The 141,114-nt window shown below is 50.7% G+C and overlaps 6 protein-coding genes across 6 annotated transcripts; 1 reads left to right on the top strand and 5 right to left on the bottom strand.

Annotated features, from left to right (window-relative positions):
• Positions 1 to 8,632: 8,632 nt before the first annotated feature.
• Positions 8,633 to 23,665, bottom strand: LOC128063165 (carcinoembryonic antigen-related cell adhesion molecule 4-like). The gene is made up of 9 exons (XM_052655779.1): positions 23,602 to 23,665; positions 22,351 to 22,710; positions 20,883 to 21,161; positions 19,726 to 20,004; positions 11,172 to 11,283; positions 9,951 to 9,979; positions 9,600 to 9,631; positions 8,943 to 8,984; positions 8,633 to 8,698 (listed from the first exon to the last, which is right to left on the bottom strand). Exons 1-9 carry the CDS (start codon positions 23,663 to 23,665, stop codon positions 8,633 to 8,635), a joined length of 1,263 nt encoding a protein of 420 aa, XP_052511739.1.
• Positions 23,666 to 33,930: 10,265 nt separating this feature from the next.
• LOC128063969 (carcinoembryonic antigen-related cell adhesion molecule 6-like) lies at positions 33,931 to 40,480 on the bottom strand. Its single transcript, XM_052656793.1, has 8 exons — positions 40,417 to 40,480; positions 39,191 to 39,550; positions 37,683 to 37,961; positions 36,468 to 36,579; positions 35,252 to 35,280; positions 34,900 to 34,931; positions 34,243 to 34,284; positions 33,931 to 33,996 (listed from the first exon to the last, which is right to left on the bottom strand). The coding sequence occupies exons 1-8, from the start codon at positions 40,478 to 40,480 to the stop codon at positions 33,931 to 33,933; spliced, it is 984 nt and encodes a 327-aa protein (XP_052512753.1).
• A 12,436-nt stretch (positions 40,481 to 52,916) lies between these two features.
• LOC128063171 (carcinoembryonic antigen-related cell adhesion molecule 6-like) lies at positions 52,917 to 68,305 on the top strand. Its single transcript, XM_052655784.1, has 8 exons — positions 52,917 to 53,036; positions 53,930 to 54,289; positions 55,520 to 55,798; positions 65,657 to 65,768; positions 66,958 to 66,986; positions 67,305 to 67,336; positions 67,953 to 68,000; positions 68,240 to 68,305. The coding sequence occupies exons 1-8, from the start codon at positions 52,973 to 52,975 to the stop codon at positions 68,303 to 68,305; spliced, it is 990 nt and encodes a 329-aa protein (XP_052511744.1). The 5' UTR covers positions 52,917 to 52,972.
• Positions 68,306 to 80,159: 11,854 nt separating this feature from the next.
• On the bottom strand, positions 80,160 to 83,519 carry LOC128063970 (putative pregnancy-specific beta-1-glycoprotein 7). The gene is given in 5 exon segments (XM_052656794.1): positions 80,160 to 80,215; positions 80,748 to 81,026; positions 81,893 to 82,126; positions 82,129 to 82,218; positions 83,420 to 83,519. Coding segments are annotated over 5 exon segments (759 nt in total).
• Positions 83,520 to 94,795: 11,276 nt separating this feature from the next.
• On the bottom strand, positions 94,796 to 109,382 carry LOC128063484 (carcinoembryonic antigen-related cell adhesion molecule 6-like). The gene is made up of 9 exons (XM_052656252.1): positions 109,319 to 109,382; positions 108,078 to 108,437; positions 106,596 to 106,919; positions 105,501 to 105,779; positions 97,332 to 97,443; positions 96,112 to 96,140; positions 95,763 to 95,794; positions 95,106 to 95,147; positions 94,796 to 94,861 (listed from the first exon to the last, which is right to left on the bottom strand). Exons 1-9 carry the CDS (start codon positions 109,380 to 109,382, stop codon positions 94,796 to 94,798), a joined length of 1,308 nt encoding a protein of 435 aa, XP_052512212.1.
• Positions 109,383 to 117,195: 7,813 nt separating this feature from the next.
• On the bottom strand, positions 117,196 to 128,810 carry LOC128063740 (carcinoembryonic antigen-related cell adhesion molecule 3-like). The gene is given in 11 exon segments (XM_052656551.1): positions 117,196 to 117,261; positions 117,523 to 117,564; positions 118,184 to 118,215; positions 118,529 to 118,557; positions 119,750 to 119,861; positions 121,390 to 121,398; positions 124,604 to 124,741; positions 124,744 to 124,869; positions 127,176 to 127,683; positions 127,685 to 127,818; positions 128,747 to 128,810. Coding segments are annotated over 11 exon segments (1,260 nt in total).
• Between the last annotated feature and the right edge of the window lie 12,304 nt (positions 128,811 to 141,114).

A 141,114-nucleotide genomic window follows, 5' to 3' on the forward strand; every position in this document is an offset into this window, starting at 1 on the left:
CCTAAGGGCCTAGGCCCTGAGGACACCGTTCCCTCTCAGGGGACAGAGGAGCAATCAGAGTCAGCAAAGTAAAAGGGACTCAGAAGCCATGTTCTGAGCAAGGCCCTCCCGGGAACTCCCCGTGACCTCTGTCCACTTCCTGCTGGTTTCCACTTTGCTCTCCATTGTAAACTGTGAGTCTCCCCCATCACACACACACACATGTAAGCCTCAAGGCAGAGTTGCAGGCTCTACCTAAAAGTCAACCTGGGTACCACGGCAAAGGGCTCACCTGTCCCCTCCTCAAAGTGTCCCAAGGGCCTTCCCACCCGGATCTCACCTGCAGCCCCCACCACACACCAGGGCTAGTGGTTCTCAGTCTCTTCCTGAGGCCCCTGTGGTAGGTGCTGTTCTCACATAGGTCCCTGGGGTAGGTGCCACACTCACACACATATAGCAGGCGTGTGCACAGGGCACAGAGCCCACGGAAGACAGGTGTGCTCTGCCAGTGCCAGTGCCAGGTGTGCTGAGATGAGATGGGAGGCAGGGGAGACCGCCAGCAAAGCTTCCAGTCATGACTGAGGTCTACATTACTCCTCATCCCCCTGCACACAGTCTTGGATGAGACAAGGTGACACCTCTTGGTGTTCCTTATTGTTCTGTAACAAGTGACCACAATGTTAGTGGCACAAATCAAGGTGTCAGTATGACCCTGTTCTCTCTGGATTCTACAGACAGTTCATTTCTTTGCCTTTCCAAGCTGTGAGAGGCTGCCTGCTTTCCTGGGTTCGTGGCCCCTTCCTCCATCTTCAAAGCCAGCAGTGGAACATCTTGAAGCTCCCCAAGCTCTCCTTCCATCACCCCATCTCCTCTGGCTCTGCCTCTCCTGCCTTAGAACATTATGAATGTATTGACTCAGACCAATACATTACCCAGCATAATCTCCAAGTCACCCCACCATATCTCCCATATACCCCACCATAATCTCCCAGTCACGTGATCTGGATTTCATCTCTGGTTTCCTTCATCATGGGGCACATTTCTTGGATTGTGGGCTTGAGGCTGTGGACATCTCTTAGGGTTCTGTGCTCTGCCTACCACTCCTCTCAAGGCCGAGATCATCATCTTCCCTCACTGCAGTCTGCTCTGGGCAGCGTGGACTTTGTCATGCTGATGTGGGGTGAAGTCCTGCCATGACGTCCACAGCAATCTCACTGGCCCTGAGCCCTGGAGATCGAGGCCAGTCCACACTCCCTGCAGCTCTCCCCACCTCTTCTTTCCTGTGAAGTGAACGTTGCTCAGTCTGTCCAACTCTTTGCAACACCATGGACTGTAACCCTCCAGGCACATCTGTCATGGGATTCTCCAGGTAGGAATACTGGAGTGGATGGCCATTGCCATCTCTGTAGGCTCATCAAACCCAGGTCTCCCGGATTGCAGGAAGGTTCTTTACTGTCTGAGCCACCACGGATGCCTCTTCTTTTCTAGCAATGCCCAATTTTTCAGAATGAAAAGAAAGCAGATGTGACTCAAAGACCACAGCTCCCAAGTCTCCAGGTGACTTGTGTTCATCAGCACCATGGACAGTATCTCTGCTGTGCTCAGCCCCTGGGATGCAGCAGGAAGGGCTCAATGGGAAGGGATGGCTGGATATCCTGCCCATTTCTATTCTATGACAAAGATGAACATGGTAGAATGTGTCCAGGGATAACCCACTTGCTCCAGTTTATGAATCGGGAGCACTTTCTCCTGTCTGTGTATTAGCTGTAGCTACACCCATGATAACTCCCGGGTGAATGATCTTGCACCCAGAGGGTGTCCTCAAGGAGGCTGGGAACTAACTTTGTCCTCTCAGAGTATCTCCCCACCGCTGAGTGTCAGGTAACCGGCTTGTCTACAACTTGGAGGAAACGTTTCATGATTAAGTCCTGACTCTCGGTACCTGACCTTGGAGACAGCCATCACCTAGCCTGGAGGCCCGCTGAGCACAGCCTCCTGTTCCCTCATTCTCGAAATGATCCCCTTCACTCACGGAGCAAGGCTGAGCAGAATGCCTGGGCTACCCACCCAGCTCCTGCAGTATGAGCCTCAAGCTAGGTGTGAGAGCTTTTGCCATCTCTCCATGCTTCCAACAGAGCAAGGGTCCTGCTGAAGAACAAGTGGGGCCTGAAGACCAGTCTCCAGGGTAAATCGATCACCTGAGGGCTCCTCCATCTGCCTGTGAACCACAGGGAAGAGCAATCACAGTCACCCCAAATTTCCTCATCTCCATAAATATACCATTGACAGGGGTAACTCTGACACCCAAACCCAGCACTATACTTCCCAAGGGCTCAGGTCTAACCCATCCAGCATCTCTAACAGTCATGCAAAATGCTCGAGATACCCAGTTTAATGGTCACCGGGTTACCTGGGGCCTCCCCTATCTTTCATGGGGACAGACTCTGCAGGAATCACCCGGGCTCAGGTGCACAACCTGTGGAACCACGGTGTTTAAATGGAGCAGCAGAGGGAGCTACCGAGGGTATCTCAGGGGTCCTGGCATCTGGCCAACCACAGAGGCCCAGCCACAGGACTTCGTGAAAAGATGGATAGAAGGATGGGTAGGGGATACAGGAGGGATGGGGTGTGGCAGAGAGATGGCCGTATGGACACAGGTGCTGTCTCCTCACAGAATTTTTCCGGAAAGGGTGAGGATGTTAGAAATGAACATTTTCCTATCCTCCCCAGGCTAACGCAGCTTAGTGGATACAGTGGCATTCAGTGTGCACACAGGTTGAGCAGCACTCCAGTTTTCTAAGAGGATCCCTGAGCTGGGAGCTCGGACATGGAAGGATTCACCTGTCCTGCTTCTGCTGAGTCCACTGGCCAGCTCCAGGCCTGGTGCAGGGAGCTGCATACCTGTGTGTCGAATGAATAAGCCCCTGGATCATACTCCACGGGGGCCGAGATTTGTGGTGAGGATGTTCACTGCAGAGCAATTGGTCAGTGTGAAAGGCGGGATGCTCGCTAGTGGCTGTTCCAGACTGAAAACAAATTTGCAGTGAAGTCACCCCAATGGCAGAGCATGTCCTCAGCCTGTGGAAAATCAGTGTTTCAGTGGTGTTCTGGATGTTTGAGAAAGAGGGACATGAAAAGAAGACCTGACAACCTCGGGAACAACACTTAATTCTGAACTACTCTTAGGAAACATTTTTATTAATTTTTTTATTTCTGAATGCACTGGGTCTTCATTGTTTTCCACCAGTTGTCTGTAGTGCAGTGAGCAGGGGCTACTCTTCGCTGCGATGCGCCGGCTTCTCATCGCGGTGGTTACTCTCCTCCCAAGCATGGTCGTTTTGCAAGCACACTTCAGTCGTTGCAGCTCGTGGGCTCTAGAGCACAGACTCAGCAGTTCTGACGCACAGCCTTAGTTGCTCAGAAGCATGTGAAATCCTCCTGACCAGGGATGAAACCCGTGTCCCGTGCTTTTTCAGGCAGATTTCTATCCACTGAGCCACCAGGAAAGTCCTCTAAACAATGCTTAACTTGTAGGTAGACACTGGATCATCATGGCCGCCCCACACAAGAGGTTTTCCTAGATACCTGCTGCCCACAAGTGTAGGGCCTCCTCAATATTCAACATTCCACCCCCGAGGTGTGCATTTTATCAGCTGATGAACCCGCGTGAATACATGAACATGACCCAGCTTCCATAGCTTCCGTTAGGGCTCATAGTTGGTACTGTAACTTGCGTGGGTTTGAGCAAGTGATCAGCTGCACCATGGGCTTCCCGGTGGCGCCGTGGTAAAGATCCTCCTGCCTGTTCAGGAGACCCAGGTGTGATTTCTGGCTCAGGAAGATCTCCTGGAGAAGAAATGGCAACCCACTCCAGTGTTCTTGCCTGGGAAATCCCATGGATAGAGGAGCCTGGCGGGCTTCAGTCCATGGGGTCACGGGAGAGTTGCACCTGACTTAGCAACTAGAACAACCGCAAAGTCAGGAAGAGTCCTGCTGCCCAAGTCACACCAGCAGGGCTAGTGAGCACAGAGCAGGTGGTTGTGAGTCTGTAAATTCAATAAGGATGACATACATCGCTTGTTTATTTACCCATACTCAAATACAGAAACCTCGTGTGTAGGGAGGCCATGATGATCCAGTGTCTACCTACAAGTTAAGCATTGTTTAGAGGACTTTCCTGGTGGCTCAGTGGATAGGAATCCACTTGCCAAAGCGCGAGACATGGGTTTCACCTTGGTCAGGAGGATTTCACATGCTTCTGAGCAACTAAGGCCGTGCATCAGAACTGCTGAGTCTGTGCTCTAGAGCCCATGAGCTGCAACGACTGAAGTGTGCTTGCCGAGAGTCCACGCTCGGGAGTAGAGAAGCCACCGCGATGAGAAGGCAGCGTATCGCAGTGAAGAGTAGCCCCTGCTCACCGCACTAGAGGAAACCGGTGGAAAACAACGAAGACCCAGTGCATTCAGAAATAAAAAAATTAATAAAAATATTTCCTAAGAGTAGTTCAGAACTAAATGTTATTCCCGAAGTTGTCAGGTCTTTTCTCATGTCCCTCTTTCTCAACATCCAGAACACCACTGAAACACTGATTTTCCACAGGCTGAGGACCTGCTCTGCCATGGGGGTGACTTCACTGCAAATTTGTTTTCAGTCTGGAACAGCCACTAGCGAGCATCCCGCCTTTCACACTGACCAATTGCTCTGCAGTGAACATCCTCACCACAAATCTCGGCCCCCGTGGAGTATGATCCAGGGGCTCATTCATTCGACACACAGGTATGCAGCTCCCTGCACCAGGCCTGGAGCTGGCCAGTGGACTCAGCAGAAGCAGGGCAGGTGAATCCTTCCATGTCCAAGCTCCCAGCTCAGGGATCCTCTTAGAAAACTGGAGTCCTGGTCAACTTGTGTGCACACTGAATGCCACTGTATCCACTAAGCTGCGTTTGCATGGGGAGTATAGGAAAATGTTCACTTCCAACATCCTCACCCTTTCCGGAAAAATCCTGTGAGGAGACAGCACCTGTGTCCCATACGTCCATCTCTCTGCCCACATCCCATCCCTCCTGTATCCCCTACCCATCCTTCTATCCATCTTTTCACAAAGTCCTGTGGCTGTGCCTCTGTGGTTGGCCAGATGCCAGGACCCCTGAGATACCCTCAGTAGCTCCCTCTGCTGCTCCATTTAAACACCGTGGTTCCACAGGTTGTGCACCTGAGCCCGGGTGATTCCTGCAGAGTCTGTCCCCATGGAAGATAGGGGAGGCCCCAGGTAACCCGGTGACCATTAAACTGGGTATCTCGAGCATTTTGCATGACTGTTAGAGATGCTGGATGGGTTAGACCTGAGCCCTTGGGAAGTATAGTGCTGGGTTTGGGTGTCAGAGTTACCCCTGTCAATGGTATATTTAGGGAGAAGAAGAAGTTTGGCGTGACTGTGGTAGCCCTAGTTCCTTCTCTTCCCTGTGGTTCACAGGCAGATGGAGGAGCCCTCAGGTGACAGATTGTACCCTGGAGACTGGTCTTCAGGCCCCACTTGTTCTTCAGCAGGACCCTTGCTCTGTTGGAAGCATGGAGAGATGGCAAAAGCTCTCGCACCAGGCTTGAGGCTCAGACTGAAGGAGCTGGGAGGGTAGCCCAGGCGTTCTGCTCAGCCTTGCTCTGTGGGGAAGGGGGTATCATTTCGAGAATGAGGGAACAGGAGGCTGTGCTCAAGGGGCCTCCAGGCTAGGTGATGGCTGTCTCCAAGGTCAGGTACCGAGAGTCAGGACTTAATCATGAAACGTTTCCTCCAAGTTGTAGACAAGCCAGTTATCTGACACTCAGCGGTGGGGAGATACTCTGAGAGGATAAAGTTAGTTCCCATCCTCCTTGAGGACCCCCTCTGGGTGCAAGATCATTCACCCGGGAGTTATCATGGGTGTAGCTACAACTAATACACAGACAGGAGAAAGTGCTCCTGATTCATAAACTAGAGCAAAGTGGGTTATCCCTGGGCACATTCTACCATGTTCATCTTTGTCATAGAATAGAAATGAGCAAGATATCCAGCCGTCCCATCCCATGGAGCCGTTCTTGCTGCAGCCCAGGGGCTGAGCACAGCAAAGACACTGTCCATGGTGCTGATGAACACAAGTCACCTGGAGACTTGGGAGCTGTGGTCTTTGAGTCACATCTGCTTTCTCTTCATTCTGAAAAATTGGGCATTGCTAGAAAAGAAGAGGCTTCCGTGGTGGCTCAGACAGTAAAGAATTTTCTGGCAATCTGGGAGACCTGGGTTTGATGAGCCTACAGAGATGGCAATGGCCATCCACTCCAGTATTCCTGCCTGGAGAATCCCATGGCAGATGTGCCTGGAGGGTTACAGTCCATGGTGTTGCAAAGAGTTGGACAGACTGAGCAACGTTCACTTCACAGGAAAGAAGAGGTGGGGAGAGCTGCAGGGAGTGTGGACTGGCCTCGATCTCCAGGGCTCAGGGCCAGTGAGATTGCTGTGGACGTCATGGCAGGACCTGACCCCACATCAGCATGACAAAGTCCACGCTGCCCAGAGCAGACTGCAGTGAGGGAAGATGATGACCCAGGCCTTGAGAGGAGTGGTAGGCAGAGCACAGAACCTTAAGAGATGTCCACAGCCTCAAGCCCACAATCCTAGAAATGTGACCCATGATGAAGGAAACCTACAGATGAAATTCAGATCACGTGACTGGGAGATTATGGTGGGGTATATGGGAGATATGGTGGGGTGACTTGGAGATTATGCTGGGTAATGTATTGGGCTGAGTCCAATACATTCATAATGTTCTAAGGCAGGAGAGGCAGAGCCAGAGGAGATGGGGTGATGGAAGGAGAGCTTGGGGAGCTTCAAGATGTTCCACTGCTGGCTTTGAAGATGGAAGAAGGGGCCATGAACCCAGGAAAGCAGGCAGCCTCTCACAGCTTGGAAAGGCAAAGAAATGAACTGTCTATAGAATCCAGAAAGAACAGGGTCATACTGACACCTTGATTTGTGCCACTAACATTGTGGTCACTTGTTACAGAACAATAAGGAACACCAACACGTGTCATCTTGTCTCATCCTAGACTGTGTGCAGTGGGATAAGGAGTAATTTAGACCTCAGTCATGACTGGAAGCTTTGCAGGCGGTCTCTCCTGCCTCCCATCTCATCTCAGCACACCTGGCACTGGCACTGGCAGAGCACACCTGTCTTCCGTGGGCTCTGTGCTCTGTGCACACACCTGTTACATGTGTGTGAGTGTGGCACCTACCCCAGGGACCTATATGAGAACAGCACCTATCGCAGGGGCCTCAGGGAGAGACTGAGAACCACTAGCACAGGTGTGTGGTGGGGGCTGCAGGTGAGATCCGGGTGGGAAGGCCCTTGGGACTTTGAGAAGGGGACAGGTGAGCCCTTTGCCGTGGTACCCAGGTTGACTTTTAGGTAGAGCCTGCACCTCCACCCTGAGGCTTACGTGTGTGTGTGTGTGTGTGTGTGTGTGTTAGGAGCAGGCTCACGATCCGCACCAAAAAGCAAAGTGGGAGCCAGCAGGAAGTGGACAGAGGTCACGGGGAGTTCCTGGGAGGACCTTGCTCAGAGCATGGCTTCTGAGTCCCTTTTACTTTGCTGACTCTGATTGCTCCTCTGTCCCCTGAGAGGGAACGGTGTCCTCAGGGCCTAGGCCCTTAGGGAAACAATGGAAACCCATGGAGAGAAGGCATTCTGGATCCTAGATCTGGGGACAGACAAAAGTTCCTGTGCCATCGCTGACTCAGTGGACATTAGTTGAAGCAAACTCCAGGGGATAGTGAAGGACAGGGAAGCCTGGCGTGCTGTAGTCCATGGGGTCCCAAATACTCAGACACAACTTAGCAACTGAACAACAAAAATTCATTTGAGGCAGCACCAGTTGTGGCCAGCAGGGCCTGGACAGGAGGGCCAGAGGGCTCAGGACACCAAGAGGCTGCAAAGGGGCCTCACCCATAACAGCTGTCTCACCCACGACTCGTCCTTCCTGACTCGAGTTCTAGTGGGTCTCAGATGGTCCCATATTCTGTGCTCCAGAGACCCCATGCCAGGTGAGCAGGCACTGGGAGGTGCCTGGGACCCCAGGACAGTGTGAGGACTGCCGAGTGCCCACGTGGCTGCGAAGGGTCTGGTGACCCTCCTTTCCTGTTAGCATGCCCCCTCCCTCCATTCTCACAATCTTCCCCATCCTTTCCCCCAGGAAATAAATGGGGAGGTCAGGTAACTAGAGCTAATGCGTTCCCTGAGGAACCATGGAGAGACCGGAGCAGAGATTCAGGTGAATTTCTTGCTGGACAGGACACAAGGGCAGTACATTTTCCAGCCAGAAGGAAAGTGCTCTTTATTCAGATCTCTCTGGTGGTCCGCAGTGGGTCACGGGCCCAGTCACTTGCCCTGTTGAAACCTCCCCCAACTTTGGTCATCGCAGCCCAAGTTCTGGTCCACCCCGCCTTCAGGGCAGCCCGTCAGGGTCTCCAGAAATCCACCCTGAGCCTGGGCCCAGGTTCCCGAATAGCCTCAGGTCTCAGAGCTGGTTCTCTGCCTCAAGCTCTTCCTCTTGACCTCACTCGGGTCGTGGGTCTCAGGTAAGCTCTTTCCCACAGTCTGTTAAGGAGATGTGTCTGGAGGAACTAAGGACCCACATCTGCTTTGTGGCTGATATGACAGTAAACGTCTGTGTCGGGGCATAGTAATTCCTGCAAAAGAAAACCGACGCCTCCAAGCTCATGTAACCTTCTCAGATGGCTTCCCAGGGACTTCCCAGCCCCGGGTCACCCAGGGTCTGTTTGTGTCAGAGGTTATAAGTCCAGACCCACCTCCCCTTTATCTGCTTTCCATCTTTCTACTATTTCTTGGACCTTCAAACACAGCCAGGTGTGTAGGGGGGAATTCCTCTGCTCCTTGGGCTTATGGGACCAGAACCTGGATCCCCACACTCACCTGGTAGATGGGAGCTGGTGGCCTCACATCACGTAGGGAGGCCTGGGCATGGAGGAAGCAGGCATCAGAGGAGAGAGAAGGAGAGTCATTTCTCCTGAGCAGCCATCTCCAAGCCTGCCGCCCCACCCCAATCCTGTCTGGGCTCTGTTTCCCACCCTGGTTAGCCTGGCTCCCCTGGCTGATGATCCAGTGCCCACTCTCCTCCTGGCTCGACTCCAAGATTCTCCTGAGGTCAAGTCAGGGGACCAGGGCAGGCTCTGGATAAGGTGGTGGGTGGTCACGTCCCTGAAGTGCATCCAGCTCCCAGCTTGGTGTGGCTTGCTATATCCTAACTACTCTTACGAGCTTCCCTGGTGGCTCAGAAGGCAAAGAATCTGCCTGCAATGTGGGAGACCCAGGCGCGATCCCTGGGGCAGGGAGATCCCCTGGAGAAGGCAATGGGAACCCATTCCAGAATTCTTGCCTGGAGAAATCCAAGGCCAGAGGAGCCTGGCAGTCTACAGTCCATGGGGTCACAAAGGCTGGACATGACTGAGCGACTTTCAACTACCCTCGAGTGAAAGGGGTCTGCACAGTGCGTCAGGGTTGGACAGTCCCCCTGCCCTGAGCCTGTGATCAGGGACGCGGGGAGAAGAGACAAGGAAGGGATGTACTCACCTGGGAGACAGAGCTGCCAGAGGGACCACGTCCTGGGAGGAGACAGGAGTTAGCAACGAGCATGTGAGGAAGCTTAGCCCATTCTCTCAGGAGAGGCTGAGAGTCTACCTTCTGGAGAACCATGGGAGAACAAGCCCCACCAAGGGAGAGACACTCTGGTAATTTCAGGCCCCAGTGAGGGCGAAGGAGCCTCCTAGGATTATAAGCCACAGGACACGCAGACTAGCCAGTCAGGGTACCCTGTGCTGAAGCCCCAGAGTACGAGCCAGAGACCCTGGGGGAGCCAGGCAGGAACAAACAGGGCAGGGCCTGCCCGGGGCGCCCGCTCTGCTTGGCTGAACAGACACTCACCTGAGGTGGAGGCTGGGGGCCAGTTTCCTCTGTTGTGCAGGCAGCTGGGGTTAGGGAAGAAAAAAAAAACAGGCGTATTTGTGAGGAACGTAAAGGGAGGTCAAGGCTTTGGTGTCAGAACACGGGACAGGAGGATCCCCATGTCCAAGCAGGGGCTGGACACCTCCTTTCTCCACCAAGGCTTCTTAGAGGGGAGGGCCCAGCAAGGACGCTGAGGAAAGTCCTTAAGAAGCCGTATCTGCCCTGAGTCCGGAGGGGCAGGACCATAGACTAATAGGGTTCAGAAGGAAGTGGCCACCAAAGGGACCAGGGCTCTGCGAAAGGCATCCATCCATCCAGAGCTCTGTCTGAGTGGATGCACCAGGCTTATGGAGAGAGCAGGGCCAGTGTGTGGGAAGGAAAGAGAAGCCAGCGACTCTGGGGTCTCACTGAGGGCAGTGTCGCTGCTGTGGCCCCTGCCCTCACCCGGGAGCTGCTGAAATGTGACAGTGGCCTTGTCCTCTGTCTCCATCACCTGGACCTGAAGTGTAAAGACATCCCACCACCTGCTGATCTGGCACGATGTTCTGTCTCATGCAGCAGGGGTGTCGTTTACGCATCTGCTAGCTGGGGGCATTTGATCGCACCTGGCCTGTCCAGACTTCCACTCTCTGGCCAAGCGTGACCATGATGAGGATGCCCCTCAGGCCCTGGCCCCGTGACTGCCCCTCATAGAATAGCTGGATTGAAATATACAGGAAGAGATACCTTTTTCTGAGTACTTACTAACTGTCAGCGTACATATAGGGAACTAGGACATGGAGGGGTCTTAATTGTGTTAACTGATAGATGAGGCTTCCCTGGTGTCTCAGAGGTAAAGAATCCACTTGCCAATGCAGGAGACATGGGTTCGATCCCTGGGTCAGGAAGATCCCCTGGGGAAGCAAATGGCAACCCACTCCAGTATTCCTACCTGGAAATTCCATGGACACAGGAGTCCATGGAGTGGCAAAAGAGATAGACACAACTTCGCGACTAATTAACAAAATAAATGAGGACGGTGTTAAGGAAGCTCCCACAGGTCAATACCATGTGAGGCAGGAACTGAAGAACGAGAGAGAATATCTGTGGGGAAGTGGGGAGGTCCTGGAGATCCAGGCCGGAAACTGGAGGATGGGGTGTCCTTCCTCTAGGACTAGGGTCAACCTGGGGCAGGAGCAGCATCTGGGAATGCCACTGTACCTGTGAAGGAAAATGAAACGCCCCAGGACAGCCAGCAGCGTCAGCACAAGCAGGACCCCAATCACAATGCCAGTTATGGCCCCCACACCGAGGGCTTGGCTGTTTTCTTGCCCTGAAAGCAGAAGAGAAGGAGAGAGGGCAGATGGGGTCCGAGTTCCCTGGAGGGAACACCAAGAGGAGTCTTCCGGGAGACGGCCTGGTTAGGAGGAAGGAAATGATCTGAGGCCTGTGTGGTGGTCTGTTTTGTCATCACGGTGTCCTCCTGACTCTCCCACCGCACATGGTTGCATTGGTTTCCTCTTTATCAGATTTGAAACCCTGGGTTTGCTCTAACTCCCCATTCTCTCACTGTAGCCAGTTCCATGTCCTGTTCGTTTTCCTCTGTGGAGGGACCCAGAGAAGGATTTTAATCTCATCAACCTCCTGGTGAACAGCCTCTGAACAGCCCTAACATCCAGCTGTTCTTCTCCAGGTTTAAGATGAGGAAACTGAGGCACAAGATCCAGTGTGTTGCCCACAGTCAAACAACTCTCACAAATAATAACCAAACTACAACGAGATGAGCTAAGTTTTGCATAATTAATTATAGACACATTGTTCTACAGGCTCTGAAAGGAGACCACATCCTCATCATTTGCTTTCATTACACACCCACTTCCTGTGAAATCACAAGGGAAGGTGTAGAGGTGTTGAGGGTCACTTAGAGTGCTCAGCTGGGGAGCTGGGGTCTCATCTGCAGACTCTGACGGTGGGGAGACTCTATACTGATGGGATCCTGCATCCTCTATCCTGACATTGTTGATTGTGTGGGGTAGCATTGCCTTCTCAGGGAGCCGTAAACTCTGCTCATCAATTCACTGACCATTGCATGCATGTCCCCATGTCACCCGATCTGTTTGCCCCTGACTGGAATGCTCATGGGCTTTCTCAGAGGTAGGGACTGACTACCAAAGAGCATGACCTTTGCCTGTGGTTCAGATCTCTTGGACTGATGCCTCTGTCCATGGAATTCTCCAGGTAAGAATACTGGAGTGGGTTACCATTTCCTCCTCCAGGGAATCTTCCCCACCCAGGGATCAAACCTGCATCTCTTAGTCTCAGGGACAGGCACTGGCAGGCAGGTTCTTTGGTTGTTTACTACTAGCCCCACCTGTGAAGCCCCTAGAGAGGGAAGAGGGGACATCAAACTTGAGGACAAGTCCAGTTCCTTGGCTGATCCCATCTGAGAGCTCCGTGGGATGAGCCTTCCTTCTCAGGGTCCAAAACTAGCCTCCTCTCTGTTCTGGTTTTCTACTCCTAATGTGCTTGTGAGAGATTGACTCAGCTAGCTATATAATCAAGGTCCATGTCTAAAGTACTGGAGTCCTCAGTGTGAGGGGATGGCTGTCTCCATATTGGGCAGGTCTAAGGAGAACCTGTTTCTCAAGAAAGATGTTTTCTTCCTCGTTGTTAAATTATTTAAACAGGGTTGTAGAAAATTTAGAGCTGAAGTATAAGAAGTGAAAACAATAACTTGGAAGGGTGATTCCTCAGCACATTTGAGCAGGTAGAAGAAAGAATCCATGAACGTGTAGGAAAAAAAACAAAAGAAATTATTCAGACTGGGGATTAGAAAGGAAAAAAAAAAAACGAGGACTGGTGACTCCAGGCAAAGTATTATGCAGAATTCCATCAAGTGGACAAACGTGCAGAATGGCAGATTTTGAAGTAGACAGAGGAAAGCACTGAAAAAAATGGTTAAAATTAATGGCTTAAAACTTTCCAAGCTAGATGAGAGATTACCTATCAAGGGTGGTTTAGGAACTCCACAAAAGGATCTTTCACGATACAGATGTTGTGACACAATTTAGTCAAATTGCTGAAATACTGAGGGAAAGAGGAAGTGATTAAAGCTGCAAGAGAGAAGTGGCTTATCAAGCACAATGGATCTTCAACAAGGTGAAAAGCAAATTTCACATCAGAGACCAGGGGGCCAGAAGATATTGGGATGACTGAATTAAGTCCTACATGGAAGATTTCAACCAGGAAAGCAATGTACAGAAAAAGTCATCTTCAGTGAAGCTCAAATTAGGACTTTCCTAGATAAACAATAGTCAAGGGAGTTTATTGCTTGGAGACGTGCCTCATATGAAACGTAAAGGGAATCCTTAAGATGACTGTTCAAACACTGGACAGTAACTCAAAGCCACAGGAATGTATAAAGAACAGTGGTCAGGAGAAGACCAAGGTGGGGGACGTGGAGTACGTCTCTCTCCACAGATGCATCAGGAACACACCTTCAGAGACAGAAGTGCATGCAGAACACCAGCTGAGAGTGGAGAGGAGGACTTGACCAGCAGAGAAGAATATACAGATCCACGCAGAACACGGATGCGGACAGTGAAACAGCTGATCGGTGGCAGCTCCAACCAAAAGACAACTGGCTGAATGGATACAAACACAAGACCCATATATACGCGGTCCACCAGAAACCCACTTCAGACCTAAAGACACAGGCAGACTGAAAGTGAGAGGATGGAAAAATACATCCCAGTGAGAGCTTTACTTCCTTTCCCATCTGGATTCCTTTTATTTCTTTCTCTTCTGTGATTGCTGTAGCTAGGACTTCTAGATCGATGCTGAATAATAGTGGTGGAAGTGGACACCCTTGTCTTGGTTCTGATCTTAGGGGGAATGCTTTCACATTTTCACCATTGAGAATAATGTTTTCTGTAGGCTTCTCATATATGGCCTTTTCTGTGTTGAGGTAGGTTCCTTCTATGCCCATTTTCTGAAGAGTTGTCATCATAAATGGGTGCTGAATTTTGCCAAAGGCTTCTTCTGCATCTATTGAGATGATCACATGGTTTTTATCTTTCAATTTGTTAATATGATATATCACATGATTGCTTAGCGTATATTGAAGAATCCCTGCATCACTGGAATAAACCCAACCTGATCATGGTTTATGAACTTCTTGATGTGTTGCTGAACTCTGTTTGCTAAAATCTTGTTGAGGATTTCTGCGTCACTGTCCATCAGTGATATTGGCCCATAGTGTTCTTTTTTAGTGTAGTCTTTGTCTGGTTTTGGTATCAGAGTAATGGTGGCCTCATAGAATGAGTTTGGAAGTCTTCCTTCCTCTGCAGTTTTTTGAAAGCGTTTTAGAAGGATAGGCATTAGCTCTTCTCTAAATGTTTGATAGAATCCTCCTGTGAAGCCATTTGGTCCTGGACTTTTCTTATTTGGGAGATTTTTGATCACAGCTTCAATTTCAGTGCTTGTAATGAGGTTGTTTGTGATTTCTATTTCTTCCTGGTTGGGTCAGGAAGACTGAACCAGTCTTCCTGGTTCAGTCCAAGACTGGACTTTTCTAAGAATCTGTCCATTTCTTCCAGGTTATCCATTTTATTGCCATATAGTTTTCATAATAGTCTCTTATAATTCAAAACCAGTTCTCAGAGGGAAGTTTATAACAGTACAATCCTACCTCAGGAAACAAGAAAAACATTGAATAGACTACCTCACTTTACACCTGAAACAACTGGAAAAAGAAGAACAAAAAACCCCCAAAATTAGTAGAAGGAAATAAATCAACAAGATTAGAGCAGAAATAAATGAAAAAGAAATGAAAGAAACAACAGTAAAGAAGAATAAAACTAAAAGGTCGTTCTTTGAGAAAATAAACAAAATTGATAAACCTTTAGCCAGACTCATCAAGAAAAAAAGAGAGAAGAATCAAATCAACAAAATTAGAAATGAAAAAGGAGAGGTTAAAACAGACTTTACAGATGGGAAAAGAAGAAGTAAAGCTCTCACTGTTTTCAGATGACAGAATAATGTACATAGCAAACCCTAAAGACACTATCAGAAAATTACTAGAGTTAATCAGTGAATTTAGCAAAGTTGCAAATAAAAAATCAGTACACAGAAACCACTGCTGCTGCTGCTGCTGCTAAGTCGCGTCAGTTGTGTCCATCTCTGTGTGACCCCATAGACGGCAGCCCACCAGGCTCCGGCGTCCCTGGGATTCTCCAGGCAAGAACACTGGAGTGGATTGCCATTTCCTTTTCCAATGCATGAAAGTGAAAAGTGAAAGAGAGGTCACTGAGCCATGTCCAACTCTCAGCGACCCCATGGACTGCAGCCTACCAGGCTCCTCCATCCATGGGATTTTCCAGGCAGGAGTACTGGAGTGGGGTGCCATTGCCTTCTCCCAGAAACCACTTGCATTTCTATAAACTAACATTGAAAAATCAGAAAGAGAAATTAAGGAATCAATCCCATTTATCTTAGCAACAAAAAGAATTAAATATCTAGGAATAAACTTACCTAAAGAGACAAAAGAACTGTACACAGAGAAGTATAAGACACTAATGAAAGAAATCAAAGATGACAGAAACAGATGGAGAGATACTCCATGTTCCTGGGTAGGAAGAACCAATATTGTGAAAATGATGATACTACCAAGTGCAATCTACAGATTCCATGTGATCCCTATCTAACTACCAATGACATTTTCCACAGAACTAGAACAAAAAATTTCATAATTCATATGAAAACACAAAAGACCCCGAATAGCCAAAGCAGTTTTGAAAAGGAAGAATGGAGCAGGAGGAATCAACCTTCCTGAATTCAGATTATACTACAAAGCTACAGTCATCAAGACAGCATGGTAGTGGCACAAAAAAACATAATTTTTTGTGTGCCAGGACCATACATAGAAAGAAATAGGCCAATGAAACAAGACAGAAAGCCCCTAATAAACCCAGGCACCTATGTGTACCCTTTTTCTTTTACAAAGAAGACAAGAATATAGAATGGGGCAAAGACAGCCTCTGCAATAAATGGTGCTGGAAAAACTGGACAGCTACAGGTAAAAGAATGAAATTAGAAGAATTCCTAACACCACACACAAAGACATACTCAAAATGGATTAAAGAATTTAATATAAGACCAGAAACTATAAAACTATTAGAGGAAAACATAGGCAGAACACTCGATGACATAAACCAAAGCAAGATCCTCTATGACCCACCTCCTAGAGTCATGGAAATCAAAACAAAAATAAACAAGTGGGACCTGATTAAACTTAAAAGCTTTTGAACAGCAATGGAAACTACAAGCAAGGTGAGAATACAACTCTCAGAATGGGAGAAAATAATAGCAAATTAAATAACTGACAAAGGGTTAAGTTCCAAAATATACAAGCAGCTCATACAACTCAATACCAGAAAAAAAAAAAACCAACCCAATCAGAAAGTGGGAAAAAGAACTAAACAGACACTTCTCCAAAGAAGACATCAGTCAGTCAGTTCAGTTGTTCAGTCATGTCCGACTCTTTGGGACCCCATGAATTGCAGCATGCCAGGCCTCCCGGTCCATCACCAACTCCTGGAGTTCACTCAGACTCATGTCCATTGAGTCAGTGGTGCCATCCAGCCATCTCATCCTCTGTCGTCCATTCTCCTCCTGCCCCCAAATCCCTCCCAGCATCAGAGTCTTTTCCAATGAGTCAACTCTTCGCATGAGGTGGCCAAAGTACTGGAGTTTCAGCTTTAGCATCATTCCTTCTAATGAACACCCAGGACTGATCTCCTTCAGAATGGACTGGCTGGATCTCCTTGGAGTCCAAGGGACTCTCAAGAGTCTTCTGCAACACCACAGTTCAAAAGCATCAATTCTTCAGTGCTTAGCTTTCTTCACAGTCCAACTCTCACATCCATACAGGACCACAGGAAAAACCATAGCCTTGACTAGACAGACCTTTGTTGGCAAAGTAATATCTCTGCTTTTGAATATGCTGTCTAGGTTGCATAGAGATAGCTAACAAACACATGAAAAGAAGCTCAACATGGCTCAGTCTTAAAGGAATGCAAATCAAAACTAAATGAGATATCACTTCACACCAGTCAGAATGGCCATCATGAAAAAGTCGACAAACAATAAATGTTGGAGACGGTGTGGAGAAAAGGGAATGCTCTTGTACTGTTGGTGGGAATGTAAATTGATACAGCCACTATGGAAGATAGAATGGAGACTCCTTAAAAAACTAGGAATAAAACCACCATATGACCCAATAATCCCACAGCTGGGCACATATCCCAAGGAAACCAAAACTGAAAAAGACACCTGTAACCCATTGTTCACTGCAGCACTATTTACAAGAGCTAGAACACGGAAGCACCCTAGGTGTCCATCGAGTGATCAATGGATAAAGAAATTGTGGTGCACAGACACAATGGAATATACTCAGCCACAAAAAGGAACGCCTTTGAGTCAGTTCTAATGAGGTGGATGAACCTAGAACCTATTATACAGAGTGATGTAACCCAGAAAAAGAAAGATAAGTACCGTATTCTAACGCATATATACGGAATCTAGAAACATGGTCCTGAAGAATTTACTCACAGGGCAGCAATGGAGAAACAGACACAGAGAATCGACTTATGGACACGGGGAGAGGGGAGGAGAGGGTGAGACGCATGGAAAGAGTAACACGGAAACTTACATTACCGTATGCAAAACAGATAGCCAACGGGAATTTGCTGTATGGCTCAGGAAACTCAGACAGCAGCTGTGTGTCAGCCTAGAGGGGATGGGGAGGGAGGTTCCAAAGGGAGGGGTAAATGTACGCCTATTGCTGATTCATGTTGAGGTTTGACGGAAACAACAGAATTCTGTAAAGCGATTACCCTTCAATAAAAAATTAATTAAAGAAAAAAGAACAGTGCTAAGAGTGATCCAAGGTAGCTATCTCATTTAAGCCAATATTTTTGTCTTTCTTGCAATTGCTTGCTTTTCTTTCTCATTTCAAAGATATTTCATGGAACAATATTTATAAATCTATATAATGGACACATTGTATAAGGATGGCTGAAATTTATGACAATAGGTGTATAAAATCGGGGGGATGGAGATGTATAGGAGCACCTCGTTTGTCTTATGCATCATAGAATCTAGTTGATATTTCAACTAGATAGATACATGTTTAAGATATTAATTGTCATCTTCAAGTTAGCCCCTAAGAAAAGAACTGAAATATATGTGGAAAGGGAAATATAGTCTCAAAAGGACAACTAAGAAAGGAAATGACTTAACTACCAAAGAGGAAGAAATAGAGGAATTCATAGGACAAATACCAAGTAGCAAGATGGCAGAAGCTCTTTCCTATCGGGAAGTATCTGCCTCATAGATAGCCTCAACCTTCAACTTAAAGGCAGAAGTTGACAGAATGGATTAAAATTATGACCCATCTCTATACTCTCTTCAAGGGACTCACTTTAGATACAAAGACATAGAAGGTTGAAGTCAGGTCGGAAAAAGATATTCTATGCAAATAGTAATAAAAAGAGAATTGTGGTGGCTGTATGAGTGTCTGATACAATAATCTCTAAATCAAAAAAGCCTAAAGAGACAAAGTAAGACGTTACATATCAAGAAAAGTTTCATTCACCAAGGAAATCGAACAATCATAAGCATCATGCACCTAACACCACCAGATTTGTGAATCAAAATGGACAGTCGAGGGGAGAAACAGCTCAGTCACAACAGCGACACGACAACACCCCACTTTCAGTGACGGATGCGGCAGTCAGAGGGAATTTCAGTGAGAAACTAGAGGCCGTGAGAGCACTGCAAACCAGAGACCTAACCGGCCAACAGACAACACACAGTCGTAGGCGTTTATGTTGCACAAATTACAGTCCTCAAGGCCCCCATCTCTCACCACACACGACCACCGCCCATCCTGGGGAGAAATGGCGTCACTTCCACTGTAGAGACGACAGCGCAACTAAGAAAGACAGGGGGAGGGACGTGGAGTCGAGTGTGCTGGCAAGCCCGCAGTCACAGCAGGGCCAGCTAGCATGCGGACACTTCCTGCTTGAACACTTCTGCTGTGATCCCACCTTCACTGGGGCACGTATTCACACAGCTCTATAGGGTGCATACCACACCCCACGGTACACACAAGGAAAAGGAGGTTTAGCCTTTGTGATTCACCGGGGCTTCCCAGCAGGCACTAGTGGTAACGATCCCACCTGCCAATCAGGAGACATAGGACACAGGGACCCAGTCCCGGGCGGGGAAGATCCCCTGGAGGAGGTCATGGCAACCTCTGCAGTGGAAGGTGCAGTCTTCACCGCTGGGCTGCCCAGGAAGTCCCAGCGACTGATTTTAGTGCTGCTTCCAGCGGTCTTGGCAACGAGGCTTCACAGCAGAGGGCCAGGAGAAATCAGGGGGTGAGGAGGGGAGAGACAGCACACGTTCCAATGGCTTGAAGTGAAGGAAATGAGATGACAGGCTAATTGTTGGTGGAATTAATAAAGAAAGGTTATCCAGGTTAAAATGGGCTTCCCTGGTGGCCTATACGGGAAGAGCGCCTGCAGTGCAGTAGACTCGGGTTTGATCCTTGGGTCAGGATGATCCCCTGGAGTAGCGAATGGCACCCACTCCAGGGCTCTTGCCTGGGAAATCCCATGGACAGAGTAGCCTAGGGAGCTCAAGTCTGTGGTGTCACAAAGAGTCGGACACCACTGAACGACTAAGACAGGAGGCGATGATGGCCACTCACAGGTCACACACAGCCTGAGGGGGTCGCTTCTGCTGGAGTTGCCCCTGTTGAAGGCCTCACACTGATAATCCCCGGCGTCCTCTCTGCTGATGGGGTCTATGGTGAGGGCGCTATTGTCTAAGGACAGTGTCATCCTCTCTGCGAGGAGGAGACTCTGACCTTTGAAGAACCAGCGTATGGAGACCCCAGTCTCATCTGCGAGGCAGGTCAGGATCACGGGGCCCTCGTGTTCTGTGACTGTGGCGTTGCTGGCTTGGAGGGAGGGCTGTGCCACCGGGGGTGTGTAGAGAGAGAGGGGTGACTGCTGAGAGTGGGTCGGGGGCCTGGGCCATGCTCCCTCCGCAGTCTCGGGGCCCAGTGACCTCTGTAAAGGTGACTGTGAGGAAGGCCCTGGGTCTTTGTTCAGGTGACAACGGGAAAGAGACGAACGCACATCTCCTCTGACCCCCAGATCACGCCAGGGGGACCCTTGCCTGGTTGCTGGGACAACACTCTAGTACTGGACAGCTCTGTGCTATCAGCCCTGGGAACCTTGGTTTTCTGACTGTGGTGCTATCCAGGCCAGACAGGGAGTGCAGGACCTGAGAGTGCATGTTGTGATTGGGGATAGAGAGCCTGGGCGCATTGCCGGGGCCTCACACTGACAAGCCGGGAGCGCTGTGTGGCTGGGTGAGAGGCTGTGTGGCAGGAGAGCTTGAGGTTCCCCCTCTGGATGGTCAGAGGAGTCTGAGGGGAAGTGGTGGGGTGTCCGGACCATTTGGAGCGAAGAGCAGAAAGGCACACAGGGTGCAATCAGAGGGAAGGGAGGTTCCTCGTCTGTACTGGGCCCCTGGGTCCTTCTGAGCTGTTCACACGCTTGTCTGAAAAATTTGCAATCATTAGCTTCATGCTCACTCACTGTGAGTCTGACATTAATTCGTTTCTCCCATCACATTCTGGTGATCCTCAGCCACCAACACAGAGCAGCCCATCCCCTCCCTGGCTTCATTCAAGGTGGACCTGCCTGGACTTGCCTGGGACAGGAAGTCACGTCCAGTCTGGGTGTCCAGGGGTGATGGCCCCTGTACTCAGACCTGAGAGGGATGGGTGTCAATTGACCTCTGGCAACGTGCATTTGGGTGGGTAGCTCAGGTCACCTAGGAACAGAGGTTACTCACAGAGGACATCCAGGGTGAATGGGTCACTGCGGCTGACACTCACTGGGTTCCGGGCTTCACACACATAGGGTCCTGTGTCATTCCTTGTCACGGTGACTACTGTGAGAGTCCTCTTGTCCTCGGACAGTTCCAGCCTGGTGCCCTTTGGGAGGCTCTGATTGTTGATCCACCACATGTAGGAGGTGTTCTGAGTCTCAAATCCACATGTTAACACCACAGTGTCCTCGTGCTCCCTGGGGTTGGAGTTGTTGCTGGTGATGACGGGTGTGGGTAGCACCGCTGTGCAGATAACAGAGAGAACATTGCCCTGAGCCTCCCTGGTGGCTCAGACAGTAAAGAATCTGCCTGCCAGTGCAGGAGCCCTGGGCTCAATCCCTGGGTTGGGAAGATCCCCTGGAGATGGGAATTGCTACCCAGTCAGCATTCTTGCCTGGAGAGTTCCAAGGACAGCGGAACTTGCTGGGCTATAGCACACGGGGTAGCAAAGAGTGGGACGTGATTGAGCGACTAACAGTTTCCCTTTCTTTATACCTTAGCCTCCTGTAGAAACACCTTTAACAAAACTGGCATCATTTGCCTCTCAGCCAGACAGAGTCTTTACAGAATAAGGCATGCTTGTGTATGGCAAGATGAATCCATGGGGACCTGAGCTCAGAGTGTGAGGCCACCTGCTCTATGTCTGGGAGAAGCACAGGCTTCCTCGGGGGTCGACTGTGCAGCAGCGTTCAGTGTTGGACAGACCTGGGTGGGATTCAGAGACCACCTGGCATCTATCCTGGTTTCATCAACCAGCCTCGGGAGAGAGCTCCCTGGGTGGCACCCTGGGGTCGAGGAGCTGCCAGGAGTGTCTTCCTTCCTCCATTCTTCTCTGGGGGTGCTGAGATTTCTCTGGAGTGTCCAAGTCCCCCAGGACATTTGGTTGATTCCTGGGGACCATGTACTTGTGTGCTCTCCATGCCGAGTCTCAGGAGTAGGACCAGGCTGTGCCCCTGTGCGGATATGAGCCTAGGGATTTTCACAGGCTTCCCGGTGTCGTTGGAGGCAGGAGGCCTGGGACAGGGTCTGGGAGGGGCTTCCTGGGGCTGAACTTCTCTGTGAGGATCCCTGGGGCCCTCAGGCCAGGGTCTTCCCTGAGTCCTGCAGGGTCTTCCTCAGGGTCACGGGGCGGGGCCCAGGGGGCTGGACTGAGAGTGCTGTCCCTCTGCTGAGTCCCTCCATCAGCCCATCCTTCTCTCTGCACAGTGTCTGCAAGGCCTGGCTTCCTGGAAGCATTTCTGACCGTTTGGAGTTTGTCTCCACAGTGTGTTCTGCACTGAATGTTCAAACCCCGACCCGGGACATAATGCAGAGGGGCACAGGGGCAACTTCCGGGGCTGTCAGTCCTGCGAGTGTGAACAGAATTCAGCCGCCACCCTCCACCCCCGCCCCTGCCTGCCCAACACCCCAAGGTCAGACAGGAAGCACTCACGGTGCACATGGAGGTGTTCAGTCTGTCTTTCTGTCTGTAAATCCTTCTTTGTAACGAGCAGGGTGTAGGATCCTGTGTCTTTCTGGGTGACGTTCTGGATCAGCCGGGTTCCGTTGGGATAAAGTGTCTCCCGTCCGCTGTATACAGACCCATTGGTAGTTGCATTATTATCTACCCTATATGATGCAATTAGCTGGGTGTTGTCTACCCTTTCTCCTCTGTGCCAAGCATAGCCTAGAGGATTCTCTGACACGTTGTGGGCAAGTAGAAGAACATCTGACCCTTCTGCAGCAAGAGGGGGCGCCGTTTCAATAGTGAGCTGGGCAGTGGTGGGTGGGGTCCAGAAATTTAAGAGTGAGACTAGGAGGGAAGAGAGAGAAATCAGTTAATATTGTGACCTGTGTGGGGATGGGAAAATGGTGCCCTGGGTCTTGAGCTGGTCTCTTCATCCCTCAGCCTTAGTGTGGGTGTGTGTGCATGTGTGTGTGTGTGTGGTTTTAGGTCAGCAGCATGACCCCCGGTCACTTCAGCCCCTCTGGGCTCGTTTTTACCTCTGCTTCCCCAGCTGTCCCCTGGCTCACTCCCTCGCTGCCCTCACACGCCTGCTCACACTCAGGGCCTCTTGGGAGATGCCCCCGAAACGACCAGCTGCTGTAAAGACCCTCCGTGCTCACTGCTGACCCTTCCCCGCTCGGGTTCCTGCGTGACGCCTGGAGCACCCGCCAGCACACTCTCCATCTCTCTGCTTGTGTGTCTTCCTCCCCACAGAGCGCGGGCTCCGTGAGGGCAGGGGCGTGTCTGATCCTGCTTGAAACCCAGGGCCTGGACCAGGCTCCAGACATTAGTACCTGGGGATGAAGGAAGGAGAGTTCCCAGGAATTCCACAGCCTGGTGTTTATTTGTCAGTTTCTAAGGGTGCCGGGTAAGGACAGTGTTTACTGTCCTGGTTCTGTCTTTTTCTGTAGTGACACCCAGATAGAAATTGTTATTATCATCATTAGTCTTCAACAGTTACTGCTCAGTGAAGAATTACACATAAAACCTACAGCTGTTGAGTCCTCCCGCCCCTCGCCAGCTCTAGCTCATGCAGAGTCCCCTGTGGCTGAGCCCCTCCCTCCCCGGTCCACTCCGCTCGGCCCTCAGTCTGAACAGAAGCCCCCTGTCCCCTCTCAGAGCCCCGTTTCCCCCAGGGACCAGCCAGTCTCTCGTTCTCCAGTCTCTGCCCCCTCCCTGAAAACCGTCCCCTCTCACCTGCCAGCAGGAGCCTGCTCCAGGGGACATGCCGCCTGCTTGCAGGGCCTGACGGGGGCTCCATGGTGCCTGCGGTCTGCTGTGTCCCTCTCTCTGTGAGAACTTCCTCTCCAGAAAGGCTCACAAGCCCTGCAGTCCTTGAGTGAGCTCTGATGTCTTTCCCTCTCTGTGCTGGGCTTCCTCCGGGGGCAGGAGCATTTCCCTGGATTACGTGACCCGGGGGCGGGGTCTCTGGCCAGGCCCCTCCCCCTCCTCTCCTCCTTCCCTCCCTAGTGGCCCCCCTCCCCCTTCCCCCTCTGTCTGTATTTCTATTCCCTGAACTCTGCTGAGTCCTCTGCCTTCTAGAGCAGTGATTCTCCACCTACACACACACACACACACACACACACACACCACTACACACACCTACACACAACACCCCCCGACACACCCCTACTCACACATACCTACATCTCAGCTACACACAGACACCTAGATACACACACATCTATACACGCACACATGCACACACACACCCTTGTCTGGAAAAGCACAATCTTTGGGTGTCCGGGTCCGGGGTCCCCGCTGGTCTGGATCAGATGCACACTCAGCCTCCCCGACAGCCCTCCCTCATCCCCTCTGGGTTTTCCCTTCAGAGGAGGAGCCTGCGGGTGGGGGGTGCATTAGGAACGCTTGTCACAGGGACGTCCTCCCCACGGTGTGTGGGAATCACCTGTGGAGCTTCATGAAGACTGCGAACCCCCAGGTGACAGCTTAGAAATGCTGTTTCAGCAGCCGCCAGGTCACACGCTTGCCCAGCCTGGCTGACCCCAGAACAGCGGTTAGGCCGCCCCACCCACCCCTGTGTTGGCTTCTGCTGTGTTTTGGTCTGGGGTCTCTCGGCACAGTCACAGATCCAGGGGTTTCCAAATTTTGGTGGTAATTGTTCCTGTGACACAGAAACCCAGCTGGATGCCCAGGTCTTCCTGTTGTTCTCAAATATCTGAGAAGATTGCAGATATTGGACCCGCCTGAAGGTCACACTGACTCTGCAGGAGAGAAAGGGGTCACGTGAGTGATGACTGGAGAGGTGACCTGGTCTCTACCTTAGCTTGTCACCAGCCTGGCGTCTGTTCTCAGGGACTGCTGCTGTTGCTGCTGCTAAGGCACTTCAGTCGTGTCTGACTCTGTGCGACCCCATAGACAGCAGCCCAGCAGGATCCTCCCTCCCTGGGACTCTCCAGGCAAGAGTACTGGAGTGGGTTGCCATTTCCTTCTCCAGTGCATGTGTGCTAATTCTCTTCAGTTGAGTCCGACTCTGTGCGACCCTATGGGCAGAAGCCCACCAGGCTCCTCCGTCCACAGGATTCTCCAGGCAAGAACTGAAATGGGTTGCCATTGCCTTCTCCAGGAACAGAGACTCAGAACTGGGTGTCAGGAGGAGCTGCAGTTGGCAGGTGAGAAGGCAAAGGTTTCCTGTGTGTCCTGGGAAGAGAGGAACCTGGTGCTGAGGGTGGGCTGACTCTGGGTTCCCTGGTTGTTGGGTCAAGTTCTGGGAGACTCTCCCTCTGTGTGTCTGTTGCCTGAGCCTTGGTTCAGAAACTGTCCAGGTGCTCCTTGCCATTACAGGGCCTCTTCTGTGACCCTGGCTGATCTTTCTGTGGTCACTGTGATCTTTCCCATGGGTGGTTGCAGGCAGGGATGGGAGCTGGCATGGGTGCCCATAGGCCCCTAGAAGGTTGGGCAGGGTAGTGTGAGCACCCAGGAGGGGCTCTGAGGGTCTATTAGAGGAGGGGTCCCCTGGGGTCTAACGCCTAATGACCTGAGGTGAAGCTGATGTAATAATAACAGGTATAAGTGCACAGTAATTGTAATGCACTTGAATTATCCCAAAATCATCTCCACCACTCCGCAATTGTCTTCCATGGAGCCGGTCCCTGGTGCCCTTAAGGTTGGAGAGCGCTGTTTAGAAGGAGGGATGGAAATCAGGCTCCTTCTCTACTTCCTTAGGCAAACAAAGTTCACCTGTTAAGTTCCTGTTAATTTTCTGTTTGGCCCAATGTTGCCCCCTGGAGGACATGAGCAGACTTGGGGACAATGTAATGGGCTGCACAGGGGTGCAAAGACCAAAGGGTGTGAGCTGGCTGTGCGCCCTGGGCAGAGGTGGGCGCTGACCTCTAGACTAGAGGCTATCAGCTGGAGTTCAGGTCATTGTGGGTCCCCAGGCTTCCCGACCTCATCCCAGTGCAGGGTGCGCCCAGGGAGACAATGGGCATTGTTCAGTGGCAGGAGAACCATCCATCCATGTGGACGTGTGCTCAGGAGGAGCTCTCAGGAAAGGAAGGGCCGGCGGGGGGTCTCTGGGGCTTTGGGGAGAGGGTGGCGGCCTGTGGGCTGGACCCCAGAAGGCCCTGTCCTTCTCCGCCTCACGGCACTGGGCCTGCACCCTAGTTCTCTGTGTCCCCATCAGTGGTCTGCTCTCAGCCTCCCCACAGTGCCAGGACCTGGGGCAGCTCCACCTGGAGACTCTGTAAGGGGAGGGGAGACCCCCATGGGACCCCAGTCCCCCTGAGATGGAGCAGCTGCAGAAGCTGGTTCCTCTGTTCTGGAAGTTCCGCACGTTTCCCAGGACGCCTTACGGGGAGGGGCTGAGATGTCTCCAGGGACCAGACCCAGGTGTCCCCACAGATCAGGGACCTTGGGATGAGGAACTGCTCCCCAATTCCTGAGTTCAGCTGGGGCTCCCCCCTCCCCTGTGGCGACTCCCTTGGGATGGAGGATCGGGAGTCTGAGCCAGATCAGCTCTCTGAGAGCAGGGGAAGGACTCAAGCTGCCAGCCCAGGCCCTCCAGGGAGACTAGAAGATTCTCCTGAGAGGAGACAGGAGGCGGAGTGATTATCTGGGAATGAGCAGAGGTCTGACTCGTCACAGTTAAGAGGCCCCTGTCCTCACTCCTGACTCCAGGAGGAATAACGTCCCACCCTGGAGCAGCTGTGGGCTCTTGCAGGTCACCCCCTGGTCTGAAGCCAGGGCCCCTGTGTCCACAAGGAATATTCTCTGACCCCTTGGTGTCACACTGGGTGGGGGTTGGGGGTGGCTTCTGTTATGTAGATTACCTTATCTATTTCAGTTCAGTTTAGTTCAGTTGCTCAGTCGTGTCTGACTCTGCAACCCCATGAACCACAGCACGCCAGGTCTCCCTGTCCATCACCAACTCCCTGAGTTTACCCAAATGTCCATTGAGTCGGTGATGCTATCCAATCATTTCATCCTCTGTTGTCCCCTTCTCCTCCTGCCCTCAATCTTTCCCAGCATTAGGGTCTTTTCAAATGAGTCAGCTCTTTGCATCAGATGGCCAAAGTACTGGAGTTTCAGCTTCAACATCATTCCTTCCAATGAACACCCAGGACTGATGTCCTTTAGGATGGACTGGTTGGATCTCCTTGCAGTCCAAGGGACTCTCAAGAGTCTTCTCCAACACCACAGTTCAAAAGCATCAATTCTTCTGTGCTCAGCTTTCTTCACAGTCCAACTCTCACATCCATACATGACTACTGGAAAAACCATAGCCTTGACTAGACAGACCTTTGTTGACAAAATAATGTCTGTATTGTTTAACATACTGTCTCAGTTAGTCATAACTTTCCTTCCAAGGAGTAAGTGTCTTTTAATTTCATGGCTGCAATAAATCATCTGCAGTGATTTTGGAGCCCCCCAAATAAAGAGCATTTATTGAGCATGTGTGACCTGTCAGCCCTGGGTTGTGTCCTGGTCTCCAGAGAATAGGATATACTTGGACTCTGGGCTCACACACCTGACCTTGTGACAGGGAGATAGACACCCAGAGAAAATTCTGAAAATAAGGAGCTAGTTATGATGGAGGGATGGACTGAAGGGAAAGCGTCTGGTGCATCCGGAGTCTGTCACGGAATCTCAGCTGGACTGGGTGTCATGGAAGGCACCCCTGAGAAAGTGATCTTTTGACTGAGACGTGAAGGGTGAGCAGACCCTCAGCAGAGAGGGACAGGGGGCTCAGAGGGCAGAGCTACCTGAGGGGAGTCTGGCCTTCAGGTGGGCCTGGCTGGGAGGAGCGGCTGACAGAGTCCAGTGTGGGGAACTGGGAGAGTGGGGAGGACTGTGGACGGAGTCGGTTGGTGAGGGTCAGAGGCTGCTGGGTGGTGGGAGCTGCTCAGTGGGAAGGAGGTGGGCAGCCCTGTGGAGGCTCCAGACTGTGGAGGAGCTCTGCCGCCCTCTGGTGGCCATGGAGGGGAGTGTCGAAGGGAAAGTACTCCAGGAGGTTTTCTCCTAAGACAACTCAAGCATCTATCAAGAGTTTACATATCATTTAAGGAATCCCAGGGACAGAGGATGCTGGCAGGTACAGACATGAGGTCGCAAAGGATCGTATACGACCTAGCAACTAACCCTTTAACACTGCATATTATTCATGCTGAATCATGTCCCACTCTGAATTTCCAATGCCTCTCATCCAAGATCTCCTCTTATATACCCCGCTCCAAGATTTCATCCCGCTGAGATTTGTGTTGACACCAGGCCTGTTTCTCTCTGTCGAAGAAGATCCAGACGCAACATTCTGAGTCCTTGGGCAGGACTGGAGCATCTGTGAGTAGGAGGAGGGTGAGGAAACTTCCGCGTGTCCTGCCTGTGCCGGAGGGTCCATGTGGACACGAAAAGGCTGCATTTCCTTTCCTCCCGTGCCCCCTTAGTGCCTTCCGCGTGGAGCAGGGCCAGGTGGAATCAGAAGACCAGGGTGGCGCAGTGATTCTGAACCTCGTCTTCCTGCCTTCTCTGTCTCTGTCCGCATCAGGGGACCTGGCCTTCATGGAGGGAAGGAAGGTGGGGCGGCTCCATAGGCCCCTGATCAGAGATTCTTTCAGCAAAAGGGTCAAGCCCACTACCTCTGCACTCAGTGTCCCTGACATCCTGTGTGACTGTAGGAACGGAATTATTAGGACCTATTGGCCTCTTTTGTATTCTAATTCATTAGATTGCTTTTACTTCTTTTTACCTTTTGATATTTGAAGTGTGAAAGGTGAATTTCCATCTTCCTTAAGCCTGAGCAGGGTTGGTGCCAGGGCGGTTCAGTTGTTTTAAAGGTTACTTTTTATACTAGCTTCAGTTTCACAGCGAAGTGAGGGAAGGTATGGAGTTTTCCTAGATACCTACCGCCCACAAGTGTAGGGCCTCCTCAGTATTCAACATTTCACCCCTAAGGTGTACATTTTATCAGCTGATGAACCCACGTGAATACATGAACATGACCCAGCTTCCATAGCTTTCCTTGGGGCTCACACTTGGGGCCGTACCTTGCATGGGTTTGAGCAAGTGATCTTCAGCAACATGGGCTTTCCCGGTGGTGGTGTGGTAAAGATCCTCCTGCCCATTCAGGAGACCCAGGTGTGATTTCTGGCTCAGGAAGATCTCCTGGAGAAGAAATGGCAACCCACTCCAGTGTTCTTGCCTGGGAAATCCCATGGATAGAGGAGCCTGGCGGGCTCCAGTCCAGGGGGTCACAAGAGAGTTTCACATGACTTAGCAACTAGAACAACCACAATGTCAGTAACAGTCCTGCTGCACAAGTCACACCAGCAGGGCTAGTGAGCCCAGAGCAGGTGGTTATGAGTCTGTAGGGCTGGTGAGCACAGAGCAGGTGGTTGTGAGTCTGCAGGGCTGGTGAGCACAGAGCAGGTGGTTGTGAGTCTGCAGGGCTAGTGAGCACAGAGTCGATGGTTGTGTGTCTGTAAATTCAAAAAGGATGACATACATCTCTTGTTTATTTACCCATGCTCAAATGTGGAAACCTCGTGTGTGGGGTGGCCATGATGATGCAGTGTCTCCCTACAAGTTAAGCATTGTTTAGAGGACTTTCCTGGTGGCTCAGTGGATAGGAATCCACCTGCCAAAGTGCGGGACATGGGTTTCATCCTTGGTCAGGAGGATTTCACATGCTTCTGAGCAACTAAGGCTGTGCGTCAGAACTGCTGAGTCTGTGCTCTAGAGCCCACGAGCTGCAACGACTGAAGTGTGCTTGCCAAGAGTCCACGCTCGGGAGGAGAGAAGCCTCCGCAATGAGAAGCCGGTGCATTGCAGCGAAGAGTAGCCCCTGCTCACCGCACTAGAGGAAACTGGTGGAAAACAATGAAGACCCAGTGCAGCCAGAAATAAAAAAAGAAATAAAAATGTTTCCTAAGAGTAGTTCAGAATTACATGTCATTCCCGAAGTTGTCAGGTCTTCTTTTCATGTCCCTGTTTCTCAAACTTCCAGAACACCATCGAAACACTGATTTTCCACAGGCTGAGGACCTGCTCTGCCACTGGGGTGACTTCACTGCAAATTTGTTTTCAGTCTGGAACAGCCACTAGCGAGCATCCCGCCTTTCACACTGACCATCTGCTCTGCAGTGAACATCCTCACCACAAATCTCGGCCCCCGTGGAGTATGATCCAGGGGCTCATTCATTCGACACACAGGTATGCAGCTCCCTGCACCAGGCCTGAAGCTGGCCAGTGGACTCAGCAGAAGCAGGACAGGTGAATCCTTCCATGTCCAAGCTCCCAGCTCAGGGATCCTCTTAGAACTGGAGTCCTGGTCAACTTGTGTGCACACTCAATGCCACTGTATCCACTAAGCTGCGTTTGCCTGGGGAGTATAGGAAAATGTTCACTTCCAACATCCTCACCCTTTCCGGAAAAATCCTGTGAGGAGACAGCACCTGTGTCCATACGTCCATCTCTCTGCCCACACCCCATCCCTCCTTTGTCCCATACCCTTCTATCCATCTTTTCACAAAGTCCTGTGGCTGGGCCTCTGTGGTTGGCCAGATGCCAGGACCCCTGAGATACCCTCGGTAGCTCCCTCTACTGCTCCATTTAGACACCGTGGTCCCACAGGTGGTGCACCTGAGCCCGGGTGATTCCTGCAGAGTCTGTCCCCATGGAAGATAAGCGAGGCGCCTGGGACCCAGGTGACTATTATACTGGGTATCTTGAGCGTTTTGCATTTCTGTTAGGGATGCTGGATGGGTTAGACCTGAGCCCTTGGGAAGTATAGTGCTGGCTTTGGGTGTTAGAGTTACCCCTGTCAATGGTACATTTATGGAAAACAGGAAGTATGGGGTGACTGTGGAGCCCTAGTTCCTTCTCTTCCCTGGGGTTCACAGGCAGACAGATGAGCCATCAGGTGACAGATTGTACCCTGGAGACTGGACTTCAGGTCCCACTTGTCCTTCAGCAGGACCCTTGCTCTGTTGGAAGCATGGAGAGATGGCAAAAGCTCTCACACCAGGCTTGAGGCTCAGACTGGAGGAGCTGGGAGGGTAGCCCAGGCGTTCTGCTCAGCCTTGCTCTGTGGGGGAGGCGGGATCATTTGGAGAATGAGGGAACAAGAGGCTGTGCTCAGGGGGCCTCCAGGCTAGGTGATGGCTGTCTCCAAGGTCAGGTACCGAGGGTCAGGACTTAACCATGAAACGTTCCCTCCAAGTGGTAGACAAGCCAGTTGCCTGACACTCAGTGGCGGGGAGATACTCTGAGAGGATAAAGTTAGTTCTCAGCCTCCTTGAGGACCCCCTCCGGGTGCAGGATCATTCACCCGGGAGTTATCATGGGTGTAGCTACAACTAATACACAGACAGGAGAAAGTGCTCCCGATTCATAAACTAAAGCAAGTGGGTTATCCCTGGGCACATTCTACCATGTTCATCTTTGTCATAGAATAGAAATGGGCAGGATATCCAGCCGTCCCTTCCCATTGAGCCCTTCTTGCTGCAGCCCAGGGGCTGAGCACAGCAGAGACACTGTCCATGGTGCTGATGAACACAAGTCACCTGGAGACTTGGGAGCTGTGGTCTTCGAGTCACATCTGCTTTCTCTTCATTCTGAAAAATTGGGCATTGCTAGAAAAGAAGAGGCTTCTGTGGTGGCTCAGACAGTAAAGAACCTTCCTGCAATGCGGGAGACCTGGGTTTGATGAGCCTACAGGGACGGCAATGGCTACCCACTCCAGTATTCTTGCCTGGAGAATCCCATGGCAGATGTGCCTGGAGGGTTACAGTCCATGGGGTTGCAAAGAGTTGGACAGACCGAGCAACGTTCACTTCACAGGAAAGAAGAGGTGGGGAGAGCTGCAGGGAGTGTGGCCTGGCCTCGATCTCCAGGGCTCAGGGCCAGTGAGATTGCTGTGGACGTCATGGCAGAACTTGACCCCACATCAGCAAGACAAAGTCCAAGCTGCCCAGAGCAGACTGCAGTGAGGGAAGATGATGATCTCGGCCTTGAGAGGAGTGGTAGGCAGAGCACAGAACCTTAAGAGATGTCCACAGCCTCAAGCCCACAATCCGAGAAATGTGCCCCATGATGAAGGAAACCTACAGACGAAATTCAGATCACGTGACTGGGAGATTATGGTGGGGTATATGGGAGATATGGTGGGGTGACTTGGAGATTATGGTGGGAAATGTATTGGGCTGAGTCAATACATTCATAATGTTCCAAGACAGGAGAGGCAGAGCCAGAGGAGATGGGGTGATGGAAGGAGAGCTTGGGGAGCTTCAAGATGTTCCACTGCTGGCTTTGAAGATGGAGGAAGGGGCCACAAACCCGGGAAAGCAGGCAGCTTCTCACAGCTTGGAAAGGCAAAGAAATGAACTGCCTGTAAAATCCAGAAAGAACAGGGTCATACTGACACCTTGATTTGTGTCACTAACTTTGTGGTCATTTGTTACAGAACAATAAGGAACACCAAGAGGTGTCACCTTGTCTCATCCAAGACTGTGCAGGGGGATAGGAGTAATGTAGAACTCAGTCATGACTGGAAGCTTTGCAGGCGGTCTCTCCTGCCTCCCGTCTCATCTCAGCACACACGACACTGGCACTGGCAGAGCATGCCTGTCTTCCGTGGGCTCTGTGCCCTGTGCACACGCCTGCTATATGCGTGTGAGTGTGGCACCTACCCCAAGGACCTATATGAGAACAGCATCTATCGCAGGGGCCTCAGGGAGAGACTGAGAACCGCTAGCCCGGGTGTGTGGTGGGGGCTGCAGGTGAGATCCGGGTGGGGAGGCCCTCGGGACGCTTTGAGGAGTGGACAGGTGAGCCCTTTGCCATGGTAGCCAGGTTGAGTTTCAGGTGTAGCCTGCAACTCCGCCCTGAGGCTCACATGTGTGTGCGTGTGTTGGGAGCAGGCTCACGATCCGCATCAAAAAACAAAGTGTTAACCAGCAGGAAGTGGATAGAGGTCATGGGGAGTTCCTGGGAGGACCTTTCTCAGAGCATGGCTTCTGAGTCCCTCTTACTTTGCTGACTCTGATTGCTCCTCTGTCCCCCAGAGGGAATGATGTCCTCAGGGCTTAGGCCCTTAGGGAAACAATGGAAACCCATGGAGAAGGAAGGCATTCTGGATCCTAGATCTGGGGACAGACAAAAGTTCCTGTGCCATCGCTGACTCAGTGGACATTAGTTGAAGCAAACTCCCAGGGATAGTGAAGGACAAGGAAGCCTGGCATGCTGAAGTCCATGGGGTCCCAAAGACTCAGAAACAACTTAGCAACTGAAAAACAAAAATTCTTTGGAGGCAGCACCAGTTGAGGCCAGCAGGGCCTGGAGAGGAGGGCCAGAGGGCTCAGGACACCAAGAGGCTGCAAAGGGGCCTCACCCATAATATGGTCTCACCCGCACCTCGTCGTTTCTAACTCGGGTTCTAGTGGGTCTCAGATGGTCCCTTATTCTGTTCTCCAGAGACCCCATGCCAGCTGAGCAGGCACCGGGAGATGCCTGGGACCCCAGAGCAGTGTGAGGACTGCCAAGTGCCCACGTGGCTGCGAAGGGTCTGGTGACCCTCCTTTCCTGTTAGCATGCCCCCTCCCTCCATTCTCACATTCTTCCCCTTCCTTTCCTCCAGGAAATAGATGCAGAGGTTAGGTAACTAGAGCTGATACTTTCCCTGAGGAACCATGGAGAGACCGGAGCAGAGATTCAGGTGAATTTCTTGCTGGACAGGACCCAAGGGCACTATATTTTGCAGCCAAAAGGAAAGTGCTCTTTATTCAGATCTCTCTGGTGGTCCGCAGTGGGTCACGGGCCCAGTCACTTGCCCTGTTGAAACCTCTCCCCACTGTGGGAATCACAGCCTGAGTTCTGGTCCATCTAGGGTTCAGGGCAGCCTGTCAGGGTCTCCAGGAATCCAGGAGCACCCTGAGCCTGGGCCCAGGCTCCCGAATAGCCTCAGGTCTCAGAGCTGGTTCTCTGCCTCAAGCTCTTCCTCTTGACCTCACTCGGGTCGTGGGTCTCAGGTAAGCTCTTTCCCAGTCTGTTAAGGAGACGAGTCTGGAGGAACTAAGGACCCACATCTGCTTTGTGGCTGATATGACAATAAACATCTGTGTTCGGGTGTAGTAATTCCTGCAAAAGAAACCTGACGCCTCCAAGCTCATGTAACCTTCTCAGATGTCTTCCCAGGGACTTCCCAGCCCCGGGTCACCCAGGCTCTGTTTGGGTCAGAGGTTTTTGGTCCAGACTCACCTCCCCTTCATCCTCTTTCCATCATTCCTGCTATTTCTTGGACCTTCAAACACAGCTAGGTGTGCAGGGGGGCATTTACTCTGCCCCTTGAGCTTATGGGACCAGAACGTAGATCCCCACACTCACCTGGTAGATGGGAGCTGGAGGCCTGGCCTCAGGTCGGGAGGCCTGGGCATGGAGGAGGCAGGCATCAGAAGAGAGGGAAGGAGAGTCATTTCTCCGAGCAGCCATCTCCAAGCCTGCAGCCCCCACCCCAAATCCTGTCTGGCTCTGTTTCCCACCCTGGTTAGCCTGGCTCCCCTGGCTGATGATCCAGTGCCCACTCTCCTCCTGGCTCAACTCCAAGGTTCTCCTGAGGTCAAGTCAGGGGACCAGGGCAGGCTCTGGATAAGGTGGTGGGTGGTCACGTCCCTGAAGTGCATCAGCTCCCAGCTTGGTGGGGCTTGCTATATCCTAAACACTCTTACGAGCTTCCCTGGTGGCTCAGAAGGCAAAGAATCTGCCTGCAGTGCGGGAGACCCAGGCTCGATCCCTGGGTCAGGGAGATCCCCTGGAGAAGGCAATGGGAACCCATTCCAGAACTCTTGCCTGGAGAAATCCATGGACAGAGGAGCCTGGCAGTCTACAGTCCATGGCGTCACAAAGGCTGGACACGACTGAGCGACTTTCAACTACCCTCAAGTGAAAGGGGTCTGCACAGTGCATCAGGGTTGGACAGTCCCCCTGCCCTGAGCCTGTGAAGCGGGGACGCTGGGGAGAAGAGGCAAGAAGGGATGTACTCACCTGGGAGACAGAGCTGCCAGAGGGACCACGTCCTGGGAGGAGACAGGAGTTACCACCGAGCATGTGAGGAAGCTTAGCCCATTCTCTCAGGAGAGGCTGAGAGTCTACCTTCTGGAGAACCACAGGAGAAAGATCCCCACCAAGGGAGAGACACTCTGGCAATTTCAGGCCCCAGTGAGGGCGAGGGAGCCTCCCAGGATTATAAGCCACAGGACAAGCAGACTAGCCAGTTGGGGTCCCCTGTGCTGAAGCCCCAGAGAAAGGGCCAGAGACCCTGGGGGAGGCAGGCAGGAACAGACAGCCCAGGGCCTGCTCAGGGAGCCCCGCTGTGCTTGGCTGAACAGACACTCACCTGAGGTGGACGCTGGGGGCCACTTCCCTCTGTTGTGCAGGCAGCCGGGGTTAGGGAAGAAAAACATGCATATTTGTGAGGAGGGTAGAGGGAGGTCACGGCTTTGGTGTCAGAACAAGGGACAGGAGGATCCCCACGTCCAAGCAGGGGCTGGACACCTCCTTTCTCCACCAAGGCCGCTTAGAGGGGAGGGCCCAGCAAGGAAGCTGAGGAAAGTCCTTAAGAAGCCGTATCTGCCCCGAGTCGAGAGGGACAGGACCATAGGCTAATAGGGTTCAGAAGAAAGTGCCCACTGAAGGGACCAGGGCTCTGGGAAAGGCATCCATGCATCCGAAGCTTTGTCTGAGTGGATGCATCACGCTTATGGGGAGAGCAGGGCCAGTGCGTGGGGAGGAAAGGGAAGCCAGCGACTCTGGGGTCTCACTGAGGGCAGTGTCGCTGCTGTGGGCCCCTGCCCTCACCCAGGAGCTGCCGAAATGTGACAGCAGCCTTGTCCTCTGTCTCCATCACCTGGACCTGAAGTGTAAAGACATCCCACCACCTGCTGACCCGGCACGATGTTCTGTCTCATCATCCGGGGCTGTTGTTAACGCATCTGCCAGCTGGGGGCGTTTGACCCCACCTGGCCAGTCCAGACTTCTACTGTCTAGCCAAGCGTGACCTTGGTCAGGATGCCCCTCAGGTCCTGGCCCCGTGACTGCCCCTCATAGAGTAGCTGGATTTAAATATACAGGAAGAGATACCTTTTTCTGAGTACTTACTACCTGCCAGCCTACATATAGGGAACTAGGACATGGAGGGGTCTTAATTCTGTTAACTGACAAATAAGGCTTCCCTGGTGGCTCAGAGATAAAGAATCCACTTGCCAATGCAGGAGACACGGGTTCGATCCCTAGGTGAGGAAGATCCCTGAGGAAGGAAATGTCAACCCACTCCAGTATTCCTGCCTGGAAATTCCATGGACAGGGGAGTCCATGGAGTGGCAAAAGAGATGGACACAACTTCGTGACTAAATAACAAAATAAATGAGGACGGTGTTAAGGAAGCTGCCACAGGTCAATACCAGGTGAGGCAGGAACTGTAGGACAAGAGAGAATATCCGTGGTGAAGTGGGGAGGTCCTGGAGATCCAGGCCGGAAACTGGAGGATGGGGTGTCCTTCCTCTAGGACTAGGGTTAACCTGGGGCAGGAGCAGCATCTGGGAATGCCACTGTACCTGTGAAGGAAAATGAAACACCCCAGGACAGCCAGCGGTGTCAGCACAAGCAAGACCCCAATCACGAAGCCAGTAATGGCCCCCACACTGAGGGCTCGGCTGTTTTCTTGCCCTGAAAGCAGAAGAGAAAGAGAGAAGGGAAATGGGGTTCGAGTTCCCTGGAGGGAACACCCAGAGGAGTCTTCCGGGAGGGCCTGGTTAGGAGGAGTAAATGCTCTTAGCCCCGTGTGGCGGTCTGCTTTGTCACCACGGTGTCCTCCTGACACCCCCACCACACGTGGTTGCATCATTTTCCTCTTAATCAGATTTGAAACCCTGGGCTTGCTCTAACTCCCCATTCTCTCACTGTAGCCAGTTCCATGTCCTGTTCACTTTCCTCTGAAGGACTCTTTTATTCTCACATTATGCCCCGTCCCTGTGATTTTTTGTTTCCATCACAATTGTCGGCTCTTAGCGACCCCTACAATCAAACAGTTCTCACAAACAATAACCAAACTATGACAAAATTAGCTAAGTTTTGCATAATTAAGCATTGTTACACAGGCTCCGAAAGGAGACTATCCACGTCCTCGTTACTTGCATTCATTACGCACCCACTTCCAGTGAAGTTACAAGGGAAGATGTAAAGGTGTTGAAGGTCACTCTAGCGCTCAGCTGGGGAGCTGGGGTCTCATCTGCAGACTCTGACTGGGAGGAGACCCTACACTGAAGGGACCCTGCATCCTCCGTCCTGACACTGTTGCTGGTCTGGGACAGCATCGCCACTGGAGTCCATAGTGTGAGGGGGACGTGGTGGGGTGTCCAGACCATTTGCAGCAAAGAGCAGAAAGCCACATGTGCTGCAATCAGAGGGGAGGGAAGGGAAGATCCTGGTCTGTACTGGGGGCCCTGGGTCCTTCTGAGCTGTTCACACGCTTGTCTGAAAATTTGCAATCATAACCTTCATGCTCACTCACTGTGAGTCTGACATTAATTTGTTTCTCCCATCACATTCTGGTGATCCTCAGCCACCAACACAGAGCAGCCCATCCCCTCCCTGGCTTCATTCAAGGTGGACCTGCCTGGACTTGCCTGGGACAGGAAGTCATGTCCAGTCTGGGTGTCCAGGGGTGATGGCCCATGTACTCGGACCTGAGAGGGATGGGTGTCAATTGGCCTCTGGCAACGTGCATTTGGGTGGGCAGCTCAGGTCACCTAGGAACAGAGGTTACTCACAGAGGACATCCAGGGTGAATGGGTCACTGCGGCTGACACTCACTGGGTTCCGGGCTTCACACACATAGGGTCCTGTGTCATTCCTTGTCACGGTGACTACTGTGAGAGTCCTCTTGTCCTTGGACAGTTCCAGCCTCATGCTCTTGGGGAGGCTCTGATTGTTGATCCACCACATGTAGGAGGTGTTGTGGGTCTCAGATCCACATGTTAACACCACAGTGTCCTCGTGCTCCCTGGGGTTGGAGTTATTGCTGGTGATGACGGGTGTGGGTAGCACCGCTGTGCAGATAACAGAGAGAACATTGCCCTGAGCCTCCCTGGTGGCTCAGACAGTAAAGAATCTGCCTGCCAGTGCAGGAGCCCTGGGCTCAATCCCTGGGTTGGGAAGATCCCCTGGAGATGGGAATTGCTACGCAGTCAGCATTCTTGCCTGGAGAGTTCCAAGGACAGCGGAACTTGCTGGGCTATAGCACACGGGGTAGCAAAGAGTGGGACATGGTTGAGTGACTAACACTTTCCCTTTCTTTATACCTTAGCCTCCTCTAGAAACACCTTCAAACAAAACTGGCATCCTTCGCCTCTCAGCCAGACAGAGTCTTTAAAGATAAGGCATGTTGTGCATGGCAAGACAAATGCATGGGGACCTTAGCTCAGAGTGTGAGGCCACCTGCTCTATGTCTGGGAGAAGCACAGGCTTCCTCGGGGGTCGACTGTGCAGCAGTGTTCAGTGGTGGACAGACCTGGGTGGGATTCAGAGACCACGGGGCATCTCTCCTGGTTTCATCAACCAGCCTCGGGAGAGAGCTCCCTGGGCGGCACCCTGGGGTCAAGGAGCTGCCAGGAGAGTCTTCCTTCCTCTGTTCCTCTCTGGGGGTGCTGAGATTTCTCTGGAGTCTCCAAGTCCCCCAGGGCATTTGGTTGATTCCTGGGGACCTTGTACCTGTGTGCTCTCCATGCCAAGTCTCAGGAGTAGGACCAGGCTGTGCCCCTGCACGGATGTGGCTCTTGGGGCTGAGCCCTGGCTGGTGACCAGCTTGGGAGCCTAGGGATTTGGCACAGGCTTCCCAGTGTCACTGGAGGCAGGAGCCCTGGGACAGGGTCTGGGAGGGGCTTCCTGGGGCTGAGCTTCTCTGTGAGGATCCCTGGGGCCCTCAGGCCAGGGTCTTCCCTGAGTCCTGCAGGGTCTTCCTCAGGGTCCTGGTCACTGGGAGGGGCCAGGGGGCTGGACTGAGAGTGCTGTCCCTCTGCTGAGTCCCTCCATCAGCCCGTCCTTCTCTCGACACAGTGTCTGCAGGGCCTGGCTTCCTGGAAGCATTTCTGACCCTTTGGAGTTTGTCTCCACAGCGTGTGTCCTGCACTGAATGTTCAAACCCCAACATGGGACATAGTGCAGAGGGGGATGGGGGCAACTTCCGGGGCTGTCAGTCCTGTGTGAACAGAATTCAACCACCACCCTCACCCCCGCCCTTGCCTGCCAAACACCCTGAGGTCAGAGAGGAAGCACTCACGGTATACATGGAGGTGTCCAATCTGTCTTTCTGTCTGTAAATCCTTCTTTGTAACGAGCAGGGTGTAGGATCCTGTGTCTTTCTGGGTGACGTTCTGGATCAGCAGGGTTCCGTTGGGGTAAAGTGTCTCCTGTCTGCTGTACACAGGCCCATAGATAGTTGCATCATTATCTACTCTATATGATGCAATTAGCTTGATGTTTTCTACCCTTTCTCCTCTGTACCAGGCATAGCCTAGAGGAATTTTTGTCACGTTGTGGGCAACTAGAAAAACATCCGACCCTTCTGCAGCAAGCGGGGGCACCGTTTCAATAGTGAGCTGGGCAGAGGTGGGCGGGGTCCAGAAAGTTAAGAGTGAGACTAGGAGGGAAGAGAGAGATATCAGTTAATACTGTGACCTGCGTGGGGGATGGGAAAATGGTGCCCTGGGTCCTGAGCTGGTTTCTTCATCCCTCAGCCTTAGTGTGGGTGTGTGTGGTTTTAGGTCAGCAGCATGACCCCCGTCACTTCAGCCCCTCTGGGCTCGTATTTTCCTCTGCTTCCCCAGCTGTCCCTGGCTCACCCCCTCGCTGCCCTCACACGCCTGCTCACATTCAGGGCCTCTTGGGCGATGCCCCTCCCTCCGACCGGCTGCTGTAAAGACCCTCCGTGCTCACTGCTGACCCTTCCCCGCTCGGGTTCCTGCGTGACGCCTGGAGCACCCGCCAGCACACTCTCCATCTCTCTGCTTGTGTGTCTTCCTCCTCACAGAGCGCGGGCTCCGTGAGGGCAGGGGCTTGTCTGATCCCGCTTGAAACCCAGGGCCTGGACCAGGCTCCAGACATTAGTACCTGGGGATGAAGGAAGGAGAGTTCCCAGGAATTCCACAGCCTGGTTTTAATTGTCTGTTTCTAAGGGTGTCGGGTAAGGACAGTGTTTACTGTGCTGGTTATGTCTTTTTCTGTAGTGACACAATAAAATGTTATTATTGTCTTCAGTTATCAACAAACTCATCAGTGAAGAATAACTGATAAAACCTACAGCAGTTGAGTCCTCCCGCCCCTCGCCAGTTCTAGCTCAAGCAGAGTCTCCTGTGGCTGAGCCCCTCCCTCCCCGGTCCCCTGCCCTCTGCCCTCAGGTCTGAACAGAAGCCCCCTGTCCCCTCTCAGAGCCCCATCTCCCCCAGGGACCAGCCAGTCTCTCGTTCTCCAGTCTCCACCCCCTCCCTGAAAACCGTCCCCTCTCACCTGCCAGCAGGAGCCTGCTCCAGGGGACATGCCGCCTGCTTGCAGGGCCTGACGGGGGCTCCATGGTGCCTGCTGTCTGCTGTGTCCCTCTCTCTGTGAGGAGAACTTCCTCTCCAGAAACGCTCACAAGCCCTGCAGTCCTTGCAGGAGCTCTGCTGTCCTTCCCCCTGGGTGCTGGGCCTGCCCCTGGGCAGGAGCACTTCGCTGGGTCACGTGGCCCAGCCCAATGGGGCGGAGGCTCTGTCCAGGCCCCTCCCCCTCCTCCCCTCCTTCCCTCCCTAGTGGCCCCCTCCCCCTTCCCCCTCTGTCTGTATCTCTATTCCCTGAACTCTGCTGAGTCCTCTGCCTTCTAGAGCAGTGATTCTCCACCTACACACACACACACACACACACACACACACCACTACACACACACACCACTACACACACCTACACACAACACTCCCTGACACACCCCTACTCACACATACCTACATCTCAGCTACACACAGACACCTAGATACACACACATCTATGTACACACACGCACACACGCACCCTTGTCTGGAAAAGCACAACCTTGGGGTGTCCGGGTCGGGTCCCCACTAGTCTGGATCAGATGCACACTCAGCCTCCCCGACAGCCCTCCCTCATCCCCTCTGGCTTTTCCTTTCAGAGGAGGAGCCTGGGGGTGGGGGGGGTTGCATCAGGAACGCTTTTCACAGGGATGTCCTCCCCACGGTGCGTGGGAATCACCTGTGGAGCTTCATGAAGACTGCGAACCCCCAGGTGACAGCTTGGAAATGCTGTTTCAGCAGCTGCCAGGTCACATGCTTGCCCAGCCTGGCTGAGAACCCAGAACAGTGGTTAGGCCGCCCCACCCACCCCAGTGCTGGCCTCTGCTGTGTTTTGGTCTGGGGTCTCTCAGCACAATCACAGATCCAGGGGTTTCCAAATTTTGGTGGTAATTGTTCCTGTGACACAGAAACCCAGCTGGATGCCCAGGGTCTTCCTGTTGTTCTCAAATATCTGAGAAGATTGCAGATATTTGACCCGCCTGAAGGTCACTGACTCTGGAAGAGAGAAAGGGGTCACGTGAGTGATGACTGGAGAGGTGACCTGGTCTCTACCTTAGCTTGTCACCAGCCTGGCATCTGTTTTCAGGGACTGCTGCTGTTGCTGCTGCTAAGGCACTTCAGTCGTGTCTGACTCTGTGCGACCCCATAGACAGCAGCCCAGCAGGATCCTCCCTCCCTGGGACTCTCCAGGCAAGAGTACTGGAGTGGGTTGCCATTTCCTTCTCCAATGCATGCATGTGTGCTAATTCTCTTCAGTTGAGTCCGACTCTGTGCGACCCTATGGGCAGAAGCCCATCAGGCTCCTCTGTCCACAGGATTCTCCAGGCAAGAATACTGAAGTGGGTTGCCATTGCCTTCTCCAGGAACAGAGACCCAGAACCGGGTGTCAGGAGGAGCTGCAGTTGGCAGGTGAGAAGGGAAAGGTTTCCTGTGTGTCCTGGGAAGAGGAACCTGGTGCTGAGGGTGCGCTGACTCTGGGCTCCCTGGTTGTTGGGTCAAGTTCTGGGAGACTCTCCCTCTGTGTGTCTGTTGCCTGAGCCTTGGTTCAGAAACTGTCCAGGTGCTCCTTGCCATTACAGGGCCTCTTCTGTGACCCTGGCTGATCTTTCTGTGGTCACTGTGATCTTTCCCATGGGTGGTTGCAGGCAGGGATGGGAGCTGGCATGGGTGCCCATAGGCCCCTAGAAGATTGGGCAGGGTAGTGTGGGCACCCAGGAGGGGCTCTGAGGGTCTGTTAGAGGAGGGGTCCCCTGGTGTCTAACGCCTAATGACACGAAGTGAAGCTGATGTAATAATAACAGGTATAAGTGCACAGTAATTGTAACGCACTTGAATTATCCCAAAATCATCTCCACCACTCCGCAACTGTCTTCCATGAAGCCGGTCCCTGGTGCCCTTAAGGTTGGAGACCGCTATTTAGAAGGAGGGATGGAAATCAGGCTCCTTTTCCACTTCCTTAGGCAAAGTTCACCTGTTAATTTCCTGTTAATTTTCTGTTTGGCCTAATATTTTCCCCTGGAGGTCATGAGCAGACCTGGGGACAATGTAATGGGCTGCACAGGGGTGCAAAGGCCAAAGGGTGTGAGCTGGCTCTGCGCCCTGGGCAGAGGTGGGCGCTGACCTCCAGACTAGAGGCTATCAGCCGGAGTTCAGGTCACTGTGGGTCCCCAGGCTTCCCGACCTCATCCCAGCGCAGGGTGAGCCCAGGGAGACGATGGGCATTGTTCAGTGTCAGGAGAACCATCCATCCAGGTGTGCTCAGGAGGAGGTCTCAGCCCCTGAGGCTTCAAAGGAAGGGCCGGCGGGGGGTCTCTGGGGCTTTGGGGAGAGGGTGGCGGCCTGTGGGCTGGACCCCAGAAGGCCCTGTCTTTCTCCACCTCACGGCACTGGGCCTGCACCCTAGTTCTCTGTGTCCCCTCAGTGGTCTGCTCTCAGCCTCCCCACAGTGCCAGGACCTGGGGCAGCTCCACCTGGAGACTCTGTCAGGGGAGGGGAGACCCCCATGCGACCCCAGTCCCTCTGAAATGGAGCAACTGCAGAAGCTGGTTCTTCTGTTCCGGAAGTTCCTCTCCTTTTCCAGGACGCCTTAGGGGGAGGGGCTGAGATGTCTCCAAGGACCAGGCCCAGGTATCCCCACAGATGAGGGGCCTTGGGATGAGGAGCTGCTCCCCAATTCCTGTGAGTTCAGCTAGGGCTTGCCCTCCTCTGTGGCAACTCCCTTGGGATGGAGGATCGGGAGTCTGAGCCAGATCAGGTCTCTGAGAGCAGGGGAAGGACACAAGCTGCCAGCCCAGGCCCTCCAGGGAGACTACAAGATTCTCTAGAGTAGAGACAGGAGGGGGTGTGATTATCTGGGAATGAGCAAGGTCTGACCCGACACAGAAGCCCCTGTCCTCACACCTGACTCCATGAGGAATAAAGTCCCGCCCTGGAGCAGCTTGGGCTCTTGCAAGTCTCCTCCCAGTCTGAAGCCAGGGCCCCTGTGTCCACAAGTAATATTCTCTGACACCTCGGTGTCACACTGGGTGGGGAGTGTGAGTTCTGGCTTCTGTAATGTAGATTCCCTTATCTATTTCAGTTCAGTTGCTCAGTCGTGTCCAACTCTTTGCGACCCCATGAATCGCAGCACGCCAGGCCTCCCTGTCCATCACCAACTCCCAGAGTTCACTCAGACTCACGTCCATCGAGTCCGTGATGCCATCCAGCCATCACATCCTCTGTCGTCCCCTTTTCCTCCTGCCCCCAATCCCTTCCAGCATCAGAGTCTTTTCCAATGAGTCAACTCTTCTCATGAGGTGGCCAAAGTACTGGAGTTTCAGCTTTAGAATCATTTCTTCCAAGGAAATCCCAGGGCTGATCTCCTTCAGAATGGACTGGTTGGATCTCCTTGCAGTCCCAGGGACTCTCAAGAGTTTCTCCAACACCACAGTTCAAACGCATCAATTCTTCGGTGTTCAGCCTTCTTCACAGTCCAACTCTCACATCCATACATGACCACAGGAAAAACCATAGCCTTGACTAGAGGGACCTTAGTCGGCAAAGTAAAGAGTATTTATTGAGCATGTGTGACCTGTCAGCCCTGGGTTGTGTCCTGGTCTCCAGAGAATAGGGTAGACTTGGACTCTGGGCTCACACACCTGACCTTGTGACAGGGAGACGGACACTCAGAGAAAATCCTGGAAATAAGGAGCTAATTATGATGGAGGGATGGACTGAAGGGAAAGCGTCTGGTGCATCCAGAGTCTGTCACGGAATCTCAGCTGGACTGGGTGTCATGGAAGGCACCCCTGAGAAAGTGATCCTTTGACTGAGATGTGAAGGCTGAGCAGACCCTCAGCAGAGAAGGACAGGGGGCTCAGAGGGCAGAGCTACCTGAGGGGAGTCTGGCCTTCAGGTGGGCCTGGCTGGGAGGAGCGGCTGACAGAGTCCAGTGTGGGGAACTGGGAGAGTGGGGAGGACTGTGGACAGAGTCGGTTGGTGAGGGTCAGAGGCTGCTGGGCGGTGGGACCTGCGAAGTGGGAAGGAGGTGGGCAGCCCTGTGGAGGCTCCAGACTGTGGAGGAGCTCTGCCCCCCTCTGGTGGCCATGGAGGGGAGTGTCGAAGGGAAAGTACTCAAGGAGGTTTTCTCCTAAGACAACCCAAGCATATGTCAAGAGTTTACATATCATTTTAGGAATCCCAGGGACAGAGGATGCTGGCAGGCTACAGACATGAGGTCGCAAAGGATTTTATATGACCTAGCGACTAACCCTTTCCACACTGCGTATCATTTATGCTGAATCATGTCCCACTCTGAATTTCCAATGCCTCTCATCCAAGATCTCCTCTTATATACCCCGCTCCAAATTTCATCCGGTTGAGATCTGTGTTGATGCCAGGCCAATTTCTGTCTGTCGAAGAGGATCCAGATGCAACATTCTCAGTCCTTGGGCAGGACTGGAGCATCTGTAAGTAGGAGGAGGGTGAGGAAATGTCCAGTGTCCTGCCTGTGCCGGAGGGTCCATGTGGACATGAAAAGGCTGCATTTCCTTTCCTCCCGTGCCCCCTTATTGTCTTCATGGGGCAGGGCCAGATGGAATTGGAAGACCAGGGTGGTGCAGTGATTCTGAACTTCGTCTTCCCTCCTTCTCTGTCTCTGCCCCCATCAGGGGACCTGATCTTCATGGAAGGAAGGAAAGTGGGGCGGCTCCATAGGCCCCTGATCAGAGATTCTTTCAGCAAAAGGGACACAAGGGTCAAGCCTGCTAGCTCTGCACTCAGTGTCCTTGACACCCTGTGTGACTGTAGGAACTGAATTATTAGGGTCTAATGGCCTCTTTTGTATTCTGATTTATTAGATTGCTTTTACTTCTTTTTACCTTTTGATATTTGAAGTTTCAAAGGTGAATTTCCATCTTCCTTGAGCATAAGCATGGTTGGTGCCAGGGTAGTTCAGTTGTCTTAAAGGTTATTTTTTATAGTAGCTTCAGTTTCACAGCATAAGTGAGGGTAAGGGATCAAACCCATGTCCTGGGCTTTGGCAGGCAGATTCCTATCCACTGAGCCATAGGAAAAGTCCTCTAAACATTGCTTAACTTGAAGGTAGACACTGGTTCATCATGGCCACCGCACACACGAGGTTTCCATATTTGAGCATGGGTAATTTTTGGGGGCTCCAAAATCACTGCAGATGGTGATTGCAGCCATGAAATTGAAAGACGCTTAATCCTAGGAAGAAAAGTTATGACCAACCTAGATAGTATATTCAAAAGCAGAGACGTTACTTTGCTGACTAAGGTCTGTCTAGTCAAGGCTATGGTGTTTCCCGTGGTCATGTATGGATGTGAGAGTTGGACTTTGAGAAGGCTGAGCACCGAAGAATTGATGCTTTTGAACTGTGGTGTTGGAGAAGACTCTTGAGAGGGCCAGGGACTGCAAGGAGATCCAACCAGTCCATTCTGAAGGAGATCAGCTCTGGGATTTCTTTGGAAGGAATGATGCTAAAGCTGAAACTCCAGTACTTTGGCCACCTCATGCGAAGTGTTGACTCATTGGAAAAGACTCTGATGCTGGGAGGGATTGGGGGCAGGAGGAGAAGGGGACGACAGAGGATCAGACGACTGGATGGCATCACGGACTCGATGGACGTGAGTCTCAGTGAACTCCAGGAGTTGGTGATGGACAGGGAGGCCTGGCGTGCTGCGATTCATGGGGTCACAAAGAGTCGGACACCACTGAGCAACTGAACTGAACTGAACTGAAATAAACAAGTGATGTATGTCATCCTTTTTCAATTTACAGACACACAAACACCTGCTCTGAGCTCACTAGCCCTGCTGGTGTGACTTGCCCAGCAGGACTGTTACTGACATTGTGGTTGTTCTAGTTGCTAAGTCATGTGAAACACTTTCGTGACCCCATGGACTGGAGCCCGCCAGGCTCCTCTATCCATGGGATTTCCCAGGAAAGAACAATGGGGTGGGTTGCCATTTCTTCTCCAGGAGATCTTCCTGAGCCAGAAATCAAACCTGGGTCTCCTGAACTGGCAGGAGGATCTTTACTGCGGCGCCACCGGGGAAGCCCATGCTGCTGAAGATCACTTGCTGAAACCTCACAAGTTACGGTACCAAGTGTGAGCCCCAATGGAAGCTGTGGAAGCTGGGTAGTGTTCATGCATTCACGTGGGTTCATCAGCTGATAAAATGCACACCTCGGGGGTGGAATGTTGAGTATTAAGGAGGCCCTACACTTGTGGATGGCAGGTATCTAGGAAAACTCCATATCTTCCCTCACTTTGCTGTGAAACTGAAGCTACTATAAAAAGTAACCTTAAAGACAACTGAACCGCCCTGGCACCAACCCTGGTCATGCTCAAGAAAGATGGAGATTCACCTTTGAAACTTCAATATCAAAAGGTAAAAAGAAGTAAAAGCAATCTAATAAATCAGAATACAAAAGAGTCCATTAGACCCTAATAATTCAGTTCCTACAGTCACAGGGTGTCAGGGACACTGAGTGCAGAGCTAGTGTGCTTGACCCCTGTGTCCCTTTTGCTGAAAGAATCTCTGATCAGGGGCCTATGGAGCCGCCCCACCTTCGTTCCCACCAAGAAGACAAAGTCCCCTGATGGAGGCAGAGACAGAGAAGGAGGGAAGACGAAGTTCAGAATCACTGCACCACCCTGGTCTTCCAATTCCATCTGGCCCTGCCCCATGAAGACAATAAGGGGGCACGGGAGGAAAGGAAATGCAGCCTTTTCATGTCCACATGGACCCTCCGGCACAGGCAGGACACTGGACATTTCCTCACCCTCCTCCTACTTACAGATGCTCCAGTCCTGCCCAAGGACTGAGAATGTTGCATCTGGATCCTCTTCGACAGACAGAAATTGGCCTGGCATCAACACAGATCTCAACCGGATGAAATTTGGAGCGGGGTATATAAGAGGAGATCTTGGATGAGAGGCATTGGAAATTCAGAGTGGGACATGATTCAGCATAAATGATACGCAGTGTGGAAAGGGTTAGTCGCTAGGTCATATAAAATCCTTTGCGACCTCATGTCTGTAGCCTGCCAGCATCCTCTGTCCCTGGGATTCCTAAAATGATATGTAAACTCTTGACATATGCTTGGGTTGTCTTAGGAGAAAACCTCCTTGAGTACTTTCCCTTCGACACTCCCCTCCATGGCCACCAGAGGGGGGCAGAGCTCCTCCACAGTCTGGAGCCTCCACAGGGCTGCCCACCTCCTTCCCACTTCGCAGGTCCCACCGCCCAGCAGCCTCTGACCCTCACCAACCGACTCTGTCCACAGTCCTCCCCACTCTCCCAGTTCCCCACACTGGACTCTGTCAGCCGCTCCTCCCAGCCAGGCCCACCTGAAGGCCAGACTCCCCTCAGGTAGCTCTGCCCTCTGAGCCCCCTGTCCTTCTCTGCTGAGGGTCTGCTCAGCCTTCACATCTCAGTCAAAGGATCACTTTCTCAGGGGTGCCTTCCATGACACCCAGTCCAGCTGAGATTCCGTGACAGACTCTGGATGCACCAGACGCTTTCCCTTCAGTCCATCCCTCCATCATAATTAGCTCCTTATTTCCAGGATTTTCTCTGAGTGTCCGTCTCCCTGTCACAAGGTCAGGTGTGTGAGCCCAGAGTCCAAGTCTACCCTATTCTCTGGAGACCAGGACACAACCCAGGGCTGACAGGTCACACATGCTCAATAAATACTCTTTATTTGGGGGGCTCCAAAATCACTGCAGATGGTGATTGCAGCCATGAAATTAAGAGACACTCACTCCTTGGAAGGAAAGTTATGACCAACCGAGACAGCATGTTAAAAAGCAGAGACATTACTTTGTCAACAAAGGTCTGTCTAGTCAAGGCTATTATTTTTCTAGTAGTCATGTATGGATGTGAGAGTTGGACTGTGAAGAAAGCTGAGCACAGAAGAATTGATGCTTTTGAACTGTGGTGCTGGAGAAGACTCTTGAGGGTCCCTTGGACTGCAAGGAGATCCAACCAGTCTATCCTAAAGGACATCAGTCCTGGGTGTTCATTGGAAGGACTGGTTTTGAAGCTGAAACTCCAGTACTTTGGCCACCTGATGCAAAGAGCTGACTCATTTGAAAAGACCCTAATGCTGGGAAAGATTGAGGGCAGGAGGAGAAGGGGACAACAGAGGATGAAATGACTGGATAGCATCACCGACTCAATGGACATTTGGGTAAACTCAGGGAATTGGTGATGGACAGGGAGACCTGGTGTGCTGCGGTTCATGGGGTTGCAAAGAGCCGGACACGACTGAGCAACTGAACTGAACTGAACTGAAATAGATAAGGGAATCTACATAACAGAAGCCACCCCCAACCCCCACCCAGTGTGCCACCGAGGGGTCAGAGAATATTCCTTGTGGACACAGGGGCCCTGGCTTCAGACTGGGAGGAGACCTGTAAGAGCCCACAGCTGCTCCAGGGCGGGACGGTATTCCTCCTGGGTCAGGAGTGAAGACAGGGGCCTCTTAACTGTGATGAGACAGCCCTCTGCTCATCCCTAGATAATCACACCCCCTCCTGTCTCTACTCAGGAGAATCTTCTAGTCTTCCTGGAGGGCCTGGGCTGGCAGCTTGAGTCCTTCCCCTGCTCTCAGAGAGCTGAGCTGGCTCAGACTCCCAATCCTCCATCCCAAGGGAGTCGCCACAGGGGAGGGGCGAGCCCCAGCTGAACTCAGGAATTGGGGAGCAGTTCCTCATCCCAAGGTCCCTCATCTGTGGGGACACCTGGGTCTGGTCCCTGAAGACATCTCAGCCCCTCCCCCTAAGGCGTCCTGGGAAACGTGGGGAACTTCCGGAACAGAGGAACCAGCTTCTGCAGTTGCTCCGTCTCAGGGCGACTGGGGTCCCATGGGGGTCTCCCCTCCCCTGACAGAGTCTCCAGGTGGATCTTCCCCAGGCCCTGGCACTGTGGGGAGGCTGAGAGCAGACCACTGATGGGGACACAGAGAACTAGGGTGCAGGCCCAGTGCCATGAGGTGGAGAAGGACAGGGCCTTCTGGGGTCCAGCCCACAGGCCGCCACCCTCTCCCCAAAGCCCCAGAGACCCCCCGCCGGCCCTTCCTTTGAAGCCTCAGGGACTGGAGGTCCTCCTGAGCACACCTGGATGGATGGTTCTCTTGCAATTGAACAATGCCCATCGTCTCCCTGGGCTCACCCTGCACTGGGATGAGGTCGGGAAGCCTGGGGACCCACAGTGACCTGAACTCCGGCTGATAGCCTCTAGTCTGGAGGTCAGCGCCCACCTCTGCCCAGGGCGCACAGCCAGCTCACACCCTTTGGCCTTTGCACCCCTGTGCAGCCCATTACATTGTCCCTAGGTCTGTTCATGACCTCCAAGGGGCAACATTGGGCCAAACAGAAAATTAACAGGTGAACTTTGTTTTGCCTAAGGAAGTGGAGAAGGAGCCTGATTTCCATCCCTCCTTCTAAACAGCGGTCTCCAACCTTAAGGGCACCAGGGACCGGTTTCATGGAAGACAATTGCAGAGTGGTGGAGATGATTTTGAGCCGGGGTCCAGCCCCCGCAGGATCCAGGGAAACCCGAAGGAGAAACGCCATCGGCGATTGATTTAGAGAGAGAAGGAAAGAAAGTTGAAGATAAGAAAATAGAGGAGAGAAGAAAAGAGGCTGGTGTTCCTTGGTTTATACAGAAAATCAATAAAGTCTCAAGACAAGAGACTTGCACCTTCTACGTGAGGCCACAGGTGCCCTCCCGCTCTCCGGAGGGAGTGAAGGCGCAGGGCGCCTTCCCGTTCGGGTCTTAGAAACCCAGGCAAATAAGTAGACACAGCGGATCTCTGTACTGCAGACGGGAACCAGCCTGAAAGAGAGAGTAAGAGGAGGAAAATGATTGACACGAGGAGACCAAGCTGCTTTGAGGAGCGAGATCCAAAGCTTTATTTTTAAACGGTACTTATATACTCTTTTGTACATAGAGGGAAATGAAAGATGCAAGGTCATACAGAGTCAGCCCAACATTCCAGCAGTATTGCCCTTATCGAAACCATGATTTTTCTGCATACCTTTTCCACAAAAGATGGTGTGTACAGTATCTTCTGGCCTTGGAGGCCTGTGAACATTTTATCACCTTCTTTTGATAAAGGCTGCTCAACCAGAAAACTTATTCTCCCTCAAAGTGTTTTTTCTTTATATTTCTAATCTATGTCAGCCTCAGAAAATGCCAAACAGAGTTACGTTTTTCACAGAGCAAAGGTGCAGTGAGTTACAAGAAAGAACCACTTAGCTCAAAAGTCTGATATGGTTACATTCAAGGCTACACGTGTTTTTCTAGCATTCTCACTAAGTTAACTAATGCATTCCCAGGTGCACAGTGGATAAGAGATACGGGAACTTAGCAACAGGCATTGGCCCAATAATGAAATCCTACATCAGCACTAGCACTACTCTAATAACTTTTAACTCTTTCAAAGGCTCTATGTTTTAGGCTTTCTGTGCTTCTCACAGTTGGGAGGCTGTAAATAATTCTATGCATAGCTGGAAGAGTCTGGATAACCTGCCAAGCAAGCTAGAATGTTAACAGAGGGGGTTTGATTTGAAATATTCCTCTCACGTCCAGGAGACTTATTAGCTATAGCCCTAAGTTGATTTTCTCCAGAGAAAGGTGGTCAGGGTTAGCCCCCTGTTAACGTCAGAGGAGTTGGTGAAAGTCATGAAACAGTAAAACAGACAGATTCTGGTTTTGGGGTAGATGCGTGAGAAAGCCTAGGGAGCCCCTTGAGTTCTGAAGCCTTGCTTAACAGTTCTCTTCCACATGACTTTGTCATGGGTGGGATCTCCCATGGCGGCTCCCGGCAATTTTGGGATAATTCAAGTGCGTTACAATTACTGTGCACCTATACCTATTATTATTACATCAGCTTCACCTAAGGTCATTAGGCGTTAGACCCCAGGGGACCCCTCCTCTAACAGACCCTCAGAGCCCCTCCTGGGTGCCCACACTACCCTGCCCAACCTTCTAGGGGCCTATGGGCACCCATGCCAGCTCCCATCCCTGCCTGCAACCACCCATGGGAAAGATCACAGCGACCACAGAAAAATCAGCCAGGGTGACAGAGGAGGCCCTGGAATGGCAAGGAGGACGTGGAGAGTTTCCGAACCAAGGCTCAGGCAACAGACACACAGAGGGAGAGTCTCCCAGAACTTGACCCGAGGACCAGGGAGCCCAGAGTCAGCCCACCCTCAGCACCAGGTTCCTCTCTTCCCAGGACACACAGGAAACCTTTCCCTTCTCACCTGCCAACTGCAGCTCCTCCTGACACCCGGTTCTGGGTCTCTGCTCCTGGAGAAGGCAATGGCAACCCACTCCAGTACTCTTGCCTGGAGAGTCCCAGGGAGGGAGGATCCCGCTGGGCTGCTGTCTATGAGGTCGCACAGAGTCAGACACGACTGAAGTGTCCTAGCAGCAGCAACAGCAGCAGTCCCTGAAAACAGACACCAGGCTGGTGACAAGCTCTCCAGTCATCACTCATGTGACCCCTTTCTCTCCTCCAGAGACAGTGTGACCTTCAGGCGGGTCAAATATCTGCAATCTTCTCAGATATTTGAGAACAACAGGAAGACCCTGGGCATCGAGCTGGGTTTCTGTGTCACAGGAACAGTTACCACCAAAATTTGGAAACCCCTGGATCTGTGACTGTGCGGAGAGACCCCAGACCAAAACACAGCAGAGGCCAGCACTGGGGTCGGGGGCGCAGCCTAACCAAAGTTCTGGGGTCTCAGCCAGGCTGGGCAAGCGTGTGACCTGGCGGCTGCTGAAACAGCATTTCTAAGCTGTCACCTGGGGGTTCGCAGTCTTCATGAAGCTCCACAGGTGATTCCCACACACCGTGGGGAGGACGTCCCTGTGACAAGAGTTCCTGATGCACCCCCACCCCCAGGCTCCTCCTCTGGAGGGAAAAGCCAGAGGGGATGAGGGAGGGCTGTCGGGGAGGCTGAGTGTGCATCTGATCCAGACCAGTGGGGACCCTGGACCCGGACACCCCAAGGTTGTGCTTTTCCAGACAAGGGTCTGTGTGTGCATTTGTGTGTATAGATGTGTGTGTATAGATGTGTGGGTATCTAGGTGTCTGTATGTAGCTGTGTGTGTAGGTATGTGTGAGTAGAGGTGTGTGTGTGTAGGTGTGTGTGTGTGTGTGTGTGTGTGTGTAGGTGGAGAATCACTGCTCTAAGTGGCATAGGACTCAGCAAAGTTCAGGGAATAGAAATACAGACAGAGGGGGAAGGGGGAGGGGGGCCACTAGGGAGGGAAGGAGGAGAGGGGAGGCAGAGGGCGGGGCCTGGGCAGAGACCCGCCCCCTGGCCATGTGACCCAGCGAAGTGTTCCTGCCCCCGGAAGAGGCCCAGCACAGAGCGGGAAGGACAGCAGAGCTCACACAAGGACTGCAGGGCTTGTGAGCGTTTCTGGAGCAGAAGTTCTCCTCACAGAGAGAGGGACACAGCAGACGCAGGCACCATGGAGCCCCCGTCAGGCCCTGCAAGCAGGCGGCATGTCCCCTGGAACAGGCTCCTGCTGGCAGGTAGGAGGGGACAGTTTTAAAGGAGGGCGCGGAGGCTGGAGAAAAGAGAGCCTGGCTGGTCCCTGGGGGAGACGGGGCTCTGAGAGGGGACAGGGGGCTTCTGTTCAGACCGGAGGGCAGAGGACAGGGGACCAGGGAGGGAGGGGGCTCAGCCACAGGAGACTCTGCATGAGCTAGAGCTGGTGAGGGGCGGGAGGACTCAACTGCTGTAGGTATTATGTGTAATTCTTCACTGAGCAGTAACTGTTGAAGACTGATGATGATAATAATATTTATGTCTGGGTGTCACTACAGAAAAAGACATAAGCAGGACAGTAAACACTGTCCTTACCCGACACCCTTAGAAACTGACAAATAAAAGCAGGCTGTGGAATTCCTGGGAACTCTCCTTCCTTCATCCCCAGGTACTAATGTCTGGAGCCTGGTCCAGGCCCTGGGTTTCAAGCAGGATCAGACAAGCCCCTGCCCTCACGGAGCCCGCGCTCTGTGGGGAGGAAGACAGACAAGCAGAGAGATGGAGAGTGTGCTGGCAGGTGCTCCAGGCGTCACGCAGGAACCCGAGCGGGGAAGGGTCAGCAGTGAGCACGGAGGGTCTTTACAGCAGCCGGTCGGAGGGAGGGGCATCTCCCAAGAGGCCCTGAGTGTGAGCAGGCGTGTGAGGGCAGCGAGGGGGTGAGCCAGGGGACAGCTGGGGAAGCAGAGGGAAAAACGAGCCCAGAGGGGCTGAAGTGACGGGGGTCATGCTGCTGACCTAAAACCACACACACACACACATGCACACACACCCACACTAAGGCTGAGGGATGAAGAGACCGGCTCAGGACCCAGAGCACCATTTTCCCATCCCCCACGCAGGTCACAATAGTAACTGATTTCTCTCTCTTCCCTCCTAGTCTCACTCTTAACTTTCCGGACCCCGCCCACCACTGCCCAGCTCACTGTTGAAACGGTGCCCCCCCTTGCTGCAGAAGGGTTGGATGTTCTTCTACTTGCCCACAACGTGACAAAGAATCCTCTAGGCTATGCCTGGTACAGAGGAGAAAGGGTAGACAACGCCCAGCTAATTGCATCGTATAGGGTAGATAATAATGCAACTACCAATGGGTCTGTATACAGCAGACGGGAGACACTTTACCCCAACGGAACCCTGCTGATCCAGAACGTCGCCCAGAAAGACACAGGATCCTACACCCTGCTCGTTACAAAGAAGGATTTACAGACAGAAAGACAGATTGGACACCTCCACGTGCACCGTGAGTGCTTCCTGTTTGACCTCGAGGTGTTTGGCAGGCGGGGGCGGGGGTGGAGGGTTGCGGTTGAATTCTGTTCACACAGGACTGACAGCCCCGGAAGTTGCCCCCATCCCCCTCTGCACTATGTCCCATGTTGGGGTTTGAACATTCAGTGCAGGACACACGCTGCGGAGACAAACTCCAAAGGGTCAGAAATGCTTCCAGGAAGCCAGGCCCTGCAGACACTGTGCAGAGAGAAGGATGGGCTGATGGAGGCACTCAGCAGAGGGACAGCACTCTCAGTCCAGCCCCCTGGCCCCTCCCCGTGACCAGGACCCTGAGGAAGACCCTGCAGGACTCAGGGAAGACCCTGGCCTGAGGGCCCCAGGGATCCTCACAGAGAAGCTCAGCCCCAGGAAGCCCCTCCCGGACCCTGTCCCAGGGCTCCTGCCTCCAGTGACACTGGGAAGCCTGTGACAAATCCCTAGGCTCCCAAGCTGGTCACCAGCCAGGGCTCAGCCCCGAGAGCCACATCCATGCAGGGGCACAGCCTGGTCCTACTCCTGAGACTCGGCATGGAGAGCACACAGGTACAAGGTCCCCAGGAATCAACCAAATGCCCTGAGGAACTTGGAGACTCCAGAGAAATCTCAGCACCCCCAGAGAGGAACAGAGGAAGGAAGACACTCCTGGCAGCTCCTCGACCCCAGGGTGCCACCCAGGGAGCTCTCTCCCGAGGCTGGTTGATGAAACCAGGATAGATGCCAGGTGGTCTCTGAATCCCACCCAGGTCTGTCCACCACTGAACGCTGCTGCACAGTCGACCCCCGAGGAAGCCTGTGCTTCTCCCAGACATAGAGCAGGTGGCCTCACACTCTGAGCTCAGGTCCCCATGCCTTCATCTTACCATACACAAGCATGCCTTATTCTGTAAAGACTCTGTCTGGCTGAGAGGCAAATGATGCCAGTTTTGTTTGAAGGTGTTTCTAGAGGAGGCTAAGGTATAAAGAAAGGGAAAGTGTTAGTCGCTCAATCACGTCCCAGTCTTTGCTACCCCATGTGCTATAGCCCAGCAAGTTCCGCTGTCCTTGAAACTCTCCAGGCAAGAATGCTGACTGGGTAGCAATTCCCATCTCCAGGGGATCTTCCCAACCCAGGGATTGAGCCCAGGGCTCCTGCACTGGCAGGCAGATTCTTTACTGTCTGAGCCGCCAGGGATGCTCAGGGCAATGTTCTCTGTTATCTGCACAGCGGTGCTACCCTCACCCGTCATCACCAGCAACAACTCCAACCCCAGGGAGCACGAGGACACTGTGGTGTTAACATGTGGATCTGAGACCCAGAACACCTCCTACATGTGGTGGATCAAGAGTCAGAGCCTCCCCAAGAGCATGAGGCTGGAACTGTCCGAGGACAAGAGGACTCTCACAGTAGTCACCGTGACAAGGAATGACACAGGACCCTATGTGTGTGAAGCCCGGAACCCAGTGAGTGTCAGCCGCAGTGACCCATTCACCCTGGATGTCCTCTGTGAGTAACCTCTGTTCCTATGTGATCTGAGCTGCCCACCCAAATGCACGTTGCCAGAGGCCAATTGACACCCATCCCTCTCAGGTCCGAGTACATGGGCCATCACCCCTGGACACCCAGACTGGACGTGACTTCCTGTCCCAGGCAAGTCCAGGCAGGTCCACCTTGAATGAAGCCAGGGAGGGGATGGGCTGCTCTGTGTTGGTGGCTGAGGATCACCAGAATGTGATGGGAGAAACAAAGTAATGTCAGATTCACAGTGAATGAGCATAAAGGACCCAGGGGCCCCGTACAGACAAAGAACTTCCCTTCCCTCTGACTGCACCACATGTGGCTTTCTGCTCTTTGCTCCAAATGGTCCGGAAACCCCACCACTTCCCCTCAGACTCCTCTGACCATCCAGAGGGTACCTCAAGCTCTCCTGCCACACAGCCTCTCACCCAGCCACACAGCGCTCCCGGCTTGTCAGTGTGAGACCCGGCAATGTGCCCAGGCTCTCTATCCCCAATCACAACATGTACTCTCAGGTCCTGCACTCTCTGACTGGCCTGGATAGCACCACAGTCAGAAAACCAAGGTTCCCAGGGCTGATAGCACAGAGCTGTCCAGTACTAGAGTGTTGTCCCAGCAACCAGGCAAGGGTCCCCCTGGCGTGATCTGGGGGTCAGAGAAGATATGTGATCGTCTCTTTCCCGTTGTCACCTGATCAAAGGCCCAGGGCCTTCCTCACAGTCACCTTTACAGAGGTCACTGGGCCCCGAGACTGCGGAGGGAGCAAGGCCCAGGCCCCCGACCCACTCTCAGCAGTCACCCCTCTCTCTCTACACAGCCCCGGTGGCACAGCCCTCCCTCCAAGCCAGCAACACCACAGTCACAGAACACGAGGGCCCCGTGGTCCTGACCTGCCTCGCAGATGAGACTGGGGTCTCCATACGCTGGTTCTTCAAAGGCCAGAGTCTCCTTCTCGCAGAGTGGGTGCCATTCGCTACTCCAGGGGATCATCCTGACCCAAGGATCAAACACGAGTCTACTGCACTGCAGGCGCTCTTCCCGTATAGGCCACCAGGGAAGCCCATTTTAACCTGGATAACCTTCTTTTTAATTCCACCAACAATTAGCCTGTCATCTCATTTCCTTCACTTCAAGCCATTGGAACGTGTGCTGTCTCTCCCCTCCTCACCCCCTGATTTCTCCTGGCCCTCTGCTGTGAAGCCTCATTGCCAAGACCGCTGGAAGCAGCGCTAAAATCAGTCCCTGGGACTTCCTGGGCAGCCCAGCGGTGAAGACTCCACCTTCCACTGCAAGGGTTGCTGTGACCTCCTCCAGGGGATCTTCCCCGCCCGGGACTGGGTCCCTGTGTCCTATGTCTCCTGATTGGCAGGTGGGATCGTTACCACTAGTGTCTGCTGGGAAGCCCCGGTGAGTCACAAAGGCTAACACTCCTCTTCCTTATGTGCACCGTGGGGTGCAGTATGCATTCTATAGAGCTGTGTGAATACGCGCCCCAGTGAAGGTGGGATCACAGCAGACGCATTCAGGCAGGAAGTGTCCGTATGCTAGCTGGCACTGCTGTGTAGCGGGCTTGCCGGCACACTCGACTCCACGTCCCTCCCCCTGTCTTTCTTAGTTGCGCTGTCGTCTCTACAGTGGAGTGACACCATTTCTCCCCAGGATGGGCGGTGGTCGTGTGTGGTGAGAGATGGGGGCCTTGAGGACTGTAATTTGTGCAACATAAACTCCTATGACTGTGTGTTGTCTGTTGGCCGGTTAGGTCTCTGGTTTGCAGTGCTCTCACGGCCTCTGGTTTCTCACTGAAATTCCCTCTGACTGCCGCATCCATCACTGAAAGCTGGGTGTTGTCGTGTTACTGTTGTGACCGAGCTGTTTCTCCCCTCGATGCTCTCCATTTTGATTCACAAATCTGGTGGTGTTAGGTGCATGATGCTTATGATTGTTCTAGTTCCTTGGTGGATGAAACTTTTCTCGATATGTAAGGTCTTACTTTGTCTCTTTAGGCTTTTTTGATTTAGAGATTATTGTATCAGACACTCATACAGCCACCACAATTCTCTTTTTATTACTATTTGCATAGAATATCTTTTTCCAACCTGACTTCAACCTTCTATGTCTTTGTATCTAAAGTGAGTCCCTTGAAGAGAGTATAGAGATGGGTCATAATTTTAATCCATTCTGTCAACCTCTGCCTTTAATTTGAAGGTTAAGGCTATCTATGAGTCAGATACTTCCCGATAGGAAAGAGCTTCTGCCATCTCGCTACTTGGTATTTGTCCTATGAATTCCTCTATTTCTTCCTCTTTGGTAGTTAAGTGATTTCCTTTCTGAGGTGTCATTTTGATTCTGTCTTTCCCTTTCCACCTATATTTCAGTTCTTTTCTTAGGGGCTAATTTGAAGATGACAATTAATATCTTAAACATGTATATATCTAGTTGAAATATCAACTAGATTCTATGATGTATAAAACAGACGAGGTGCTCCTATACATCTCCATCCCCCCGATTTTATACACCTATTGTCATAAATTTCAGCCATCCTTATACAATGTGTGTCCATTATATAGATTTATAAATATTGTTCCAAGAAATACCTTTGAAATGAGAAAGAAAAGCAAGCGGTTGCAAGAAAGACAAAAATATTGGCTTAAATGAGATAGCTACCCTGGATCACTCTTAGCACTGTTCTTTTTCTTTAATTAGTTTTTTATTGGAGGATAATCGCTTTACCGAATTCTGTTGTTTCCGTCAAACCTCAACATGAATCAGCCATAGGCGTACATTTACCCCTCCCTTTGGAACCTCCCTCCCCATCCCCTCTAGGCTGATACACAGCCGCGGTCTGAGTTTCCATTGCCATACAGCAATTTCCCATTGGCTATCTGTTTTACATATGGTAATGTAAGTTTCCATGTTACTGTTTCCATGCATCTCACCCTCTCCTCCCCTCTCCCTGTGTCCATAAGTCCATTCTCTGTGTCTGTTTCTCCATTGCTGCCCTGTAAGCAAATTATTCAGGACCATTTTTCTAGATTCCGTATATATGTGTTAGAATACGGTATTTATCTTTCTTTTTCTGACTTACTTCCCTCTGTATAATAGGTTCTAGGTGCATCCACCTCATTAGAACTGACTCAAAGGCGTTCCTTTTTGTGGCTGAGTATATTCCATTGTGTCTATGCACCACAATTTCTTTATCCATTCATCTGTCGAAGGACATCTAGGGTGCTTCCATGTTCCAGCTCTTGTAAATAGTGCTGCATTGAAAAAAGGGTTGCATGTGTCTTTTCAATTGTGGTTTCCTCGAGGTATGTGCCCAGCAGTGGGATTGCTGGGTCATATGTTGGTTTTATTCCTAGTTTTTTAAGGAGTCTCCATTCTGTCTTCCATAGTGGCTGTATCAATTTACATTCCCACCAACAGTACAAGAGCATTCCCTTTTCTCACACCGTCTCCAACATTTATTGTTTGTTGACTTTTTGATGATGGCCATTCTGACTGGTGTGAAGTGATATCTCATTGTAGTTTTGATTTGCATTTCTCTAAGAATGAGCCATGTTGAGCATCTTTTCATGTGTTTGTTGCCCATCTCTATGCAACCTAGACAGGATATTTAAAAGCAGAGACATTACTTTGCCATAAAGGTCTGTCTAGTCAAGGCTATGGTTTTTCCAGTGGTCATGTATGGATGTGAGAGTTGGACTGTGAAGAAAGCTGAGCACCGAAGAATTGATGCTTTTGACCTGTGGTGTTGGAGAAGACTCTTGAGAGTCCCTTGGACTGCAAGGAGATCCAACCAGTCCATCTAAAGGAGATCAGTCCTGGGTGTTCTTTGGAAGGAATGATGCTAAAGCTGAAACTCCAGTACTTTGGCCACCTCATGCAAAGAATTGACTCATTGAAAAAGACTCTGATGCTGGGAGGGATTGGGGGCAGGAGGGGAAGGGGACGACCGAGGATGAGATGGGTGGATGGCATCACCAACTTGATGGGTGTGAGTCTGAGTGAACTCCAGGAGTTGGTGATGGACAGGGAGGCCTGGCGTGCTGTGATTCATGGGGTGACAAAGAGTTGGACATGACTGAGCAACTGAACTGACTGATGTCTTCTTTGGAGAAGTGTCTGTTTAGGTCTTTTTCCCACTTATTGATTGGGTTGGGTTTTTTTTTTTTCCCCTGGTATTGAGTTGTATGAGCTGCTTGTATATTTTGCAAATTAACCCTTTGTCAGTTATTTAATTTGCTATTATTTTCTCCTATTCTGAGAGTTGTATTTTCTCCTTACCATCTAAGGTCCCTCTAGTCAAGGCTATGGTTTTTCCTGTGGTCATGTATGGATGTGAGAGTTGGACTGTGAAGAAAGCTGAGCGCCAAAGAATTGATGCTTTTGACCTGTGGTGTTGAAGAAAACTCTTGAGACTCCCTTGGACTACAAGGAGATCCAACCAGTCCATTCTGAAGGAGATCAGCCCTGGGATTTCTTTGGAGGGAATGATGCCAAAGCTGAAACTCCAGTACTTTGGACACCTCATGTGAAGAGTTGATTCATTGGAAAAGACTCTGATGCTGGGAGGGATTGGGGGCAGGAGGAGAAGGGGTCGACAGAGGATGAGATGGCTGGATGGCATCACTGACTCGATGGACGTGAGTCTGGGTGAACTCCGGGAGTTGGTGATGGACAGGGAGGCCTGGCGTGCTGCGATTCATGGGGTTGCAAAGAGTCAGACATGGCTGAGCATCTGAACTGAACTGAACTGACAGTTTCCTTTGCTGTGTAAAAGCTTTTAAGTTTGATTAGGTCCCACTTGTTTACTTTTGTTTTTTTTTGCCGTGATTGTAGGAGGTGGGTCATAGAGGATCTTGCTTTGGTTTATGTCATTGAATGTTCTGCCTATAGTTTCCTCTAAGAATTTTATAGTTTCTGGTCTTATATTAAGGTCTTTAATCCATTTTGAGTTTGTCTGTGGTGTTAGGAATTGTTCTAATTCCATTGTTTTACCTGTAGCTGTCTAGTTTTCCCAGGACCGTTTATTGAAGAGGCTGTCTTTGCCCCATTCTATATTCTTGCCTTCTTTGTTAAAAAAAAAAAAAAGGGTACACATAGGTGCCTGGGTTTATTTGGGGGCTTTCTGTCTTGTTTCATTGGCCTATGTTTCTTTCTATGTATGGTCCTGGCACACAAAAAATTATGTGTTTTTGTGCCAGTACCATAGTGTCTTCATGACTGTAGCTTTGTAGTATAATCTGAATTCAGGAAGGTTGATTCCTCCTGCTCCATTCTTCTTTCTCAAGACTGCTTTGGCTATTTGGGGTCTTTTCTGTTTCCATATGAATTGTGAATTTTTTTGTTCTAGTTCTGTGGAAAATGTCATTGGTAGTTTGATAGGGATCACATGGAATCTGTAGATTGCATTTGGTAGTATCATCATTTTCACAGTATTGGTTCTTCCTACCCAGGAACATGGAGTATATCTCCATCTGTTTCTGTCGTCTTTGATTTCCTTCATTAGTGTCTTATACTTTTCTGTGTACAGTTCTTTTGTCTCCTTAGGTAAGTTTATTCCTAGATATTTAATTCTTTATGTTGTGATGATGAATGGGATTGATTCCCTAATTTCTCTTTCTGATTTTTCAATGTTAGTTTATAGAAATGCAAGTGGTTTTTGTGTATTGATTTTTTATTTGCAACTTTGCTAAATTCACTGATTAACTCTAGTAATTTTCTGGTAGTGTCTTTAGGGTCTGCTGTGTACATTATCCTGTCATCTGCAAACAGTGAGAGCTTTACTTCTTCTTTTCCCATCTGTATTGTCTGTTTTAACATCTCCTTTTTCATTTCTAATTTTGTTGATTTGATTCTTCTGTTTTTTCCTTGATGAGTCTGGTTAAAAGTTTGTCAATTTTATTTTCTCAAAGAACGACCTTTTAGTTTTATTCCTCTTTACTATTGTTTCTTTCATTTCTTTTTCATTTATTTCTGCTCAGATCTTGATGATTTATTTCCTTCTACTAATTTTGGGGGTGTTTTGTTCTTCTTTTTTCAGTTGTTTTAGGTGTAAAGTGAGGTAGTCTATTCAATGTTTTTCTTGTTTCTTGAGGGAGGATTGTACTGCTATCAACTTCTCTCTGAGAACTGGTTTTGAATTATAAGAGACTATTATGAAAACTATATGGCAATAAAATGAATAACCTGGAAGAAACGGACAGATTCTTAGAGAAGTTCAGTCTTGCACTGAACCAGAAAGACTGGTTCAGTCTTCCTGACTCAACCAGGAAGAAATAGAAATCACAAACAACCCCATTACAAGCACTGAAATTGAAGTTGTGATCAAAAATCTCCCAAAAAAGAAAAGTCCAGGACCAAATGGCTTCACAAGAGCATTCTGTCAAACATTTAGAGAAGAGCTAATGTCTATCCTTCTAAAACGCTTTCAAAACAATTGCAGAGGAAGGAAGACTTCCAAGTTCATTCTATGAGGCTACCATTACTCCAATACCAAAACCAGACAAAGACTACACTAAAAAAGAACACTATGGGCCAATATCAGTGATGGGCAGAGACGCAGAAATCCTCAACAAAATTTTAGCAAACAGAATTCAGCAACACATCAAGAAGTTCGTAAGCCATGATCAGGTTGGGTTTATTCCAGTGATGCAAGGATTCTTCAATATACGCTAAGCAATCAATGTGATATATCATAGTAACAAATTGAAAGATAAAAACCATGTGATCATCTCAATAGATGCAGAAGAAACCTTTGACAAAATTCAGCACCCATTTATGATGACAACTCTTCAGAAAATGGGCATAGAAGGAACCTACCTCAACATAGTAAAGGCCATATATGAGAAGCCTACAGCAAACATTATTGTCAATGGTGAAAAACTGAAAGCATTCCCCCTAAGATCAGAACCAAGACAAGGGTGTCCACTTCCAGCATTATTATTCAGCATTGATCTGGAAGTCCTAGCTGCAGCAATCAGAGAAGAGAACAAAATAAAAGGAATCTAGATGGTAAAGGAAGTAAAGCTCTCACTGGAAAGTATTTTTCCATCCTCTCGCTTTCAATCTACCTGTGTCTTTAGGTCTGAAGTGGGTTTCTGGTGGACTGCGTATATATGGGTCTTGTGTTTGTATCCATTCAGCCAGTGTGTCTTTTGGTTGGAGCTGCCACTGATTAGCTGTTTCGCTGTCCGCCATCCGTGTTCTGCATGGATCTGTATGTTCTTTTCCGCTGGTCAGGTCCTCCTCTCCACTCTCAGCTGGTGTTCTGCATGCACTTCTGTCTCTGAAGGTGTGTTCTTGATGCATCTGTGGAAAGAGACGTACTCCACGTCCCCCACCTTGTTCTCCTGACCACTGTTCTTTATACATTCCTATGGCTTTGAGTTACTGTCCAGTGTCTGAACAGTCATCTTAAAGGATCCTCTTTACGTTTCATATGAGGCACGTCCCCAAGGAATAAACTCCCTTGACCACTGTTTATCTACGAAAGTCTTAATTTGAGCTTCATTGGAGAAGACTTTTTCTGGGCATTGCTTTCCTGGTTGAAATCTTCCATGTAGGACTTAATTCAGTCATCCCAATATCTTCTGGCACCCGGTCTCTGCTGTGAAATTTGCTTTCACTTTGTTGAAGATGCATTGTACGTGATAAGCCACTTCTCTCTCGCAGCTTTAATCACTTCCTCTTTTGCTCAGTATTTCAGCAGTTTGGCTAAATTGTGTCACACCATCTGAATGGTGAAAGGTCCTTTTGTGGAGCCTGAACCACCCTTGATAGGTAATCTCCCATCTGGCTTGGAAAGCTTTAAGCCATTAATTTTAACCATTTTTTTTCAGTGCTTTCATCTCTCTCTTCTACTTCAAAATCTGCCATTCTGCACGTTTGTCCACTAGATGGAGTTCTGCATAATACTTTGCCTGGAGTCACTAGTCCTCATTTTTTTTTTTCCTTTCTAATCCCCAGTCTGAATAATTTCTTTTGTTTTTTTTCTACGCGTTCATGGCTTCTTTCTTCTACCTGCTCAAATGTGCTGAGGAATCACCGTTCCAAGTTACTGTTTTCACTTCTTATACTTCAGCTCCAAATTTTCTTCAATCCTGTTTAAATAATTCAACAACGAGGAAGAAAACATCTTTCTTGAGAAGCAGGTTCTCCTTAGACCTGCCCAATATGGAGACAGCCATCCCCTCACACTGAGGACTCCGGTGCTTTAGACATGGACCTTGATTATATAGCTAGCTGAGTCAATCTCAGACAAGCACATTAGGAGTAGAAAACCAGAACAGAGAGGAGGCTAGTTTTGGACCCTGAGAAGGAAGGCACATCTCTCGGACCTCTCAGATGGTAGGGATCAGGCAAGGAACTGGACTTGTCCTCAAGTTTGATGTCCCCTTTTCCCTCTCTAGGGGCTTCACAGGTGGGGCTAGTGGTAAACAACCAAAGAACCTGCCTGCCAGTGCTAATCCCTGAGACTAAGAGATGCAGGTTCAATCCCTGGGTCGGGAAGATCCCCTGGAGGAGGAAATGGCAACTCACTCTGATATTCTTACCTGGAGAATTCCATGGACATAGGCATCAGTTCAGGAGATCTGGAACCACAAGCAAAGGTCATGCTGTTCGGTAGTCAGTCCCTACCTCTTAGAAAGCCCATGAGCATTCCAGTCCAGGTGCAAACAGATCAGGTGACATGGGGACACGCATCCAGTGGTCAGTGAATTGATGAGCAGAGTTTACAGCTCACTGAGAAGGTGATGCTGCCCCACACAATCAGCAGTGTCAGGACAGAGGATGCAGGATCCCATCAGTGTAGAGTCGCCCCACCGTCAGAGTCTGCAGATGAGACCCCAGCTTCTCAACTGAGCACTCTAAGTGACCCTCAACACCTCTACACCTTCCCTTGTGATTTCACAGGAAGTGGGTGTATAATGAATGCAAATAATGAGGCTGTGGTCTCCTTTCAGAGCCTGTAGAACAATGTGTCCAATTAATTGTTCAAAACTTAGCTCATCTTGTCATAGTTTGGTTACTATTTGTGAGAGTTGTTGGACTGTGGGCAGCACACTGGATCTTGTGCCTCAGTTTCCTCATCTTAAACCTGGAGAAGAACAGCTGGATGTTAGGGCTGTTCAGAGGCTGTTCACCAGGAGGTTGATGAGATTAAAATCCTTCCCTGGGTCCCTCCGCAGAGTCAGCATGCAAGAAACATTTTCACTGGTGATATTTTGGTTTTCAACACGGTGGTTTTTGATTGTAAAGCCAAACAACTTGCTTGCATTTTGTTGCACCCGCTACTAGTTCTGTGGCTTCCGGTGATCTACTGAACTACTGTGTGTCTCAGATCTGTGTGTACAGTGGGGATGACAGCCCCTCCCTCATGCGGACGGAAAGAGCTGGGTGTGAAGTATTTCGCCCTGTGCAAGTCACACAGGAGGAGCTGGAAACATTGGCTCATATGATTAACCAGTCAGTGTTAGTGGACTGGAGAGGACCTGCCCTCCACCACCCACAATAGTGATGGAACGAAAAAATCAGAGGGCGGGGGCATAGTGTGAGAAGAAAAGAGTCCTTCAGAGGAAAATGAACAGGACATGGAAATGGCTACAGTGAGAGAATGGGGAGTTAGAGCAAGCCCGGGGTTTTGAATCTGATAAAGAGTAAAATGATGCAACCACGTGCGGCAGGAGAGTCCGGAAGACACTGTGATGACAAAACATGCAACCACATACCTATCTCAGAGCATTTCCTCCTGCTAACCAGGCCCTCTCCCGTAAGACTCCCCTTGGTGTTGCCTCCAGTGAACTTGGACCCCATTTCCCCTCTCTGTTTCTCTTCTGCTTTCAGGGAGAGAAAACAGCCGAGCCCTCAGTGTGGGGGCCATTACTGGCATCGTGATTGGGGTCCTGCTTGTGCTGACGCCGCTGGCTGTCCTGGGGTGTTTCATTTTCCTTCACAGGTACAGTGGCATTCCCAGATGCTGCTCCTGCCCCAGGTTAACCCTAGTCCTAGAGGAAGGACACCCCATCCTCCAGTTTCCGGCCTGGATCTCCAGGACCTCCCCACTTCCCCACAGACATTCTCTCTCATCCTTCAGTTCCTGCCTCACCTGGTATTGACCTGTGGTGGCTTCCTTTACACCGTCCTCATTTATTTTGTTATTTAGTTGCGAAGTTGGGTCCATTTCTTTTGCCACTCCATGGACTCCTTTGTCCATGGAATTTCCAGGCAGGAATACTAGAGTGGGTTGACATTTCCTTCCTCAGGGAATCTTCCTGACCTAGGGATCGAACCTGTGTCTCCTGCATTGGCAAGCGGATTCTTTATCTCTGAGCCACCAGGGAAGCCTTATTTGTCAGTTAACAGAATTAAGACCCCTCCATGTCCTAGTTGCCTATATGTAGGCTGGAGGTAGTAAATACTCAGAAAAAGGTATCTCCTGTATATTTAAATCCAGCTACTCTATGAGGGGCAGTCACAGGGCCAGGGTCTGAGGGGCATCCTGACCAAGGTCACGCTTGGCCAGAGAGTGGAAGTCTGGACAGGCCATGTTGGGTCAAACGCCCCCAGCTGGCAGATGCGTTAACAACAGCCCCGGATGATGAGACAGTACATCGTGCCGGGTCAGCAGGTGGTGGGATGTCTTTACACTTCAGGTCCAGGTGATGGAGACAGTGGACAAGGCCGCTGTCACATTTCAGCAGCTCCTGGGTGAGAGCAGGGGCCCACAGCAGCGACACTGCCCTCAGTGAAACCCCAGAGTCGCTGGCTTCCCTTTCCTCCCCACTCACTGGCCCTGCTCTCCCCATAAGCGTGATGCGTCCACTCAGACAAAGCTTTGGATGGATGGATGCCTTTCCCAGAGCCCTGGTCCCTTCAGTGGCCACTTTCTTCTGAACCCTATTAGCCTATGGTCCTGTCCCTCTCGACTCGGGGCAGATTAGGCTTCTTAAGGACTTTCCTCAGCTTCCTTGCTGGGCCCTCCCCTCTAAGAAGCCTTGGTGGAGAAAGGAGGAGTTCAGCCCCTACTTGGATGTGGGGATCCTCCTGTCCCGTGTGCTGAGACCAAAGCCCTGACCTCCATCTACACTCCTCACAAATATGCCTCTTTTGTTTTTCTTCCCTAACCCCGGCTGCCTGCACAACAGAGGGAACTGGCCCCCAGCGTCCACCTCAGGTGAGTGTCTGTTCAGCCAAGCACAGCGGGGCTCCCTGAGCAGGCCCTGCCCTGTCTGTTCTTGCCTGGCTCCCCCAGGGTCTCTGGCCCTTTCTCTGGGGCTTCAGCACAGGGGACCACAACTGGCTAGTCTGCTTGTCCTGTGGCTTATAATCCTGGGAGGCTCCATTGCCCTCACTGGGGCCTGAAATTGCCAGTGTCTCTCCCTTGGTGGGGCTCTTTCTCCCATGGTTCTCCAGAAGGTAGACTCTCAGCCTCTCCTGAGAGAATGGGCTAAGCTTCCTCACATGCTCGGTGGTAACTCCTGTCTCCTCCCAGGACGTGGTCCCTCTGGCAGCTCTGTCTCCCAGGTGAGTACATCCCTTCCTTGACTCTTCTCCCCAGCGACCCGCTTCACAGGCTCAGGGCAAGGTGTACTGTCCAACCCTGACGCATTGTGCAGACCCCTTTCACTCGAGGGTAGTTGAAAGTCGCTCAGTCGTGTCCAGCCTTTGTGACCCCATGGACTGTAGACTGCCAGGCTCCTCTGTCCATGGATTTCTCCAGGCAAGAGTTCTGGAATGGGTAACATTGCCTTCTCCAGGGGATCTCCCTGACCCAGAGATCGAGCCTGGGTCTCCCGCACTGCAGGCAGATTCTTTGCCTTCTGAGCCACCAGGGAAGCTCGTAAGAGTGTTTAGGACATAGTAAGTCCCACCAAGCTGGAAGCTGGATCCACTTCAGGGACGTGACCACCCACCACCTTATCCAGAGCCTGCCCTGGTCCCCTGACTTGACCTCAGGAGAACTTTGGAGTCGAGCCAGGAGGAGAGTGGGCACTGGATCATCAGCCAGGGGAGCCAGGCTAACCAGGGTGGGAAACAGAGCCAGACAGGATTTGGGGTGGGGGCTGCAGGTTGGAGATGGCTGCTCGGGAGAAATGACTCTCCTTCCCTCTCCTCTGATGCCTGCTTCCTCCATGCCCAGGCCTCCCTACCTGATGCCAGGGCACCAGCTCCCATCTACCAGCTGAGTGTGGGGATCCAGGTTCTGGTCCCATAAGCCCAAGGGGCAGAGGAAATGCCCCCTGTGCACCTGGCTGTGTTTGAAGGTCCAAGAAATAGCAGGAAAGATGGAAAGGGGACGAAGGGGAGGTGGGTCTGGACCAAAAACCTCTGACCCAAACAGACCCTGGGTGACCCGGGGCTGGGAAGTCCCTGGGAAGCCATCTGAGAAGGTTACATGAGCTTGGAGGTGTCGGGTTTCTTTTGCAGGAATTAATACGCCCGAACACAGATGTTTACTGTCATATCAGCCACAAAGCAGATGTGGGTCCTTAGTTCCTCCAGACATGTCTCCTTAACAGACTGTGAGAAAGAGCTTACCTGAGACCCAAGACCCGAGTGAGGTCAAGAGGAAGAGCTTGAGGCAGAGAACCAGCTCTGAGACCTGAGGCTATTCGGGAACCTGGGCCCAGGCTCAGGGTCCTCCTGGATTCCTGGAGACCCTGACAGGCTGCCCTGAACCCTGATGGACCAGAACTCAGGCTGTGATTCCCACAATGGGGGGAGGTCCCAACAGGGTAGCAGACTGGGCCTGTGACCCACTGTGGACCACCAGAGAGATCTGAATAAAGAGCACTTTCCTTCTGGCTGCAAAATTACTGCCCTTGCATCCTGTCCAGCTAGAAATTCACCTGAATCTCTGTTCTGGTCTCTCCATGGTTCCTCAGGGAACGCATTAGCTCTAGTTACTTGACCTCCACATCTATTTCCTGGAGGAAAGGAAGGGGAAGATTGTGAGAATGGAGGGAGGGGGCATGCTAACAAGAAAGGAGGGTCACCAACCCTTCGCAGCCACGTGGGCACTCGGCAGTCCTCACACTGTGCTGGGGTCCCAGGCACCTCCCAGTACCTGCTCACCTGGCATGGGGTCTCTGGAGCACAGAATATGGGACCATCTGAGACCCACTAGAACTCGAGTCAGGAAGGACAAGTCGTGGGTGAGACAGCTGTTATGGGTGAGGCCTCTTTGCAGCCTCTTGGTGTCCTGAGCCCTCTGGCCCTCCTGGTCCAGACCCTGCTGGCCCCAATGGTGCTGCCTCAAATGAATTTTTGTTGTTAAGTTGCTTAGTTGTGTCCGAGTGTTTGGGACCCCATGGACTACGGCACGCCAGGCTTCCCTGTCCTTCACTATCCCCCAGAGTTTGCTTCAACTAATGTCCACTGAGTCAGCGATGGCACAGGAACTTTTGTCTGTCCCCAGATCTAGGATCCAGAATGCCTTCTCTCCATGGGTTTCCATTGTTTCCCTAAGGGCCTATGCCCTGAGGACACCATTCCCTCTCAGGGGACAGAGGAGCAATCAGAGTCAGCAAAGTAAAAAGGACTCAGAAGCCATGCTCTGAGCAAGGTCCTCCCAGGAACTCCCCGTGACCTCTGTCCACTTCCTGCTGGCTCCCACTTTGCTTTTTGGTGCGAATCGTGAGCCTGCTCCTAACACACACACACACACACACACACACACACACACACACACACACGTGAGCCGCAGGGCGGAGTTGCAGGCTCTACCTAAAACTCAACCTGGCTACCACGGCAAAGGGCCAACCTGTCCCCTTCTCAAAGTGTTCCAAGGGCCTTCCCACCCGGATCTCACCTGCAGCCCCCACCACACACCTGTGCTAGCAGTTCTCAGTCTCTCCCTGAGGCCCCTGCGACAGGTGCTGTTCTCATATAAGTCCCTGGGGTAGGTGCCACACACTCACATGTAGCAGGCGTGTGCACAGGGCATAGAGCCCACGGAGGACAGGCATGCTCTGCCAGTGCCAGGCCATGTGTGCTGAGATGAGACGGGAGGCAGGAGAGGCTGCCTGTAAAGCTTCTGGTCATGACTGAGGTCTACATAACTCCTCATCCCCCTGCACACAGTCTTGGATGAGACAAGGTGACGCTTCTTGGTGTTCCTTATTGTTCTGTAACAAGTGACCAGAAATTTAGTGGCACAAATCAAGGTGTCAGTATGACCCTGTTCTCTCTGGATTCTACAGACAGTTCATTTCTTTGCCTTTCCAAGCTGTGAGAGGCTGCCTGCTTTCCTGGGTTCGTGGCCTCTTCCTCCATCTTCAGAGCCAGCAGTGGAGCATCTTGAAGCTCCCCAAGCTCTCCTTCCATCACCCCATCTCCTCTGGCTCTGCCTCTCCTGCCTTGGAACATTATGAATGTATTGCACTCAGCCCAATACATTCCCCACCGTAATCTCCAAGTCACCCCACCATATGTCCCATATACCCCACCATATCTCCCATATACCCCACCATAATCTCCCAATCACGTGATCTGGATTTCATCTCTGGTTTCCTTCATCATGGGGCACATTTCTCGGATTGTGGGCTTGAGGCTGTGGACATCTCTTAGGGTTCTGTGCTCTGCCCACCACTCCTCTCAAGGCTGGGTTCATCATCTTCCCTCACTGCGATCTGCTCTGGGCAGCTTGGACTTTGTCTTGCTGATGTGGGGTCAAGTCCTGCCATGACGTCCACAGCAATCCCACTGACCCTGAGCCCTGGAGATTGAAGCCAGCCCACACTCCCTGCAGCTCTCCCCACCTCTTCTTTCCTGTGAAGTGAAAGTTGCTCAGTCTGTCCAACTCTTTGCAACCCCATGGACTGTAACAAATGATCCCCCCTTCCCCACAGAGCAAGGCTGAGCAGAACGCCTGGGCTACACTCCCAGCTCCTCCAGTATGAGCCTCAGGCTTGGTGTGAGAGCTTGGTGTTCCATGCTTCCAACAGAACAAGGGTCCTGCTGAAGAACAAGTGGGGCCTGAAGACCAGTCTCCAGGGTTCAACCCATCACCTGAGGGCTCCTCCAACTGCTTGTGAACCACAGGGAAGAAAAGTCACAGTCACCCCAAATTTCCTCATCTCCATAAATACACCATTGACAGGGGTAACTCTGACACCGAAACCCAGCCCTATACTTTCCAAGGGCTCGGGTCTAACCCATCCAGCATCCCTAACAATCATGCAAAATGCTCGAGATACCCGGTATAATGGTCCCCTGGGTCCCAGGTGCCTCCCTTATCTTCCATGGGGACAGAGTCTGCAGCAATCACCTGGGCTCAGGTGCACCACCTGTGGAACCATGGGGTTTAAATGGAGCAGCAGAGGGAGCTACTGAGGGTATCTCAGGGGTCCTGGCATCTGGCCAACCACAGAGGCACAGCCAAAAGACTTCATGAAAAAATGAAGAATGGTATGGGATAAGCAGGGATGGGGTGTGCCAGAGGGATGGACGTATAGACACACGTGCTGTCTCCTCACAGAATTTTTCCGTAATGGGTGAGGATGTTGGAAATGAACATTTTCCTATACTCCCCATGCAAACGCAGCTTAGTGGATACAGTGGCATTCAGTGTGCACACAGGTTGACCAGGACTCCAGTTCTAAGAGGATCCCTGAGCTGGGAGATCGGACATGGAAGGATTCACCTGCCCTGCTTCTGCTGAGTCCACTGGCCAGCTCCAGGCCTGGTGCAGGGAGCTGCGTACCTGTGTGTCAAATGAATGAGCCCCTGGATCATACTCCATGGGGGCTGAGATTTGTGGTGAGGATGTTCACTGCAGAGCAGATGGTCAGTGTGAAAGGCGGGATGCTCGCTAGTGGCTGTTCCAGACTGAAAGCAAATTTGCAGTGAAGTCACCCCAATGGCAGAGCAGGTCCTCAGCCTGTGGAAAATCTATGTTTCAATGGTGTTTTGGATGTTTGAGAAAGAGGGACATGAAAAGAAGACCTGACAGCTTCGGGGATAACATTTAGTTCTGAACTACTCTTAGGAAAAATTTTTATTTATTTTTTATTTCCGGCTGCACTAGGTCTTCATTGTTTTCCACCAGTTTTCTCTAGTGCGGTGAGCAGGGGCTACTCTTGGCTGCGATATGCCGGCTGCTCATCACGGGGGCTTCTCTCTTCCCGAGCATAGGCTCTCGGCAAGCACACTTCAGTCGCTGCAGCTCATGGGCTCTAGAGCACAGACTTAGTAGTTCTGATGCATGGCCTTAGTTGCTCAGAAGCATGAGAAATCCTCCTGACCAGGGATGAAACCCGGGTCCCACACTTTTTCAGGCGGATTTCTATCCAGTGAGCACCAGGAAAGTCCTCTAAACAGTGCTTAACTTGTAGGTAGACACTGGATCATCATGGCCGCCCCACACAAGAGGTTTTCCTGGATACCTGCCGCCCACAAGTGTAGGGCCTCCTCAATATTCAACATTCCACCCCCGAGGTGTGCATTCTATCAGCTGGTGAACCCACGTGAATGCATGAACATGACCCAGCTTCCATAGCTTCCGTTAGGGTCACACTTGGCGCCGTAACTTGCGTGGGTTTCAGCAAGTGATCATCAGCAGCATGGGCTTCCCCGGTGGCGCCGTGGTAAACATCCTCCGGCCAGTTCAGGAGACCCAGGTGTGATTTCTGGCTCAGGAAGATCTCCTGGAGAAGAAATGGCAACCCACTCCAGTGTTCTTGCCTGGGAAATCCCATGGATAGAGCAGCCTGGCGGGCTCCAGTCCATTGGGTCACAAGAGAGTTTCACATGACTTAGCAACTAGAACAACCGCAAAGTCAGGAAGAGTCCTGCTGCCCAAGTCACACCAGCAGGGCTGGTGAGCACAGAGCAGGTGGTTGTGAGTCTGCAGGGCTAGTGAGCGCAGAGCAGGTGGTTGTGAGTCTATGGGGCTAGTGAGGACAGAGCAGGTGGTTGTGAGTCTGCACGGCTAGTGAGCACAGAGCAGGTGGTGTGAGTCTGCACAGCTAGTGAGCACAGATCAGGTAGTTGTGTGTCTGTAAATTCAAAAAGGATGACATACATTGCTTGTTCATTTACCCATACTCAAATATGGAAACCACGTGTGAGGCGGCCATAATGATCCACTGTCTATCTACGAGTTGAGCATTGTTTAGAGGACTTTCCTGGTGGCTCAGTGAATAGGAATCCACCTGCCAAAGCGTGGGACACGGGTTTCATCCTTGGTTAGGAGGACTTCACATGCTTCTGAGCAACTAAGGCTATACATCAGAACTACGAGGCTCCTCTGTCCATGGGATTTCTCAGGCAAGAGTACTGGAGTGGGGTGCCATTGCCTTCCCTACCCATCCTTTTATTCATTTTTTCACGAAGTCCTGTGGCTTTGCCTCTGTGTTTGGCCAGATGCCAGGACCCCTGAGATACCTTCAGTAGCTCTCTCTGCAGCTCCACTTAGACACCGTGGTTCCACAGGTGGTGCACCTGAGCCCGGGTGATTCCTGCAGAGTCTATCCCCATGGAAGATAAGGGAGGTGCCTGGGACCCACGTGACTATTATACTGGGTATCTCGAGCATTTTGCATGACTGTTAGGGATGCTGGATTGGTTAGACTTGAGCCCTTGGGAAGTATAGTGCTGGGTTTGGCTGTCAGAGTTACCTCTGTCAATGATATATTTATGGAGAACAAGAAGTTAGTTTTGGGTGACTGGAGCCCTAGTTTCTTGTCTTCCCTGGGGTTCACAGGCAGACAGATGAGCCCTCAGGTGACAGATTGTACCCTGGAGACTGGTCTTCAGGCCCCACTTATTCTTCAGCAGGACCCTTGCTCTGTTGGAAGCATGGAGAGATGGCAAAACTCTCCCACCAGGCTTGAGGCTCAGACTGGGGGAGCTGGGAGGGTAGCCCAGGCATTCTGCTCAACCTTGCTCCGTGAGGGAGGGGGGATCATTTGGAGAATGAGGGAAGAGGAGGCTGTGCTCAGGGGGCCTCCAGGCTAGGTGATGGCTGTCTCCAAGGTCAGGTACCGAGGGTCAGGACTTAACCATGAAACGTTCCCTCCAAGTGGTAGACAAGCCAGTTGCCTGACACTCAGTGGCGGGGAGATACTCTGAGAGGACAAAGTTAGTTCTCAGCCTCCTTGAGGACCCCCTCCGGGTGCAGGATCATTCACCCGGGAGTTATCATGGGTGTAGCTACAACTAATACACAGACAGGAGAAAGTGCTCCCGATTCATAAACTAGAGCAAGTGGGTTATCCCTGGGCACATTCTACCATGTTCATCTTTGTCATAGAATAGAAATGGGCAGGATATCCAGCCGTCCCTTCCCATTGAGCCCTTCTTGCTGCAGCCCAGGGGCTGAGCACAGCAGAGACACTGTCCATGGTGCTGATGAACACAGGCCACCTGGAGACTTGCGAGTTGTGGTCTTTGAGTCACATCTGCTTTCTTTTCATTCTGAAAAACTGGGCATTGCTAGAAAAGAAGAGGCTTCCGTGGTGGCTCAGACAGTAAAGAATCTTCCTGCAATGCGGGAGACCTGGGTTTGATGAGCCTACAGAGATGGCAATGGCTACCCACTCCAGTATTCTTGCCTGGAGAATCCCATGGCAGATGTGCCTGGAGGGTTACAGTCCATGGGGTTGCAAAGAGTTGGACAGACTGAGCAACATTCACTTCACAGGAAAGAAGAGGTGGGGAGAGCTGCAGGGAGTGTGGACTGGCTTTGATCTCCAGGGCTCAGGGCCAGTGAGATTGCTGTGGACGTCATGGCAGGACTTGACCCCACATCAGCAAGACAAAGTCCAAGCTGCCCAGAGCAGATTGCAGTGAGGGAAGATGATGACCCCAGCCTTGAGAGGAGTGGTGGGCAGAGCACAGAACCCTAAGAGATGTCCACAGCCTCAAGCCCACAATTTGAGAAATGTGCCCCATGAAGAAGGAAACCTACAGATGAAATCCAGATCACATGACTGGGAGATTACGGTGGGGAATATGGGAGATATGTTGGGTTACTTGAAGATTATGGTAGGTAATGTATTGGGCTGAGTCCAATACATTCATAATGTTCCAAGGCAGGAGGGACAGAGCCAGAGGAGACGGGAGGATTGAAGGAGAGCTTGGGGAGCTTCAAGATGTTCCACTGCTGGCTTTGAAGATGGAGGAAGGGGCCATGAACCCAGGAAAGCAGGCAGCCTCTCACAGCTTGGAAAGGCAAGCAAATGAACTGTCTGTAGAATCCAGAAAGAAGGTGTCATATTCACACCTTGACTTGGGTAGATTTGTGCCAGTAAGTTTGTGGTCATTTGACCTATAGACACAGGTAGACTGAAAGTGAGAGGATGGAAAAATATATTCCAGTGTGGGCTTTACTTCTTCTTTTCCCATCTGGATTCCTTTTCTTTCTTTCTCTTCTCTGATTGCTGTAGCTAGGACCTCCAGATAGATGTTGAATAATACTGGTGAAAGTGGACACCCTGTCTTATTTCTGTTCTTAGGGGGAATGCTTTCAGTTTTTCACCATTGACAATAATGTTTGCTGTAGGCTTCTCATATGTGGCCTTTACTATGTTGAGGTAGGTTCCTTTTATGCCCATTTTCTGAAGAGTTGTCATCATAAATGGGTGCTGAATTTTGTCAAAGGCTTTTTCTGCATCTATTGAGATGAGCATATGGTTTTTATCTTTCAATTTGTTAATATGATATATCACATTGATTGCTTAGCGTATATTGAAGAATCCTTGCATCACTGGAATAAACCCAACTTGATCATGGTTTATGAACTTCTTGATGTGTTGCTGAATTCTGTTTGCTAAAATTCTGTTGAGGATTTCTGCATCTCTGTCCATCAGTATATTCGCCCATAGTGTTCTTTTTTAGTGTTGTCTTTAGATCAGCCCTGGGATTCCTCTGGAAGGAATGATGCTAAAGCTGAAACTCCAGTATTCTGGCCACCTCATGCAAAGAGTTGACTCATTGGACTCTGATGCTGGGAGGGATTGGGGGCAGGAGGAGAAGGGGACGACAGAGGATGAGCTGGCTGGATGGCATCACTGACTTGATGGACATGAATCTGAGTGAACTCCAGGAGTTGGTGATGGACAGGGTGACCTGGCGTGCTGTGATTCATGGGGTCGCAAAGAGTTGGACACGACTGAGCGACTGAACTGAATTTGTCTGGTTTTGGTATCGGAGTAATGGTAGCCTCATAGAATGAGCTTGGAAGTCTTCCTTCCTCTGCAATTGTTTTGAAAGCATTTTAGAAGGATAGGCATTAGCTCTTCTCTAAATGTTTGATAGAATTCTCCTGTGAAGCCATTTGGTCCTGGACTTTTCTTTTTTGGGAGATTTTTGATCACAGCTTCAATTTCAGTGCTTGTAATGGGGTTGTTTGTGATTTCTATTTCTTCCTGGTTGAGTCAGGAAGACTGAACCAGTCTTCCTGGTCAGTCCAAGACTGAACTTCTCTAAGAATCTGTCCATTTCTTCCAGGTTATCCATTTTATTGCCGATGACAGGGTAATGTACATAGCAAACCTTAAAGACACTATCAGAAAATAATTAGAGTTAATCAGTGAATTTAGCAAAATTGCAAATAAAAAATCAATACACAAAAACCACTTGCATTTCTATAAACTAACATTGAAAAATCAGAAAGAGAAATTAAGGAATCAATCCCATTCATCATTCCAACAAAAAGAATTAAATATCTAGGAATAAACTTACCTCAGGAGACAAAAGAACTGTACACAGAAAAGTATAAGACACTAATGAAGGAAATCAAAGACGACAGAAACAGATGGAGAGATACTCCATGTTCCTGGGTACGAAGAACCAATACTGTGAAAATGATGATACTACCAAATGCAATCTACAGATTCCATGTGATCCCTATCAAACTACCAATGACATTTTTCACAGAACTAGAACAAAAAAATTCACAATTCATATGGAAACACAAAAGATCCCAAATAGCCAAAGCAGTCTTGAGAAAGAAGAATGGAGCAGGAGGAATCAACCTTCCTGACTTCAGATTATACTACAGAGCTACAGTCATCAAGACAGTATGGTACTGGCACAAAAACACATAATTTTTTGTGTGCCAGGACCATACATAGAAAGAAACATAGGCCAATGAAACAAGACAGAAAGCCCCCAAATAAACACAGGCACCTACGGGTACCCCCTTTTTTTTGGCAAAGAAGGCAAGAATATAGAATGGGGCAAAGACAGCTTCTTCAATAAACGGTCCTGGGAAAACTGGACAGCTACAGGTAAAAGAATGAGATTAGAACAATTCCTAACACCATACACAAAGACATGTTCAAAATGGATTAAAGACCTTAATATAAGACCAGAAACTATAAAACTCTTAGAGGAAAACATAGGCAGAACACTCGATGACATAAACCAAAGCAAGATCCTCTATGACCCACCTCCTAGAGTCTGGAAATAAAAACAAAAGTAAACAAGTGGGACCTGATTAAACTTAAAAGCTTTTGCACAGCAAAGGAAACTATAAGCAAGGTGAGAATACAACTCTCAGAATGGGAGAAAATAATAGCAAATTAAATAACTGACAAAGGATTAATTTCCAAAATAGACAAGCAGCTCATATAACTCAATATCAAAAAAACCAAACAACCCAAACAAAAAGTGGGAAAAAGAACTAAACAGACACTTCTCCAAAGAAGACATCAGTCAGTCAGTCAGTTTAGTTGCTCAGTCGTGTCCGACTCTTTGCGACCCCATGAATTGCAGCACTCCAGGCCTCCCTGTCCATCACCAACTCCCGGAATTCACTCAAACTCATGTCCATCGAGTCGGTGATGCCATCCAGCCATCTCATCCTCGGTTGTCCCCTTCTCCTCCTGCCTCCAATCCCTCCCAGCATCAGAGAATTTTTCAATGAGTCAACTCTTCGCATGAGGTGGCCAGAATACTGGAGTTTCAGCTTTAGCATCATTCCTTCCAAAGAACACCCAGGACTGATCTCCTTTAGAATGGACTGGTTGGATCTCCTTGCAGTCCAAGGAACTCTCAAGAGTCTTCTCCAACACCACGGTTCAAAAGCATCAATTCTTCAGCGCTCAGCTTTCTTCACCGTCCAACTCTCACATCCATACATGACCACTGGAAAAACCATAGCCTTGACTAGACGGACCTTTGTTGGCAAAGTAATGTCTCTGCTTTTCAATATGCTATCTAGGTTGCATAGAGATGGCTAACAAACACATGAAAAAAAGCTCAACATGGCTCATTCTTAGAGAAATCCAAATCAAAACTACAATGAGATATCACTTCACACCAGTCAGAATGGCCATCATCAAAAAGTCGACAAACAATAACTGTTGGAGAGGGTGTGGAGAAAAGGGAATGCTCTTATACTGTTGGTGGGAATGTAAATTGATACAGCCACTATGGAAGATAGAATGGAGACTCCTTAAAAAACTAGGAATAAAAACACCAGATGACCCAGCAATCCCACAGCTGGGCCCATACCCCAAGGAAACCAAAATTGAAAAAGACACCTGTACCCATTGTTCACTGAAGGACTATTTACAAGAGCTGGAACATGGAAGCAACCTAGATGTCCATCGACTGATGAATGGATAAAGAAATTGTGGTGCACAGACACAATGGAATAACCTCAGCCACAAAAAGGAACGCCTTTGAGTCAGTTCTAATGAAGTGGATGAACCTAGAACCTATTATACAGAGTGAAGTAAGTCAGAAAAAGAAAGATAAATACCGTATTCTAACGCATATATACGGAATCTAGAAACATGGTCCTGAAGAATTTACTCACAGGGCAGCAACGGAGAAACAGACACAGAGAATTGACTTATGGACACGGGGAGAGAGGAGGAGAGGGTGAGATGCATGGAAAGAGTAACATGGAAACTTACATTACCATATGCAAAATAGATAGCCAACGGGAATTTGCTGTATGGCTCAGGAAACTCAGACAGCGGCTGTGTGTCAGCCTAGAGGGGGTGGGGAGGGAGGTTCCAAAGAGAGGGGTAAATGTACACCTATGGCTGGTTCATGTTGAGGTTTGACAGAAAACAACAAAATTCTGTAAAGCAATTATCCTTCAATAAAAAATTAATTAAACAAAAAGAACAATGCTAAGAGTGATCCAAGGTAGCTATCTCATTTAAGCCAATATTTTTGTCTTTCTTGCAACCGCTTGCTTTTCTTTCTCATTTCAAAGGTATTTCATGGAACAATATTTATAAATCTATATAATGGACACACACTGTATAAGGATGGCTGAAATTGATGACAATACGTGTATAAAATTGGGGGGATGGAGATGTATAGGAGCACCTCGTTTGTCTTATACATCATAGAACCTAGTTGATATTTCAACTAGATAGATACATGTTTAAGATATTAATTGTCATCTTCAAGTTAGCCCCTAAGAAAAGAACTGAAATATATGTGGAAAGGGAAAGACAGAATAAAAACGACACCTAAGAAAGGAAATCACTTAACTACCAAAGAGGAAGAAATAGAGGAATTCATAGCACAAATACCAAGTAGCAAGATGGCTGAAGCGCTTTCCTATCAGGAAGTATCTGACTCATAGATAGCCTCAACCTTCAAATTAAAGGCAGAGGCTGACAGAATGGATTAAAATTATGACCCATCTCTATCCTCTCTTCAAGGGACTCACTTTAGATACAAAGACATAGAAGGTTGAAGTAAGGTTGGAAAAAGATATTCTATGCAAATAGTAATAAAAAGAGAATTGTGGTGGCTGTATGAATGTCTGATACAATAATCTCTAAATCAAAAACGCCTATAAGAGACAAAGTAAGACCTTACATATCGAGAAAAGTTTCATTCACCAAGGAAATCGAACAATCATAAGCATCATGCACCTAACACCACCAGATCTGTGAATCAAAATGGACAGCATCGAGGGGAGAAACAGCTCGGTCACAACAGTGACACGACAACACCCAGCTTTCAGTGATGGATGCGGCAGTCAGAGGGAATTTCAGTGAGAAACTAGAGGCCGTGAGAGCGCTGCAAACCAGAGACCTAACCGGCCAACAGACAACACACAGTCGTAGGCGTTTATGTTGCGCAAATTACAGTCCTCAAGGCCCCCATCTCTCACCACACACGACCACCGCCCATCCTGGGGAGAAATGGTGTCACTTCCACTGTAGAGACGACGGCGCAACTAAGAAAGACGGGGAGGGACGTGGAGTCGAGTGTGCTGGCAAGCCCACAATCACAGCAGTGCCAGCTAGCACACTGACACCTCCTGCCTGAATGCGTCTGCTGTGGTCCCGCCTTCACTGGGGCGCATATTCACACAGCTCTATAGAGTGCACACCACACACCACGGTGCACTTAAGGAAGAGGAGGGTTAGCCTTTGTGACTCACCGGGGCTTCCCAGCAGGCACTAGTGGTAACGATCCCACCTGCCAATCAGGAGACATAGGACACAGGGACCCAGTCCTGGGTGGGGAAGATCCCCCGGAGTAGGACACGGCAACCCCTGCAGTGGAAGGTGCAGTCTTCATCGCTGGGCTGCCCAGGAAGTCCCAGGGACTGATTTTAGCGCTGCTTCCAGCGGTCTTGGCAACGAGGCTTCACAGCAGAGGGCCAGGAGAAATCAGGGGGTGAGGAGGGGAGAGACAGCACACGTTCCAATGGCTTGAAGTGAAGGAAATGAGATGATAGGCTAATTGTTGGTGGAATTAAAAAGAAGGTTATCCAGGTTAAAATGGGCTTCCCTGGTGGCCTATACGGGAAGAGCGCCTGCAGTGCAGTAGACTCGGGCTTGATCCTTGGGTCAGGATGATCCCCTGGAGTAGCGAATGGCACCCCACTCCAGGATTCTTGCCTGGGAAATCCCATGGACAGAGTAGGCTCGTGAGCTCAAGTCCGTGGTGTCACAAAGAGTCGGACACCACTGAACGACTAAGACAGGAGGCGATGATGGCCACTCACAGGTCACACGCAGCCTGAGGGGGTCGCTTCTGCTGGAGTTGCCCCTGTTGAAGGCCTCACACTGATAATCCCCGGTGTCCTCTCTGCTGACGGGGTCTATGGTGAGGGTGCTGTTGTCTGAGGACAGTGTCATCCTCTCTGCGAGGAGGAGACTCTGACCTTTGAAGAACCAGCGTATGGAGACCCCAGTCTCATCTGCGAGGCAGGTCAGGACCACGGGGCCCTCGTGTTCTGTGACTGTGGTGTTGCTGGCTTGGAGGGAGGGCTTTGCCACTGGGGCTGTGTAGACAGAGAGGGGTGACTGCTGAGAGTGGGTGAGGGGGCCTGGGCCTTGCTCCCTCCGCAGTCTCGGGGCCCAGTGACCTCTGTAAAGGCGACTGTGAGGAAGGCCCTGGGTCTTTGTTCAGGTGACAACAGGAAAGAGACGAACACACATCTCCTCTGACCCCCAGATCATGCCAGGGGGACCCTTGCCTGGTTGCTGGGACAACACTCTAGTACTGGACAGCTCTGTGCTATCAGCCCTGGGAACCTTGGTTTTCTGACTGTGGTGCTATCCAGGCCAGACAGGGAGTGCAGGACCTGAGAGTACATGTTGTGATTGGGGATAGAGAGCCTGGGCGCATTGCCAGGGCCTCACACTGACAAGCCAGGAGCGCTGTGTGGCTGGGTGAGAGGCTGTGTGGCAGGAGAGCTTGAGGTACTCTCTGGATGGTCAGAGGAGTCTGAGGGGAAGTGGTGGGGTTTCCGGACCTTTTGGAGCAAAGAGCAGAAAGCCACACGGGGTGCAACCAGAGGGAAGGGAGGTTCCTGGTCGGTACTGGGGCCCCTGGGTCCTTCTGAGCTGTTCACACGCTTGTCTGAAAAATTTGCAATCATTACCCTTCATGCTCACTCACTGTGAGTCTGACATTAATTCGTTTCTCCCATCATATTCTGGTGATCCTCAGCCACCAACACAGAGCAGCCCATCCCCTCCCTGGCTTCATTCAAGGTGGACCTGCCTGGACTTGCCTGGGACCGGAAGTCATGGCCAGTCTGGGTGTCCAGGGGTGATGGCCCCTGTACTCGGACCTGAGAGGGATGGGTATGGCCTGGCCTCAGGCACTGTAGATTCAGCCAGTCAGCCTGGCCAACACAAAAACAGAGGGCATCCAGGGTGAATGGGTCACTGCGGCTGACACTCGCTGGGTCCCGGGCTTCACACACATAGGGTCCTGTTTCATTCCTTGTCACGGTGACTACTGTGAGAGTCCTCTTGTCCTCGGACAGTTCCAGCCTGGTGCTCTTGGGGAGTCTCTGACTGTTGATCCACCACATATAGGAGGTGTTCTGGGTCTCAGCTCCACCTGTTAACACCACAGTGTCCTCGTTCGCCCAGGGTTGGAGATGCTGCTGGTGATGACAGGTGTGGGTTGTACCACCGCGGCAGAAATAACAGAGAGTACACACCCCTGAGCCTCCTTGGTGGCTCAGACAGTAAAGAATCTGCCTGCCAGTGCAGGAGACCTCTGTTTAATCCCTGAGTCAGGAAGATCCCCTGGAGAAGGGAACTGCCACCCAGTCAATACTCTTACCTGGAGAATTCCATGGACAGAGGAGCCTGGTGGGCTACACACAGTCCATGGGCTAGGAAAGAGTAGGACACGACTGAACGACTAACACTCTCACTTTCTTTATTCCTTTAGCTCCTCTAAAAGCAAATTTCAACAAAATTGGCATCCTTCACCTCTCAGCCAGACAGAGTCTTTGAAGAATAAGGCATGCTTGTGTATGGTAAGATGAAGGCATGGGGACCTGAGCTCAGAGTGTGAGGCCACCTGCTCTATGTCTGGGAGAAGCACAGGCTTCCTCGGGGGTCGACTGTGCAGCAGCGTTCAGTGGTGGACAGGCCTGGGTGGGATTCAGAGACCATGGGGCGTCTCTCCTGGTTTCATCAACCAGCCTCGGGAGAGAGCTCCCTGGGTGGCACCCTGGGGTCGAGGAGCTGCCAAGGAGAGTCTTCCTTGCTCTGTTCCTCTCTGGGGGTGCTGAGATTTCTCTGGAGTCTCCAAGTCCCCCAGGGCATTTGGTTGATTCCTGGGGACCTTGTACCTGTGTGCTCCCCATGCCGAGTCTCAGGAGTAGGACCAGGCTGTGCCCCTGAGCGGACGTGGCTCTCAGGGCTGAGCCCTGGCTGGTGAACACCTTGGAGCCTTGGGATTTGGTACAGGCTTCCCAGTGCCACTGGAGGCAGGAGCCCTGGGACAGGGTCTGGGAGGGGCTTCCTGGGGCTGAGATTCTCTGTGAGGATCCCCGCGGCCCTCAGGCCAGGGTCTTCCCTGAGTCCTGCAGGGTCTTCCTCAGGGTCCTGGTCACGGGGAGGGGCCAGGGCGCTGGACTGAGAGTGCTGTCCCTCTGCTGAGTGCCTCCATCAGCCCGTCCTTCTCTCTGCACAGTGTCTGCAGGGCCTGGCTTCCTGGAAGCATTTCTGACCCTTTGGCGTTTGTCTCCACAGGGTGTGTCCTGCACTGAATGTTCAAACCGCCAAATCGCCACACAGGAAATGACACAGAGGGGATGGGGGCAACTTCCGGGGCTGTCAGTCCTGTGTGAACAGAATTCAATCACCACCCTCCCCCCACCCTGCCCCCGCCTGCCAAACACCCCGAGGTCAGAGAGGAAGCACTCACGGTGCACGTGGAGGTGTCCAGCCTGTCTTTCTGTCAGTAAATCCTTTTTAACGAGCAGGGTGTAGGATCCTGTGTCTCTCTGGGTGACGTTCTGGATCATCAGGGTTCCGTTGGGGTAAAGTGTCTCCCATCTGCTGTATGCAGGCCCTTTAGTAGGTGCATTAATGTCTACCCTATATGTTGCAATTATCTGGGTTTTGTCTACCGTTTTTCCTCTGTACCAGGAATAGCCTAGTGTATTCTTTGTCACATTGTGGGCAAGTAGAAGAACACCCAACCCTTCTGCAGCAAGGGGGGGCACCGTTTCAATAGTGAGCTGGGCAGTGGTGGGCGGGGTCCAGAAAGTTAAGAGTGAGACTAGGAGGGAAGTGAGAGAAATCAGTTAATATTTTGACTTATGTGTTGCGATGTGAAAATGGTGCCCAGGGTCCTGAGCAGGTCTCTTCATCCCTCAGGCTTGGGGTGTGTTTTTATACTATGTGAGGACACGACTGAGGGACTTCACTTTCACTTTTCACTCTCATGTTCACTCTCATGCATTGGAGAAGGAAATTGCAACCCACTCTTGTGTTCTTGAATTGAGAATCCCAGGGACGGAGGAGTCTGGTGGGCTGCCGTCTATGGGGTCGCAGAGAGTCGGACACGACTGAAGTGACTAAGCAGCAGCAGCAGGGTGTGTTCGTTTGTGTGTGTGCATGTGTGTGCATGTATGTGTGTATGTTTGTGTGTGTCCTACAGGTTTAACATCAGCAGCATGACCCCCGTCACTTCAGTCCCTCTGGGCTCATTTTTCCCTCTGTTTCCCCAGCTGTCCCCTGGCTCACTCCCTCACTGCCCTCACATGCCTGCTCACACTCAGGGCCTCTTGGGAGATGCCCCTCCCTCCGACCGGCTGCTGTAAAGACCCTCCGTGCTCACTGCTGACCCTTCCCCGCTCGGGTTCCTGCGTGACGCCTGGAGCACCTGCCAGCACACTCTCCATCTCTCTGCTTGTCTGTCTTCCTCCCCACAGAGCGCGGGCTCCGTGAGGGCAGGGGCTTGTCTGATCCTGCTTGAAACCCAGGGCCTGGACCAGGCTCCAGACATTAGTACCTGGGGATGAAGGAAGGAGAGTTCCCAGGAATTCCACAGCCTGGTATTTATTTGTCAGTTTCTAAGGGTGCCAGGTAAGGACAGTGTTTACTGTCCTGGTTCTGTCTTTTTCTGTAGTGACACCCAGATATAAATATTATTATCATCATCAGTCTTCAACAGTTACTGCTCAGTGAAGAATTACACATAATACCTACAGCAGTTGAGTCCTCCCGCCCCTCGCCAGCTCTAGCTCATGCAGAGTCTCCTGTGGCTGAGCCCCTCCCTCCCCGGTCCGCTCCCCTCTGCCCTCAGGTCTGAACAGAAGCCCCCTGTCCCCTCTCAGAGCCCCGTCTCCCCCAGGGACCAGCCAGGCTCTCGTTCTCCAGTCTCCGCCTCCTCCCTGAAAACTGTCCCCTCTCACCTGCCAGCAGGAGCCTGCTCCAGGGGACATGCCGCCTGCTTGCAGGGACTGACGGGGGCTCCATGGTGCCTGCGTCTGCTGTGTCCCTCTCTCTGTGAGAAGAACTTCTGGTCCAGAAACGCTCACAAGCCCTGCAGTCCTTGTGTGAGCTCTGCTGTCCTTCCCCCTGTGTGCTGGGCCTCTTCCAGGGGCAGGAACACTTGGCTGGGTCACGTGGCCAGGGGGCGGGGTCTCTGCCCTGGCCCCTCCCCCTCCTCTCCTCCTTCCCTCCCTAATGCCCCCCTTCCCCTTCCCCCTCTGTCTGTATTTCTTTCCCTGAACTCTGTTGAGTCCTCTGACTTCTAGAGCAGTGATTCTCCACCTACACACACACACACACACACACACACACACACACCCCTACACACACCTACACACTCCTACGCACAACACCCCCCGACACACACCCCTACTCACACATACCTACATCTCAGCTACACACAGACACCTAGATACACACACATCTACACACATACACATACACACACACACCCTTGTCTGGAAAAGCACAACCTTGGAGTGTCCAGGTCTGGGGTCCCCACTAGTCTGGATCAGATGCACACTCAGCCTCCCCGACAGCCCTCCCTCATCCCCTTCTGGCTTTTCCCTTCAGAGGAGCCTGGGGGTGGGGTGTGAACGCTTGTCACAGGGACGTCCTCCCCACGGTGAGTGGGAATCACCTGTGGAACTTCATGAAGAGTGCGAACCCCCAGGTCACACCTTAGAAATGCTGTTTCAGCAGCCACCAGGTCACATGCTTGCCCAGCCTGGCTGAGACCCCAGAACAGTGGTTAGCCCGCCTCACCCACCCCAGTGTTGGCCCCTGCTGTGTTTTGGTCTGGGGTCTCTCTGCATAATCACAGATCCAGGGTTTCCAAATTTTGGTGGTAATTGTTCCTGTGACACAGAAACCCAGCTGGATGCCCAGGGCCTTCCCGTTGTTCTCAAATATCTGAGAAGATTGCAGATATTTGACCCGCCTGAAGGTCACATGACTCTGGAGGAGAGAAAGGGGTCACGTGAGTGATGACTGGAGAGGGGACCTGGTCTCTACCTTAGCTTGTCACCAGCCTGGCGTCTGTTTTCAGGGACTGCTGCTGTTGCTGCTGCTAAGACACTTCAGTCGTGTCTGACTCTGTGCGACCCCATAGACAGCAGACCAGCAGGATTCTCCCTCCCTGGGACTCTCCAGGCAAGAGTACTGGAGTGGGTTGCCATTTCCTTCTCCAATGCATGCATGTGTGCTAATTCTCTTCAGTTGTGTCCGACTCTATGCAACCCTATGGGCAGCAGCCCACCAGGCTTCTCTGTCCACAGGATTCTCCAGGCAAGAATACTGAAGTGGGTTGCCATTGCCTTCTCCAGGAACAGAGACCCAGAACCAGGTGTCAGGAGGAGCTGCAGTTGGCAGATGAGAAGGGATAGTTTTCTTGTGTGTCCTGGGAAGAGAGGAACCTGGTGCTGAGGGTGGGCTGACTCTGGGCTCCCTGGTCCTTGGGTCAAGTTTCGGGAGACTCTCCCTCTGTGTGTCTGTTGCCTGAGCCTTGGTTCAGAAACTGTGCAGGTCCTCCTTGCCATTTCAGGGCCTCCCCTGTCACCCTGGCTGATCTTTGTGTGGTTGCTGTGATCTTTCCCATGGGTGGCTGCAGGCAGGGATGGGAGCTGGCATGGGTGCCCATAGGCCCCTAGAAGGTTGGGCAGGGTAGTGTGGGCACCCAGGAGGGGCTCTGAGGGTCTGTTAAAGGAGGGGTCCCCGGGCCTAACGCCTAATGACCTGAGGTGAAGCTGATGTAATAATAATAGGCATAAGTGCACAGTAATTGTAATGCACTTGAATTATCCCCAAATCATCTCCACCACTCCGCAACTGTCTTCCATGAAATCTGTCCCTGGTGCCCTTAAGGTTGGAGAGCGCTGTTTAGTAAAAGGGATGGAAATCAGGCTCCTTCTCCACTTCCTTAGGCAAAACAAAGTTCACCTGTTAATTTCCTGTTAATTTTCTGTTTGGCCTAATATTGTCCCCTGGAGGTCATGAGCAGACCTGGGGACAATGTAACGGGCTGCACAGGGGTGTAAAGGCCAAAGGGTGTGAGCTGGCTGTGCGCCCTGGGCAGAGGTGGGTGCTGACCTCTAGACTAGAGGCTATCAGCCGGAATTCAGGTCACTGTGGGTCCCCAGGCTTCCCAACCTCACCCCAGTGCAGGGTGAGCCCAGAGAGACAATGGGCATTGTTCAGTGGCAGGAGAACCATCCATCCAGGTGGACGTGTGCTCAGGAGGAGCTCTCAGTCCCTGAGGCTTCAAAGCAAGGGCCGGCGGGGGTCTGTGGGGCTTTGGGGAAAGGGTGGAGTTCTGTGGGCTGGACCCCAGAAGGCCCTGTCTTTCTCCACCTCACGGCACTGGGCCTGCACCCTAGTTCTCTGTGTCCCCATCAGTGGTCTGCTGTCAGCCTCCCCACAGTGCCAGGGCCTGGGGCAGATCCACCTGGAGACTCTGTCAGGGGAGGGGAGACCCCCATGGGACCCCAGTCTCCCTGAGATGGAGCAACTGCAGAAGCTGGTTCCTCTGTTCCGGAAGTTCCCCTCCTTTCCCTGGACGCCTTGGGGGAGGGGCTGAAATGTCTTCAGGGACCAGACGCTGGTGTCCCCACAGATCAGGGACCTTGGGATGAGGAGCTGCTCCCCAATTCCTGAGTTCAGCTGGGGCTCCCCCCTCCCCTGTGTCGACTCCCTTGGGATGGAGGATCGGGAGTCTGAGCCAGGTCAGGTCTCTAAGAGCAGGGGAAGGACTCAAGCTGCCAGCCCAGGCCCTCCAAGGGGACTACAAGATTCTCCTGAGAGGAGTTGGGAGGGGGTGTGATTATCTGGGAATGAGCAGAGGTCTGACTCCTCACAGTTAAGAGGTCCCTGTTCTTACTCCTGACTCCAGAAGGAATAACGTCCCACCCTGGAGCAGCTGTGGGCTCTTGCAGGTCTCCTCGACTGTGATGCCAGGGCCCCTGTGTCCACAAGGAATATTCTGTGACCCCTCGGTGTCTCACTGGGTGGGGGGTGTGAGTTCTGGCTTCTGTTATGCAGATCCCCTTATCTATTTAAAGAGTATTTATTGAGCATGTGTGACATGTCAGCCCTAGGTTGTGTCCTGCTCTCCAGAGAATAGCATAGACTTGGACTCCGGGCTCACACACCTGACCTTGGATTGGGGAGACAGACACTCAGAGAAAATCCTGGAAATAAGGAGCTAATTATGATGGAGGGATGGACTGAAGGGGAAGCGTCTGGTGCATCCGGAGCCTGTCACGGAATCTCAGCTGGACTGCGTGTCATGGAAGGCACCCCTGAGAAAGTGATCTTTTGACTGAGACATGAAGGGTGAGCAGACCCTCAGCAGAGAGGGACAGGGGGCTCAGAGGGCAGAGCTACCTGAGGGGCGTCTGGCCTTCAGGTGGGCCTGGCTGGAAGGAGCGGCTGACAGAGTCCAGTGTGGGGAACCGGGAGAGTGGGGAGGACTGTGGACGGAGTCAGTTGGTGAGGGTCAGAGGCTGCTGGGCGGTGGGACCTGCTAAGTGGGAAGGAGGTGGGCAGCCCTGTGGAGGCTCCAGACTGTGGAGGAGCTCTGCCGCCCTCTGGCGGCCATGGAGGGGAGTGTCGAAGGGAAAGTACTCAAGGAGGTTTTCTCCTAAGACAACTCAAGCATATATCAAGAGTTTACATATCATTTTAGGAATCCCAGGGACAGAGGATGCTGGCAGGCACAGACATGAGGTCGCAAAGGATCGTATATGACCTACACTAACCCTTTCAACACTGCATATCATTTTTGCTGAATCATGTCCCACTCTGAATTTCCAATATCTCTCATCCAAGATCTTCTCTTATGTACCCCACTCCGAGATTTCATCCAGTTGAGATTTGTGTTGAGCCAGGCCAATTTCTCTCTGTAGAAGAAGATCCAGTTACAACATTCTCAGTCCTTGGGCAGGAATGGAGCATCTGTAAGTAGAAGGAGGGTGGGGAAACGTCTGTGTGTCCTGCCTGTGCCAGAGGGTCCATGTGGACATGAAAAGGTCGCATTTCATTTTCCCCCATGCCCCCTTAGTGTCTTCTGCATGGGGCAGGGCCAGGTGGAATCGGAAGACCAGGGGTGCTGCAGTGATTCTGAATGTCGTCTTCCTGCCTTCTCTGTCTCTGCCCCCATCAGGGGACCTGGTCTTCATGGAGGAATGGAAGGTGGGGTGGCTCCATAGGCCCCTGATCAGACATTCTTTCAGCAAAAGGGACACAGGGATCAAGCACATTAGCTCTGGCCTCAGTGTCCCTTTCACCCTGTGTGACTGTAGGAACTGAATTATTAGGGTCTAATGGCCTGTTTTGTATTCTAATTTATTAGATTGTTTTTACTTCTTTTTACCTTTTGATATTTGAAGTGTGAAAGGTGAATTTCCATTTTCCTTGAGCATGAGCAGGGTTGGTGCCAGGGTAGTTCAGTTGTCTTAAAGGTTATTGTTTATAGTAGCTTCAGTTTCAGAGTGAAAGTGAGGGTATCGGATCAAACCCATGTTCCGTGCTTTGGCAGGCAGATTCCTATCCACTGGGCCATCGGAAAAGTCCTGTAAACATTGCTTAACTTGTAGGAGACACTGGTTCATCACGGCTACCCCACACACGAGGTTTCCATATTTGAGTATGGGTAATTTTGGGGGGTTCCAAATTCATTGCAGATGGTGATTGTAGCCATGAAATTAAAAGACGCTTACTCCTTGGAAGGAAAGTTATGACCAACCTAGATAGTATATTCAAAAGCAGAGACATTACTTTGCTGACTAAGGTCCGTCTAGTCAAGGCTATGGTTTTTCCTGTGGTCATGTATGGATGTGAGAGTTGGACTGTGAAGAAGGCTGAGCACCAAAGAATTGATGCTTTTGACCTGTGGTGTTGGAGAAGACTCTTGAGAGTCCCTTGGACTGCAAGGAGATCCAACCAGTCCATTCTGAAGGAGATCAGCCCTGGGATTTCTTTGGAAGGAATGATACTAAAGCTGAAACTCCAGTACTTTGGCCACCTCATGCAAAGAGTTGACTCATTGGAAAAGATCCTGATGCTGGGAGGGATTGGGGGCAGGAGGAGAAGGGGACAACCGAAGATGAGATGGCTGGATGGCATCACCGACTCGATGGACATGAGTCTGAGTGAACTCCAGGAGTTGGTGATGGACAGGGAGGCCTGGCATGCTGCGATTCATGGGGTCGCAAAGAGTCGGACACGACTGAGAGACTGAACTGAACTGAACTGAAATAAACAAGTGATGTACATCATCCTTTTTGAATTTACAGACACACAACCACCTGCTCTGTGCTCGCTAGCCCTGCTGGTGTGACTTGGGCAGCAGGACTGTTACTGACTTTGTGGTTGTTCTAGTTGCTAAGTTATGTGTAACTCTTCCGTGACCCCATGGACTGTAGCCTGCCAGGCTCCTCTATCCATGGGATTTCCCAGGCAAGAACACTGGAGTGGGTTTCCATTTGTTCTCCAGGAGATCTTCCTGAGCTAGAAATCACACCTGGGTCTCCTGAACTGGTAGGAGGATTCCTTACCATGGTGCCACCGGGGAAGCCCATGTTGCTGATGGTCACTGCTCAAACCCATGCAAGTTATGGCACCAAGTATGAACCCTAATGGAAGCTATGGAAGCTGGGTAATGTTCATGTATTCACGTGGGTTCATCAATTGATAAAATGCACACCTCGGGTGTGGAATGTTGAATATTGAGGAAGCCCTACACTTGTGGGTGGCAGGTATCTAGGAAAACCTCATGTGTGAGGCGGCCATGATGAACCAGTGTCTACCTACAAGTTAAACATTGTCTAGAGGACTTTCCTGGTGGCTCAGTGGATAGGAATCTGCCTGTAAAAGCACAGGACACGGGTTTCATTCCTGGTCAGGAGGATTTCTCATGCTTCTGAGCAACTAAGGCCATGCGTCAGAACTGCTGAGTCTGTGCTCTAGAGCCCATGAGCTGCAGCGACTGAAGTCTGCTTGCCGAGCGCCCATGCTCGGGAGGAGAGAAGCCTCCGCGATGAGAAGCCGGCGGATCGCAGCGAAGAGTAGCCCCTGCTCACCGCACTAGAGGAAACTGGTGGAAAACAATGAAGACCCAGTGCAGCCAGAAATTAAAAAAAAAAAAAAGTTACCTAAGAGTAGTTCAGAACTAAATGTTGTTCCCGAAGTTGTCAGGTCTTCTTTTCATGTCCTTCTTTCTCAAACACCCAGAACACCACTGAAACACTGATTTTCCACAGGCTGAGGGCCTGCTCTGCCATCGGGGTGACTTCACTGCAAATTTGCTTTCAGTCTGGAACAGCCACTAGCGAGCATCCCGCCTTTCACACTGACCATCTGCTCTGCAGTGAACATCCTCACCACAAATCTCGACCCCCGTGGAGTATGATCCAGGGGCTCATTCATTCGACACACAGGTACGCAGCTCCCTGCACCAGGCCTGGAGCTGGCCAGTGGACTCAGCAGGACAGGTGAATCCTTCCATGTCCGATCTCCCAGCTCAGGGATCCTCTTAGAACTGGAGTCCTGGTCAACCTGTGTGCACACTGAATGCCACTGTATCCACTAAACTGCATGCCTGGGGAGTATAGGAAAATGTCCACTTCCAACATCCTCACCCTTTCCGGAAAAATCCTGTGAGGAGACAGCACGTGTGTCCATACGTCCATCTCTCTGCCAACACCCCATCCCTCCTTTGTCCCATACCCTTTTATTCATCTTTTCACGAAGTCCTGTGGCTGGGCCTCTGTGGTTGGCCAGATGCCAGGACCCCTGAGATACCCTCGGTAGCTCCCTCTGCTGCTCCATTTAAACACCGTGGTCCCACAGGTGGTGCATCTGAGCCCGGGTGATTCCTGCAGACTCTGTCCCCATGGAAGATAAGGGAGGCGCCTGGGACCCACGTGACTATTATACTGGGTATCTCGAGCATTTTGCATGATTGTTAGGGATGCTGGATGGGTTAGACCTGAGTCCTTGGGAAGTATAGTGCTGGGTTTGGGAGTCAGAATTACCCCTGTCAATGGTACATTTAGGGAGAAGAGGAAGTTTGGGGTGACTGTGGGAGCCCTAGTTCCTTCTCTTCCCTGGGGTTCACAGGCAGACAGATGAGCGCTCAGGTGACAGATTGTACCGTGGAGACTGGTCTTCAGGCCCCACTTGTTCTTCAGCAGGACCCTTGCTCTGTTGGAAGCATGGAGAGATGGCAAAAGCTCTCACACCAGGCTTGAGGCTCAGACTGAAGGAGCTGGGAGGGTAGCCCAGGCGTTCTGCTCAGCCTTGCTCTGTGGGGGAGGGGGGATCATTTGGAGAATGAGGGAACAGGAGGCTGTGCTCAGGGGGCCTCCAGGCTAGGTGATGGCTGTCTCCAAGGTCAGGTACCGAGGGTCAGGACTTAACCATGAAACGTTCCCTCCAAGTGGTAGACAAGCCAGTTGCCTGACACTCAGCGGTGGGGAGATACTCTGAGAGGACAGAGTTAGTTCTCAGCCTTCTTGAGGACCCTCTCCGGGTGCAGGATCATTCACCCAGGAGTTATCATGGGTGTAGCTACAACTAATACACAGACAGGAGAAAGTGCTCCCGATTCATAAACTAAAGCAAGTGGGTTATCCCTGGACACATTCTACCATGTTCATCTTTGTCATAGAATAGAAATGGGCAGGATATCCAGCCGTCCCTTCCCATTGAGCCCTTCTTGCTGCAGCCCGGGGGCTGAGCACAGCAGAGACACTGTCCATGGTGCTGATGGTCACAGGCCACCTGGAGACTTGCGAGTTGTGGTCTTTGAGTCACATCTGCTCTTTTCATTCTGAAAAATTGGGCATTGCTAGTAAAGAAGAGGCTTCCGTGGTGGCTCAGACAGTAAAGAACCTTCCTGCAATGCGGGAGACCTGGGTTTGATGAGCCTACAGGGACGGCAATGTCCATCCACTCCAGTATTCTTGCCTGGAGAATCCCATGGCAGATGTGCCTGGAGGGTTACAGTCCATGGGGTTGCAAAGAGTTGGACAGACTGAGCAACTTTCACTTCACAGGAAAGAAGAGGTGGGGAGAGCTGCAGGGAGTGTGGACTGGCTTCGATCTCCAGGGCTCAGGGACAGTGAGATTGCTGTGGATGTCATGGCAAGACTTGACCCCATATCAGCATGACAAAGTCCACGCTGCCCAGAGTAGATTGCAGTGAGGGAAGATGATGAAACCAGCCTTGAGAGGAGTGGTAGGCAGAGCACAGAACCCTAAGAGATGTCCACAACCTCAAGCCCACAATCCGAGAAATGTGCCCCATGATGAAGGAAACCTACAGAAGAAATTCAGATCACGTGACTGGGAGATGATGGTGGGGTATATGGGAGATATGGTGGGGTGACTTGAGGATTACGGTGGGGAATGTATTGGGCTGAGTCAATACATTCATAATGTTCTAAGGCAGGAGAGGCAGAGCCAGAGGAGATGGGGTGATGGAAGGAGAGCTTGGGGAGCTTCAAGATGCTCCACTGCTGGCTTTGAAGATGGAGGAAGGGGCCACGAACCCAGGAAAGCAGGCAGCCTCTCACAGCTTGGAAAGGCAAAGAAATGAACTGTCTGTAGAAACCAGAAAGAACAGGGTCATATTGAACCTTGATTTGTGCCACTACATTTGTGGTCATGTGTTACAGAACAATAAGGAACACCAAGTGGATAGAGGTCACGGGAAGTTCCTGGGAGGACCTTGCTCAGAGCATGGCTTCTGAGTCCCTTTTACTTCGCTGACTCTGATGGCTCCTCTGTCCCCTGATAGGGAACGATATCCTCAAGGTTTAGACCCTTAGGCAAACAACAGAAACCTATGGAGAGAGAAGGCATTCTGGATCCTAGATCTGGGGACAGACAAAAGTTCCTGTGCCATCGCTGATTCAATGGACGTTAGTTGAAGCAAACTCCGGGGGATAGTGAAGGACAGGGAAGCCTGACGTGCTGTAGTCCATGGGGTCCCAAATACTCAGACACAACTTAGCAACTGAACAACAAAAATTCATTGGAGGCAGCACCAGTTGGGGCCAGCAGGGCCTGGAGAGGAGGGCGAGAGGGCTCAGGACACCAAGAGGCTGCAAAGGGGCCTCACACATAATAGCTGTCTCACCCGCTACTCGTCCTTCCTGACTCAGGTTCTACTGGGTCTCAGATGGTCCCATATTCTGTGCTCCAGAGACCCCATGCCAGGTGAGCAGGCACTGGGAGGTGCCTGGGACCCTAGGACAGTGTGAGGACTGCCGATGCCCACGTGGCTGCGAAGGGTCCGGTGACCCTCCTTTCCTGTTAGCATGCCCCCTCCCTCCATTCTCACAATCTTCCCCATCCTTTCCTCCAGGAAATAGATGGGGAGGTCAGGTAACTAGAGCTGATACTTTCCCTGAAGAACCATGGAGAGATCAGAGCAGAGATTCAGGTGAATTTCTTGCTGGACAGGACCCAAGGGCACTATATTTTGCAGCCAGAAGGAAAGTGCTCTTTATTCAGATCTCTCTGGTGGTCCGCAGTGGGTCATGGGCCCAGTCACTTGCCCTGTTGAAACCTCCCCCAATTGTGGGAATCGCAGCCTGAGTTCTGGTCCACCCAGGGTTCAGGGCAGCCTGTCAGGGTCTCCAGGAATCCAGGAGGACCCTGAGCCTGGGCCCAGGTTCCCGAATAGCCTCAGGTCTCAGAGCTGGTTCTCTGCCTCAGGCTCTTCCTCTTGACCTCACTCAGGTCTTGGGTCTCAGGTAAGCTCTTTCCCACAGTCTTTAAGGAGACGTGTCTGGAGGAACTAAGGACCCACATCTGCTTTGTGGCTGATATGACAGTAAATGTCTGTGTCGGGGCGTAGTAATTCCTGCAAAAGAAACCCGACGCCTCCAAGCTCATGTAACCTTCTCAGATGACTACCCATGGACTTCCCAGCCCCGGGTCACCCAGGGTCTGTTTGGGTCAGAGGTTTTTGGTCCAGACCCACCTCCCCTTCATCCCCTTTCCATCTTTCTACTATTTATTGGACCTTCAAACACAGCCAGGTGTGCAGAGGGCATTTCCTCTGCCCCTTGGGCTTATGGGACCAGAACCTGGATCCCCACACTCACCTGGTAGATGGGAGCTGGTGGCCTGGCATCACGTAGGGAGGCCTGGGCATGGAGGAAGCAGGCATCAGAGGAGAGGGAAGGAGAGTCATTTCTCCCGAGCAGCCATCTCCAACCTGCAGCCCCACCCCAAATCCTGTCTGGCTCTGTTTCCCACCCTGGTTAGCCTGGCTCCCCTGGCTGATGATCCAGTGCCCACTCTCCTCCTGGCTCGACTCCAAGGTTCTCCTGAGGTCAAGTCAGGGGACCAGGGCAGGCTCTGGATAAGGTGGTGGGTGGTCACGTCCCTGAAGTGCATCAGCTCCCAGCTTGGTGGGGCTTGCTATATCCTAACTACTCTTACGAGCTTCCCTGGTGGCTCAGAAGACAAAGAATCTGCCTGCAATGCGGGAGACCCCGGCTCGATCCCAGGGTCATGGAGATCCCTTGGAGAAGGCAATGGTAACCCATTCCAGAATTCTTGCCTGGAGAAATCCATGGACAGAGGAGCCTGGCAGTCTACAGTCCATGGGGTCACAAAGGCTGGACACGACTGAGCGACTTTCAACTACCCTCGAGTGAAAGGGGTCTGCACAGTGCATCAGTGTTGGACAGTCCCCCTGCCCTGAGCCTGTGAAGCGGGGACGCTGGGGAGAAGAGGCAAGGAAGGGATGTACTCACCTGGGAGACAGAGCTGCCAGAGGGACCACGTCCTGGGAGGAGACAGGAGTTATCACCGAGCATGTGAGGAAGCTTAGCCCATTCTCTCAGGAGAGGCTGAGAGTCCACCTTCCGGAGAACTATGGGAGAACGAGCCCCACCAAGGGAGAGACACTCTGGCAATTTCAGGCCCCAGTGAGGGCAAGGGAGCCTCCCAGGATTATAATTCACAGGACAAGCAGTCTAGCCAGTTGTGGTCCCCTGTGCTGAAGCCCCAGAGAAAGGGCCAGAGACCCGGGGGGAGGCAGGCAGGAACAGACAGGGCAGGGCCTGCCCTGGGCGCCCGGTGCTGGGCTGAACAGACACTCACCTGAGGTGGACCCTGGGGGCCAGTTTCCTCTGTTGGGCAGGCAGCCAGGGTTAGGGAAGAAAAAAAAAAAAAAACAGGCATATTTGTGAGGAGTGTAGAGAGAGGTCAAGGCTTTGGTGTCAGAACATGGAACAGGAGGATCCCCACATCCAAGCAGGGGCTGGACTCCTCCTTTCTCCACCAAGGCTTCTTAGAGGGGAGGGCCCAGCAAGGATGCTGAGGAAAGTCCTTAAGAAGCCATATCTGCCCTGAGTCCGGAGGGGCAGGACCATAGGCTAATAGGGTTCAGAAGGAAGTGGCCACCGAAGGGATCAGGGCTCTGCGAAAGGCATCCATCCATCCAGAGCTCTGTCTGTGTGGATGCACCATGCTTATGGAGAGAGCAGGGCCAGTGCTTGGGGAGGAAAGGGAAGCCAGCGACCGTGGGGTCTCACTGAGGGCAGTGTCGTTCCTGTGGCTCCCTGCCCTCACCCAGGAGCTGCTGAAATGTGACAGCGGCCTTGTCCTCTGTCTCCATCACCTGGACCTGAAGTGCAAAGACATTCCCCCACCTGCTGACCCGGCACGATGTTCTGTCTCATGCATCGGGGTGTTGTTAACGCATCTGCCAGCTGGGGGCATTTGATCCCACCTGGCCTGTCCAGACTTCCACTCCCTGGCCAAGCGTGACCTTGGTCAGGATGCCCCTCAGATCCTGGCCCCGTGACTGCCCCTCATAGAGTAGCTGGATTTAAATATACAGGAAGAGATATCTTTTTCTGAGTACTTACTACCTGCCAGCCTACATATAGGGAAATGGGACAATGAGGGGTCTTAATTGTGTTAACTGATAGACGAGGCTTCCCTGGTGGCCCAGAGGTCAAGAATCCGCTTGCCAATGCAGGAGACGCAGGTTCGATCCCTGGGTCAGGAAGATTCCCTGGGGAAGGTAATGGCAACCCACCCCAGTATTCCTGCCTGGAAATTCCATGGACAGAGGAGTCCATGGAGTGGCAAAAGAGATGGACACAACTTCGCGACTATATAACAAAATAAATGAGGACGGTGTTAAGAAAGCTGCCACAGGTCAATACCAGGTGAGGCAGGAACTGAAGGATGAGAGAGAATATCTGTGGGGAAGTGGGGAGGTCCTGGAGATCCAGGCTGGAAACTGGAGGATGGGGTGTCCTAGGACTAGGGTCAACCTGGGGCAGGAGCAGCATCTGGGAATGCCACTGTACCTGTGAAGGAAAATGAAACACCCCAGGACAGCCAGCGGCGTCAGCACAAGCAGGACCCCAATCACGATGCCAGTAATGGCCCCCACACTGAGGGCTCGGCTGTTTTCTTGCCCTGAAAGCAGAAGAGAAAGAGAGAGGGGAAATGAGGTCCGAGTTCACTGGAGGGAACACCAAGAGGAGTCTTCCGGGAGACGGCCTGGTTAGGAGGAAGGAAATGATCTGAGGCCTGTGTGGTGGTCTGTTTTGTTATCAGTGTCCTCCTGACTCTCCCACCGCACGTGGTTGCATTGGTTTCCTCTTTATCAGATTCGAAACCCTGGGTTTGCTCTAACTCCCCATTCTCTCACTGTAGCCAGTTCCATGTCCTGTTCGTTTTCCTCTGTGGAGGGACCCGCAGAAGGATTTTAATCTCATCAACCTCCTGGTGAACAGCCTCTGAACAGCCCTAACATCCAGCTGTTCTTCTCCAGGTTTAAGATGAGGAAACTGAGGCACAAGATCCAGTGTGTTGCCCACAGTCAAACAACTCTCACAAATAATAACCAAACTACGACAAGGTGAGCTAAGTTTTGCATAATTAATTATAGACACATTGTTCTACAGGCTCTGAAAGGAGACCACATCCTCATCATTTGCATTCATTACACACCCACTTCCTGTGAAATCACAAGGGAAGGTGTAGAGGTGTTGAGGGTCACTTAGAGTGCTCAGCTGGGGAGCTGGGGTCTCATCTGCAGACTCTGACGGTGGGGAGACTCTACACTGGTGGGATCCTGCATCCTCTGTCCTGACACTGTTGATTGTGTGGGGCAGCATCCCATTCTCAGTGAGCCATAAACTCTGCTCATCAATTCACTGACCACTGGATGTGTGTCCCCATGTCACCTGATCTGTTTGCACCTGGACTGGAATGCTCATGGGCTTTCTCAGAGGTAGGGACTGACTACCGAACAGCATGACCTTTGCCTGTGGTTCAGATCTCTTGGACGGATGCCTCTGTCCATGGAATTCTCCAGGTAAGAATACTGGAGTGGGTTGCCATTTCCTCCTCCAGGGGATCTTCCCGATCCAGGGATCGAACCTGCATCTCTTAGTCTCAGGGATAGGCACTGGTAGGCAGGTTCTTTGGTTGTTTACCACTAGCTCCACCTGTGAAGCCCCTAGAGAGGGAAGAGGGGACATCAAACTTGAGGACAAGTCCAGTTCCTTGGCTGATCCCATCTGAGAGCTCCGTGGGATGAGCCTTCCTTCTCAGGGTCCAAAACTAGCCTCCTCTCTGTTCTGGTTTTCTACTCCTAATGTGCTTGTGAGAGATTGACTCAGCTAGCTATATAATCAAGGTCCATGTCTAAAGCACTGGAGTCCTCAATGTGAGGGGATGGCTGTCTCCATATTGGGCAGGTCTAAGGAGAACCTGCTTCTCAAGAAAGATGTTTTCTTCCTCGTTGTTGAATTATTTAAACAGGGTTGAAGAAAATTTGGAGCCGAAGTATAAGAAGTGAAAACAATAACTTGGAAGGGTGATTCCTCAGCACATTTGAGCAGGTAGAAGAAAGAATCCATGAACGTGTAGAAAAAAAAAACAAAAGAAATTATTCAGACTGGGGATTAGAAAGGGAAAAAAAATGAGGACTAGTGACTCCAGGCAAGGTATTATGCAGAACTCCATCAAGTGGACAAACATATGCAGAATGGTTGTTTCTGAAGTGGAAGAGAGAGAGGAAAGCAGTTAAAAAAAAATGTTTAAAATTAAAGGCTTAAAACTTTCCAAGCTAGATGAGAGATTACATATCAAGGGTGGTTTAGGACTCCTCAAAAGGATCTTTCAAGATACAGATGTTGTGACACAATTTAGTCAAACTGCTGAAATACTGAGGGAAAGAGGAAGTGATTAAAGCTGCAAGAGAGAAGCGGCTTATCATGTACAATGGATCTTCAACAAGGTGAAAGCAAATTTCACATCAGAGACCAGGGGGCCAGAAGATATTGGGATGACTGAATTAAGTCCTACATGGAAGATTTCAACCAGGAAAGCAATGTACAGAAAAAGTCTTCTTCAATGAAGCTCAAATTAAGACTTCCGTGGATAAACAATAGTCAAAGGAGTTCATTCCTTGGAGACGTGCCTCATATGAAACGTAAAGAGGATCCTTTAAGATGACTGTTCAAACACTGGACAGTAACTCAAAGCCACAGGAATGTATAAAGAACAGTGGTCAGGAGAAGAACAAGGTGGGGGACGTGGAGTACGTCTCTCCATAGATGCATCAGGAACACACCTTCAGAGACAGAAGTGCATGCAGAACACCAGCTGAGAGTGAAGAGGAGGACCTGACCAGCGGAAAAGAATATACAGATCCACGCAGAACACGGACGCGGACAGCGAAACAGCTGATCGGTGGCAGCTCTAGCCAAAAGACACACTGGCTGAATGGATACAAACACAAGACCAATATATACGCAGTCCACCAGAAACCCACTTCAGACCTGAAGACACAGGTAGACTGAAAGCGAGAGGATGGAAAAATACATTCCAGTGAGAGCTTTACTTCCTTTCCCATCTGTATTCCTTTTATTTCTTTCTTTTCTCTGATTGCTGTAGCTAGGACTTCCAGATCGATGCTGAATAATAGTGGTGGAAGTGGACACCCTTGTCTTGGTTCTGATCTTAGGGGGAATGCTTTCAGTTTTTCACCATTGACAATAATGTTTGCTGTAGGCTTCTCATATATGGCCTTTACTATGTTGAGGTAGGTTCCTTCTATGCCCATTTTCTGAAGAGTTGTCATCATATATGGGTGCTGAATTTTGTCAAAGGTTTCTTCTGCATCTATTGAGATGATCACGTGATTTTTATCTTTCAATTAGTTAATATGATATATCACATTGATTGATTTGCGTATATTGAAGAATCCTTGCATCACTGGAATAAACCCAACTTGATCATGGTTTACGAACTTCTTGATGTGTTGCTGAACTCTGTTTGCTAAAATTTTGTTGAGGATTTCTGCGTCTCTGCCCATCAGTGATATTGGCCCATAGTGTTCTTTTTTAGTGTTGTCTTTGTCTGGTTTTGATATCAGAGTTATGGTGGCCTCATAGAATGAGTTTGGTATCTTCCTTCCTCTGCAATTTTTTTGAAAGAGTTTTAGAAGGATAGGCATTAGCTCTTCTCTAAATGTTTGACAGAATTCTCCTGTGAAGCCATTTGCTCCTACTTTTCTTTTTTGGGAGATTTTTGATCACAGCTTCAATTTCAGTGCTTGTAACGAGGTTGTTTGTGATTTCTATTTTCCAGGCTATCCATTTTATTGCCATATAGTTTTCATAATAGTCTCTTATAATCCAAAAGCAGTTCTCAGAGGGAAGTTCATAGGAATACAATCCTACCTCAAGAAACAAGAAAAAGATTGAATAGACTACCTGACTTTACACCTAAAACAACTGGAAAAAGAAGAACAAAAAACCCCAAAAATTAGTAGAAGGAAATAAATCATCAAGATCTGAGCAGAAATAAATGAAAAAGAAATGAAAGAAACAATAGTAAAGAGGAATAAAACTAAAAGGTCATTCTTTGAGAAAATAAACAAAATTGACAAATCTTTAGCCAGACTCATCAAGAAAAAAAGAGAGAAGAATCAAATCAACAAAATTAGAAATGAAAAAGGAGAGGTTAAAACAGACAATACAGGTGGGAAAAGAAGAAGTAAAGCTCTCACTGTTTGCAGATGACAGGATAATGTACATAGCAAACCCTAAAGACACTAGCAGAAAATTACTAGAGTTAATCAGTGAATTTAGCAAAGTTGCAAATAAAAAATCAATACACAGAAACCACTTGCATTTCTATAAACTAACATTGAAAAATCAGAAAGAGAAATTAGGGAATCAATCCCATTCATCATCACAACAAAAAGTATTAAATATGTAGGAATAAACTTACCTCAGGAGACAAAAGAACTGTACCCAGAAAAGTATAAGACACTAATGAAAGAAATCAAAGACGACAGAAACAGATGGAGAGATACTCCATGATCCTGGGTAGGAAGAATCAATACTGTGAAAATGATGATACTACCAAATGCAATCTACAGATTCCATGTGATCCCTATCAAACTACCAATGACATTTTCCACAGAACTAGAACAAAAAAATTTCACAATTCATATGGAAACAAAAAAGACCCCAAATAGCCAAAGCAGTCTTGAGAAAGAAGAATGGAGCAGGAGGAATCAACCTTCCTGACTTCAGATTATACTACAAAGCTACAGTCATCAAGACAGCATGGTACTGGCACACAAAAAAATGTAATTTTGTTTTTGTTTGTGCCAGTACCATACATAGAAAGAAACATAGGCCAATGAAACAAGACAGAAAGCCCCCAAATAAACCCAGGCAGCCATGGTATCCTTTTTTTTGACAAAGAAGGCAAGAATATAGAATGGGGCAAAGATAGCCTCTTCAATAAATGGTGCTGGGAAAACTGGACAGCTACAGGTAAAAGAATGAGCTTAGAACAATTCCCAACACCACACATAAAGACATACTCAAAATGGATAAAGACCTTAATATAAAACCAGAAACTATAAAACTCTTAGAGGAAATCATAGGCATACTCAATGACATAAACCAAAGCAAGATCCTCTATGACCCACCTCCTAGAGTCATGGAAATAAAAACAAAAGCAAACAAGTGGGACCTGATTAAACTTAAAAGCTTTTGCACAGCAAAGGAAACCATAAGCAAGGTGAGAATACAACTCTCAGAATGGGAGAAAATAATAGCAAATTAAATAACTGACAGAGGGTTAAGTTCCAAAATATGCAAGCAGCTCATACAACTCAACACCACGAAAAAGCCAATCCAATCAAAAAGTGGGAAAAAGACCTAAACAGACACTTCTCCAAGAAGACATCAGTCAGTCAGTCCAGTCGCTTGGTCGTGTCTGACTCTCTGAGACCCCATGAATTGCAGCACGCCAGGCCTCCCTGTCCATCACCATCTCCCGGAGTTCACTCAGAGTCCGTGATGCCATCCAGCCATCTCATCCTTGGTCGTCCCCTTCTCCTCCTGCCCCCAATCCCTCCCAGCATCAGAGTCTTTTCCAATGAGTCAACTCTTCGCATGAGGTGGCCAAAGTACTGGAGTTTCAGCTTTAGCATCATTCCTTCCAAAGAAATCCCAGGGCTGATCTCCTTCAGAATGGACTGGTTGGATCTCCTTGCAGTCCAAGGGACTCTCAAGAGTCTTCTCCAACACCACAGTTCAAAAGCATCAATTCTTCGGCACTCAGCCTGCTTCACAGTCCAACTCTCACATCCATACATGACCACTGGAAAAACCATAGCCTTGACTTGACGGACCTTAGTCGGCAGAGTAATGTCCCTGCTTTTGAATATGCTATCTAGGTTGCATAGAGATGGCTAACAAACACATGAAAAGAAGCTCAACATGGCTCATTCTTAGAGAAATCCAAATCAAAACTACAATGAGATATCACTTCACACCAGTCAGAATGGCCATCATCAAAAAGTCGACAAACAATAACTCTTGGAGAGAGTGTGGAGAAAAGGAAATGCTCTTGTACTGTTGGTGGGAATGTACATTGATACAGCCACTATGGAAGATAGAATGGAGACTCCTTAAAAAACTAGGAATAAAACCAACATATGACCCAGCAATCCCACTGCTGGGCACATACCCCGAGGAAACCAAAATTGAAAAAGACACCTGTAACCCATTGTTCATTGCAGCACTATTTACAAGAGCTGGAACATGGAAGCGACCTAGATGTCCATCGACTGATGAATGGATAAAGAAATTGTGGTGCACAGACACAATGGAATATACTCAGCCACAAATAGGAATGCCTTTGCGTCAGTACTAATGAGGTGGATGAACCTAGAACCTATTATACGGAGTGAAGTAAGCCAGAAAAAGAAAGATAAATACCGCATTCTAACGCATATATACGGAATCTAGAAACATGGTCCTGAAGAATTTACTTACAGGGCAGCAATGGAGAAACAGACACAAATACGACTTATGGACACGGGGAGAGGGAAGAGAGAGTGAGATGCATGGAAAGAGTAACATGGAAACTTACATTACCGTATGCAAAACAGATAGCAAATGAGAATTTGCTATATGGCTCAGGAAACTCAAACAGCGGCTGTGTATCAACCTAGAGGGGATGGGGAGAGAGGTTCCAAAGGGAGGGGTAAATTTACACCTATGGCTGATTGATGTAGAGGTTTGACAGAGAACAACAAAATTCTGTAAAGCAATTATCCTTCAATAAAAAAATTAATTAAAGAAAAAAGAACAGTGCTAAGAGTGATCCAAGGTAGCTATCTCATTTAAGCCAATATTTTTGTCTTTCTTGCAATCGCTTGCTTTTCTTTCTCATTTGAAAGGTATTTCATGGAACAATATTTATAAATCTATATAATGGACACACACTGTATAAGGATGACTGAAATGTATGACAATACGTGTATGAAATCGGGGGGATGGAGATGTATAGGAGCACCTCGTCTGTTTTATACATGATAGAATCTAGTTGATATTTCAACCAGATAGATACATGTTTAAGATATTAATTGTCATCTTCAAGTTAGCCCCTAAGAAAAGAACTGAAATATAGGTGGAAAGGGAAAGACAGAATAAAAACAACACCTAAGAAAGGAAATCACTTAACTACCAAAGAGGAAGAAATAGAGGAATTCATAGGACAAATACCAAGTAGCGAGATGGCAGAAGCTCTTTCCTATCAGGAAGTATATGACTCATAGCCTCAACCTTGAAATTAAAGGCAGAGAATCACAGAATGGATTAAAATTATGACCCATCTCTATACTCTCTTCAAGGGACTCACTTTAGATACAAAGACATAGAAGGTTGAAGTAAGGTTGGAAAAAGATATTCTATGCAAATAGTAATAAAAAGAGAATTGTGGTGGCTGTATGAGTGTCTGATACAATAATCTCTAAATAAAAAAAGCCTATAAGAGACAAAGTAAGACCTTACATATCGAGAAAAGTTTCATTCACCAAGGAAATTGAACAATTATAAGCATCATGCACCTAACAACATAGCACCAGATCTGTGAATCAAAATGGACAGTCGAGGGGAGAAACAGCTCGGTCACAACAGCGACACGACAACACCCCGCTTTCAGTGACGGATGCGGCAGTCAGAGGGAATTTCAGTGAGAAACTAGAGGCCGTGAGAGCACTGCAAACCAGAGACCTAATCAACAGACAACACACAGTCGTAGGCGTTTATGTTGCACAAATTACAGTCCTCAAGGCCCCCATCTCTCACCACACACGACCACCGCCCATCCTGGGGAGAAATGGCGTCACTTCCACTGTAGAGACGACAGCGCAACTAAGAAAGACGGGGAGGGACGTGGAGTCGAGTGTGCTGGCAAGCCCGCAGTCAGAGCAGTGCCAGCTAGCACACTGACACCTCCTGCTTGAATGCGTCTGCTGTGGTCCCACCTTGCTGGGGTGCGTATTCACACAGCTCTATAGAGTGCATACCACACCCCACGGTGCACTTAAGGAAGAGGAGGGTTAGCCTTTGTGACTCACCGGGGCTTCCCAGCAGGCACTAGTGGTAACGATCCAACCTGCCAATCAGGAGACATAGGACACAGGGACCCAGTCCCGGGTGGGGAAGGTCCCCTGGAGGAGGTCACGGCAACCTCTGCAGTGGAAGGTGGAGTCTTCACTGCTGGGCTGCCCAGGAAGTCCCAGCGACTGATTTTAGCGCTGCTTCCAGCGGTCTTGGCAACGAGGCTTCACAGCAGAGGGCCAGGAGAAATCAGGGGGTGAGGAGGGGAGAGACAGCACACGTTCCAATTGCTTGAAGTGAAGGAAATGAGATGATAGGCTAATTGTTGGTGGAATTAATAAAGGAAGGTTTACCAGGTTAAAATGGGCTTCCCTGGTGGCCTATACGGGAAGAGCGCCTGCAGTGCAGTAGACTCAGGTTCCATCCTTGGGTCAGGATGATCCCCTGGAGTAGCGAATGGCACCCACTCCAGGGCTCTTGCCTGGGAAATCCCATGGACAGAGTAGCCTAGGGAGCTCAAGTCTGTGGTGTCACAAAGAGTCAGACACCACTGAACGACTAAGACAGGAGGCGATGATGGCCACTCACAGGTCACACGCAGCCTGAGGGGCTCGCTTCTGCTGGAGCTGCCCCTGTTGGAGGCCTCACACTGATAATCCCCGGCGTCCTCTCTGCTGATGGGGTCTATGGTGAGGGTGCTGTTGTCTGAGGACAGTGTCATCCTCTCTGCGAGGAGGAGACTCTGGCCTTTGAAGAACCAGCGTATGGAGACCCCAGTCTCATCTGCGAGGCAGGTCAGGACCACGGGGCCCTCGTGTTCTGTGACTGTGGTGTTGCTGGCTTGGAGGGAGGGCTGTGCCACCGGGGCTGTGGAGAGAGAGAGGGGTGACTGCTGAGAGTGGGTTGGAGGCCTGGGCCTTGCTCCCTCCGCAGTCTCGGGGCCCAGTGACCTCTGTAAAGGTCACTGGGAGGAAGGCCCTGGGTCTTTGTTCAGGTGACAACGGGAAAGAGACGATCGCACATCTCCTCTGACCCCCAGATCACGCCAGGGGAACCCTTGCCTGGTCGCTGGGACAACACTCTAGTACTGGACAGCTCTGTGCTATCAGCCCTGAAAACCTTGGTTTTTTGACTGTGGTGCTATCCAGGCCAGTCAGGGAATGTAGGACCTGAGAGTACATGTTGTGATTGGGGATAGAGAGCCTGGGCGCATTGCCGGGGCCTCACACTGACAAGCCGGGAGCGCTGTGTGGCTGGGTGAGAGGCTGTGTATCAGGAGAGCTTGAAGTTCCCCTCAATGGTCAGAGGAGTGTAGGAGGAAGTGGTGGGGTTCCGGACCATTTGGAGCAAAGAGCAGAAAGCCACACATGGTGCAATCAGAGGGAAGGGAAGTTCTTTGTCTGTACTGGGGCCCCTGGGTCCTTTATGCTCATTCACTGTGAGTCTGACATTACTTTGTTTCTCCCATCATATTCCGGTGATCCTCAGCCACCAACACAGAGCAGCCCATCCCCTCCCTGGCTTCATTCAAGGTGGACCTGCCTGGACTTGCTTGGGACCGGAAGTCATGGCCAGTCTGGGTGTCCAGGGGTGATGGCCCATGTACTCGGACCTGAGAGGGATGGGTATGGCCCGGCCTCAGGCACTGTAGATTCAGCAAGTCAGCTTGGACCACACAAAAACAGAGGGCATCCAGGGTGAGTGGGTCACTGAGGCTGACGCTCGCTGGGTTCCGGGCTTCACACACATAGGGTCCTGTTTCAGTCCTTGTCACGGTGACTACTGTGAGAGTCCTCTTGTCCTTGGACAGTTCCAGCCTGGTGCCCTTGGGGAGGCTCTGACTGTTGATCCACCACATGTAGGAGGTGTTCTGGGTCTCAGATCCACATGTTAACACCACAGTGTCCTCGTGCTCCCTGGGGTTGGAGTTGTTGCTGGTGATGACGGGTGTGGGTAGCACCACAGTGGAAATAACAGAGAGTACACACCCCTGAGTTTCCCTGGTGGCTCAGACAGTAAAGAATCTGCCTGCCAGTGCAGGAGACCTCGGTTCAATCCCTGGGTCAGGAAGATCCCCTGGAGATAGGAACTGCTACCCAGTCAGCATTCTTGCCTGGAGAATTCCATGGACAGAGGAGCCTGGTGGGCTACATACAGTCCATGGGGTAGGAAAGAGTAGGACACGACTGAACGACTAACACTCTCACTTTCTTTATACCTTTAGCTCCTCTAACAGCATCTTTCAACAAAACTGGCATCCTTCGCCTCTCAGCCAGACAGAGTCTTTGAAGAATAAGATATGCTTGTGTATGGCAAGATGAATGCATGGGGATCTGAGCTCAGAGAGTGTGAGGCCACCTGCTCTATGTCTGGGAGAAGCACAGTCTTCCTCGGGGGTCAATTGTGCAGCAGTGTTTAGTGGTGGACAGACCCGGGTCGGATTCAGAGACCACCTGGCGTCTCTCCTGGTTTTCATCAACCAGCCTCGGGAGAGAGCTCCCTGGGTGGCACCCTGGGGTCGAGGAGCTGCCAGGAGAGTCTTCCTTCCTCTGTTCCTCTCTGGGGGTGCTGAGATTTCTCTGGCGTCTCCAAGTCCCCCTGGGCATTTGGTTGATTCCTGGGGACCTTGTACCTGTGTGCTCCCCATGCCGAGTCTCAGGAGTAGGACCAGGCTGTGCCCCTGCACGGATGTGGCTCTCGGGGCTGAGCCCTGGCTGGTGACCAGGTTGGAGCCTCGGGATTTGGCACAGGCTTCCCAGTGTCACTGGAGGCAGAAGCCCTGGGACAGGGTCTGGGAAGGGCTTCCTGGGGCTGAGCTTCTCTGTGAGGATCCCTGGGGCCCTCAGGCCAGGGTCTTCCCTGAGTCCTGCAGGGTCTTCCTCAGGGTCCTGGTCATGGGGAGGGGCCAAGGGGCTGGACTGAGAGTGCTGTCCCTCTGCTGAGTCCCTCCATCAGCCCGTCCTTCTCTCGACACAGTGTCTGCAGGGCCTGGCTTCCTGGGAGCATTTCTGACCCTTTGGAGTTTGTCTCCACAGCATGTGTCCTGCACTGAATGTTCAAACCTCAACAAGGGAAATAATGCAGAGGGGGATGGGGGCAACTTCCGGGGCTGCCAGAATAGATTTCACCCCCCCAACACCCCGAGGTCAGACAGGTAGCACTCACGGTGCACGTGGAGGTGTCCAGCCTGTCTTTCTGTCAGTAAATCCTCCTTTGTAACGAGCAGGGTGTAGGATCCTGTGTCTCTCTGGGTGACGTTCTGGATCAGCAGGGTTCCGTTGGGGTAAAGTGTCTCCCGTCCGCTGTACACAGGCCCATTGGTAGTTGCATTATTATCTACCCTATATGATGCAATTAGCTGGGCGTTGTCTACCCTTTCTCCTCTGTACCAGGCATAGCCTAGAGGATTCTTTTCCACGTTGCGGGCAAGTAGAAGAACATCTGACCCTTCTGCAGCAAGAGGGGGTACCGTTTCAACAGTGAGCTGGGCAGTGGTGGGCGGGGTCCAGAAAGTTAAGAGTGAGACTAGGAGGGAAGAGAGAGAAATCAGTTACTATTGTGACCTGCGTGGGGGATGGGAAAATGGTGCTCTGGGTCCTGAGCTGGTCTCTTCATCCCTCAGCCTTAGTATGGGTGTGTGTGCATGTATGTGTGTGTGGTTCAAGGTCAGCAGCATGACCCCCGTCACTTCAGCCCCTCTGGGCTTGTTTTTTCCTCTGCTTCCCCAGCTGTCCCTGGCTCACCCCCTCGAGGCCCTCACAGGCCTGCTCACACTCAGGGCCTCTTGGGAGATGCCCCCCACAACGACCAGCTGCTGTAAAGACCCTCCGTGCTCACTGCTGACCCTTCCCCGCTCGGGTTCCTGCGTGACGCCTGGAGCACCCGCCAGCACACTCTCCATCTCTCTGCTTGTGTGTCTTCCTCCCCACAGAGCGCGGGCTCCGTGAGGGCAGGGGCTTGTCTGATCCTGCTTGAAACCCAGGGCCTGGACCAGGCTCCAGACATTAGTACCTGGGGATGAAGGAAGGAGAGTTCCCAGGAATTCCACAGCCTGGTTTTATTTGTCAGTTTCTAAGGGTGCCGGGTAAGGACAGTGTTTACTGTGCTGGTTATGTCTTTTTCTGGAGTGACACAATAAATTGTTATTATTGTCATCAGTTATCAACCATCAGCTCAGTGAAGAATAAGTCGTAAAACCTACAGCAGTTGAGTCCTCCCGCCCCTCGCCAGCTCTAGCTCATGCAGAGTCTCCTGTGTCTGAGCCCCTCCCTCCCCGGTCCGCTCCCCTCTGCCCTCAGGTCTGAACAGAAGCCCCCGTCCCCTCTCAGAGCCCCGTCTCCCCCAGGGACCAGCCAGTCTCTCGTTCTCCAGTCTCCGCCTCCTCCCTGAAAACTGTCCCCTCTCACCTGCCAGCAGGAGCCTGCTCCAGGGGACATGCCGCCTGCTTGCAGGGCCTGACGGGGGCTCCATGGTGCCTGCTGTCTGCTGTGTCCCTCTCTCTGTGAGGAGAACTTCTGGTCCAGAAACGCTCACAAGCCCTGCAGTCCTTGTGAGAGCTCTGCTGTCCTTCCCTCTGTGTGCTGAGTCTGCCCCGGGGCAGGAGCACTTCGCTGGGTCACGTGGCCCGGGGGCGGGGTCTCTGCCCAGGCCCCGCCCCCTGCCTCCCCTCTCCTCCTTTCCTCCCTAGTGGCCCCCCTCCCCCTTCCCCCTCTGTTTGTATTTCTATTCCCTGAACTCTGCTGAGTCCTCTGCCTTCTAGAGCAGTGATTCTCCACCTACACACACTCACACACACACACACACACACACACCACTACACACACCTACACACAACACCCCCTGACACACCCCTACTCACACATACCTACATCTCAGCCACACACAGACACCTAGATATACACACATCTATACACACACACACATGCGCACACACACCCTTGTCTGGAAAAGCACAACCTTTGGGTGTCCGGGTCTGGGGTCCACACTGCTCTGATCAGATGCACCCTCAGCCTCCCCGACAGCCCTCCCTCATCCCCTCTGACTTTTCCCTCCAGAGGAGGAGCCTGGAGGCGGGGGGTGCATCAGGAACTCTTGTCACAGGGATGTCATCTTCCCAGTTCGTGGGAACTCCTATGGAGCTTCATGAAGACTGGGAACCCCCTGGTGACACCTTAGAAATGCTGTTTTAGCAGCCGCCAGGTGACACGCTTTCCCAGCCTGGCTGAGACCCCAGAAGAGCGGTTAAGCCACCCCACCCACCCCAGTGTTGGCCTCTGCTGTATTTGGTCTGGGGTCTCTCAGCACAATCACAGATCCAGGGGTTTCCAAATTTTGGTGGTAATTGTTCCTGTGACACAGAAACCCAGCTGGATGCCCAGGGTCTTCCTGTTGTTCTCAAATGTGAGAAGATTGCGTTTACTCCCTGCAGGAAGGACACACTGACTCTGGAGGAGAGAAAGCGGTCACATGAGTGATGATGGTAGGGGACCTGACCTCCACTTTCAAGTGTCACCAGCCTGGGGTCTGTTTTCAGGGACAGAGACCCAGAACTGAGTGTCAGGAGGAGCTGCAGTTCTCAGGTGAGTAGGAAAAGGCTTCCTGTGTGTCCTGGGAAGAGAGGGACCTGGTGCTGAGGGGTGGGCTGACTCTGGGCTCCCTGGTCCTCGGGTCAAGTTCCAGGAGACTCTCCCTCTCCGTGTCTGTTGCTTGAGCCTTGGTTCAGAAACTGTCCAGGTCCTCTTTACCATTATACAGGCTCCTCTGTCACCCTGGCTGACTTTTCTGTGGTCACTGTGATCTTCCCCAGGGGCGGTTCCAGGCAGGGATGGGAGCTGGCATGGGTGCCCATAGGCCCCTAGAAGGCTGGGTAGGATAGTGTGGGCATATAGGAGGGGCCCTGAGAGTCTGTTAGAGGAGGGGTCCCCTGGGGTCTAACGCCTGATGATCTGAGGTGGAGCTGATGGAATAATAACAGACATAAGTGCACAATAATTGTAACGCACTTGAATTATCCCCAAACCATCTCCACCACTTCGCATTTGTCTTCCATGAAACCGCTCCTGGTGCCCTTAAGGTTGGAGACCGCTGTTTAGAGGGAGGGATGGAAATGAGGCTCCTTCCCCACCTCCTTAGGCAAAACAAAGTTCACCTGTTAATTTGCTGTGTGTTGTCTGGGTGGCCCAATGGTGCCCCCTGGAGGTCATGAGCAGAGCTGGGGACAATGTAAGGGGCTACACAGGGGTGCCAAGGCCAAAGGATGTGAGATGGCTCTGTGCCCTGGGCAGAGGCGGGCGCTGACCTCCAGATTGAGGGGCTATTATCCGGGGTCCAGGTCACTGTGAGTCCCCAGGCTTCCTGACTCCATCCCAGCGCTGGTTGAACCCAGGGAGTGGATGGGCATTACCCTGTGTTAGGAGAACCGTCCATCCAGGTGGGCATGTGCTCAGGAGGAGCTCTCAGTCACTGAGACTTCAAAGGAAGGGCTGCGGGGGAGTCTCTGGGGCTCTGGGGAGAGGGTGGCAGCCTGTGGGCTAGACCCCAGAAGGCCCTGTTCTTGCCCCTCTCACAGCACTGCAGCTGCCCTCAAGTCATCTGTGTCCCCATCAGTGGTCTGTTCTTGGCCTCCCCATGGTGCCAAGACCTGGGGCAGCTCCACCTGGAGACTCCGTCACACAGGCTCCTCTGTCGGGAGGAGAGACCCCCATGGGACCCCAGCCCCTCTGAGATGGAGCAACTGCAGAAGCTGGGCTCCCCTCTTCCACCCTGCTCCAGAAGTTCCCCAACTGTCCCCAGATGCCTGGGGAGGCTGAGATGTTTCCAGGGACCAGACCCAGGTGTCCCCACAGATCAGGGGCCTTGGGATAAGAAGCTGCACCCAGATTCCCGTGAGTTCATGCTGGGGCTCCCCCGTCCCCAGGGGACTCCCTTGGGATGGAGGATTGGGAGTCTGAGCCAGGTCAGGTCTCCGTGAGAAGGGGAAGGACTCAGACTGCTGGCTTTGACCCTCCAGGGAGACTACAAGACTTTCCCAAGTAGAGACGGGAGTGGGTGTGACTATCTGGGAATGAGCAGAGCTCTGACTCATCACAGTTAAGAGGCCCCTGTCCTCCCTGCTGACTCCAGGAGGAATAACGTCCCGCCCTGGAGCAGCCGTGGGCACTTACAGGTCTCCTCCCGCTCTGATGCCAGGGTCCCTGTGTCCACAAGGAATATTCTCTTACCCCTCGGTGTCACACTGGGTGTGGGGTGGGGGGGGTCTGCATCTGTTATGTACATTCCCTTATCTATTTAAAGAGTATTTATTGAGCATGTGTGACATGTCAGGCCTGGGTTGCATTCTGGACTCCAGAGAATAGGATAGACTTTGGTCCTGGGCGAACACACTTGACTTGTGATGGGGAGGCAGACACTCAGAGAAAGTCCTGGAATTAATGAGCTAATTATAATGGAGGGAAGGACCATGAAGGGGAAGGTCTTGTGCATCCAGAGTCTGTAATGGGGTCTCAGCTGGACTGGGGTCATGGAAGGCATCCCTGGGAAGCAGATGGCTAATAGATTTGGACAGTCAGACGGACTTTAAGGTAGGTTTGGGCAGATAGGGAAGGGGAGGGAGGGGGCCCCTGGCAACACAATGGTTGGCACTTGCCTACACGAGCAAGAACAGGAAGGAGGTTATCCTGGCTGAAGCTTTGAACTTGAGACTGAACTTGGAGGCTCGATGGATGAGCAGAGGTGTTACATGCATGTCTGCCCCCAGTGTAGATATGAGGTCTGGGTTGGCACATGGGTGATGCAGCCCACTTAGTGTCTGCTTTAACTGGTAGAGGATCAGAATGGATCTGGGCGAAGTGGTTAGCATTGTGAGGTGGTCAGTTATGCCCACTGACCCCAGGGAGAGAGGGGAGGGATGAAGGCGCCCCTACACACCTACGGCTCAGCTGTGTGCAGCTGCAGGTGTCTCCTGGTGACTCTTGAGAACCATGCCTCTGGGACAGGTGTCACAGCCACACTGGGTGTCAGTCTTCTGAGGCTGAATGAAGGGGGTCCTGGTGCCCAGGGACCCAGAGCCAAGGCCCTGGTGAAGGGAGGTGTTGGATGGGGCTGAGTGGGTTCACACAGTCAGAGTGTGAAAGACACATGGGGGGACAGATCCTCGTCTCCTCTTGACTGGAGCTCTATCTGCGTCTGGGAGAGAAAATGGGGCTGAGCCAGGGCAGAGAGAGGGCGAGCACAGAGAGGCACAGAGGACCTAGGTGACCGCTCAGTTGTGGGATGTGAGAGGAAATCTGTCCCCATGAAAGACAGGGGAGGCCCCTGGTACCCAGGTGACCATTATACTGGGTACTTGAGTGTTTTGAATGACCATTAAGGATGCTGGATGGATTAGACCTGAGCACCTGGGAAGTATAAGGCTGGGTTTGAGTTGTCAGAGTTACCCCTGTCAATGGGACCTTAGTGGGGAAGAGGAAGTTGGGAGTGACTGTGGGAGCCCTAGTTCCTTCTCTTCCATGGGGTTCACAGGCAGATGGAGGCACCCTCAGGTGATGGCTTCTACCCTGGAGACTGGTCTTCAGGCCCCACTTGTCCTTCAGCAGGATCTTTGCTCTGTTGGAAGCATGGAGAGATGGCAAAGGCTCTGACACCAGGCTTGGGGCTCAGACAGGAGGAGCTGCGAGGGTAGCCCAGGTGTTCTGCTCAGTCTTGCTCCGTGGGGAAGGGGCCGCATCTGGGTTTTGAGGAACAACAGGATGTGCTCAGAGAAGGCAATGGCACCCCACTCCAGTACTCTTGCCTGGAAAATCCCATGGACGGAGGAGCCTGGTAGGCTGCAGTCCAGGGATCGCCAAGAGTTGAATATGACTGAGTGACTTCACTTTCATTTTTCACTTTCATGCACTGGAGAAGGAAATGGCAACCCACTCCAGTGTTTTTGCCTGGAGAATCCCAGGGACGGGGGAGCCTGGTGGGCTGCCGTCTATGGGGTAGCACAGAGTTGGACACAACTGAAGCAACTTAGCAGCAGCAGCAGCAGCAGCAGGATGTGCTCAGGACCCCTCCAGGCTAGGTAACCGCTGTCTCCTAGGTCAGGCATTGGAGGTCAGGACTTAATCATGAAACGTTCCCTCTAAGTTGAAGACAAGACAGTTATCTGACTCTCAGAGGCAGGGAGATACTCTGCGAGGATGGTTAGTTCCCAGCATCCTTGATGACACTCTCCATGTGTAGGAATCATTCACCTGGAAGTTGTCATGGGTGTAGCTATAACAAATACAGAGAGAGAAGAAAGTGCTCATGATTGATAAACTAGAGCAAACTGGGTTATCCCTGAACACATTCTACTGTGTTCACTGTTCTCATAGAATAGAAATGGGCAGGATATCCAGGTGCCCCTTCTTGCTGAACCCTGGGGCTGAGCACAGCAGAGATACTGTCCATGGTGCTGATGAGCACAGGCCACCTACTGACTTAGGAGTTGTGGTCTTTGAGTCACATCTGCTTTCTTTTCATTCTGAAAAATCGAGCATTGCTAGAAAAGAAGAGGCTTCCCCGGTGGCTCAGACAGTAAAGAATCTGCTTGCAAAGCAGAAGACGCGGGTTTGATGGACCTCTGAAGAAGGGAATGGTTACCCACTGCAGTATTCTTGCCTGGAAAATCCCACGGACAGACGTGCCTGGTGCGTTACAGTCCATGGGGTCGCAAAGAGTTGGACATGACTGAACAACTTTCACTTCACAGAAAAGAACAGGTGGAGAGAGCTGCAGGGAGTGTGGACTGGCCTCTGTCTCCAGGGCTCAGGGCCAGTGATGGTGCTGTGGACGTCATGGCTGGACTTGACCCCACATCAGGATGACAAAGTCCAAGATGCCCAGAGCAGACTGCAGTGAGGGAAGATGATGACCCCGGCCTTGAGAGGAGTGGTAGCAGAGCAAAGACTCCTGAGGGGGGTGCACAGCCTCATGCTAAAAGCCCAAGAATATGCCCCGTGACTAAGGAAAACTACAGATGAAATTCTGATTGTGTGACTGGGAGATTATTTGGGGGTATATGGGAGATACGGTGGGGGTGACTGGGAGATTATGGTGGGGAATGTATTTGGCTGAGCCCAATACAATCACAATGTTCCTTACAAATGAAAGAGGAAGGCAGGAGAGGCAGAGCCAGAGGAGATGGGAGGATGGAAGCAGAGCTTGGGGAGCTTCAAGCTGCTCCACTGCTGGCTTTGAAGATGGAAGGGGCCACGAACCCAGGAAAGCAGGCAGCCTCTCACAGCGTGGAAAGGCAAAGAAATGAACTGTCTGTAGAATCCAGAAAGAACAGGGTCATATTTGACACTTTGATTTGGGTAGATTTGTGCCACTGAATTTATGTTGATTTGTTACAGCACAATTAGGAACTACAAGAGGTGTCACCTTGTCTCATCCGAGGCTGTGGGCAGGGGGATAAGGAGTAATGTGGACCTCAGTCATGACCGGAAGCTTTGCAGGCGGTCTCTCCTGCCTCGCATCTCATCTCAGCACACACGACACTGGCCACTGGCTGAGCACGCCTGTCTTCCGTGGGCTCTGTGCCCTGCGCACACGCCTGCTACATGTGTGTGAGTGTGGCACCCATCCCAGCGGACCTTTGTGAGAACAGCACCTACCGCAGGGGCCTCAGGGAGAGACTGAGACTGCTATCCCAGGTGTGTGGTGGGGGCTGCAGGTGAGATCCGGGGGGGAAGGCCCTCGGGACACTTTGAGGAGGGGACAGGTGGGCCCTTTGCTGTGGTAGCCAGGTTGAGTTTTAGGTGTAGCCTGCAACTCTGCCCTGAGGCTTACGTGTGTGTGTGTGTGTGTGTGTGGTGGGGGGAGACTCACAATTCACATTGGAGAGCAAAGTGGAAACCAGCAGCAAGTGGACAGAGGGCACGGGGAATTTCTGGGAGGGCCTTGCTCAGAGCATGGCTTCTGGGTCCCTCTTACTTTGGTGACTCTGATTGCTCCTCTGGGTCCCCCAAGAGGGAACGATTTTCTCAGTGCTTAGGCCCTTAGACACACAACAGAAACCCATGGAGAGAGTAGGCATTCTGGATCTTGGATCTGGGGACAGACAAATGTTCCTGTCCCATCACTGACTCAGTGGACATGATTTGGAGCAAACTCTGGGAGATATTGAGGGACAGGGAAGCCTGGCGTGCTGCAGTCCATGCGGTCCCAAGGAGTCGGACATGACTTAGCTACTGAACACCAAAAATTCATTTGAGGTAGCCACCAGTTGGGGCCAGCAGGGCCTGGTGAGGAGGACCAGAGGGTTTAGGATGCCAAGAGGCTGCAAAGGGGCCTCACCCATATTTGTCTCACCCATGACTTGTTCTTCCTTCCTGACTCATGTGCTAGAGGCTCTCAAAGGATCCCATATTCTGTGCTCCAGAGACTCAGTTACAAGCAATCAAACACTGAGAGGTGTCCATGACTCCAGGGCAGCGTGAGGACAGCCGATTGCCCATGTGGCTGGGCAGGGGTCTTGTGACCCTCCTTTCCTGTTAGTATGGTCCCCACCCCCACCATCCTCACATTCTTCCCTGTGCTTTCCCCCAGGGAATAGATGGGGAGGTTAGGTAACTTAAGAGTTAATACTTTCCCTGTGGGACCCAGGAGAGAATGGAGCAGAGATTCAGGTGAATTACTGGCTGGACAAGACCCAAGTGCAGTATATTTTGCAAAGCAAGGGGAAATTGAAAGTGAAAGTCGCTGAGTTGTGTCCGACTCTTTGGGACCCTATGGACTGTATAGTCCATGGAATTCTCCAGGCCAGAATACTGGAGTCTGTAGCCTTTCTGTTCTCCAAGGGATCTTCCCAACCATGGGATGGAACCTTGGGACCACCCAAGATCTGAATAAAGAGCACTTTCCCCTTGTGGCTCAGCTGGTAAAGAATCCACCTGCAATCCAATGCGAGGGGGAAGTGCTCTTTATTTACCAGCTGAGCCACAAGGGGGAAGTGCTCTTTATTCAGATCTTGGGTGGTCCACAATGGGTCACAGGCCCAGTCACTTGCCCTGTGGGCCTTCCTCCCTCCAACTGTGGGAATGGTAGCCTGAGTTCTGGTCCATCTAGAGTTCAGGGCAGCCTGTCAGGGTCTCCAGGAATCCAGGAGGGACCCGGACGCTGGACCCAGATTCCCAAATACCCTCAGGGCTCAGAGCCGGTTCTCTGCCTCAGGCTCTTCCCCTTGACCTCACTCGGGTCTTGGGTCTCAGATAAGCTCTTCCCCACAGTCTGTAAGCAGGTGTGTCAAGGGGAACTAAGGACCCACATCTGCTTTGTGGCTGATAAGACAGTAAATGTCTGTGTCGGGTCGTAGTAATTCCTGCAAAAGAAAACCGATGCCTCCAAGCTCATGTAACCTTCTCAGATGTTGTATCAGGGACTTCCCAGCCCTGGGTCCCCCAGGGTGGCACTGTGGGGGGGTTGTTTGTATCAGAGGTTTTTGGTCCAGACCCATCTCCTCTTCATCCCATTTTCCATCTTTCCTCCTATTTCTTGAACCTCCAAACATAGCCAGGTGTAAAGGGGGCATTTCCTCAGCCCCTTGGGCTTATGAGATCAGAACTTGGTTCCATACACTCACCTGGTAGATGGGAACTGGTGGCCTGGCATCAGGTAGGGAGGCCTGGGGCATGGGAGAGAGTGGGCCTCAGTGGAGAGGGAAGGAGAGTCATTTCCCCCAAGCATCCATCTCCAAGCTTGAAGCCCCCACCCCAAATCCTATCTGAGCTGTGTATCCCACCCTTGTTAGCCTGGCTCCCCTGACTGATAATCCAGGGCCCAGCTGGTTCCTTCTGGACTCCAAGGTTCTCTTGAGGCCAAGTGAGGGGACCAGGGGAGCCTCAGGATAAGATGGTGGGTGGTCATGTCCCTGAAACGCATCCAGGTCCTGGCATGGTGGGAATTGCCATGTCTTAACGACTCTTATTGAGCTTCCCTGTTGGCTCAGAGGTAAAGAATCTGCCTGCAGTGTGGGAGAACCAGGTTCATTCCCTGGGTCAGGAAGATCCTCTGAGAAGGCAATGACAACCCACTCCAGTATTCTTGCCTGGAAAATTCCATAGACAGAAGAGCCTGGAGGGCTACAGTCCATGGGGTCACATGAGTAGGACATGACTGAGCGACTGTCAACTACCCTCAAGTGAAAGGGGTCTGCACAGTGCATCAGGGTTGGACAGTCCCCCTGCCCTGAGCCTGTGAAGCAGGGACGCTGGGGAGAAGAGACAAGGAAGGGATGTACTCACCTGGGAGACAGAGCTGCCAGAGGGACCACGTCCTGGGAGGAGACAGGAGTTACCACCAAGCATGTGAGGAAGCTTAGCCCATTCTCTCAGGAGAGGCTGAGAGTCCACCTTCCGGAGAACTATGGGAGAAAGAGCCCCACCAAGGGAGAGACACTGGCAATTTCAGGCCCCAGTGAAGGCGAGAGAGCCTCCCAGGATTATAAGCCACAGGACAAGCAGACTAGCCAGTCAGGGTCTGCTGTGCTGAAGCCCCAGAGAAAGGGCCAGAGACCCTGGGGGAGGCAGGCAGGAACAGACAGGGCAGGGCCTGCCCAGGTGCCCCGCTGTCCTGGGCTGAACAGACACCTGAGGTGAACGCTGGGGGCCAGTTCCCGCTGTTGTGCAGGCAGCTGGGGTTAGGGAAGAAAAACAAAACAGGCATATTTGTGAGGAGTGTAGACGGAAGTCAAGGCTTTGGTGTCAGAACACGGGACAGGAGGATCCCCACGTCCAAGGAGAGGCTGGACTCCTCCTTTCTCCACCAAGGCCACTTAGAGGGGAGGGCCCAGCAAGGAGGCTGAGGAAAGTCCTTAAGAAGCCGTATCTGCCCTGAGTCCAGAGGGGCAGGACCATAGGCTAATAGGGTTCAGAAGAAAGTGGCCACCGAAGGGACCAGGGCTCTGTGAAAGGCATCCATCCATCCAGAGCTCTGTCTGAGTGGATGCACCATGCTTATGGGGAGAGCAGGGCCAGTGTATGGGGAGGAAAGGGAAGCCAGCGACTCTGGGGTCTCACTGAGGGCAGTGTCGCTGCTGTGGCCCCTGCCCTCACCCAGGAGCTGCTGAAATGTGACAGCAGCCTTGTCCTCTGTCTCCATCACCTGGACCTGAAGTGTAAAGACATCTCACCACCTGCTGACCTGGCACGATGTTCTGTCTCATGCATCGGGGTGTCATTAACGCATCTGCCAGCTGGGGGCATTTGACCCCACCTGGCCTGTCCAGACTTCCACTCTCTGGCCAAGCGTGACCTTGGTCAGGATGCCCCTCAGGCCCTGGCCCCGTGACTGCCCCTCATAGAGTGGCTGGATTGAAATATACAGGAAGAGATACCTTTTTCTGAGTACTTACTACCTGCCAGCCTACATATCGGGAACTAGGACAAGGAGGGGGTGTTAATCGTGTTAACTGATAGATGAGGCTTCCCTGGTGGCTCAGAGGTAAAGAATCTGCTTGCCAATGCAGGAGACGCGGGTTCTATCCCTGAGTTAGGAAGATTCCTTAGGGAAGGAAATGGCAACCCACTCCAGTATTCCTGCCTGGAAATTCCATGGACAGAGGAGTCCATGGAGTGGCAAAAGAGATGGACCCAACTTCGCGACTAAATAACAAAATAAATGAGGACGGTGTTAAGGAAGCTGCCACAGGTCAATACCAGGTGAGGCAGGAACTGAAGGACGAGAGAGAATATCTGTGGGGAAGTGGGGAGGTCCTGGAGATCCAGGCCGGAAATTGGAGGATGGGGTGTCCTTCCTCTAGGACTAGGGTCAACCTGGGGCAGGAGCAGCATCTGGGAATGCCACTGTACCTGTGAAGGAAAATGAAACGCCCCAGGACAGCCAGCAGTGTCAGCACAAGCAGGACCCCAATCACGATGCCAGTAATGGCCCCCACACTGAGGGCTCGGCTGTTTTCTCGCCCTGAAAGCAGAAGAGAAAGAGAGAGGGGAAATGGGGTCCAAGTTCACTGGAGGGAACACCAAGGGGAGTCTTACGGGAGAGGGCCTGGTTAGGAGGAAGGAAATGCTCTGAGGCCTGTGTGGCTGTCTGTTTTGTCATCACGGTGTCCTCCTGACTCTCCCACCGCACGTGGTTGCATCGTTTTCCTCTTAATCAGATTCGAAACCCTGGGTTTGGTCTAACTCTCCATTCTCTCACTGTAGCCAGTTCCATGTCCTGTTCACTTTCCTTTGAAGGACTCTTTGCGTCTCACATTATGCCCTCTTCCTGTGATTTTTTCTTTCCATCACTATTGTTGATCTTAGAGGGCAGGTCCTCTCCAGTCCACTCAACACTGATTAGTAGTAATCATATTAGCCAACTGTTTCTAGGTCCTCCCATGTGACTGGCACAGTGGGAAATCCTTTACACCCAACTGTTTGGATCTTTCTCCCTCCATGAGGGAGGGGTTGTGAGCCCCACTGTACATACATAAATCTGAGAGACATAATAGTTCAATAACTCAACAGAAGTCATAGAACTAGGGCTGGATGAAACAAAATGTAATCAAGTTGTCTGACTTTACAGCCCAAAACAACAGTGTTGAAAAACAAAATATCACCTGTTAAAAGATTTCTTGCATGCTGACTCTGTGTAGGTACCCGGGGAAGGATTTTAATCTCATCATCTTCCTAGTGAACATCCCCACACCATCCCTAAGATCCAGCTGGTCTCCACTTTTACAGGTGAGGAAACTGAAGCACAAGATCCAGTGTGTTGCATACAAATAATAACCAAACCACGACAAGAATAGCTGAGTCGTGCACAGTTAATTGGACACATTCTTCTACAGGCTCTGAAAGGAGATTCCCCACACCCTCATTATTTGCATTCATTACACACCAGCTTCCAGTGAAATTACCAGGGAAGATGTAAGGTGTTGAGGGTCATTCACAGGGCTCATCTGGGGAGCTGGGGTCACAACTGCAGACTCTGACTGGGGGGACACCTCACACTGATGGGACCCTGCATCCTCCATCCTGATACTGTTGCTTGTCTCGGACCAGCACCACCTCCTCAGTGAGCCGTAAACTCTGCCCACTGATTCACGGACCGTGGGATGCTTGTCCCCATATCACTTGGCCTGTTTGCACCCAGCTTGGAATGTGCACAGGGATTCTAGGAGGGAGGAACTGACTACTGAAGAACATGACTTGGTCTGTGGGTCCTGATCATTTAGAGAGGGAAGAGTGCACATCAAACTTGAGGACAAGTTCAGCTCCTTGATTGATGCCATCTGAGTGCTCCTTGGGATGAGCCTTCCTTCTCAGGGTCCAAAACTAGCCTTCTCTCTCTCTTGTGTGTTTCTACTCCTAATGTGCTTGTCTGAGATTGACCCAGGTAGCTTTATAATCAGTGTTCATGTCTAAAGTGCTGTAGTTGTTAGTGTGGGAGGATGGCTGTATCCGTATTGGAGAGGTCTGAGAAGAACCTGCTCCTCAAGAAGAACACGTTCTTTCTTACTATTAAATTATTTATCCACGGTTGAAGAGAATCTGAAGCTGAAGTATAAGAACTGAAAGCAATAACTTACAAGAGTGATTCATCCGCACATTTGAGCAGGTAGAAGAATCAGTGAACATGAAGATAGAAAAAAAATTATTCAGACTGGGGAGTAGAAAGGAAAAAAAATGAGGAATAGTGAAACCAGGCTAAGTACTACGCAGAACTCCATCAAGTGGACAAACATATGCAGAATGGCAGTTCCTGAAGGAGAAGAGAGAAAAAAGCAATGAAAAAAAATATTAAAAATTAATGGCTTAAAACTTCCTAAACTAGATGAGAGATTACATATCAAGGGTGGTTCAGTTCAGTTCAGTTCAGTCGCTCAGTTGTGTCCGACTCTTTGCGACCCCACGAATTGCAGCACGCCAGGCCTCCCTGTCCATCACCAATCCCGGAGTTTACCCAAACTCATGTGCATCGAGTTGGTGATGACATCCAACCATCTCATCCTCTGTTGTCCCCTTCTCCTGCTGCCCCTAATCCCTCCCAGCATCAGGGTCTTTTCCAATGAGTCAACTCTTCACATGAAGTGGCCAAAGTACTGAAGTTTCAGCCTCAGCATCAGTCCTTCCAATGAACACCCAGGACTGGTCTCCTTTAGGATGGACTGGTTGGATCTCCTTGCAGTCCAAGGAACTCACAAGAGTCTTCTCCAGCACCACAGTTCAAAAGCATCAATTCTTCAGCACTCAGCTTTCTTCACAGTCCAAGGGTGGTTAAGGAACCCCAAAAAAGGATCTTTCAAGATACAGGTGTTCTGACAGAATATAGTCAAATCACTGAAAGACCGAGGGAAAGAGGGATGATTAAAGCAGCAAGAGAGAAGTGACTTATCATGTACAGTGGATCTTCAATAAGGTGAAAATGAAATTCCACATCAGAGGAAAGGGGCCAGAAGGTATTGGGACCACTGCTTTAAGTCCTAAAAGGAAGACTGTCAACCAGGAAAGCAATGTACAGGAAAAGTCTCCTTCAGTGAAGCTCAAATTAGGACTTTCCCAGATAAGCTACAGTCAAGGGAGTTAATTCCCTGGACACAAGCCACATATGAAATGTAAAAGGAATCCTTTTAGATGACTGAACAAACATTGGACAGTAACTCAAAGTCACTGGAATATATAAAGAACAGTGGTCAAGGTGGCACAATATCTTATTTAGGCCAATATTATTGTCTTTTTTGTAATCACTTGTTTTTCTTTTTCATTTCAAAGGTATTTCATGAAACAATATTTATAAATCTATATAACGGACATACATTGTATAATGATGGCTGAAATCTATGACAATAAGTGTATAGAATGGGGGGAATGGAGATGTATACTACATATTGTATTATAAATTATAGAATCTAATTGGTATTTCAACTCAATATATACCTGTATAAGATATTAATTGTCATCTTCAAGTTAGCCACTAATGAAAGAACTGAAATACATTGGACAGGGAAAGAACAGAATCAAAATGACATTTAAGAAAGGAAATCACTTAACTACCAAAGAGGAAGAAATAGGGGAATTAATGGGACAAATACGAAGTAGCGAGATGGCAGAGCTCTTTCCTATCAGGAAGTATTTGACTCATAGATAGCCTCAATCTTCAAATTAAAGGCAGAGAATCACAGAATGGATTAAAATTATGACCCATCTCTATCCTCTCTTCAAGGAACTCACTTTAGATACAAAGACATAGAAGGTTGAAGTCAGGTTGGAAAAAGATATTCTATGCAAATAGTAATAAAAAGAGAATTGTGGTGGCTGTATGAGTGTCTGATACAATAATCTCGAAATCAAAAAAGCCTAAAGAGACAAAGTAGGACCTTACATATTGAGAAAACTTTCCATTCACCAAGGAAATCGAACAATTATAAGCATCATGCACCTAACACCACCAGATTTGTGAATCAAAAATGGAGAGCATCGAGGGGAGAAACAGCTCGGTCACAACAGCGACACAACAACACCCCGCTTTCAGTGATGGATGCGGCAGTCAGAGGGAATTTCAGTGAGAAACTAGAGGCCGTGAGAGCACTGCAAACCAGAGACCTAACCGGCCAACAGACAACACACAGTCGTAGGAGTTTATGTTGCGTAAATTACAGTCCTCAAGGCCCCCATCTCTCACGACACATGACCGCCGCCCATCCTGGGAAGAAATGGTGTCACTTCCACTGTAGAGACGACGGCGCAACTAAGAAAGACAGGGGGAGGGACGTGGAGTCAAGTGTGCCGGCAAGCCTTCAATCACAGCAGTGCCAGCTGACATACTGAACACCTGAAAGTGAAAAAGTGAAAGTCGCTCAGTCCTGTTGGACTCTTTGAGACCACATGGGCTATACAGTCCATGGAATTCTCCTGGCCTGAATGCTGGAGAGGGTAGCCTTTCCCTTCTCCAGGGGATCTTCCCAGCTGAGGGACTGAACCCAGGTCTCCCACACTGCAGGTGAATTCTTTATCAGCTGAGCCACCAGGGAAGCCCTGCTTCCTGAATACACGTCTGCTGTGTGATTTCCACCTTCATTGGAAAGCCTATCGCAAAACTTTATGTAAGTGCATATAAACACCACTGTACACATAAGAAAAAGGAGATTTAGACTTTAATACCTCACTGGGGCTTCCCAGGTGGAACTAGTGGTAAAGAACTTGCCTGCCACTGCAGGAGACGTAAGAGACACGGATCCAGTCCCGGGGTGGGGAGGATCCCCTGGAGGAGGACACGGCAACCTCTGCAGTGGAAGGTGCAGTCTTCAACGCTGGGCTGCCCAGGAAGTCCCAGGGACTGATTTTAGCGCTGCTTCCAGCGGTCTTGGCAACGAGGCTTCACAGCAGAGGGCCAGGAGAAATCAGGGGGTGAGGAGGGGAGAGACAGCACACGTTCCAATTGCTTGAAGTGAAGGAAATGAGATGACAGGCTAATTGTTGGTGGAATTAAGGTTATCCATGTTAAAATGGGCTTCACTGGAGGATTAGACGATAATGCAGGAGACATGGGTTCAGTCCCTGAGCTGGAAAGATCCCCTGGAGAAAGGAATGGCAACCCACTCCAGGATTCTTGCCTGGGAAATCCAATGACAGAGGAGCCTAGCGGGCTACAGTCTGTGGTGTTGCAAAGAGTCAGACAGGACCGAGCAACTAACACAGGAGGTAATGACGGTCACTCACTCAGCCTACGGGGGTCACTTATTCTGGAGTTGCCCCCGCTGGAGACCTCACGCTGGTAATTCCCGGTGTCCCCTCTGCTGACCCAGTCTAGGGTGAGGGTGCTGTTGTCGGGGGTGAGGCTCATCCCCTCTGTCATCTTCTCTGGCCTTTGAAGAGCCAGCGTATGGCGACCCCAGTCTCATCTGCGAGGCAGGTCAGGACCACGGGACCGTCACATTCTGTGACTGTGGTGTTGCTGGCTTGGAGGGAGGGCCGTGCCACTGGGGCTGTGGAGAGACAGAGGAGATAAATGCCTGAGAGTGGGTCGGGGGCCTGGGCCTTGCTCCCTCCGCAGTCTCGGGGCCCAGTGACCTCTGTAAAGGCGACTGTGAGGAAGGCCCTGGGTCTTTGTTCAGGTGATAACGGGAAAGAGATGACTTCACATCTCCTCTGACCCCCAGATCACACCAGGGGAACCCTTGCCTGGTTGCTGGAACAACATTGTAGTGTTGGACAGCTTGTGGTATCAGCCCCGGGAACCTCTTCTCAGCCCATGTATCCAGCAACCTCATCATCAGGTGGAAATCTTCTATGGTGCTTCCACGTGACCCTATCCAAAGATCTGTGACAGAGTAAATGTTAGCCCCTCTCATTCAGTACATTGTTGTTCAGTTGCTCAGTTATGTGTGACTGTGACCCACAGGCTGCGGCACACCAGGCTTCCCTGTCCTTCACTATCTCCCAGAGTTCGCTCAAACTCTTGTCCATTGAATCGGTGATGCCATCCAACCATCTCATGCTCTGTTGCCCTCTTCTCCTCCTGCCCTCAATCTTTCCCAGCATCAGGGTCTTTTCCATGAGTCGGCTCTTTGCATCAGGTGGCCAAAGTACTGGAGCTTCAGCTTCAGCGTCAGTCCTTCCAATGAATATTCAGGGTTGATTTCCTTTAGGATTGATTCATTTGATCTCTTGGCTGTCCAGTTCAGTTCAGTTCAGTCGCTTAGTCGTGTCCGACTCTTTGCGACCCCATGAATTGCAGCATGCCAGGCCTCCCTGTCCATCACCAACTCCCCAGGGACTCTCAAAAGTCTTCTCCAGCACCACAGTTCGAAAGCATCAATTCTTTGGCACTCAGCCTTCTTTATGGTCAATTCTCACATCCTTACCTGACTACTGGATAAACCATAACTTTGACTATATGGACCTTCACACATCTGTTTATTTTGGGGAGGCAGGCTTGCCAGCCCTCTCCATGTTTGGGGCAGAACAACTTTATATTATTAAGGAACCAGAACAGCTTTATATTTTTAAGGAACGTGTTCCCATTTGTGAAATAATTTAGTTGGGAATGAAGATGATCAGGTTAGTTTTCATGGTCTTAGGACCACGGGAGATTATAGTTGAATGATTTCTTAATCTGAAGAAGTCTTTTAATCCTGGCCTGTGGAGTGAATATCATGGTGAACGAAATCTCTGGAGAGAAGTGGTTATGGTTTTAACAAAAGGCTGTAAAGACTAGTCCTTCTATAAACTAGGGGACTGTCTATGGGACACAGCTTGGTTAATAATTACTTCCCGGATGTTTCAGAAGACCAGAGAAGTCTCGCTCTGGGTCTCTCTCCCTCTTTCTCTCTCCCACGTCTCTATTTCTCACTCCCTTCTCTCTCTCTGGGCCTCCCTCATATCTCAGTTGAGTAAAGAATCCGCCTGCAATGCAGGAGACCTGGGTTCAATCCCTGGGTTGGGAAGATCCCCTGGAGAAGGGAAAGGCTACCCACTCCCGTATCCTGGCCTGGAGAATTCCATGGACTATACAGTCCATGGGGTCACTTCACCTCTCTGTCTCTGCCTCTTTCTCCCTCTCACCCCTCCAACCTTCTCTTGAAAGAGAGAAAGAAGATAGGAAAAAAAGAAAGAAAACCAGAGAGATCTCCACCTGAGACTCAGTCAGAATGCTCCAGGGACCACTTATTAGAGACCCTGATTTTCTGACTGTGGTGCTATCCAGGCCTGTCAGGTAATGTTGGGTCTGAGAGTACACGGTATGGTTGGGGATAAAGAGAACCTGGGCGTATTTCTGGGGCTTCGCATTGACAAGCCAAGGATCCTGTGTGGCAGGAGAGGTGAGGTTTTCCTCTCGATGGTAACAGGAGTCTGAGGAGGAAGTGGTGGGGACAGCCGGGCCATCTGAAGCAAAGAGCATAAAGCCACACGTGGTGCAATCAGAGGGAAGGGAAATTCTTGGTCTGTATTAGGGCCCCAAAGGTTCTTCTGAGCTGTTCACACGCATGTCTGAAGAATTTCTCATCATTCCCCTTCATGCTCACTCATTGTGAATCTGACATATTCATCTGTTTCTCCCATTATATTCTGGTGATCCTCAGCTCCTCAAGACAGAGCAGCCCCTTCCCTCTCCATCTTGATTTAAGGTGGGCCTGCCTGAACTTGCCTGAAACAGGAAGTCACGGCCAGTCTCAGTGTCCAGGAGTGGGAGTCCGTGTGCCTAGGCCTGACAGGGATGGGTATGGCCTGGCCTCTGGCAGCATGGATTTGGGTAGGCAGCCTGGACCACATAGGAACAGAGGTTACTCACAGAGGACATCCAGGGTGAATGGGTCACTGTGGCTGACACTCACTGGGCTCCTGACCTCGCACACATAGGGTCCTCTGTCATTGCTTGTCACAGCAAGTACAGTGAGAATCCTGTGGTCCTCAGACAGTTCCAGCCTGGTGCTGCTGGGGAGGCTCTGATTGTTGATCCACCACATGTAGGAGGTGTTCTGAGTCTCAGCTCCACATTTTAACGCCACAGTGTGTGAATAGAACTCACCCTCCTCCCCCCAAACTCCGAGGTCAGAGAGGAAGCACTCACAGTATACACAGAGATGTCCGATTTGTCTTTCTGTCTGTAAATCGTTCTTTGCAACGGGCAGGGTGTAGGGTCCTGTGTCTTCCTGGATGACGTTCTGGATCAGCAGGGTCCTGTTGGGGTAAAGTGTCTCCCGACCACTGTGGGCAGAGCCTTTGGTAGTTGCATTAGAATCTACTCTGTATGATGCAATTAGCTGGGTGCTGTCTACCCTTTCTCCTCTGTGCCAGGCAGGCATAGCCTAGAGGCTTCTCTGGCAGACTGTGGGCAAGTAGGAGAACATCTGTCCCTTCTGTGGCAAGGTGGGGCAACAGTTTAACAGGGAGTTGTCCAGTGGTGGGCGGGGGCCAGAAGTTTAAGAGTGAGACTAGAAGGGAAGAGAGAGAAACCAGTTAATATTCTGACTTGTGTGCTGGGATGGAAAAATGGTGCCTGGGTCCTGAACAGATCTCTTCATCCCTCCGCCTTGGGTGTGTGTGTGTGTGTGTGTGTGTGTGTGCTTATGTGTGTATGTATGTGTGTCCTACTGTTTCAACATCTGCAGCATGACCCTCGGTCACTTCAGCGCTTCTGGGCTCGTTTTTTCCTCTGCTTCCCCAGCTGTCCCTGGCTCACCCCCTCGCAGCCCTCACACGCCTGCTCACACTCAGGGCCTCTTGGGAGATGCCCCCAACAACGACCAGCTGCTGTAAAGACCCTCCGTGCTCACTGCTGACCCTTCCCAGCTCGGGTTCCTGCGTGACGCCTGGAGCACCTGCCAGCACACTCTCCATCTCTCTGCTTGTCTGTCTTCCTCCCCTTCCTCCCTTCCTCCGCGGGCTCCATGAGAGCAGGGGCTTGTCTGATCCTGCTTGAAACGCAGGGCCTGGACCAGGCTCCAGACATTAGTACCTGGGGATGAAGGAAGGAGAGTTCCCAGCAATTCCACAGCCTGGTGTTTATTTGTCAGTTTCTAAGGGTGCCGGGTAAGGACAGTGTTTACTGTCCTGGTTATGTCTTTTTCTGTAGTGAAATGAAGACATAAATTATTATTATCATCATCAGTTTTCAACAGTTACTGCTCAGTGAAGAATAATTGATAAAACCTACAGCAGTTGAGTCCTCCCGCCCCTCACCAGCTCTAGCTCATGCAGAGGCTCCTGTGGCTGAGCCCCTCCCTCCCCGGTCCGCTGCCCTCTGCCCTCAGGTCTGAACAGAAGCCCCCTGTCCCCTCTCAGAGCCCCGTCTCCCCCAGAGACCAGCCAGGCTCTCGTTCTCCAGTCTCTGCCCCCTCCCTGAAAGCTGTCCCCTCTCACCTGCCAGCAGGAGCCTGTTCCAGGGGATGCACCATCTGCGGGGAGGGCCTGAGGGGGTCCCCATGGTGCCTGCGGTCTGCTGTGTCCCTCTCTCTGTGAGGAGGTGCTCACAAGCACTAATGTCCATCGTGTGAGCTCTGCTGTCCTCCTCCCTCTGGCTGCGCCTCCACCTGGGGCAGGAGCACTTCCCTGGGTCACGAGACCCGGGGGCAGGGTCTCTGCCCAGGCCCCTCCCTCTCTTCTCAGTCCTTCCTGCCTCTCTGGTCCCCTCTTCCTCTTTTTTTTTTTTTTCCTCTCTACACACACATACCTCAGAGATATTGTGGCTTGGTTCTAGACCATTAGAAAAGCAAGTGCATGAACTTGGGGTATGTCAGGGCACTTTTGGAGGATGTATTCACACTTACAGTCACAGACATAGGAAACATCTTATGGTTACCAAAGGGGAAGGGGGGTAAATTAGGAACTTGGAATTAACAGGTATACACTATTATATATAAAATTAACAACAAGGACCTACTTTATAGCACAGGGAACTATATTTAATATCCTGTAATAACGTATAATAGAAAAGAATTTGAAAAAGAAAAAATATATATGTCACTTTGCTGTAAACCTGCAATTTTGTAAATCAACATTCAGTTCAGTTCAGTTCAGTCGCTCAGTCATGTCCGACTCTTTGCGACCCCATGAATCGCAGCACGCCAGGCCTCCCTGTCCATCTCCATCTCCCGGAGTTCACTCAGACTCACGTCCATCGAGTCTGTGATGCCATCCAGCCATCTCATCCTCTGTCGTCCCCTTCTCCTCCTGCCCCCAATCCCTCCCAGCATCAGAGTCTTTTCCAATGAGTCAACTCTTTGCATGAGGTGGCCAAAGTACTGGAGTTTCAGCTTCAGCATCAGTCCCTCCAAAGAACACCCAGGGCTGATCTCCTTCAGAATGGACTGGTTGGCTCTCCTTGCAGTCCGAGGGACTCTCAAGAGTCTTCTCCAACACCACAGTTCAAAAGCATCAATTCTTCGGCGCTCAGCTTTCTTCACAGTCCAACATTACCTCAATACAAAATGATATGTTTATTCTGTTGTAGTATAAAGTATGTAATAGCATTATGTCCAAAAAACCAGTGTATTATACCTTACTTAAAAGTACATTATTGTCAAAAATGCTAACCACCATCTGAACCTTCAGTGAGTTGTCTTCTTTTTGCTGCTGGAGGGTCCTTCCTGTGAGTTGACAGCTGCTGCCTGATTAGGGTGGTGGGTGCTGAAGGTTGGTGTCAGTGCCAATTTCTTGGAATAAGACAACAATTGTCGGGAGCCACATTAGGCATTACTGACAAAATGGAGGCACGGTCCCAAACCCCTCTCATCTCAGAGGCACGGTCCTGGGATGAAGGAGTTAGGCCTTGTGATTCTGACTTGTTCTTTCCTTTCTTCGGTTGAGTTGGTTGGAAAGAATGTTAAGGTGCTTACTGTTCTTGAGAGAAACATGAGAAAGGACAAAGCCTTCTGCAGTTGTGCCCAGAAAATAATCTATAAAGTGACCATTGACATTTGTTCAAGATCTTTACAAAGAATGTCCCAGGATGAGCATGTAGGCCACAGCTTGAGGCCATGGGAAGGATTGTTATCTGAGACCTGTTTGTGAGGGGAATGTTTATGGTAAAGAAGTTTGCTGAGTTTAGGGTTTAGGAATAATTAAGAATAGCTAGAATGTATGGATGTGAGAGTTGGACTGTGAAGCAGGCTGAGTGCCGAAGAATTGATGCTTTTGAACTGTGGTGTTGGAGAAGACTCTTGAGAGTCCCTTGGACTGCAAGGAGAGCCAACCAGTCCATTCTGAAGGAGATCAGCCCTGGAATTTCTTTGGAAGGAATGATGCTGAAGCTGAAACTCCAGTACTTTGGCCACCTCATGCAAAGAGTTGACTCACTGGAAAAGACTCAGATGCTGTGAGGATTTGGGGGCAGGAGGAGAAGGGGACGACAGAGGATGAGATGGCTGGATGGCATCACAGACTCGATGGACGTGAGTCTGAGTGAACTCCGGGGGTTGGTGATGGACAGGGAGGCCTGGCGTGCTGCGATTCATGGGGTCGCCAAGAGTCGGACACGACTGAGTGACTGAACTGAACTGAACTGAGAAGGCTTTTTAGGAGATAGTGATCTTAAGATGCTAGGGGCAAACAGGATTTAGAAAGATAAGAAATAAACTGAGGAATTTGGCATGAGTTACAATGTAATCACAAATTAAGTATAGGACACATAAGAGAAAGTAGATAATAGACAGTAAAGCTGATTCTGAGAGAATCACTGAAGCAGGAACTCTGTTTGTAGGGCAGCAATGATTTCTGGAGACAGTAAATCTCGGTGGGGGAAACTAAAAATGTCAAACCTCTGACCTAATGCTTTTTTCAAAGTATAAAAGAAAACCTGAAGCTTGAAATAAACATGTAGTTCCGTACTGAGTCAGAGGCTACATCATCATCCACTGACACCGCTCACCCCTTCAGGCTGATTCCCTGGCTGCTGGAGCTGGACCCTGCAAACAATGAAGTCTGCTTGACTCTTCGTTCACTTACAGACTTAGAAGCCAGCATATTATTTCTTTCTAATTATTTATTTTTGGTTACACAGGGTCTTTGTAGCTGCGCTCAGGCTTTCTCTAGTTGCAGTAAGTGGGGGCTACTCTCTAGTTGTGAGGCTTGGCTTGTCATTGCGGTGGCTTCTTTTGTTGCAGAGCATGGGTTCAGTAACTGTGGCCTGTGGGCTTAGTTGCTCCGTGGCATGTGGGATCTTCCTGGACTAGGGATTGAACCAGTACCCCATGTAGCAGAAGGCACATTCTTCACCACTGAGCCACGACGGAATCCCCCTGGGTACTGATTTTAGTGCTGCTTCTAGTGGTCTTGGGAAGGAGGCACCACAGCAGAGGGCCAGGAGGTCAGGGGATGAGGAGGGGAAAGACAGCACATGTTCCAATTGCTTGGAAGTGAAGGAGATGAGATGACAGGCTAATTCTTGGTGGAATTGTGGCTCAGAGGGTAAAGCATCTGCCTGCAATGCAGGAGACCTGGGTTCGATCCCTGGGTCAGGAAGATCCCCTGGAGAAGGAAATGGCAACCCACTCCAGTACTGTTGCCTGGAAAATCCCATAGACAGAGAAGCCCGGTAGACTACAGTCCATGGGATCGCAAAGAGTCAGACACGACTGAGCAACTTCACTTCATCCAGGTTAGAACAGCTGTGACTCTCTGAGGGGCAGAAAAAAGGGACAGGGAACAAGGAGGCAGCACGTGCTGGAGAGATTTCTATACACCTGAGCCCATGGAGACTGTGGGAGTGAACGCTGGATCAGGCCTGGGATGCACTGGAGCCATCCACGTGGGCAGTGCGGCGTGTCCCTAGTGAAGAGCGCAGCAGACCTTTTACTCATGAAATCATCTTCTCTCCTTCTCTCCTCAGAGGAAGACAGGCAGGTCCTTCCAGGCAGGTTGCAGCAGTGACCTGTGGCTCTAGGTGGGCACACTTTGTCAGCAGGTGTGTGCCTGAATTTATCGAGCTCTCAGATCCCAGGATCAAATACCTCTGGACTTAGAAACAGGCTTACTGTGACTCCCTGTTGAGCAATTTCGGTTTCTTCTGCCTGTAAGGAAGGCAATGCAGAAAACAGCACCAACTGCGAGGCAGCATGTTGATATCTGATATACAATATTTATTATAAATATAGAGCAAATTTTACAAATCATTCAGAAGTGGCCTTCAGTTCAGTTCAGTTCAGTCACTCAGTCATGTCCAACTCTGCCACCCCATGAATCGCAGCACGCCAGGCCTCCCTATCCATCACCAACTCCTGGAGTTCACTCAGAGTCGTGTCCATCAAGTCCGTGATGCCATCCAGCCATCTCATCCTCGGTCGTCCCCTTCTCCTCCTGCCTCCAATCCCTCCCAGCATCAGAGTCTTTTCCAATGAGTCAACTCTTTGCATGAGGTGGCCAAAGTACTGGAGTTTCAGCTTTAGCATCATTCCTTCCAAAGAAATCCCAGGGTTGATCTCCTTCAGAATGGACTGGTTGGCTCTCCTTGCAGTCCAAGGGACTCTCAAGAGTCTTCTCCAACACCACAGTTCAAAAGCATCAATTCTTCGGCACTCAGCCTTCTTCACAGTCCAACTCTCACATCCGTGCATGACTACTGGAAAAACCATAGCCTTGACTAGTCGGACCTTTGTTGGCAAAGTAATGTCTCTGCTTTTGAATATGCTATCTAGGTTGGTCATAACTTTTTTTCCAAGGAGTAAGTGTCTTTTAATTTCATGGCTGCAGTCACCATCCGCACTGATTTTGGAGCCCCCCAAAATAGTCTGACACTGTTTCCACTGTTTTCCCATTTATTTCCCATGAAGTGATGGGACCGGATGCCATGATCTTCGTTTTCTGAATGTTGAGCTTTAAGTCAACTTTTTACTCTCCTCTTTCACTTTCATCAAGAGGCTTTTCAGTTTCTCTTCGCTTTCTGCCATAAGGGTGGTGTCATCTGCATATCTGAGGTTATTGATATTTCCCCCAGCAATCTTGATTCCAGCTTGTGTTTCTTCCAGTCCAGCGTTTCTCATGTGTACTCTGCACAGACGTTAAATAGGCAGGGTGACAATATATAGCCTTGACGTCCTCCTTTTCCTATTTGGAATCAGTCTGTTGTTCCATGTCCAGTTTTAACTGTTGCTTCCTGACCTACATACAGATTTCTCAGCCAGGCAAAATTAAATTATGCAGAAGTGTGTGCATGAGGGGAGGTGTACACAGTCTGTGTCAGGGTGAGAAAACCCTGAAAGAGTTATGTGAGTACAGAGTGCTCCCAGCCACCCCTCTCTGGGGGACGCAGCAGGAGGTTGTCATGAAGGTGGAATAAAGCCTTTCTCTCAGCAGCTCAAGGAGGCCTCGTCTGTGCAGAAGGCTGGTGGGAAGTAGACGTGCCTCGGAGAAGGCAATAGCACCCCACTCCAGTACTCTTGCCTGGAAAATCCTACAGCTGGAGGAGCCTGGTAGGCTGCTGTCCATGAGGTTGTGATGAGTTGGACATAACTGAGCAACTTCACTTTCATGCATTGGAGAAGGAAATGGCAACCCACTCCAGTGTTCTTGCCTGGAGAATCCCAGGGATGGAGGAACCTGGTGGGCTGCAGTCTATGGGGTCGCACAGAGTCGGACACGATTGAAGCTTCTTAGCAGCAGCAGCAGCATATGTGTCTCTCCCCCTCCCATGGACCCCATGGGAGAAGAATTCCAGAGACTCTTCAAGAAGCCCAGAGCTGAGTCATAATCCACCCCTTGTGTCCTAAGGAGCATGTGCACCAGTGCGGCTTTCTAGGCCGGCCATAAGTAATGCCAACAAAGCGAGGGGGGCGGGGGGGTGTTCCCTTCAGGGTGCTCCTGTTTCTCAAGGACCAAACACCCCTCAGCAGAGACCAAGGCGTCCTGAGAAGGTGAGCGGGGCAGATGGAAGAGGAGGGGGTTGATGACTGGCCTGGGACTTTCCAGGTGGTGCTAGCAGTAAAGAACAGTCCTGCCAAGGCAGGAGACAGGTTCCATCCCTGAGTGGGGAAGATCCCCTGGCGAAGTGAATGGCAAAACACCCCAGTATCCTTGCCAGGAGAATCCCATGGACAGAGGAGCCTGGAGGGCTACAGTCAATGGGGTCGCACAGAGTTGGACATGATTGAGCAACTGAGCAGGATGGCTGGCCTGAGGTGCCTAGAAAGGGGGTGGGATCCATTTCTGGGCATGAATGTAGAAAACTGCTGCTTCTCATTTTCTGTGTGGAGCCCCTCACAGAGAAGGCTTGGGGAGCTCCTGGCCAGAGGGACATGCAGGATGTCGCTCAGCTTTTCTCTAAAGCAGTCAGACTGGCTTATGCAGCAAGTTAAACAGAACCCCTTTCACATAAACAAGCAGTTACAAAAATTAAAATGGCAGAATGTCTTAAAAGGAAGGGGGGGGGGGGGAACCAACCAATAACCTAAATTGTACATTCTTTGGCCATTATTTAAATAATCTCTAGAGGGTAAAATTTCTGAGTATTTTCCCTAGTCCCAGCAGACTGTATATGATAAGAGCTGACTAGACAAAACCAGACTGTATCTGGTTGTTGTTGACATCAGCAACCTTAGATATACAGATACCACTCTAATGGCAGAAAGCGAAGAGGAACTAAAGAGCCTCTTGATGAGGGTGAAGGAGAGTGAAAGAGCTGGCTTAAAACGAAATATTAAAAAAATTAAGACCATGGCATCTTGCCCCATTACTTCATAGCAGATAGAAGGGGAAAAGGTAGAAGTAGTGACAGATTTCCTCTTCTTGGGCTCTAAAATCACTGCAGATGGTGACTGCAGCCATGAAATCAGAAGACATATGCTTCTTGGCAGGAATGTGATGACAAACCTAGACAGTGTGTTGAAAAGCAGAGACATGATTTTGCCAACAAAGATCCATGTAGTCAAGACTACGGTCTTCCCAGTGGTCACGTATGGTTGTGAGAGCTGGACCATAAAGAAGGCGGAGTACCAAAGAATCCATGCCTTCAAACTGTGGTGTTGGAGAAGACTCCTGAGAGTTCCTTGGATAGCAAGGAGATCAAACCAGTCAATCTTAAGGGAAATCAACCCTGAATACTTGTTGGAATGACAGATGCTGAAGCTGAAATTCTAGTATTTTGGTCATGTGATGCAAGTTCAGTTCAGTTCAGTCGCTCAGTCGTGTCCGACTCTTTGCAACCCCATGAATCGCAGCACGCCAGGCCTCCCTGTCCATCACCAACTCCCAGAGTTCACTTAAACTCATGTCCATCAAGTCGGTGATGCCATCCAGCCATCTCATCCTCTGTCGTCCCCTTCTCCTCCTGCCCCCAATCCCTCCTGGCAAACAGTTGACTCATTGGAAAAGCCCCTGATGCTGGGAAAGATTGAGGGCAGGAGGAGGAGAGGATGTCAGAGGATGAGATGGCTGGATGGCATCACTGATGCAATGGACATGAACTTGGTCAAACTTCGGGAGATGGTGAGGGACAGAGAGGCCTGGCGTGCTGCAGTCTGTGGGGTCACAAGAGTCAGACATGACTGGGCAACTGAACAACAACAACAACAAGAGCTGACTGCCACCCCCCTCCCCGAAGTGATAATCCCTTCCTCTGTGGGCAGTTCTTGAAATGAAGCCCATGAAGTTCTTTAAACATACCTGCATTTTAAAAATGAAGGATTACTTATGGACCTAGACAAGTAGTTGTTTAGTTACTTCTATTAGGTTCTCTGTCTTGGAGAAGGCAATGGCACCCCACTCCAGTACTCTTGCCTGGAAAATCCCATGGACGGAAGAGCCTGGTAGGCTGCAGTCCATGGGGTCACGATGAGTCGGACACGACTGAGCAATTTCACTTTCACTTTTCACTTTCATGCCTTGGAGAAGGAAATGGCAACCCACTCCAGTGTTCTACCCTGGAGAATCCCAGGGACGGGGGAGCCTGGTGGGCTGCCGTCTATGGGGTCGCACAGAGTCGGACACGACTGAAGCGACTTAGCAGCAGCAGCAGGTTCTCTGGTAGCTCAGTGGTAAAGAATCCTCCTGCCAATAAGGAGACATGGGTTCAATCCCTGGGTCGGGAAAACTCCCTGGAGGAGGAAATGGCAACCCACTCCAGTGTTCTTGCCTGGGGGAAATCCCATGGACAGAGGAGTTTGGCGGGCTACAGTCCATGGAGTCCAAAAGAATGGGACACAATTGAGCATGCACACACTCACACAGTAGGATCTCTGAAGAAGAGCTTTCCAAAGGAACTGGTGGTGTAGGGTAAGGGAGTTAAGAGAAGGCAAGGTTTGGAAAAAGAACGAGACTGGCACTTTACAGGAACAGATCACTTTTAATGAGGCGAGAAGGGGCAGCAGTCAGATTAGTGAGCTGCTGCACTAACCCAGGATACAGGATGCTTGGGGCTGGTGCACTGGGATGACCCAGAGAGATGGTATGGGGAGGGAGGTGGGAGGGGGGTCCAGGATTGGGAACACCCGTGGCGGATTCATGTTGACGTATGGCAAAACCAATACAGCATTGTAAAGAAAAATTTTTTTAAAAAGAAAGAAAAAAAAAGTATATATAGGCATATATGTGGAAATCTACTGTCTTAAGGGGGCCTGTTCTCCAAGGTTGTTCGGTGTAGTTATCTCTTAAACGGCTGGGGCAAGGAATTCTGGAGACCAGCCAGAGGCTGGACCCATGGAAGCTGGGCGTAATCAACCTTAATGTCCATTTTCTTTTTCCTTCAGTGACAGAGTTCTTTGTTTTGCATAGAATGGTGGGGAGGACCCAGAGGGGTATTTTAACTCCAGGCTATTTTGAGCCCTGTAACTTTCCTTCAGGTGGTCTTCTAGGTACGCATCAAGGTGTTTACCTTCGACAACCTTGATAAGGGACAAAGCTGTCGAATTTGCCATCCTAACTCAATTATATATGTATTTCCTGTGGATATTGAGTTCCTACTGGACTTTGAAGAGCTAGGAAAATCTTTTCCTTTTCTTCTCTCTTCTTTTCTGACACATGCATTTCAGTGAGAAGGACATAACTTGCAAATGTGTGGCAAATTCAAGTTAGACTCCAATAGGCCAGGACTGGGGTGGGAAGCACTGTTTACAATAGCTGAGACATGGAAGCAACCTAGGTGTCCATCACAAGACGAATGGATAAAGAAGCGGTGGGACATACATACAACGACTACTACTCAGCCAGTGTGCTCTGAATAAGCAAATGGGGAGGTCTAGGTCAGCAAATGGGGAGGGGCAGAGATTCTGACCACTGTCTCCCAAGGTCCTCTTTGCCAAAGTTCAATGACCAGGAAGGTAGGGTTTCCCACAGACCTCCTCGTGGATGTGCCTTTTCATCTATTGACACCGAAGGAAAGGGCTGTGACCAGGCAGCCTGGAGGAGCCTTGTTAGAGGATTACAGGAGAGCTGGGGAAAGACCGTCTTCCATTTCCCCTAATGGTGAAAGAATCTCCTGATGATGGAATGAGAACCTTGAGACAGCAGCAGTGTCACGAGCGCTGCCTCTTCTTTCTTGCATTGCTTCTCCTTTTTGCTTCTCTTCTTCTCTCCTCCTCCTCCCTCTTTGTCTTCACTTCTCCATAAACTGTTTCTGTGGCTGTTGGAGATGGGGGACCTGAAGTTGCTTTCTTTGACTCCTGGGCATCAAAGTTCAGAGAAGACTGTGCAGCTTTGTCAGTGTGAAAGGCATCAGCACTGGTTGTTAAAGTCAGCGTCAAGGGCCAGGCCCTCACCATGTCCGGGGTGACTCAGCATCCCAGGCTTTCATCCCTTTGAAACTTTTAGCTTCCGAGAAAGGCTTTTATTACCCATTTTTTCCTGCTTGCTAACGTTCTGTTGGGTGATCATTAGAAGAGATAGATTATGAAATTCTACAATGGATATGAAGGAGGAAACAGAACAGGCTCTATCTTGAAAGCAGGACTCCATCTTGGGCTGGACTGTGGACTTTGAGCTATATGCCTAGTATCTATGGAAACGACATACCAACTGGAAAATCAGGCCCCTGGAAGGAAGAGCCCCAGGCCTCTCCATCGCCTAAAAAAACCCTAATTATCTGTGTAACCGAATAGAATCATACATTCTATTATGCTTATTGGGGTATGACCACAAGCCTATTGATAAGGTATATGAATCATGGATTAACTGTGATTGTATATTTCTTTTTCCATTGTTCAGACTAGTGTCAGGGAATTTTGGGGAGGTGGGTTTGGGCACGTATGCTTAGGGTATATAAGGTTTTCAGAAAAACTGGTCAGGGTCCTTGGCTAAGAGGAGACTCTGCCTTAGGCCCGCTGGTGTAATAAACTGCACTCCACTATCTGCACTGTCCTTCTAAGTGAGTTTGCTTCCCAGAACGTGTGGTTACAGCAGATACAATGGTACAGCAATGAGAATAAATTAAGCACAACAGTACACAATGAGATGGATGACTCTCATAACGTTGAATGAAAGAACCAGACACATGTAAGGACATACTGTGTTTTTCCTATGTGGAAAAGCATGAAAAGGCAGACCTATCTCATGCATTGGAAGTGAGGATGCTGGTTACTCTTTGAAGGGAAGTAACTGGAGGTCTTCTTTAGGGTAGGAATGACATATTGATTGATTGATTGGGGGTGTTGCTAACATCGATTGTTTAACTTCTGAAAGTTCGTAGATATTTTTAGAAACGGGTTTTTAAAATTTTATTTTTGGCTGCGCTAGATCTTTGTTGCTGCAAACAGTCTTTCTCTAGTCGTGGGTAGCCGGGGATCCTTTTCATTGCAGTGTGCAGGCTTCTCATTGTGGTGGCTTCCTTTCTTGCCTTGCCTGGAGAATCCCACAGACAGAGTAGCCTGGCAGGCTATAGTCTGTTTGGTCACAAAGAGTTGGACACAACTGAACGACTTTCACTTTCTGCAGAGACTGAACCCTGTGTTCCTGCAGCTGTTGACCTTCAACATCCCCTGAGGGAATTCAGGGGGGCATGAGGCACTCTGTGCTCCAAGGAATCTGGTGGGGTAGCTGGATATTTTCAGAAACTGATTTCATGATCCCCATTCTTGCATCTCATCTCTAGAAAAGCACTAAATCCTATCATGATGACATCACCTCCTCGTGTCTAGCAGAAAACCTCTTATAACGTGAGCACTTAAAATTGCCTTGAACTCCCCCTTCAACGAAATCTTATATATTGACCTTCCCCGACTGCCTCTTTGGAGCAGGCTATCAGAGCTATCTGAGGCGCTGCCTCCTGGGCTGCAGTCCTCATTTTGCCCGCAGTGAAACCTAACTCGCAGCTCTCATGTTGTTCACCTTTTTTAGTTGACACTCCTCTAAATCAGATGTGGGTGGGAATAGCCATGGCCAAAAGAGAGGCGGGTTACAGGAAGGAAGAACAGGGAAGAGGAGACCCATAAAAATTAGTGCCGAGAAGCAGGGCTTTAGGAAGACTGAGGAGCAGATCCAGGCCAGAGATGGAGATGAAGTCTCCTTCCCTCTCCCAAGCAGGGCAGTCAGCCTCGGAGAAAGCAGAACAAGAGGAGAGGCGGCCTACCCTACAGTTTATTTGAAAAAAAGAAAATACATCAGGGCTGCTATCACAGCCAGACCAACCAAGATTCCAATCATGATGCCGACAATGGTACCAGTTGTGAGGTCAAACCAAGAGTCTGTCATGGAAAGAAAAGAAAAGAATACAATGAATGAAAGTGACATTATTTTACAGTGGGAGGTGCTCTACAAAAGAGCTGTCAACATTGAGTAGTCTCTACTTGTGCCTGCAAAATCGATTTTCTGTGGGAGAGCTGTTGTGTGGTGATTAGGTGACGAGATCCTTGTGAGTTTCTTTCTTTCTCCATATATTTCTAGGTTGGTGACCAGAGCTGCCTCAGTTCCAATCTGGCCTTTTCTGCACATATATTTCCAAAGGCTTTGGAGATGTAAGAAGGACTGATGGTTCTTTTTGTATGTAACTATTTCCCACCTTTTCATGGTTTTGTATGTTATAACTTCCCACCTTTTCCTGGGCCTTCCCTGGTGGCTCAGATGGTAAAGAATCTGCCTGCAATGTAGGAGATGTGGGTTTGATCCCTGGGTCAGGAAGATCCCCTGGAGGAGGAAATGGCAACCCACTCTAGTATTTTTGCCTGGAGAATTCTATGGACAGAGGAGCCTGGGGGGCTACAGTCCATGGGATCGCAGACTCAGACATGACTGAGTGACTAGTCCATAAAGGAGTCTTTTGGGCCTAGGAAAAAAAACAACAGTTTCAAAGGCCCTTGCTGAATCATCTAACTTCGGAGAAAACAAAACAGAAATTTAGGTCCCACTCTGATGCTCCAGGCCAGTTGCATCTATCTGGGACTTATCACCCCCTGTCCAGAAACCTTCCACCTCCTATACCTGCCCAGAAGACTTATCACCCCCCGTCCAGAAACCTTCCACCTCCTACACCTGCCCAGAAGACTTATCACCCCCTGCCCAACTACAAATGCCATCTCAACTAAAGAATATCCAAAACATCCCGCCTGATTAATGTTTCCCTTATTGCTTCCACAAACCTCCCTATAAATATGGAGCCTCCCTGATCCCTCTCCGCGCTCAGCCTGGTTGTTAGGCTGACTGTCGCCCCTCCTTGCCTGAATAAAGGTAACCTACTTCTGTTGAGGCTGTCTTTCCTTTTTCTGCCTCTGCCCAAACTATACCTTACAGCCCACACATCGCTTCCCACCTTTTCATGACTGCATCTTTCTCTGGGTACCAAGTGTGACAGCTATGAATATGTGCCTCTCAGG

This window comes from Budorcas taxicolor, chromosome 18 (assembly GCF_023091745.1).
Source record: "Budorcas taxicolor isolate Tak-1 chromosome 18, Takin1.1, whole genome shotgun sequence".
In the NCBI taxonomy this organism is placed as follows: Eukaryota; Metazoa; Chordata; class Mammalia; order Artiodactyla; family Bovidae; genus Budorcas; species Budorcas taxicolor.

Bases quoted from the DNA above. Each gene is read 5' to 3' on its own strand.
- LOC128063165 (XM_052655779.1), bottom strand. From the start codon at position 23,665: ATGGAGCCCCCGTCAGGCCCTGCAAGCAGGCGGCATGTCCCCTGGAGC. The intron at 11,284-19,725 runs GTGAGTGGCCAT...TTCTGCTTTCAG, and splicing joins CCTCAGGCTGTGTGTGACCT to GGCAAGAAAACAGCCAAGCC. The intron at 9,632-9,950 runs GTGAGTGTCTGT...GTCTCCTCCCAG, and splicing joins GCCCCCAGCCTCCACCTCAG to GACGTGGTCCCTCTGGCAGC.
- LOC128063969 (XM_052656793.1), bottom strand. From the start codon at position 40,480: ATGGAGCCCCCGTCAGGCCCTGCAAGCAGGCGGCATGTCCCCTGGAGC. The intron at 37,962-39,190 runs GTGAGTGCTTCC...TTATCTGCACAG, and splicing joins TGGACACCTCCATGTATACC to CGGTGCTACCCACACCCGTC. The intron at 34,932-35,251 runs GTGAGTGTCTGT...GTCTCCTCCCAG, and splicing joins GCCCCCAGCGTCCACCTCAG to GACGTGGTCCCTCTGGCAGC.
- LOC128063171 (XM_052655784.1), top strand. From the start codon at position 52,973: ATGGAGCCCCCGTCAGGCCCTGCAAGCAGGCGGCATGTCCCCTGGAAC. The intron at 53,037-53,929 runs GTAGGAGGGGAC...CTTCCCTCCTAG, and splicing joins GAACAGGCTCCTGCTGGCAG to TCTCACTCTTAACTTTCCGG. The intron at 55,799-65,656 runs GTGAGTAACCTC...TTCTGCTTTCAG, and splicing joins ATTCACCCTGGATGTCCTCT to GGAGAGAAAACAGCCGAGCC.
- LOC128063484 (XM_052656252.1), bottom strand. From the start codon at position 109,382: ATGGAGCCCCCGTCAGGCCCTGCAAGCAGGCGGCATGTCCCCTGGAGC. The intron at 105,780-106,595 runs GTTTTTGTGTGG...CTCTCTCCACAG, and splicing joins ACTCACCCTGGATGCCCTCT to CCCCGGTGGCACAGCCCTCC. The intron at 96,141-97,331 runs GTACAGTGGCAT...CCTGCCCAACAG, and splicing joins TGTTTCATTTTCCTTCACAG to AGGAAACTGGCCCCCAGGGT.